Below are 136,854 nucleotides of genomic sequence, written 5' to 3' on the forward strand. Positions count from 1 at the left end.
TGCCTCTTTAGTGAGGAAGTGGGGTATTTTGCTTGCTACCGTTTTAGGTACCATTGGCCCCTAGAATGTGATATACTGAGCAGCTCTTCTTTGGCTTTTCCAAATGTCCTTTCTAGATGAGTTAGATGGCCGACTGTAGATCACTCATCCAGGAGACAAAAACTGGCTCTATACATTTTTTTGTCATTACACAGTTTGATATGTGTAGCTGTGGGGATGTGATTAAAAAAACACCAAAAAAACATTTGTGTGTTAGAGAATGTTCACTTATCTCAAATGTTTTTTTCAGTGAGCAGGATTTTCCAGGCTTTGTCTAAAGGTGTCCACCTTAGCGTTGGCCAAAAAGCGAGTCTTTATCAGGCAGACACAGAAACACCGTCTTTTGGATAACGAGTACTTTCACTGTTTTCCAGGAGCTGATCTGAACTTAGCTACAGAAGGCCTTCCATTGTTCCTCTGTTTCACAAAAGAGGACATGTCTCTTTTCAACAGATGGGATTTTTTAAATGTATTTAAATGGGCAGATTTACCCTCTGCCTCAAACTGTTTCCTGTTCCTGTAAAACCACAGACTTAAAATACCTCTGCAGTATTGTGTCCTTCTGTTTAAAGTCCTCCAAGTAATCTTCAAAAGACTTGCATGTTCCTCTTTATTGTGTCTTTAGAGAAGGACAGGTTGTGAGAGTTATAAACTGTCTGTAGCCCAGGACACACAGGCATCCACTTGTGTGTGTGTATGGGTGTGCATGAATGTTGGGGCGGTATGAATGCAGGACAGAGACTTAAACGAACATAAGAACAAGCTTTAAGAACAAATATGAGATCAGTTCACTCTCCTAATCGTAGCATCCTTAAAAACTCAACAAATGGATCTTCTTACAAGGCGGGTAAACATACATCATTCTTGGTCAAGATAGGAATATGTGATTGATTTATTTTTAGATTTAATCTTTTGTTTTTAAACCATGTCATTTTTAATTTTGCAAGAACCAATGCCTTTAGAGTTCCATTTCATCAACTATTAAATATGTAGAAACATGTCAAATGTATTTAAAAGAGTGCCAATTGTAGATGAATCACATTGCAAAACAATTGTAAATGTAAATGTAATTTCTTTTCTTTTCGTTAATCTTTACAAAATACATTGTCAATGTTTATATTAACTGGAAGTGTTCACAAGTGTTAATATTATAATATTAACTTTATTATTATACGTCAATTACAATACTGTCACTGAATGTTTCTTTTTAGCAACTTCCCACACATTTCCCACACATATTAATATTATTTATTTGGAGTTGTATAAACTTAACTTTGCCACCGTGTAATACAAATTCATCACCCCTTGAGAAATATTTTGAAGAACACACAAACACAGAGGAACTCAAGCATCATCGAGAATAAAATAAAAAACATTTTATCAGGTCAAAGCAAACCGTTTTTCATTGCTATCTACCAGATTACCACTAGATGTCACACACTGCAATCTGATGCATCAAGCTATAACTCCACTGTGCTCTGTGATCGATTGCTTCTCTTCCACCTCAAAATAACCAAATTCTATATAGAGAACCACACTATGTAGCCAGTCCTTAACTTTAATGTTGTTTTCATACCCATCAGTGCTGGAGTGTCTCAAACGGCTTGACATGCACCACCTCAAAGACAAATGGGAATTCAAGGCCTTACTTTTTATTTTTACCGCCACCAGCCGAAGGAAGCTAACACTTGATATTGAGATATAATTACAGTTTTCTATCATGTCTCACAATGATGACATCACATGAGCCTCGAAGCGTTCTTATCACAGCCATCAACAGGTGGACGAAAACACCTTTTTAAATAAGCAGTGGAAGTTAACAAAAAAAAAAAAGCCCTCCGGCTAAATACCTAGGAGCCAGAAACCGCAATCCCCAACACCCCCCACAGAGTCACCCTCATTCATACACTCATACATACACAATCACTTTCACATACCACGGAGTAAAGCGAGCGTAGCGAAGCACACACTCCTAACTCCCCCCCTGTTCTCCCTCTTTGAGCTTAATCTGATTTCACATTCAGAAATACAATCTTGCAACACTCTGCTCTGCACTGCGAGAAAAAAACAGATGTGGAGCACTGTGTAAACACCTGCCATTAATCTAACAGTTGGTATTAATCCAGATCAAACATTATACTATATTTGAAATTCCGAGGCCGGACCGATAGCAACAGTCTTGTGGTTTTTCCTCCTGCATATGAATGTGATGGTATTTGTTCAGCACCATATTTCTCTCACGGCTTGTACTTCTTTGACTGTTACCTGATCCCAAAGGGACCTTTGAGGACGTATGCTGTGCTGGGGAGGGTTTATTTGAGCAGTGGTTCCATCCAAAGACTGGATCCTGATACCATACTACTTCATTCAGAGAGTATGTACATGCAGTATCTAACATGCAGTCGCCAGACATCTCATGCGCGAGATGAAGTAAAGATGAACACAGTCTACAGGTGGATTGGTTTTCAAAAGCTGGGTTTCCATTGAAATGCTCAACATTTTGAAAATATAAAAATGTAAACACTTATATTAAAGAAAATCTCTTTTCATATATATCAGTGCTCAGTGCATTTATAAGTGGTTTGAAATAGGCTTGAATGGATCTAATTCAACCTTCTATCGAAATATAAATTTGATTAATATTAGATTCCAACATGAAAAATTGTATGTTTGGATGGATAAAATGGTCCTTTGTGTTTGTGTTTGTAAATATGACTTTAAAGGGGTTAAACAGAAGAAACATTTATAAATCGAGATAACTATTAATAATTGTTTTCTATTTTTTCTAAACCAAAACAATAAATGACACAATTTAAACACATTTCTTTCAATGGTCCTTCAGCAGCGTTCTTCCTGTTCACATTTTCTTATATAACAAACCACACGTGGAGGGTTGAGTTGTATATCTATAGGCAGGATGTTTTAACTTTCACCAAAAACAAGTTTCACTAAAATCTTCAGCCACGCATCTTTGTAAATAGACGATGAACAGTAACAATCTCCTAATCTGAGTGAATAATTGAATACATTACAGGTGCTCTTGCTGTTGTATGCAGTGTGTTGGGCACCTTGTTTTTAATTAAGTATTACTATAAACTATCGTATAGGTTAAGTGCTAAGAACAGATCATATACGTTTAATACATTTGGAATTAAATTACTTTATTGGTCTAAATAAGTGGTATGGCGGATGTCTGTAATCTTAGGGCTTATGGAGAATCATATATTATTGTTTTTATTTGGCTGTCATGGCCTCATCTTCGCCACCACACAGTTTAACAAACATTCCCTCAAATGTTATGTTATTTTTTGATGAGATAGTAATGGGTTAGTAGTAGCAGACATTACATTCTTATAACTACGACATTTCAAATGCTGTTAATGACTTGATTAAGTCCATTGAACGCCATCTATCGCCACAGAGAAAAAAACCCTCTAACACCATCACAACAGTGAAGAAGCCTCCTTGGCTGCTGATCCTTGTAAAGCCAGTGATTGACAGTGAGGTGGAGTTCAGCCCATCGAGGTCCGGCTCCTGGAATGAGGCGCATTGACATTCATTTGAATATCAATCTTGTTATCTCGGTTCCAGGTTCCTGGCGCTGGAATTACATGTCATGGCTACAGAGGGTGCTCTGACTGAATACTACCGGCCCATAATTTTGCTCATCGACACAGAAAACTGGAATATGTTTCCTGTTCCTCCCTGATATAGAAGTTGATATTTCATTTACTTTCCCCACAACTGTAGGTTATTATATGCAATCAAACCACATCACACACATATTCATTAATTTTTTATATATTTGATAACAAAGTGTCACTTGAATAGACAAAAATATTAAAAATCCTTAAAATGGTATTTGTTTTAATTAATCTGATTCCATAGTGGTAGCTCGCTGCATGTGTCTGATAGATAAAGAAGTTTATATTTCTAAATGTGTTGATTTAAGTGTGCCTTTAATTTAACTTGGACATCTATTGTACTCATCAGTATGTTTCTATCTGTACAAAACTCTATTTTAACTGAAATATTTACATTAGAAAATGGGCTTAAGCCCCGCCCACTGAAAAGACTTGTTTTTTTTCTCAAGCTAAAATGTAGTTTACCATAAGCAACAACACTCTACTGTGATTGGTCAAGCATTGAGGTTTGTCACTGTATTTCATCAATCCTGAAAGTCTCCACTTCCAAGAGACTCGTTGGACAAACAAAGCAGGGCGTGATTACAGCTGACTGGACGGGGAGTGAAGCCCATTGTTACTCTACTACTAATTCCACTACTACTTCCACAACTACTTCCAGTACTACTAATTACTAGTCATATTTGTCTCCACTCTTGTAACCCTTCGTTCGTTGAGATTTCAACGGGTGGAGAGCTTAATAAAGTATTAACTTTAAAACATGGTCATGATGACTTACTGCATCTTGGAGAGTTGTCAGTCAGGAGAGTTGGGTTTTGAGCTAGTTGAGTATTTGCGCTTTAAATTGCCTCGGGTTCTGAATTGTGATTGGTTGATAATTATATATGTAGGAATCAAAAGAAAGAAGTAATGCCTCTGTCCTGCTAATCTAAAATTAAATTTTCCTTTAGTCTGACTAACCTACTTGTTGTTAGAATGGATAACTCAGTGAACCGCAACATATTGTACCTTTATACAGTATATAGTAGAAAAGTCATGTGCTTTTTAGATGCTACATCAGTCTGCTCAATACAAAGCACTTTGATCTGCAGCTGAGTAAACAACCACCTTCCTTAAGTCCAGTTTGAGGTTAGTTCTCAAAAGCAAAGATTATACGACATAATAGCCTTAAGGAAGTGACATTTACGCCACAGAACCGTCATAGGCTAGCATTAGCCCTGTTGCTAACTCTCTAGTTCAGGGGTCTCAAACATTATATTAACCCTTATGTTATCAAAGGGTCAGGGTCAACGACCTCCCTGGCTTCCAGAAATACACATGCATTGTTGGAGGTCCGTTTATCTTGACCCAGAGATAACACAAGGGATAACTAAAACACATTTGTTTCTGGGCCTTCAGGTCACCTTGACCCTGAGATATAAAGGGTTAAACTAAAAGAGAAAGAGACTACATTTTTGTTCACGTCAGATGGTTAAGGAATTCAAATCTAATGTGCTCTTGATCATCTCTGTTGTTTGAATCTTTACAATAGAAATACAACGTTTTCATTTTTCAATCTTGTGTTCTGTTGTCAGGTGTTGATCTCGTACCGGTAGTTAAAAATACAGATGTTCCACGAGGGAAGTTGTTCATGTTGATCATATGTTGGTGCCACAGATATGAATTAATGTTGTTCTTTTATTTTCTGTATGAATCCAAATGGTTTCAGGAACCTGCCACAGCCACCCGGAACATTTAACTCTTGTTTGCCGACACTGTTTTCTTTCAAGTTTTAGCGAGACACACTGATGCCCTTTGTTGAATGAGGCCAGTCGTACTCACCAAAGGGGGAGCAACACAAAAAGCGTGTAATCAAATCAGCCAAGGTAGGGGGACACTGAAGACTGAGATTCTCCACCAGTCAAGTTCATACAAGTCGACAAATGGAGTGTCGCACGTGTGGTTTATTCCCTTTAACATAAAAGATAGTGAAGATTAGACTAATATGTTCATTGTCATTCTTCACTGTGTGAACAAGCGAGGACAGAATGTGCTCATGAAACATGCACCGACTGAAGAAATAGTAAATGTTGTGGTTAATCAATAGCAATGCAGAGAGAAGTCCTCGGAAATAAAGGGCTGACGTTCACTTCAGGCCTCTCTGCTCCCTGACATCTGTAAAGAAGAACAATGAGATTAGCCAGCCTCGTAACCTTCTCCGGGGCCTGCATCTGTGGTCGCCCTTACATGTGAATACAACAAGCCGCTCTTTATGAGGACTGTGAAACGATGGCGTTTTACTGGGGCAGCCGGTTCGATGGGAGAAGCAGATGAAGTCGACCGTATTTCCTACATCTTAAGAAAGGGTGGCAGGTGCTCACACGCACATAAACACAATCTAAAATCAAGCACTCGCACGTAAAACACTGGCAAAGGTTAAACAGTACCATATTTTTCACCTTTGATTTTCAAACCGTCTGCGCTTAAACTCAATAGTTTAACAATGTGAAGAACAGATTTCAGACTCCTGGAGTTTTCCCCCTTTTTCTTTGTGCCATTGTCAGCGCCTCTTGCTCCGAGCACCCTGGGAAGCCACAAAGTCAGGCCTCATGGCGGCTATCTACGAGCGCCCGACCCTTTCCTTCCTTTCCACTCTCCCTCTCCTTGTCATTAGTTATCACAGTCAAAGTCCAGACGTAGTGTTTTCGCTGGAGGCTTCCACACAGATGTGCCATCACAATGTGACGCTTCACACACTCGGTGGCGAAACTGCCGGAACACAAATATATCCAACGCAGAAACTTGTGTTGTGTTCTTGTTATCTTTTTATTGAAGACGCTCATGATTCTTTTGCGTTCTCAAAATAGAAAAGAGTCTTCTGCACTACATCACCTCACGTTTTTCTAATGAGCCTTTATTAAGCTTTCTAATGGCTGTGGTCGCCACCGGCATTCCTGCGTGATAACTCAACGTGCCATTTTCAGCCGAAGCTTTAAAGACAGCAGCAAACTGAGAATTGATAACAACATCTCAGTTTTTCAGGCATTCTGAGTCAATCATTTTATCAATATACAAGTAAACAAGCTCCCGTTTCCATATACACTTTACGTTCAATATGAAAATAACATCTCAATTTTATTTAAAAAAAAAACAATCAAACCTACAAGCAGATTTAAAAACATTGTTACAGGATTAAGAAAAAGCATTGCCTGACATATTCCATCAGAGTTCTCGTTTTAATACATAATATTTTGATTATATTCATACAAGTCTATTTGTTATGCTTTCATTGTGATTTTTGACTTCCCCAAATCTACTAATGGAACCGACTTCAACCACAAGAGTCCAGACATGTGTGCCAGATCAAAGATTTCACTGGACTGGTTTCTAGTTGTTTCTCTTCTTCCCTTCTGTGGATCAGACCTGGTGGATTTCTTGTGTTTTCCCTTTTTGCCTGTGAGTGCTTTAATTTGTTCTTTATTAGCGAGTGTTTTGACCTCCATGTTTTCTTTCTCCTGTTGTCTCCTGTTTGATTCACTGGTTTAGTGGACGCTTGGGTTTTTGGACATTTAGAGATATTGGACTATTGTTTAGCATTTCTTGATTTGGACTCGTTATTGATGACATTTGTTGTTTATTCCTATTGTAAAGGTTGTCTGCTGGTGACTCTCACCTGCACTGGGGCTCTGCCTTGTATACAACGTGACACAATTTGTTAAAAAAAATAAAAAAATGCAAGTATAATCTCTTACAGAGCTTTACAAGCCAGCCTTTAATACTTGCATTTTCTTGCAATTACAGAAGACACTGTCTTTTTAGGTGACACACAAGACAGTAGACAGACAGATTTCAGGAGAAACATCTTTAGTGATTGTAATAATATTGTAAAGATTGCTTTATTTGAACAAAACAAACAAACCCATGAACAACCAAAACATGACTTAGATTTGATGTCACATTCTGCTTTTATTTTGAGTTTCTTCCTCACTGTCTGTCAGTGGCACACAGCTAGAACCAACCGGAATGTCAGAGCTTGGACTATTGAGTGTATGTTGTACCACCATGTATGTTTTGTGTCATAGTCTTTTGTAAGTTATTTTCTTGTTCTTCGTGTGTGCTGACCACTGGGTGTTTGAATTGAATACATTATTCTGTTTGCCACTCAACATGTGGTTCCTGACAGGGTTGATCGTTCTGTTACAGCCAACAGTTTCTTTGAGAATATTTTTGCTCTTATTATCGTTTTCATGTGTGCTGCCACTGCAAGCACTCTATATACCACACACACACACACACACACACACACACACACACACACACACACACACACACACACACACACACGCACGTACGCACGCACGCACACACACACGCACGCACGCACGCACACACACACACACACACACACACACACACACACACACACACACACACACACACACACACACACTTTGTACGTACATCAAAGCTGCTGCAACACTTAAATCTATGTGAAGGTCGGCGACTTGAGTGCTGCTATATATGGTGAAATAGGCTATAAACTTACATATGCTCCAACACAATAGCATCGCCAACAAACCAGTGTTCTGATTTCCCTTTTGAGAGCCATTAGTCAAAGTTGTGTGATTGGAGTTTTTACTGGCAGGTGTCTCACTCAAAACAAAGCATGAAGTCACAACAGGATTACTCATGGACAGCAATCACTTCTATATTTTCTTAGAACACATGAACGCACACACAAACACACAAGTTAAACTGTGTTGTCATCAGAACAAAAGGCCAATAATCCCTGAAGTATGATGTAGCCAAGCTGGTTTTTTGGCAAGTAAGTAAGCGCTTGTCGAACAACACAAACTTGCAGATATGTGGGGGATTTCTAAGAATACATGTCATGTTGATCACTCTGTGATTTGCATTTTCTGGGCTCCGGCAGAACAAACCTACTTGGGGGGTCACCACTTCATTAAAACAATGGTTTGAAAGCTGATTTGAAACTTCAAGACTGGGTATGTAGAATTGTTCCTTCGCACGCCAAATAATGAACTGCTGACACAACATTTGAAAATACTCACCTGGAACAAACATGACTTAAAAACCTTGTTTTAATCCATCGACAATGTTTGTTTGTAACCACAGAACACCACATCTTCCTCTGATTTTCCAACCTTTGATTTGTTTCATGACGATATACTTTATGTCGATGTATGTTAGCTAGTATGTCTGAAGTAACAGTCTTGGTGTATTAGAAAGGGTTGGATTGGATAATGTGGCAGGTACATTCGACACATCAAGGTTTAATTGAAAGAGGCATGTTTGCATATCAGTGTTTGTTTGAAATGATGCTCATTTTAAAAGGATATAAGTGGGCCTCTTTTTAACGACTCTTACAAATGTGCACACAAGGTTTAATAATTTTCCCTTTTTATTACATGAGGATTTTCCCATTTGAACAGACCAAGAATAACACATCCGTTTTAGGCTTTATTAATAACATGTAAATGTTAAAAAATAGAGATTTATTAATCTATATGGAACTAATTATATTTCCACATATTAAACATACTTGTAGTTGCTTGTGTCTTTGGAGGGATCATAGATTCTGGGCCTGAAGTCAACGTTTAACTGATTCAATTAACTCCACTTAGCAACAACAAGCTTCCTGAAGGGCATCAACACACATACAGCGATACTCACAGACCACCAGAAATGTGAGATGGCAACTGAGAATTTTTTTTTTAAGCTTGATGAAAAATACTATGCGCTGTGACAGATGACACAGTCACACATTGTCATCGTTGGCATGAATGTGGGGGGACAGGGGCTGTCATGAGTGTTTTCTTTCACACACAGCCTGCAGAAGTTATCAGTTAGTCATAGGAGAAACTGGTGACTTCACTGGGGAAACACAGCCATGAATGACCATCAATTGTAGCGCAAAAGTAACTGTCATGCCACTTTAAGTTAATGTTTGAATCTTACTATTTCTATGTTGCTACACTTTTACAATTTGGAAAAAAAATGTAATTGAACAGAGGTGTTAGGGTGATGGACGTTCCATGGCCAATGTAGTGCCTACACTCTTAAATAGATGAAACATGGTAATATATCACTGAGTCAATAATGGATTTTTATATCAGGCATTTGAGTCAAAATGTGCTTGTGTTGCTGAGTTAAAACGACTTTTATTAGAATAGATTTTGTTCCCCGTTAATGATGAAGCAAACACTTATAAACATAGATTTAATGGTCATGTCAATGCAACTGTCAACACTTCAAACATTTGTTTACAAATATGATCATTACAAAGATAAAAGTACATGCCTAAACTTGAGTTCATGTTTTTGGTTAGGAGTGATAAAACACAATGATTTCTGCATTTAAATGACTTTTTATTTGATCCACTATGAAGTGAGAAAAAATGGTTACCAAAGACCACTTGGACCAGAGGTGGATTCTGCCAGTGTGCACATTGATGAGGGTCCACAGTGACGTTGATGGTGTGTGTAATGTGGACCATGACGATACCTTTAAGGCTCTTGGTTACAAGTGTATAGACAACAAGACAATAGACAATTTACACATACATGTGGACATGTTGACATGTCTAAAGAGAGTCAACATAATATATACAGTAGTATTCACAGACTTGTTTCTTATTGTATCTTCCTGTGTGGATATGACTGTGTCTGATTCTTGCTGGTAAAATGGCGGGAAAGAGACCATTAGGACCAAACAAATGAGAAAACCAATCATTGGTTCATCTTCTTCATCTTCAAGACTTGTTTATTCTTGTTTAGTATTTAATCCACTGCATATGTATTTCTGGAATCCAGAGAAGTCGTTCACCTTGACCCAGAGAAAACACAAGGGATACCACAAACACATTTGTTTTGAATTAAAATAGCACAGAAAAGTATTGTGTCATGGATACAGAGTACTGTATCGAGATGCACAAAAACTCATAGTCAATAAGATTGACTCATGCTGGCCAAAAGTTGTTGACTGTCGTTTTACCACTAATGACTTTACTTATTATAACATAACATGGTACTGGGAAAAATCAAGCCGCTGTACTTGAAATAAAGTATTTATTCGGTGTGCATTTTTGGCTAGCTGTAAGCACAGCCGCTCTGACAATATGACGGCGTTAAATAACCAACACCATCACACAAATTAGTCAACGTGAACCGAGATTGCAAACTACCTCCATTACACCTTGTTTTACCTGTTGTCACAGGGAATATGCAGGTAATCTGCGTCCTATTGGTAATGGTCTTCACATTTACTTTTTCATACTAAATAGTGAAGTAAAGCATAAGTTCATATGGAGCATGCTCACACACTCTTGACATGTGTTCACAAGGTTGAACAAGCCGGGTGTACAGTGCATGTGTGCGCCTTGTTACATGTGAAACTTGCTGTTCGGGGCGACAGGGCTACAGTGTGGAACCAGAACATTAATGATTTATGACAAGGGTGTACAGCGTTGACCTCCTCTCAAACTCTTATTTTTTCCTTTTTTCCCCCTACACTTTTGTCTTTCTGTCTCTTTGACAGGATTTCCGCCAAAAGTGAAACCTTCCGGCCGTGTTTTCTGTGTCACCAGTGTTGACCTTCAAGAACTCACGCCACTTGTCACCAGCTTTTTTATCCGTGAACATTCTTGTGGGTTTCTAGGATTCCTCTGGCCATCTCTCATGTTGTGCTGCATTACAGATAACTTTTGCATTTAGCTGTGATTACAAATGGGTTTTAATAGCTGCAGCCCTTAAGACAAGATAAGGCGTGTTGGAGGAGCAAGAGAAAATGGGAGTAGAGAACAGAATGAAGAGGGTCAAAGAACGAGTGATACAGAGTATGAGCTGCTTGTGAAGAGAGAGGCCAAATCATTATCCCATTAATCATCTAGTTGGATCACCGCTGTACCTCTTAACACCTTCAGGCTAGACATTTGTGTGTCTCTGTGTCGGTCCACGGCACAGTTGGTGACCCCGTAAAGTGTGGCCGCGGGACACAAGATCTACACAGTCATAACTCACTTCCAAAGAACCATCACAAAGATCTTGACGGACTGCTTATCTACTCTGTAACTGCAGAGGGGAGTTTCATGTTTGAGTCATGTGACTCTGCGGTGTAATGACCCCAAAACTCTGCAAATCATCCACGCCCGAGTAAATCATCCTTTTGGCAGTAAAATAAGAACTTGTTCCCTTGCTGTAGGTATTCCACTGTCCTCTTGTCAATTCAGCCTTGATAGTTTTTACATGAAACTGATAGACTTTATATGACCAAGTCTGTATGACGTGTCACAATGGAAACACATTTAAGGTGCAATGTTACTTCCTCCAAATCCTCCAGATTAAAGTTTTAAAAGACAAAAAATAACAAGAAGCTTCACAAATTTTACATGTCTTTGCGCTTTTTGCATATTTTGGCCCCAGTATTTGAAGTAAAGCTAGCAGTAGGTGATGAACATCACTTCATACATTCACCGCTATGGGAAGTTTTGGTAGAGTTTGTTATCATCTTCAAGGCTGGTAGCCTCTGGTGGTTCCACATACAGTCTCCAGTACAAAATCTCCGGGTCTAAGGGTTTTTTGGCCTTTTATCACAGGCTGATGAGAGCTAGGTGGGTGTTGTACATGTGCCACCCAGATAGTTTCTTCCTGATGAAGCCATCGCCAATGGCTGCTTCCTAATACTGTAGCTAGATGATGGAGGAACTAACTACACTCTAGCTACTGGTGTTCTTGGTGGTTCTGTATCTGAGTATCCTTCCAGCATGTCAGTGTTTTTGCATCAGGCGCAATTGCCCTTCTGCCACTTTTTTCAGTGTCTTAAAACTGCCTTTGCCTTCGTCCATATTCTTCCTGACAGCAAGAAATTTTGACATGGGTATCCAGGTAAGGGTTCAGTCCTCGCTTCAGTACATTTATAATCTCCTTCTCCTCTACATGATACTATTCTATTAACGCTTGAACTTTGCCATTAAAAATCACGTACGCCACATTTTTGTGCGTAAGCTCTCGGTAGCTCCCTGATGTTTACTGGTGTGGAGCCAATCCTTCTACTGTGTCTGCTGTTCCTACAAGTGTATAATTATAAACTTCCTTCCCACTTGCGGCGAGGACACACACTTGCACTACTCCTTCATTCGGCGTCCTTCAAGTGGTTTCCATGTTTGAGTCCAGTCATGAAACTTGAGGAGTCATATTGTGATGCAGAACTGACGCAGCCAAGAAGGGAGTTTATCTGAGGCGGTGCTGAGTAAACAGTTTTGTAGGCTTTGGTTTGTTTAATCTGGAAGAGGTTTTTATTTGCTTAGGTCCAATGGGAACACCTGTGGCTCCAGAAAAATACACATTTTTTTGAAATAAACAGAGGATAGCCATTAATCTCACCGCTATCTCACATTTCCAATTTGTCCGTGCTCCGGTCGGACTCAGATGTAGGTTCAGCAGGAATTAATGTGTTTATGGCTGTTGGATAGTCAAAAGGAATTTCAATCGCTTTCGAATTTGGGTGGTCTTCTTCCCTGTATGAAGTAAAAAATGTGGTCATCAGGGGTATACAAGGAACCAGGTGGATGGACATCCATGTGCATCTAATCTCTGGAACCGATCTCCATAAGAGTGTCGGCCACTTCTTGACAGTTGACCTGGAGAGAACGCCAGGGTCTTTTACTTTTGGATTCTCCGAGGTTAACAAGCCTGCCAAAAGGCTGTGCGAGGGACCGCTATTTTGTCTGTGGAGCAACCCCAATATTTTATCTAAAATCCACATCCCCTTACTGCTGCCCCTTCGTGTTCCACACTGCTAGTTTGAAGAGAAACCGAAAGAGAACTTTCTGAAAAGATGGTGGTAAAAACATTCTTGTGAATTGTGTTACAAAATGTGAAAAATAATCTGTCAAGCTATGGACCAAGTGGCTGAAGTTTGAGAATCTTCATCGTTCAAAATCTAGTCAATCTTATTTTTATTCGTGCAGGAAGCCTGATTTTCTGGAACTCCTGTGTTGTTCTCTGTGTTATCTTGACCTTTAAAGTAGTTGTTTAAGCGCTTTGTGACCCTGGTCTGGAAAAGCGCTATATAAATATAAATTACTTACTTACTTACTTATTACAATGAGTAAATAACATCAGTTACTCAGTTTACAGTCAAACTTGTTGCAAGTGCATATGATTGAATTTCTGGCAAATTTATTGTGTTAGCCTTTGTCCATCTATCGAGGTCAAATATGAAAACAAGATTCCCGAATCTCCTATTTGAGCCGTTCACACTGATCATGTCATGCTTCTCGCAGATCCAGAGATCTGTTTTCTCCATCAACCTATGCTCCTCGAAGGAATTTGACAAGAACTTTATTAATGTGATAAAGACTTTTCCTCCTCTGGACTGTAATAAAGATCTGCTGTGTAAACACAGCCAAGGGGTCCAGATCAGACACGACGCAGATCCCTGTCTTGTACTCTGATTAAATCTCTGGCTCACACTCTTGTCTCAGAATGTAAAGCCCAGCAGGAGTGACTGATTATCGCTTGGCAAGGATTCCTGCAGAAACACTCATACGTGAAAACATTTGCCTTCATTTGTCAAAACACATCACAGCATCTCTTTCTGTTGCTCATGCAAAAGACTCACTTCAGCGTGTCATCTCAACTCTGACACATGCACTGACCTTGATCACCAGGTCTGGGATTACTAATGTTTCATTGACGGTTAACAGCGCATTTCATACATATTTATTCCTTCAAGTGTGTGATTAATGATATTTAGCTGGATTTTGATACCAGGATCACAGAGTCCACACACTCTGTGAAGCATCAGCATTCCTGAGTGACACCATTCCCACAATTTTCTCCTGGGATAAAAATAAAAAACACACAAAATCATATACAAACACAAGGTCAGATGTGTGTCTGTCCTTGTTGGGACTTTTCTAAGACGCAAGAATACTGAATATATATATATTTTTTTCCTTTTTTATAAACATTGATTTTTTATTATGAGTTACATGCCTGAGCTTTAACTGGGCCAGCAGTGAGTCATTGTAAATGTGAGTCACTTGGTGGTAATTTTCTTTAATAATTATAATTAAGTAACAATAACATAAAATAATGCTTTTGATGATTTATTTAGGTTAACATATTGATTACATATTAACTAATAAATCCTCCCTAGCTCTTTCCTACATCCACCCTCCCAATTGGTCGCAGCAGGAGGCCGTCAACTCTGAGTCTGGTTCTGCTTGACGTTTCTGCCTTCTAAAAGGAAGTTTTTCTTCGCCACTGAAGCGCTGTGATTCACTCATTGTTGAGTTTCTTGGATCTGTTTGTGTCTTGTGATAACTTCGTGATGATAAGACACTCTAAATAAAAATGAATTGAACTAAATTAAAAGTAATGCAGTTGCTATTTTTATTCAATGATTCTTTCCACTTACTTGATGAACATGGTAAATTGCATGTAAATGCCCCTAATTGTATATTCATTAAAGTGGACATTGTATTTTGGCACATATGCTATTTCAAAATGCACAAAATCAAACATATTTTACTGAGCAAGCACAAGTAAAAAAGTAAATGGTAAGAGTGAATGGTGAAAATTGCAAAAAATACTTACGATTTATGACTTATCTTCATGTCTATATGTGTCTGATAATCAAAAATGCCTCTCCCTCATGACGATGATACAGCATGAATAAAAAGCTGTCCGTGAAAATCAAACTCCCAGGTAGCAGAATCTTAAATTCAAGTTGCCGTTGAAACTGATGATCTTCAAAAGTGATAGTTCCCCCAAATGTTCTGCCTACCCTCATGTGGACTAAGAGTTAGGATTATTTTCATATTATTCTGCTCCATAGGTCCATTTTAATGTAGCGACTGGAGCTCAGGTGTCTTTAAAGCACCATGAAGGTATTTGGACGATTCAAGTTTGTCATGTTTAGACAAAGAAGAAGACCAACAAAGCTCCAGTCGCTATGTTAAAATGAACATACATTTTGCCTATAAAACTAAAAATAGTATTAGTAGTAGAAGTAGTAGTGGAAGTATTAGTGGAATTAGTGGTTAAAGTAGAAAAATTAGAATTAGAAGTAGTAGAAAAGTAAAAATAGTAGTAGAATTAGTAGTAAAATTAGCAGCACTAGTAGTAGTAGAAGTAGTAGTGTAAGTAGTAGTTAAAGTAGAAACGTAGAATTAGTAGTAAAAGTATAAGTAGTAGTAGAATTAGTAGTACAATTATAACTAGTAGTAGTATTAGCAGTAGAAGTAGAAGTAGAATTAGTAGTAAAAGTATAAGTAGTAGGTCAAAGTGGAAGGAGTAGAAACATGAGTTGAAGATTTTCCCCATTTAAATTAATGGGGTAGAAAAATAGGAATAAAAGAAAGAGTGGAAGAGATAAAGAAAGATAGATTATAGCCCGCATTTCGGAAACAAGCTGAATTGATAAAAGTTTCACGGTTCAAATCGGATAACATTTGAAGCGGCACAAAGTTTAGGTCAGAAGAAAACTGGATCTCAATTGTATCACAATAATCCCAACCCTTAGTTGACATGAAGGTGAGAAGAAAAAAAGTTCATTTTAATCTTTTTACCTTAATTCAGTTCATTACTCAACCTATGAGTGAAAAAAGTCTGAAATGACACATGCCGATATCTTGGTGCGTTCTTAGTATTTTTTTAGGACCCAAAATGCAAACCAGACTGAAAGGTGAACTAATGTGTTGATTTTAGTGTCTCTGAATAGATCTTAAAACCTCTATTGTACTCATCAGTATGTGTCTGTTTGTACCCAACTCCCTTTTAACTGAAATATTTACATTAGAAAATAAACTTAAACCCACTAAAAACCTTTTGGAGATTAAATCTTGTTTATAACCACACCCACTCTGCTGTGATTGGCCAAGCATCAGGGCTTGTCACCGCATGTCTCCACCTCCAAAGCACTGGTACAAATAACTAGGTTTCACTTTGTGATTATGTTTGGTAAGTGTACTCACTCTAGCTCAGCATACAGTGCACTACGGTGTGACTGGGATGGACGAAGAAGAGAGGAAGAGAAGGGGAGGTGAGACGGGGACAGCAGGGCAGTAGAGTCCAGAGAAGGTAAAGGAGAGGATTCTGGATCCAATGACACGGTTGTGGCAGGCTGAAGGTGATCCTGGATCCAGCTCATCCACCGGAGCTGCTGTTAAAGTACGTGGAGCCCTCGGGTTCTGGGAGACTTGTAAAGTCTGTTATAAATGGACTGATTTTGAGACATGAAGTATAGAATAAAGCAGATATCTAAGTTTGTAAAGAACCCTTCCACAAATTATGTGAATTTTTAAATGAATAACCGCTGGACTTTTTAAACATCAGAACAGAAATTGTCACAAGCACACAAAACAAACTTCAACAATGGTTAAATACAGGCAAAAGCACTGTACCCAGTTTGTTAGTATTGAAATATGTACACATAACAATTGTAATACATACATAGAAGGTTGAATCTACTTTAATAATCCCTTTTTTTTCAAAAATAATGACTATATACTAAAATAACTTCTTGATGAATTGAATAGTTCAAACAGAAGTGATGTGATCAAACTTCAGTTATATTGCTTCAATAATGATAAAATCCACGTTTTCCTTTTCTCTCCCATTCATTAGAAACACACTCTTTGACAGTCCAAAAAAAAATCCCACTCGCTCATAGGCCCCCAAAATCTAATTCCGGAACTTAAGTCAGTCAAAAGCTGGCGTTCTCTGAACAGGCACAATGTTAATCCATGCTCCCTTCTACAAAGGCACCCCTGCAGACGGCTGTCTACTTCTGCAGGGATTATCCTTCACTTATTGAACCTGCTCTCCAGCATTTGTAACAGTAGGAGAGATGGAGAGTTGCCGTTGCATACTGTTTAGAGGAGCAAAAGGCAAAACCCACTTGAGTTTATTCTCTTTTCTCCGCGCTGGGTCGTGATTGAAATGTTAATACAGGAAAAGCTGCAGCCTCTCACTTTTCTCTTAAATACATTTCCCTGTCTGGAAAGAACAGGAGTAACAGGATTGTAAAAGAAAGAATGAGAGTTGAAAAGTGAGACATGGCAACTGGAATGTGGGAACAACCAGTAAAAACTCCCCATGTAATCACCAGCGTAATCCTTGTTAAAAAAGAAAACCCCATACTGGCCGAGCTTGGATTGTGTCTGAGTGCGAGCTTTGTGTTTGGATCTAAATATCAATTTCAGTATTAGTTGTAGTGGTTTGTCTTTTAAATCGTTTACTAAGAGAATGCTTTTGCATTAATCTGTCCGATACTGGGTACCATGGCTTTAAGCTTGAGTAAAGGAGTCTGGATGTTGAGTGTTTTCCTGCCACTGACCCCAAGCATCAGGTGGATTCAGCCCGGAAATACAAGCAAAGATACAGCTAGCATCAAACGCAAGATTCTCTTTTTCTGTCGACATCAAGTTTCCTTTTGTTCTCTGAATGTTAGAACTACATAAACTTCACCTTATGGGAAATAAGAACACAATGTACTGAAGATATTCAGCCGTGCAGGGAGACAAACACTAGAGACAGTCCATTTATCATGCATGAATATCCACGTACATCTCACCCCAGTGGACGAATACCACACACCACGCCTCTTGGTTGTTTGGCAAATTAATTAGGCCAATGTTCAATAGGCTCCGAGCTTTAATGAATGGAGCTATAGAAGAGATGGAGGGACAGGGAGAGGTCACCATGGGACGCACCACCTCAGCTAAATGAGCTCCTGGGGAACCAGGCACATTTCGCTGTAACAGGACACGTAGAACTTTATTGGAGTTTCTTTCCACCCAAAGAGGCCAACTTTCCCAGAAAGTCCTCACAAACATCATGGAGACATTTCCCATATCCCTGCCTTTATGCCCTGGCGTCCTCCTGGTTGGGACATACCTTGAGCCCAGGATTCCGTCTCAACTGGCTTCTTCTCAAGAGTGTAGACGGGTTTGACTGGTCACTCTAAAGTTAGTTGTCCTTTCATTCACTTAAAACATTATGTCAAAACACACTAAGATATTTGCAGAACTTTTTAATCCATGGAACATGTCTTCGCCAAACATGCTAGAGTGTCGCTAAGGTTGCGGTTCAAATAACACCAATAATGAACCTCTGGGCGGAACAAAAACTCCCATCATTAGTATATCAACAGTAGATAATAAGTCATACAAGTTTTATAGCAATATGGTCCACAGCATTATGGTGCTGCTAATAACAAGTAAATAAGTAAGTAAGTAATTTATATTTATAGAGCGCATTTCCAGACCAGGATCACAAAGCGCTTAAACAATCAAAACAATACTCAATAAAATATATACTAAAAAGGTCAAGATAACACTGAGAATAACACAGGAGTTCCAGAAAATTAAGGGAAAGCCTGCATGAATAAAAATTTCTTAAGATGTTTCTTGAAGGAGTCAGTAGTAGTGATGGGATCGGCAGTTCTTTTGAGTGTACTGAATCACTAGAATCAGTTCATTAAAATGATTCGTTCAAAAGATTTGTTCAGTTCGTTCATTCACCAAATCACTAACTCTGTGCTTATGGAGCCCTGACTGCAATTTCTTCTACTTCCTGAACGCAGCCAAACAATCCGTTACTAGTTTTAATGATTCAGACCCGAGGTTCACGTTCACTGCACTTGAGGGACAATGCAAAAAAAAAGAAAAAAAAAAAAAAAGACGCCCGGTGCGTTCACGGACAAGGACGAGTGACATTCGCGAGGAATTAGCAAATAGAGAAGATCTTGAGGTGTGTTCACAGCCGAACTTGAATCCTCGTTCACTGACCGAATCCCTGACGCGCGAATCACCGGAAGAAAATTCCTTTTCACTGAACGACTCTTTTGAGAATCCCCGGATGAGACCTCGTTCACTCACTGACCGACTCTTTTCGAGAATCCCCGGATGAGACCTCGTTCACTCACTGAACGAATCTTTGAGAATTCCCGGATAAGACCTCGTTCACTCACTGACCGACTCTTTTCGTGAATCCCCGGATGAGAATCACCGGAATAGAATCACCGGATGAGAATCCTTGTGCAGTCAAAATAAAACAAAAATAATAATAATAATAAAATGTAATATAAACTTAAATGCAATCAACAATACATTAAAAAGGCCTTGTTTAAGTAAAAAAAATTATTAAAATAAGAAATCCTTTAAAACTAAATGTTCTGTAGCGGAGTCCCTCTCTCCCTCCTCAGTCCCTCCCCCCGCACCCACGAGTAGCTGCGTCGTTCGCTGACGTCGAGGATTCATAGAATCATCATCATCATATCATGATAATCATCATCATAGAATCCTCCCACCGGCACGATCGCGGCTGAGTGAGTTCAACTGAACTGAGAACACGTCATGAAGTGATTCGGTTCAGTACGTTCACTCAAAAGATTCGTTCTTTCGAACGAATCGTTCGCGAACGACACAACACTAGTCAGTAGATCCATCAAACACAGAGGGAGAGGAAGATCGTTCCAAAGCTTAGGAGCAACAGCCTGGAAGGATTTCTCTCCTCTGGTCCTGAACCGTGTCCGAGGAACCAGCAGTAGATTCTGATCCACAGACCTCAGAGCCCGAGCTGGGGTGTAAGTCTGGATCAGATCAGTGATGTAAGGAGGAGCCTGACCATGAATAGATCTGAAAGTAAGAACCAGAATTTTAAAACTGATCCTGGAAGAAACTGGAAGCCATTGAAGAGTTTTAAGGATCGAGGAAATGTAAGTTCTTCTACTGGAGCCGGTCAGAATTCTCGCTACAGAGTTCTGTATCAACTGCAGGCGAGACAAGAGTAATGCTGCTATTGTGAATGATTCTCACTTAAAGTTGGACACTATATTTTCTATGGGGTCACATCCAAAACCTTTAACTCTGGTTGGAAGCTCCAGTAAAACAAAAGTTAAACAATGGGAACCATAATGCTGTCTGTCTGTGTGACTTGTCAACCAACTTCTCAGAGACCCAACTGATCTTTTTCCAGCCTATGATCTGTGATGTTACTTCTGAGCGTGTCAAGTTTGTTCCTCCAATCAGCCTGATGGAATCCTGCTGTACCCCATCATCCTCAGATACAGCGTTCTGGACCTTCCTCTCTACGTCACATTTCATGTTCCACTATTGAGAAATAACAAGAGGAATAATGAGCTGTAAATCTCACATTAATTGGAAAAAAACATTAAACCATTGACCAGGGAACATATTGGAAAACACAATGACAATGTAAATATAAAATATGCTGTCTTTGCTGGTGAGTGTACTCTCTATCCGTCCAATTGCATTTAAAAGTGAAAGTACATATTCAATGTGTTGTGTGTGTGTCTGCATGCGCTCAATGTCATACTGTGATGTGGTTCACATTAACGGTGTTTGATGTCTTCATCTGTGGCCTCTCTCCTCCCGCTGCAGCACTACTGTTTGATCTGCTCCAATCTGGTCCTGATCATTCCACTATTGTTTACTTTCAAAGACACTTTTCATTTCTCTGTGTTGCTCTAACCCCGGCGCGACCACTTTTCCTGTCACTCTTTTGTGTGTCTGTGTGATCACGCTGGCAGTCTTTAGATTCTGTGAACAGATGTGCGTCAGAACTAAATGAAGATATCAAGATTTTTATATTTAATATTTTTTTATATGCTGTACGACTCTGTTCCTGTTTTGGGTTCGTTTTCTTCTCAGAAATCATAGATTACAACGATCCTTACTTGATATTAGATCGGGTCAAAACAGACAACGTACAGTACAGGAGTGCCCTACTACTGCATTTATTTTCAACCGCCTGGTCACCTTGACCCAAAGGCAAGGTTTAGTATTAAGGATTAAATCTTCTCATATTTAATCTTTAATTTACATTACAGCAGTAGCATCATTGATAACATCAGTAGAAAACCTATATGAAGAATTAGAAGTAAATAATATAATTCAGCATAGTGTTTCCTTTAGCATTTACTATCTTTAGCAATGTTACAAAAATTCTACAGTACACAAAAGCCTAAATGATCATGCTTGTTAGAGCATTGTTTGATATGTGATAATTGACAAAATGTATTCAATAACGAAGGCCAAGTGACTTCCTCTTTGGAACTTTGTCTTCATGAGAATCCAAGCTTTACATTGAAGTGTATTTCATTGTAGTTTTAAATATGAATCCTATACTTTCATTCTTTTTTTTCCCTCTACAATATTTCAAATTTAGTTTTATTTACCATATGTAAGGGTCTTCGCCACACCACTAAATCAGAAGGAAAGAGGCAGGGCCAAGAGGTTCGCATGAACAAGGAGAAGGGACGAAGGAAGGATGTAGATAAAAGTGTTAAACAAGAAGAACTAAACATTATTAGTGAAGCCAGACATCGTTCATCAAAATAATGGTGATTGATATAATAAATCATAAATAAACAGTCAATACTATTCCAATCATGAAACCATTGGATATAAAGATTATAACTAATAAACGTCAATAGTACACAGAAAATGAGTTTAAAAACAGAAAGTTTGATAAACTGGAGGACTATTTAAAATCAATGAGGAGTCGATTTAAAGTTATAGTTCTGTCAGAAAGATGGACGATGGAGGAAAAGAGGACTCATTTTTATCTGGCTGGCTGGCTGGTAAAATGAATTAAATAATGGTGCAGGTGTGGAAGAGAGCAGGAATAACATCAAAGAAATGATACTATAATGATATTGAACGGCGAGGAAGAGGATGCAAAGGAAAAAGGGAAATTATAGAGGAAGATAATCAATAATTTGTCCACATTGGACCAGCATTAGCAGCAAAACTGAAGTAAAAAAGAAGCGGTCCTGCCAAAGGCTGAAGTGGAAAATAAGTTAAAAAAAAGTTTCTTAAAGAAGTAGTAAATGTAGTTTGCTTTGATCAACTCAGATTTAATAAGTCCACCAAAAGAATATGTTATCTTAAACAAGTTTGCCCAGTAAAATGCGCATTATCGCCATTTTGATACAAGACACCAACAAGGCAAAAATTAAACAATTCATTAAAAATGGGAAAAGAAAAGCAAACGCTTTATTGTCATTATACATGCTGTATATTTAGAAATATTTTGAAATGCACTGCTAAGAAAGTGTTATCCATTCACAGGAAATGACTGGGACTAGTCAAATAAGTGGTTCTTATTCAACCACAGGACACATGTCAGGTTACTTAAGTAATCCTTAATTTGCTGGCTCTACACTTAAAACATGCTTGGATAAGTAAACAAGGAAGTAAGCTTTATTTGTGCAGCACATTTCACAGACCAGGGTCACATGTCAGTGACATCGATAGGCAATCGATACATGGATTTTTCTTTTAGATTTGATTTATATTTTCTTTCTTTACATACTCTAGTATCCTAAAGAAGTAACTTGAGCACACCCTCTTATTAGAAAGTGATCTCTTCCTATATCATTGTGGTTATCACACGGTAACTTATTCATTTCCTTTTAATAATTTCATCTTTGTGAGGAAGGTTTAGCAAATTGAAAAATAAGGTCAATTTGTTGGTAATTAATGACTTTATGTTCATCACCGCCTTCTTAAATGTTTTGCCTTTGATACCTTCAACCTTCTCCTCCAGACCACACAGCTAAATGTGCCCAACTCTCATAAAAGATGGATCATCCACTTCCTGTCAGACAGGAAGCAGCAGGTCAAGCTGAGGATACATCTTGGACCCTCAGTCCTGGCACCCTTCAAGACCCTGTTCTCTCACCCCTGCTCTTCTACCTGTGCATGACACCACTCGGATCAGATTTACACTAGATGAAAACAAGTCCAGCTACAGATCAGAGGTGGATGGACTGGTGACCTGGTGCTCTGAACTATAGCTTAACAGTCTGAAGACAGTTGAGATGATCGTGGACCTGTGGAGAGTTCCAGCCACTTCTAATCCTCTTATCCTCTGCACAGTTGGAGAGGATCCTTCAGCTTGGTACTGTATTTAGTTGAAGCCTAAAGTGTGAGAGTCACATCATTTGATTGTAATTTGGTTTGTTTATTTATTTATTTTAATTGTATTGCCCAGCGTGTGTTCAATTGACTTTTATTTGTAAGGAACTTAGAGTTAAATGTTTCACAGTCCACTGATATTTATTTATTTATTAATAATGAATTCGATATTAGAGGGTTTTGAACAGAAATTATTGGAAAAAAAGTAATTTCATGTATCACTGAATATGAACTGTTCCTCATCACACTGGCCACCATGGAAACTGGACAGCTTGTCTCCAGTTGATGTTGGTGATGGTTTTGTTGCCATGGTTTGCATGTTCATCATTACTTCTTCATTCTTTGTGTCACAATTCAAGTTGAATAAATAGCATTTTTACACACATGCACACACACACTGGGGTAGACGGAGTGATTACATTCAATCTAATTAGGTCATAAGACTTTGAGATAATGGAAGTCAGCGCTGCTGTCATCCCATGTGGTCACGGTCCTGCTGAACTGAAACAGCCCTGTTAAACTTTATTAGGGTGAACAGGCTTCCAAAGTCCACAGAACTCTGGGCACGGACCCACAAACAGAGACCGTAAACACAACAACAAAAGTCTTTTGTGTGTGGATTTTGAGGACTAGATGAGTGATAAGATGGATGTATGATGTGAATAAATGAATTATGTTTTTTTTGGATTCCCGGTGATACTATGAACGATGTTCGCTTTTATTTCACTTCCACCACCGTCGTCTGACAGTTGCTTGGTAACGTGTGATTAAATGCCAGCAGGCTCCTATTATCATGATGTGTTGCATTGTTTAACTCGTTTATATTGAAGAATAGTGAGTCAAACATTGGACTTCACGTCGGAGACCACGTGGACTATGAAACATTGTTCTTGAGCGAAGCTTCAAAGCGCAGATATGTTAAAAAAAAGGAACAAATCTAGTTCTGTAATCCCACCTTAACTTGTTCATTTTCCATCTGCAACACGTCGTTCAGTTCACTCAGAAAAACCAGTTGTGATGGTTTGATATGATCTCCTCTCCATAGGTGTGGTTACGATTGCATCGTTCTACGATCTGATTAAAAGTCTTTAGATCCAAGATAGAATCTTCGGTATTTACATGACACTCGAGGACTCTATCCTATTCAGATGCGTGTGCATCAAACAATTAAGTCAGATCTGAACCACATCTGAAATGCCCAGTCCTCCAGCCGTTTCTAATCAAACTGTTGCCAGAAACATAGCAACATCTATGCAACATGCAATTCTAGTCCACCTCTCTTTTAAAATATTTTCAATAAATGTGAAGAACAGACTCATCTTTGAACATCACAGACTGAAGAAAGACTTGTGACATATTTCCAGCGTCTCTACAGTTATTCTACAGAAAATCATTCTGTCTGTACAATCCGAGAAAGAAGCTTTCTTCATCGAATTGCATATATATGTTGCATTTTTTCCTTTCAAGACGCAATGTGTGGTGAGTGAAGTGTCATTCCTGAGCATTCAGCTCACACTGAACTTCATATTTAATCGACACATTACACAAGTGTGTAGTGTAACTTATTCTTTATGTGACCGTTTAGTTCATACACCATTGTAGTTAACGTCGTCGTTCCTACATCACCACCAAGAAGAAAGAAGATGCAAATACTTGAGGTCCGGTCATGTTTGTATTAGACATATTGTCCTTTGGTGTTCCCCGGGCTATGATAACATTATTCAAACAGGGTTACAGTGATGTCTGAGGTCACGCTGGTTGGGCAGAGCCCTGCAAACCATGTTTATTTTTATAAAGTATGTAATGACACGGACCAGAATTAATCAAGCTCTGAAAAGAAAAACAAATCCCAACCTTTAATCTTTCACAGACCGCAGCACCAAACCACACATGACAAAAGGGAAAAGCTCTTCCTGAATGTTGTCCATGGCAGTAAAAGCATCAGACGGGCTCCGGCTCCTGGTGTCCCCGCTGACGTGGACGCTCCTGATTAGCAATGACATCTATCACCGGCTGTTTATGCTGGAGGAACAGTTCTGCTGAAGGACATGAGGTCACCGCCTCTTCGCAGGTGTTGTGAGGGTGGGAACATGGTTACCACACACATTCAGTTCTGGCTCTGGACTTGCTGGAATCGCTTGTGTTGAACTGAATGATGAATGATTGTCATGCTCTACAAGTCGACACCAATCAGTGAAGTTTACACTCCTGTGGACATCCTATACTTTCCTCTGTGAAGCACTCTGGGGCAAGAATGTCCAGCTGGACCTACAACCAAATATGACTACCAAACACTACAGAAGTTTAATTGTTAACATACACATGGTTGTGTTGCAGCATATTCACACAATAAGAAATCATGTATTAATAAAAATCAAGCTGGATAAAATGTGTTAATCATGTATGTAATAGTTTATGATGTTCAATTAAATGAAGCAATCATGTTAAATCAAGCAATCTATCATGTTGCCACTATCATTCACGATCAATCGTTCATGAGTTTGTGCTCTTTGGTTCAGTGAGCGAGTGGTTTCCTACATCGAAGTCATTTCCAAGCAACTCTCAGAGGAGCGACAGATGCATGTTCTCCCGCTCTGTGATCTGGAAATACTCATCGTCTGTGATTTGGGAATATCATGTCACGCACATTAAACTCTGGCTTGCTTTATTGATTGTCGACAACGTAGTTTACACAGGAATGTCTGCTCCATTCACTTTGAGGAATGGAAATCATTTTTTTCTCTCCTTGCGTGCACTCGTTGAGTGGGATTGTCGGACCTGTGGAGTTTGTTGTGTCTGTTTCTCTTTCTGACTTCTCTATCTTTCTCGAAATGTTTCGACTTCTTAATTATTTCCAGAGTGTTTGTTTGGGACTTGAGTTTGTTGAGTTTTCCCATTACACGCCACCAGGATCGCAGCCAAGACCTTCTTTGTTGTCGACATGTATAAACATTTTCACATCAAGGTCAGCAAAGTTGTATGACCCTAATCATGTTTTTTTTTCTTTTTTCTACAGGTCCATGATGTCTGAAAGTATACTTTCAGATATTGCAGGGAGATTATATGCAGTATATCCTTGCAAACAATATATCTGTTTATATTTCATGGATTTGCTTCACATTGTTTTTTTGGTACAGCATTGCTATGACTACTCAGATGACTAGTAACTAAACAGGGATCATGTATCTGACCAATCCAAACATTTATCTGGTCTAAATGAGGAACGTTTCAGATAATATTTAAATATATTTAAAAAGCACTTCATTCTGAGAAAATGTGAGACTGACAACGAAGATCCCTCGATAATATAAAAATTCTCGTCATATTTTTGTTTTAGTGTTTTTGTGAGAGTTAAAGGTTAAGATACAATCTAAATTCCAAATCAAACATCCGAGTGTTTGAGCACAGCCAAGGACAATCATGACTTCTACAGGATTAAAAACATATTTACAGCTTGGTTAAAAAAAAATTTGCTAGGGTCTGAAACATTAATTCAACACACACTGTACAGGGTTTCCCCCTCATAATTCCCCTTCTTTTTTTTTTTTACATATTATACATTCAAATGTTTTTGTGAGTTTGCATAATTAGCGGCATGTTTGACTTCACTGACAACCTTGTATTAGCCGCAGTAGCCAAAACTAAATGGTTGTGGTTTCATCACCCAATCATAATTCAGCACATTCTAGGTTAGATTAGATTAGATTGACTTTATTATTCCCTCTGGAGATCTGCTTCAGGGAATGGAATGGATGGATGGATGGATGGATGGATGGATGGATGGATGGATGGATGGATGGATGGATGGATGGACGGACGAATGGATGGATGGATGGACGGACGTATGGACAGAAAGACGGACGGATTGAAGGATGGATGGATGGACGGACGGACGGACGGACGGACGGACGGATGGATGGATGGATGGATGGATGGATGGATGGATGGATGGATGGATGGATGGATGGATGGATGGATGGATGGATGGATGGATGGATGGATGGATTCATGCTAAAATGATTAGTTATCCAAATTATTATGTCTGTGATTAAATCGAACTCTGAACGTTCATCATTGTTTATCTGGTTAAGTTTGCAATTTAAATAGTCAAATGTCTCCATATTTCAATAAGGAGGTGTAATGCAATATTTCTTTTGACTACCTTTTTCTGTGTTAATTAATTGGATCAAAATAGATTGACGATTCATTAGTCCAGTGTTTGTGTTACCATGGAGCTTCTCTCTCTTCTCTAAAACGCTGCTGAGTTTCTATTCAAGTGTTCAAGGGTTTCCTGTTTTTTCATAATCTTTTTATCTCCTGACACCATCACCATTTCCTCATCAGATGGTCGAGTTAACAAACAGGTGAACATTCTCTTTTTTTTAGATCGCAGCTGATCATTTCCTTTCTCAAACTTCTCAACAGGTGAAAAGTTCAACATCCACCACTTACAGTAACTCAATTTCCAATCGTCTGCTTCATGCTGAGCGGTCGCTGTCAGCTTTACGCTTTACGCCAAAGCAATAGATGAGATCTGACAGTCATGAGCTTCCCCGGCCAGGACATATGGATCTGCTAAGATGCACGAGGGGATGGGATACACGATAAAATACTCGTAGGAGTGTAGGAGAAGGAGATGGAAGAGATTCATAGGGGGATCTGCCATTTTGAAATTATGGTTTTCAAAAACATGTGGTTTCTTTAAATATGGTTTGGTCATTATTTTGTTGCTGTATCTCCAGACCATGAACAGATTAAAAACTATTAAGTATTTGATCTTTAAATGGAAAGAAAGCAAAGTGAGTCTCTAAAATGAGAAATGGGAATCCTAGCCTCTGTATTTCTTCGTTCAAAGTTTGCTCCCTTTTCATGTAGACCACAACGCTTCCCTCTGACATCACCTCATCTTTGTTTTTTCTTTTGTCTACTTTTTTTTTTTAAAGACGTTGCAAGAACTTTCTTCTGTATACAGAGTGCACCACTTTGTTTTCGATGTTTTCTATATTCCCAGACACAGACAGCAATTCTTTTTGGCTTTCTTTAAACATCTCCATCGACACTCAGAGCAATCATGGGATCTGTTGTTCTTGTTCCTGGCATGGAAACACAGTGCTTTTCACAGATGCCGACTTTCCCTAATGTTTTCCAGCCTTAAAATCTGTCACACAAAGTTTATCGACCGGCCTTATAGCTGTGGACGTTGTTTGTGAAAGCTAATTGGTTAATTATGGCTTTCTACATCTGTCTTTAACTCCCATCATCTGGCTCACATCATGAGTCCGGGCTTGTAGCAATTTTCTTGTTTGCTGTTAGAGTTTTTCGAAGGTAGATTATAAAATTGTGGATCATCATTCAACTAAAAACGTGTCCCACAATCAAAGTCCAACCATAGGATCTACCAAACCCAGGAGATACCAATAAATGGCTTTAAACACAAGCTAACATTGAGAGGAAATGTCTTTATTTAATGCGTATTCCTGATTAAACATAATCAGTTTCAGAGAAGGGTTTTTCCGCTTTTAAATCAAATCTAAACTTGAAGTTGTGAGTATAAGTTTGGAACTTGATGTGAAAAGCATCATCCTTGTTTCTTTGCAATACAGAGAACATTGGGAAGCTCAGGAAAGGATTCCCAAACCCATATGACAGTCCATACTGACACATTCAGGGTGTCGTGATTCATAAAGACTAGAAAAATCACCCAAGTCACCTGGTAAAAACTAGAAAATGGGGAATTAAACCCACAGGGTTTACTTCTCAGAAGTACCCCCTATTGGGTACAACAATGGCTTTGCATTATTCCCAAACTTCTGTAGGCAGCAGGAGTCATACCAACAATAGAATGATGATTCCTTCATTTCTAAAGAACTTTAAGAGGAAAACATGACCTCCTTCGTGAAGCTCATAGCTATTAAATCACCTAGGAACTTTAACAGAGAGTTTATAGGATCAGTTGGGGCTGGTAAAAATATTCAAGCCGGGGCTCTTTACCAGGACACTTCCCTGCATATACCATTGAAAGAATCAGCCGAAAATAGACAATATTGAGATACTTTCTACCCACTTATCACAAACCTCACGTCCTCAGAAATACTGTGCACTACCAAGTGAGCTAACCAAGGTGCTAACACGGTGCAAACTACATCTCTGTGGCATCTTTACGTTGTTTTCATTCCTTTGTTTTCAAGCACTTACATCCTATACTGTGTTCCAGATGCTGTGTAAATCCATTCGGTCATAAAAGTCGAGCTTCAAATTGGAACAGGAGGGAATGTTACACACTCAATAACACACTTACGGATGCTAGTTTGGAAGCCTCTGTTTGATCTAAATAAATACTGTATGTGTAGCTATGATGGTACACTGTTCGGTTGCAGGTTCACTCCCAGTATCGGATCTGAATGTGTCACAAGTCTCCGATGGTGAGCGATGTGTGCGTGAACTTTACCGTAAAGCGCTGTTAGCGCTGACCAAGCAGAGAAAATGCTGTGTAAGTAAAGGAAACGGTCTATTCCCAAGTCTGCTCCAGGTAATAAAAGTTTCTACTGGTGATTATTCAAAGACCGTTTTTTTTTTTAGAAAAGGAAATTGAAAGCAGATTAAAAGTCTTCTGGAATGTCTATTGACGTTTACTTCACCTTCGTGCAATTCATAAAACGTTTTTTTTAGGAACACAATTAGATTTCTTTAATACACTACTGCAAAAATTAAAAGATTATAAATTAAGCCTTTTATAATGGAAAAGTAATTTCCTCATGAGGCTACCGCAATTTAGGTGAAAATTAACAACGGTTTTGAGGCATTTTTACAAAGTACATATAATTAATCAGAAAACTAATTAATCGTTCTTGCTCTGTTGGTACTAATGAATGTGGGTGTTGGTTGTTTACTCCCATTTTCATGCCAATCCCATTAAGAACGTGTGTGACGCTGTAAATATTCATAGGTGTCTTGAAGCTCTTCTAAATGCGTGAAAAGCTATTTTGAATGGCCACATTATGAATCCAGCAGAAGAAAAGAGCTCTTTCAGAAGCATCTGTCGCTCAATGCTGCCGCTGCCAAGTGTCGACGCCAACGTTTTGTCTTCTGCTATAGATTGTGTTCATCTGGTGCTTTATTGTGCGCTCTTTTACATCAAGAGAGTAATGTTAAAGGTAAAGGTCTGACTTTGTTGTCAAGTTTGCTCGATGTCAACTTAAAAGAAGACTTTTAAGAGAGAAATAGATAAAGAGAAAGTGTCTCAAAGGGGTTGAGCTGACACGACATGAAGATAATTTACACAAGGGAAGAAAAATAAAACTTTTTTATAACCGTATACATAATAATTTCAAAATAAAGTACATTTCTTCAAGTTTACAAGGAAACTTTAGCAGAAAGAAAAATGACCTGATGCTCAAACCAAACCAAACCAAAAAAAACGAGACAGCCGTCATCTGTAAACCTGTTTGAAGCCAGTCAAAAAATAGAAATACAAAGTATCAAGGCAAAATTATGACCACATGGTCATACCAGAAATATAGATGAGAGAGAGAACTAACTTTTTCTAATATTTTCATTCCTCACCATGTTTGTGTTTGAGCAGGGCAATATGTTTACGCTGGCTCGCCTGTTTAACATAAGTTTGTAAGTGATCATTTAGATAGTCACATGACAGATTTGGCAGGAAAACACCAGCTACCATCTGCTACAAACAGAACTCACACAAACACACATGCATACAAATCAACCTCGTGTTTTGGTGTGTGGGGATCTCAATGAGCTTCACCAAATGTTCAACTAATTGCAGTAATACTTATTTAAAGTGATGTAATATCATCTACTAGTAACTTCTTCAATACTTCCTGTGGCTGTGACAGTTAATATCTTATATCCTGTGTTTATAATAAAGCCGAGATGTGTACATGTATTAAGTAAGTAAGTAATTTATATTTATATAGTGCTTTTTCCAGACCAGGGTCACAAAGCGCTTAAACAATCAAACAATATTCACTAAAATATAAACTTAAAAGGTCAAGATAACACAGGAGTCTCATTTTTTTGTTATTGAATTAAATATATGCTGCGTTATTTCGTATACAATTTGTTACTTACTCGATGCATGTGCTATTGTAGTTTTTTCCCAGCTAATGCTATACGACCTTCAGGTATAATCCTTGTAAGATTCATTTGTTGTTTTAATCCTTTTTTAAACAAAAAGAAATTAATATAAATTACTTTTTAAAACATCCAGTTTATTATTACAGATAAAATGAAGGAAAGTTAAAATACTGCCCACAGATGGTTTTTGATAATTTTGTTTGTTGGATATTCTTCTCTCCTCTCTGTTTAGAGCTGGCAGGACTTATTTAGAGATTTCTATCACGCTGAAGCTGATGAGGATCCAAAGATGCTCTGGAATGAGTTCCTGGTGATTCTGTGCTCAAAACACTGGAGTCTAACCAACGCTTCTGTGATACGAGTCAAGTTATCGGCAGCTAAATTTAATATGTGCGAATAGACAAGATTTTACGGTATACGGTAAATGACCATGGGTTAAAAAAATATATACCATTTTACTGGTGGGTTACTCTACTACTACTTCTACTTCTGGTGTGCTTCTCAGCAACATTTGATGGATGATCACAAAATGTCAATCAAGGTAATGATTTATGATAATGAGGAAGATCCTTCAACTCCCACATAATCCACAGATAGCATCTTCTGACACTCATTCAAGAACATATTTTACTTCTCTAAATATGTGCTGCCATCTTCAAAAAATGGTGCATGTGTCTCCAATACAACAGATTAAAGAAACAGAATGCCACTATTTCAAGTTTCCTTTATTTGATCTTTAATAATAAACTGGATATTGAAAAACTGACACATTTGTCAATCATTTGTGTTCATGTAAAACAACAACAGCAGAACTAACATACATGGATTTGACATATAAGTCTGAGGAGATGTGTCACGATGCTGAAATGACCTCACTTAACCCCCTTAGAGGGTAGACTGAGCATAGACACAGGTTGAGAAACGTAAATTAGAATTTAACTTTTTTAATTTAGATTTTTAAGAGGAGGTTTTTTCAACCCAAGGTTGAATAATGTTTGTCATCATATTGCTCTTGTTTAATCTCCACATTATTAAAATTGTTATAGCTCTTATAGTTCAAAGTAAATATGTTTCAATCTCATCGTCTCCTTTAAATCAGTTTCACTAAACTGAAAATGGATTATCTGACGATCTTTTTAAGCCACTTTTTTCTCTTTCCCCCTTTCTCCAGTTCATCGATCAACCCGTTCCTAACCTCTGTCAGTCCAGGTGCCGTAGGGGAGGCAGCCAAATTCAGCCGACTGATTTGAACAATGGCTCTTGAAGCTCCACAGATAGAGTGGGGTCGAGGAAAGCTGTCGCCCTCTGGGCTGAAAACCTTATACAGAGTCAGAGAAGTTAGTTCTTCATATACTCAACGATAAGATATTTAAGTGTAAATGATTTTAAATGTTTTATATGTAGCTTTTTATAGATTAAAACAGGTCCATGACGTTAGCACGCACACGCACTGAGGGCAGACAAGGAGCAGACAGGACTGATTGTCTTTTCCAGTCACCTCAAGGAGTGTATTGATTTTTCCCACACTCTCTCCACACAGCTTCTGTGTTTCTCCGCTCACTTTAAAGGACCCTCCGTCTCTTTCTTACTCCTTTTTTCCCCTTTCTTAAATTGTTCATTCCTGATCCTTTGTCATGCTTTGTTCATTTCCGCCGTCACGATCCTCTTTGACATTCTTCCAGTATTTAGTGGAGTCATGTTTCCAATGATGTCCTGTCACTTAGTTTCACTCGGAAGATTTGAAAAGACTTTAAACTTTAAATACGATGACACAAAATGCATTTGCAGAATATGTTTGGCTTAAGTCATACCATTCTTTATCCTGTCAAAGTGTAATGTATCAACTTAGATTGGGAAAAGGGAGTCTCGTCTTAATGACTATACGGTTTTTACCTTCATAAAAACAGCTTCTAAATACAGCAATTACAGCTCATATGACAACCTAACTGAAGCTGGAAAAACAGCTTAGTGTAATTGAAGCAGGACCTGTGCTGGTGCCGATAATTGTCTTTTAAAAGGCTCTGTTGCACTTTTTGTCTTGCACTGTTTGTTTTGGAATTGATGGAGTTGATCACAATTGATTCTGTATAATTGTGTGTCTTGTTTTGTTTCTTAAGGTGGATCTCATGAGGATGTTTTAAACAGTGACAGCAGGATGAATCTTAACATATATTAGATTGTGAAAAAACAATGTTTGTTCTTTTCTAAGTAGTTTAGTTTTAAGGTCTACTGTGGTCTTCCTGATTTAAAAAAATGTTGTTTTCATATATATCTGGATATAAACTTTGTATAGCCAAACAGCTCAACAATCAAAACAATATTCAATAAAATATATACTTTAAAGGTCAAGATAAAACTGATAACACAACAGGAGTTCCAGAAAATCAAGGAAAATCCTGCAGGAATAAAAATGTCTTCAGATGTTTCTTGAAGGTGTCTGTAGATCCATCAAGCGCAAAGAGAGAGGAAGATCATTCCAAAGCTTAGGAGCAACAGCCTGGAAGGATTTCTCTCCTCTGGTCCTGAACCGTGTGCGTGGAACCATCAGTAGATTCTGATCCACAGACCTCAGAGCCTGAGCTGGGGTGTAAGGCTGGATCAGATCAGTGATATAAGGAGGAGCCTGACCATGAATAGATCTGAAAGTAAGAACCAGAATTTTAAAGTTGATCCTGAAAGAAACTGGAAGCCAGTGAAGAGTTTTAAGGATCAGAGAAATGTGAGTTATTCTACTAGAGCGGGTCGCTTCCTCTTTTTAAGATGTCAAAAGGAGATAATCACATTTTTTAAGTTAATGTATCCATACACAGTATTGAGTTAAATGAGTAAAAGAAGAAAAATAATCATATGAATTGAGAATTGTGTTTATCTGGTTTATAATGTTTATTAACCACTTCAGCACCAGATCGATTTCTGTCGAACTTTCAGGTTGTCTTAGCTCTTATTTTAAGTACCAGCTCTAAAATGTGTCGGTGAAAGTGTACTTAAAAAACAAAATTTCCAAACGTAGCTGAAAATGCAGGGATAAATAAAGTTGTACTGCTTGTTTAAAAACTTTGCAATTTGTCGATCAGTCCATAGAGTTGCAGCAAATACAGTTGACTAAGAATAATTGTTCTTTGTTGCTAGTTAAAACTGCAGTTATCCTCTTATTCAGTGTTCTTGGAAAATGAACCAAAAGTATATAATCACAAACAAAAACGTTGATTGTATCTTTTTTTCATTCAGTGAGATGGAAAAAACAAGACTACGAAACAGAAATTTAATTTGTTTGTATTTTCTCTCAATAAATCACTGTCGCATCTCACCTTCTCTATAGTAGGCAAAAGGTAGGATGTGCTGGATTCTTTCTTTTTCTGTATAAATGTCTTTGTTGCAGCAAAGTTTAGTATGCTGTATGTCACAGCATTGTTTGCTTAGCACCTCATACAATTAGTTCACACACGTTTTTCCTGCTCTAAAAGGCTATTTTAGGACATAGATGTTGTTTTTGGGTGCACATTCACGATAGAGCTGAAGTCGGAGTATCACGACCTTAACACACAAACACTGTGGGATAATTGCGTTAGGGATTAAACAGGCTGAGACGAAGGTTTAGCTCCGAAAACCTGGGTGTCTTTTGCAGTTGCATCACATGTGCCATAGAGTTTGACGTGACAGGAGTACGAAAGCCTAATTTACACTCATAGAATGAGTGACAGATCTATGGTGTGTTTATTGGAATGTGTTTCAAATGAAGCTGATTCTAATAACACGTTTCACACACTTGTTCAGGTTATATAATACCAACCAATATTGGCCCAGAATGTGTTGTGACACATTTACAGCATCAAATCTGACTGTGGAAGCGTCTTCTTATACGACATTTCGGTTCCTTGTTTTGGTTTTGGTGTCATTTAAACCTGGTCATTTTGGGCAGTGTTACAAAGCTTCAACATGCATTTAGAAATAGAGTCATGGAGGTGATACACAGCATACAATTTAGACACAGAACTAAGAGTCTTAACAATGCTGACAGAATATAACTCAGAGAAAGTGTCATTTTACATTGTTCAAAGTGTATTTATGTTGTTTACAAACTTTTATCTGACAAAACACAATACCGTCCCTAGTAATTTGTGACTGAAGCAAATTCAAGTGTCCTCTAGAGGTTCAATTTTAACAACACAATCTTTATAAACCTGTTTTTTCAACAGGCGAATATTCAGCATCGTTCGATTTTATCTTAAAATCTGCGATGTAGTTCTCAGGAGGGCTCATTATTTGTTTTGTATTCATGCTGTGCTGTTTATGTGCATATGCAGATTATTAGTCCCTTATGTGTTTTAATATAAATACATTTCCAATAGGTTTAGAACGAAAGCAAATGAGACAAAAAGACACAGACATCCTTTTTGGATACATTTTTTAATCTCCAGAAAACGTTTAAAAGGATTAGGAACAGATCACTTTTAATTGCGTACAATATTACCATCTGGATTCCGAAAAATGCTGAAGGATTTGTCACTGTCTGGAGAGAGAGACATAAAGCTCAAATATGTGTAGGTCAATTATTATTTTTTTAAGCTTGGCTTTTTCAGTGTGTTTACAGTGTGATGTGATTGAATAAATCCATATTTGCACAGGAATATTTTTTTCTGGAGGGTAAAAAACAGAATGAACTGTATTGCAAATAACCAGCATGGGATTATTATTATTAGGATGCCAAAGACATATTGCCCCCAAAAAAACAAAAACAAGGTGTGAGCTTTTGTTTAGTCTTTTTAGGTTTTATTTACTCAAAGTTGACATAAACAATATACATGTGTTTTTTTCTTGCATTATTATCATTTTTAAGATTTGCTGAACAAGATACTGTAGTTATTCTGGTTTGGTATTGAGCTGTTAATTATACCTAATTGTGTTGACTGTAGTCTGTTTAATCTTTTGTGTTGATTTTTCTGGTGTTTGTGTTATCTTTGGTTTATGGCATCGCTGTAAAACTCTCTCTCTGCATGTGTGTGTGTGTGTGTGTGTGTGTGTGTGTGTGTGTGTGTGTGTGTGTGTGTGTGTGTGTGTGTGTGTGTGTGTGTGTAGAGGTCAGTTCAGCCACCTGGCTACTGGACAGCTGCTACTGAACCACATGCTGCTCAGAGCTCATCCGACTGTACACACACGTACACAAGTTCACACAAGCAAACAATCTCGCCAGGAGACGAACTGTATCAGAAAAAACTTAAGCAAAGTCTGTAAAAGGTCTGAGATGGTTCGTCTCCTAGAAGTGCGTCTCCAGCTAATCATCATTAGGAGCCAATGACAACACAGAAGCTGCTTCCATAGGTGCGCTGTGAAAGAGCCACACATAAACAATTGTAGAAAGTCAGACACTGTAAATACAGACACACCAAAACACACATTCCAGGGAACTCTCCTTTTGTCTCTGTTTTCATTCATCGCACGCTTTCTAGTTCTGTGAGTTCTGATCTGGACTTAAACCCAGAGCACTGCTAACACCAGAGGAGTTAAGGTTCTCATGAACATTTCCTCTGGTATGTTAGGATCCTCTTCCTTTGTCACCAGAGTAAGGTGTGTCTGGTTTCACCTGTCAGTTGTGTGTTGTCGTTGTCGGGAGGTATGGAGAAGACAGTTCATCATTGTGTCAGCTGCATGTGGGAGGAAGTGACTAATCACTTGTGGAGCTTTTTTTGTTATGGATAAAAATAACAAAATCTAAAATGGAATTTACAAACAAACAACAGCTAACTTCAAGGTGACCCGGAAATAAACGTGTTTGTGGTATCCATTTTGTTGTCTCTGGGTCAAGTAAACAACCTCCCTTGCTTCCAGAAATACATATATATATATAAAGTATTTCAGTATTTTCAAAGATCATCGACTCAGTCTGCCACGAACCTCATGCTGGAGATCAGATTGTTTGGATGGTTCACCAGCTGCAGAGATGTCCCTGTCCATGTTTCTGCCTTCGGCAGATTTAAACTGCTGGTTTGTTTGTATGTGTGTTTCCCTTAAAGGGCAGGAAGGTTAGGATTTGTTTTAACAAGCTGTGTCCCCTCCAGCTCTGCTGTATTCAGCAGCTTCTCTCCGATCATCTCCCTCTCTTCACTCAATAACTGACAACTGACAACCCACCCGAGCGCCGGTCTCTCTTACATTTCCCCTCGTGTCTGTATCCAAACTGTCGCCCCGGCCAAGTTTTATTTGTTCAAGGTTCTGAATTGCTCAGGGAAACAGTTGATCCAAAAATCCTGTATGAAGTATTGGGCTCTAGATGGTGTGTGTGTTTGTGTAGCGAGGCAGCAGGAGTGTGTCTTTGTTTGTGGGGAGCGATGGAAAGAATTATAACTTCCACACGCAAAGTGCACATTAGTATCTGAACCATACACAGCCGTTAAGAGTTGTGTCTGGGGAGAGATTCACTGTCAAAATGTTTCCAAGAATAAATGTTTCACCAATCATAGGTTTGTACCCTTAAACCAAATGATGGAATAATCTGAGGGGGTCTGCTCATGATGATCGTTTGGATCATGTTTATAAAACATGTTTTATCATATTGTTGAGGTCGTCTTACTTGTTGACTGAAGACAGGAAGGACGATCCAAACTGTATTTACTGAACGCGTTTAAACAATGAGCAAGAGTTTATCCTTGAAGTTGATATAATGTGTGAAGTTTTTTAACTGTACCGTTGCATCTTTCATTATTATTTCACACACAACAAAAAGAGCTTGAGCTTTTGAAGTTACCACACAATTCAAAGGTTTTTTTTATTTATGTTTAATATGGAGTGTTTCTTTAAAAGATCATATTTTTATAAAAATAAAACAAAGAAAGTATTTGAAGATATCAACTGACCTTTCAATTAAATTTACCTCTTAAATTGCTTTGCAATTTTATTTAAAAAAATAAAAAGAAGAATACATTTTACAATGATTTTGTGAATTCAGATGCATATTTAAGCATCCAATAAAAAGGGATTTTGGTGTTAGTGTTTCTTGGGCTTGACACCCACGTATTACTTCCGAGTAGGATTTAAAAAACATACTAGTTATCCTGCTTTTAAACATATAATGGACATTACATAAATACACACAGTAATACTGTATAAAATAAAACAAAAAACAATGGTAATAGTAAAATAAATTTGAATTCAAGTTTAACCACGTCTGCCTTTTAGTCCAGAGGTATTATTAGCATCATTTGTTTTTTATCATCCAGAAAAATCCAAGGTGTGTCTTGTAAGTAAGTAAGTCATTTATATTTATAGACCAGGGTCACAAAGCGCGTAAACACTCAAAACAATACCCCTAAAACATTATTTTTTACATATATATATTTTTGTTAGTAATATTTAATTATTATTATTTAAATATCGAACATATTTGTTTATAGACTTGTGTCTCCATTTTCTAAAAATGGTAAATTTAAAAGTGGTTTTAATCGTTTTTTGATATACATAGAGACAACAAACAAGCTAGTCCTTATAAAATCTTTTCAGTCAATGATCTTATGAATGTATACAATTCTCATTTAATAATATTAAGTTTTTACAATGAACCTTAGTGAAGAATAAGCACTTTTTTTAAAACACCATCGTTGATTCAAACCTAGTGCCTTGAGGAAAGTTTGGAAACCTTAAATCACGTGACGTTTGATTGACAGGTGTCTATTCCAGTGATAAACCCAAGTTAAACCAAACATTAGTGAAAGTCTCGTCTGAGGTCAAGCCGTTCCTGCCTCGCTGACCAACTCGCTGGTGTGTGTGTGTGTGAGGGCGCGCGCGTGCGTGCGTGTGTCTGGCCGCTCCCGTCTAGCTCTCCCTCCCTCTCTCTCTCCCTCCCTCCCTCCCTCCCTCCCTCTGCGCTCAGACGCACTCCTGGATCAGACTGCTGTTGCGCTCTTGTCGCTCTTGTCTTTCACGGGGATTTCTCCTCCTTCCACCGATGTTTTATCCCTTTTTCGGGAAAGGGATCGGAACCGAGCTCCTCTCCTGTGGCACCTCCTCACGCACGGACATGCTTTTTTTTCTTCCTCGAATCTGAGAATTAAAAAAAAAAAAGAAGAAGTCTCACCTGGAGCGTCCGTTTTTACGCGAGAGTTTTTATTCTGAGTGTTTGGAAAAAGAGTGCGTTTATGTGGACCTGGATCGAGGTGCGCAAGGGGTGAGGGATCTCGCGGACGCACGCGCACAGTTTCACACGGGGACTCGGACGCAGGACCTCGGGGGACATGTGGAAGTTTGCGCCGCTTTAGAGCCGCTCTGAGAGCCCGTCGGGGGGACGAGCCCCTGGTCCTTCACCTCTGGTCCTTTAACACATGTAACATTTAGTTGAAAAACTCACCCCAGACCCCCATCACGCATTGTTGAACCTACAACCAGGACCCCCTGAACACCCCCCTACCCCCTCCACCCCCCATCTCAAGTCTCGCTCCTATTTGGTCCCCACTTGCCGCAGCGATGGTGGGAGCTCCGAGTCCTGGTGGTCCCGGCCGCTCCCCGGCTTCTACGACGGTCCTGCTGCTGCTGGTGGTTGTGGTTCTGGTTCTGGTTCTGTCCGGCGGCGCGGCGGCTCAGCCCTGCCCGGCGCAGTGCTCCTGCATCGGGACCACGGTGGACTGTCACGGCCAGGGACTGCGCAGTGTACCCAGGAATATACCCCGCAACGCCGAGAGACTGTGAGTATTGCAAAAAAACATGTGGGATTTGACCAATTACTCAGCAAAATCTAAAGTTATGTTTCTCCAGGAGCTGGGTTTTAAAACATTAATAACACAAACAGCTGGACATGTTATGGCTCTGGCTCTGTGATTGGTGGCTGTGCACTGGTGCCTCTGCCACCACATCAATCCACAGAGCAGCAAGTTCATCAAAAACGGATTTGTACAAGTGGGCTTCAAGTGAAACAAGCCCTTTTTATGACTGAAACTCTGCCTCATTAAAAAGATAAAATATACCCAAGAGTGCAGCAAATTATATCTCTGCCCTCGTGTTGGAAATCCCTTAGATTGTCCTTTTTTCATTCACAACATGAGTACACAATGGTCAAAAATTATTATTATTATTATTTTTAAGTTTGTTTACCTCAGTGTGACTTTTGGTTATTGCCGAGAACCTGTAAAAAAAAAAAAATCAAACTCATTCTAACATCATGCTGACATAATATACAAGTAAATGAAACCAAGATGGTGCTTTAAGAGATTTATTTTTTATATGTGGCATCAACTTTTCTCAGCCATATTCCACCAATTTAGAAATGTCACCGTCTGTTACTTTGTTCCTTCTGATCACAATCCCGAGTTTTTGACCCTGATTTTTAGATGTAAAAAGGGAAAAACAGGATGCTTTTACTAACTAACTTCTACTTATCAAGTAGCTTTTTAGTTGTTTTCTACTATGGTTATATTTCTCTATATGATATATTCAGATTTGACTCAATTTCTGATTTCTACTTTTCTTTTTCAGGGATCTGAACGCCAACAACCTGACAAAAATCACAAAGGCCGATTTTGCCGGACTAAAGAATCTGCGAGTGCTGTGAGTATTTTTGATTCTGTCCCACAAATTCAGCGACAGTCCCTCGACTCTGTCCTAGACGTGTCCAGCATCAAGACTTTAGTGGCTCTGCTGCACTGCGTCTTGTGCCTATACAAAAGAGCAACGGCACCTGTTAATGCCGTCCTGTTAATCTGCCAGTGGAAGTGTCAGGAAGGTCTTATTTTAACCACTGGGCCCAGGGGCCCATATGCTGGAGTGATTAACGTGCTGGCGAGGAAGTGATGGGAAAGAGATAGCAGTCATTACACTACTGTGGAGAGGAATGCCGCTGGAAGGGAGGGAGGGCGGGAGGAAATGAAAGCAGCAGAGTCAAGTAAGAACAGGTTTCTTACCTGGGACACTTCCCGGTTAAAAGTTCTCCGGCAACAACATGGCTGAGACTGAGATTACAGGTCCGTTATTGTGCCGGGATCTTACATTGATCCAGTCGAACTATAGGTGTAATGAATAATAGACTCTTAATGAATATGAGGCTTGAAGTACAAAAAACATGACTCATGTATGTTTAAGCAGATTATTCAATTTATTTGGCCTCAAGATTTGGATAGTTTCATTATAAAACTCACGATTCTTCTACCTTTACCTTTAAAGCTTTAAAAAGGAATGAGTTCATCATAAATAACCCTTTTTTCAGTAATTGTTAGAGAAGTAAAAATGTATTTTTTTATGATTTCTGGAGAAGAGAATGGAGCAGATGGTTTCCTAAAGTGTGATTTATTTATCAATGAGAAAAGTATCATGAGTGACAAAACTAGAATAAATGTATGTCCTCAACTCAACTCAATCACTGAGGTGTGTAAAACAGTCTTTAGGTCAACCTTTTTATTGTTTTTTCTGAAACTGATTGGAAACTGAAAGATTGGATTTTGCGCTTTTTACTCAAATGTTATAATACCTACAACTGTTGCAGTGCTTTATGAGACAACAGCTATTTCTCTGGACTGCAGTTTTGAATTTGAATTCTAAATCAGTGCAGGTTATTTGCTTGATTCCATTGGGCCATGAAAGATGAAAGTGAGTGGATTCACTGTGAATGTTTACATTGAGCAGATAGAGAGCTTCTTTTAGTAGTCATTGGGAGGTCAAAGGTCTTCCATTGATATGATAGTGGCCTTGAAAGGGTTTTTAAGGGTCTTCCTTAACCCTGAAAACCAACTGCACATCATTTTACTGCATCTCCACATGTTGACAGTACTTTACCTCTGTGAGCAATTATTATTATAATATATATAATTTGTTCTTAGAAACTATTGAAACACGTACAGTAACTGTACTCATGGCACAGGACCCCCCAAGTTCCACATAAAAAAACCTTTGCTAATTGAATGCTTGCATCATTTCTTCTTCAGAGAAACAACGACACACCAGGATAGGCATGAGAAGATAATAATTAACTGGATCTGTGTGTGTGTGTGTGTGTGTGTGTGTGTGTGCGTGTCTAAGTGTGTGTCCTTAACTTTCACTCAGCTGCTAAAAAGTGAATGGTAGGGAACACACATTGCTGGAATTCCTCCAGAGATTATGTCCTTAATTGTGTGTGTGTGTGTGTGTCTTCTTACTCAATGTGTATTCCGGTGTGTGCCAGGGTTGGCTGTTTGTATGGATGTTTGACCGAGCTCACATACTTACACCAATCAATGAAGATCTCGCATTTCAATCTCTCAATCTGTTGCTTGAATGGAGCATACACGTTAATCTTGTTTGTCACACAATCGAAGTACAAGACTGTGTGTGTGTGTATGTGTGTGTCTGTGTATTGTCTTGGTCAGCACAGCGTTGGTTTGCTGGTGTAAATGAATGAGTAGTCACAGCTCCATGGCAAGTAAATTGGATGATAGATGAGACGCTGTCTGACTACGAGCCAGTTTTAAAGTCAAATTCTGGGACTCTATCGACCATCTGCTGATTGTCTTCTCTCCCTCATGCCGTTCGACACTCCATCACCTTCCATCTCCCCTAATCTGCCCTTATTTATCCTTCCACCTGCCACATATCCTCTGGATCGCTCCCTCCTCATTTCAGTCCATTTACTGTGGTCAATCTTCACCTTTCCCCCCTCTTGTCTCTTCCAGCCACTAAGATCTGGGCCACAGGGTTTACACTGTTTTCCTCCCTTTATTTAGTTTTTTTCCCTTATGCTCTACTGGTTTTGTTTTTCAGACAGCTCATGGAGAATAAGATCACCACAATTGAGAGAGGAGCCTTTCAGGACTTGAAGGAGCTGGAAAGACTGTGAGTAGCTATAAAGCCGTTCTTCGGGTCTTCAGTAGCCGCTGCTTCTCTAAGGATCAGAAATTTGCTTAAAACTGGAAACTCATATACAATCATATAGTGTGTAGATTTGTGATTAAACTAGTTTTTAAGAGATGAAATTAAATTCAGATGCACCAATGACAATGAAATTATATTGTCTGATCACAGCATCTGTGACCAAATATAACATCAAATACTTGTGTAAAAATCAAACATATACAGTACATACATACTCATGAAATACAAAAGGGTCCAAATTCATGAACGTATAGAAATAAAAATGCAGGTTTTGAATCTTGACTAAACATCTTACTGATAAAGATGGAATAAGACAAACTACACTTATTTGATCAGGATTGGGATTGATTGAAGTCACAGGTGTGTCCATCTAGGCCCCAGTCGTCATGTGACCTCCATGTTGTTGGGGTGCTGGGCTGGAATCACTGGTATTCACTTCTGAGAACCCTGAGGCAGTTATGGCATAATTAAGTTTTCTGAGTCTGAGGACAACACAGAAGGAGGGGAATAAAACAGAAGCCAGAGCTGGGGGGGTGGGGGGGGCTTGGACCCCTGGCTATTGAAATGTCTATTGTGTCCGTCAATTAAACTTGATGTGTGCGTCATTCAGAAAGTGCGTTTGGGAGTTACCCCGGCCAACAGACTGGTGAAAACTGAAATGTTGCTTAATGTATGACCCATCAAAAACTTTAAAAAACAATTGAACAGATTTAACTGGACATGTTCGAAGACCACAGGACTAGAAATTAAATCCTATTGTTGTTTCAATAATTGTGTTTGACTTCAACGGTCTTCCCTTAATTGTTTTAAGTTTCATCTTGTCTTTCTAAAATGAATATTGGCAGCAAGACATTTTGGCGATTGCCTTTATGGAAGACATCTTGTCATAACATCTGTTTCTATACAGATGCAAACCAGCAATTTTCATTGATTTTGCCACATTTAAGATCTTGTTTATGTCATTCCTGGAAAAGTATTGGTTTGTTTTTATTCTATAAAGTTCAGCAACTGCTTCTTTTTAAGTAGAAACATTGTATTTACACTTTTGCTTTTTGATTAAAACTTCACCAGTAAAGTTTGTCAAAGCAAAGCAAAATATTTGGATTTACAAATATTTAAACAATAAACAGAGAAATGAAAATAGAGATTTATTTTATTATTGTCTGGTCAGGAAAAAGGTAGATCGACCAGTAATTATCATAACCATCTAAGTGGTGACAATAGAAACAGTAGAATATCTGAAATACTCACACGTCTCGTATAACATCTCTTGCACCCCTGTCGTAAAACACACTGAGAAGTGTTGAGAATTCCTGGCTGTAGATCGGTTGTCGATGACTTGCAGAAAAGTGCCTTTTCAAACGGTCTACTATGAACTGATAACCCAAACAACAGCAACGTAAGTCTGCATTATCTTGGGTGTCAGGATTGATAACTTTCTGACTTAAACGTGTTGTTTTTTGTTGCTGTGGCGAGGGTCTTTCAACTGTAATTCACCATCTCTGGCGTCGCATATTCACTAACACAAAGATGGAGTCGGTCATCAATGCCCCCCATTGGTGCCAAACAAAGAGAAGTCTCCACAGTCTGGAGCCCGAGGACTCATTTCAAAGGGCTCCCTCCACTTGGGGGCTGAAGGTGGCCTGCTGAGCAGCGCTGCCCAGAGGAAAGGGCCCTAAGCAGGGCTGATGGATCCACACTGACTGCCTCCTACAGGGCCAGAAAACAGCTCCTCGTCTTGTTCATTTTTGGGATAGGCCCTGCAGGGCCGGGTGGGGTCAGGTGTGGGGCAATAGCTCATCGGTGTGCAAGATGGTGTTAGGTGGTCGAAGGAGGTCTGAGGTGGAACGGCATGTCAAAACATGCACTTGCGCAAACACATGGAATGGACTCAATCATACATAAACATTCTACTGGAGCTTATCTTGACATTTCTGCCCCTTTTTTTCTCATAAATACCTTTATAAAACTGATGCCAACTTCCTCAACACCACTCTTATCACGCCACAGTTCTTACTACTGAAGGTGATACCAAGACATTATAAACTAATTACAGATCTTAGCAGTCGTTTTGAAAACCGCAGCAGGTGATAATTAGCGTGTTATTAAGTGATCGTGTTGTGAAAGGATATTTTAATGGCTCTTAACAATTGTTAAATCATCTTGGCAGGGGAGGTGTGTCTGTGAAGAAACATCTCATAGTAAACTGAGAAAAATAAAGATATGGATCATGTAACATCAACAATCCTGCAGATACTTCCTAATGGGTGAGAATAGTGAAACACAAAATTACATTTTATGTGGACTTCTCTCTCAAATTCTGTGGTAGAACTGCAGCCGCCAGTATTCATTTTATTTGTGGGTAAAACAATCAATACTGCTGACAGGTTGTTGTGGTGACCAAAAAGCAATTTCCAAAACCTAAGCCAAGAATCTTTAAAAAGCTTGGACACGACTTGGGTTTAGCCACATAGATTTCTTACCTCAGATGTTGAAGTTAAAAAGTATATGAGCATTTTATTCAAGAAAGCACAGGAGCTATAAAAAGCTTATATATACTGTCGCCTGAATATACAAGAAACTACCATTAAAGTACATAGATATGAGAGTATTACAGAGATATTTAGATTTTTGTTATCCCCCTATAGTATCGCAGAACACAACTTTGTTCATTGCATTTCAAGAAATAAATACATTTAAATGTATTTTTTGATTTATCTTTTCAAACGTAAGCTTCCAAAAGCATTACTCCACAATCATTAATATGCACTGAATGATTTTATTCACATGCCCAATATCCCTCGCTCTTCTTTTTAGCTTTACAATTCATTTATCAGCCAGTAGTTTTATAAAATGATTAACCAACATGGAGCGTCTTGTTTCACATATTTACCCAAGGATATTGCAGAAAGTTTAAATTAATGGATATACTCAATGCAAATACTCCATTCCCTTATTACATTACACTAATCACAAAAGGCAATACCTTTTTAAAAGTGTAAAAGTAACCATAACTAGTCACAGAGAAAGAAAGAAATACAAAAACCTCATATAAGAAGAATGAATAATAATACAAAAAATAAATAAATAAAAAAATCCAATTAAAATCTATAGTAATTACAAATTATTAAAAAAAATAGTTATACTTATAATTGGGTTGAGCTGATCAATGATATACCAAATACCAAATACATAATAATACATATTTCATAAATATTTCTACATGCTAACATTTATAGTTCTACACTGACTTATTGCTGGGCAAAGGAAGACATAAAAGTTGTAATATTAGAACTAACGTCAAAATCAGGTTCTCACTGAAACCTGTTGAAGATATTATGTGTCCACGTTCTCCTGTGAAATGCTCATTTGTTCTTGGAAAAAAAAGAGAAAGCTTGGGGTTCCCTGCTGCTACTGTGGGTATAAAGCTGGTTGTTGAAAAGTTCCCATGGATATTTCAGACAGACATATTTCACCACCGTTCCCAAGCATCAAGAAATAGCTATGGTAACAAAATTGTATTCATGTGTTTGTCTGTGACAGTTTTTTTCTTACTGAAATATGTCCCCTGGCAGCAGTGACACCGGCGGAGTAATAATCTGTTTCCTGGTTGGTTTCTTATTTCCATGCTGCCCGACATAAACTCAGTGCAGACATCATTGTGGTTCTGAGGTGTTGGGATTGATTCCCTTTTTTTAAAATGTCTCAGTGTGTGGTTGCATGTGCACAGTTGTCAAAATAACTGCCCTGCTGTGTGTGTAGGCAGAAATGTGTGGTTGCGCCTGTGTGTGTAGTTTGTGGCACTCGAGCATCTGTTTATGACCGAGGGATTATCACCATGCTGCAGGGTGGCATTAGCTAGCTCCAGTCACTCTCACACCTCAGACACCGGCGACTCGGTCTTCCTTCATTTTCCGCCAGACTTTGACTAATGAGACGCAGCAAAACTACTTGAGGGATTTTTTAAAACATGCAGAAACACACACACAGTCACTAGTCATACTAGGATATGAGAAATAGGGGCTCTGATATTTTCTCATAGATTTGCATTTTTCAGTAATAATGTACATAAAGATTATTAACCTGAATAATTTCTATCACCTCAACAATTGAGTAAGCAAACTAACAAGTGCACTTTCTCTATAAATAACAATTTATTCATGAACATTTTCATTTGTTAATAATATTGGCCCCAAATCCTCTACAAACTGGCAAAAATGTTGATCTACAGTATATGTGTGACCTTCATAACCCCACTTTTTTTATACCAATCCTAATTGATACCAGTAGTACAATCATAAAGCCGGGACATTTGAGGAGCTCTTAAAAAAGACATGGGCTATGCGGCCCTTGTAATGTCAAAGTATGATCATGTATAAATGGTTCTACTGCATTAACATAACAGTATTTATCAATTATCTACATTTTCACACTTATTTACTTTTTCCCTCCTTTCTTGTGTGTAATTTTCGAGTATATATAATAATCCCTCAAAACATTCAAGTTAGTTGAAGAAATGTTTTGAAAAAAACTCATATATAAGAATAAAATTGCTTCTTATTTAGCTTAATAAATGTCACAGCCTAATGACGAATGTCCTTTTTTTTTAGGGATTTTTTCATCTTTCTTTTTGATTGACGGCCCCTAACACCATTCACAGAATTTTATGTGGCTCTTGAAGAATTATAATTGCCCACCCCTGTGTTAAAAAGTAGTTTCTTGGTCTCCACAATGAGATAGGTCTCACTAGAGACAATAGCTATTTGACTGGGGCCTTGATGATAAAAAAAAGGTTGTTAGCGATGTTCACTAAACAGGTTAGGTCTATTTATCCAAAAAAAAGACAAACAATATTTAACGAAAGCTCTTCAAGAGCTATGTTATATATTTAATGGTGGACTCCGCCCTTTTCTTGAACCCATATTTTCAGGAGAAACAAATCCAACAACAGCAGTCTGACTCATCCACACTAACCACAAGCTTACTCACCAAGTGACTTTAAGCGGAAAATGGCAGGTCTTAGGCAGTTTAAAATGATTAAACATTATTTCAACTTAAATGAATTAGCATTCTGGCTTCGGTGTCTCAAACTTTGACAGTGTCGATAATGAAGGCTGACAGTTTTTGGCCACTTTTACCAAAATAATGATCTTCCTTCGTGGTGGACGAGGGCTTACTCATGAAGATAAGCAAAACAATTTGTTGATTTGTCTAAAGTTGCAGCATCATTTTCTGAACTTTCTGTGGAAGGTTTACACAGGAACAAAAACTACAAAACCACAGACCCCGACTTCTAGATCATACTCCATCATTTTGACAACACTCCCCCACAAACTGACTCACCAAATTGTATTAAAAGAAAAACCTGACATTCTTTTGGGCATTTTAAAATCTTTCCACATGCTTGTAAGTGTAAACACGTCGAGCTCCTGGCTCTGGTGTTCCCCAACTGACGGTGTACCTGGTCCTGTTGACAGTCTGGACACTGTTGCCTCTGTGTTGTCGGAGCAGTAACTGAAGCATTTACGCCATTTGATCCATCCTCACCTCATCAAGAAAACCTGTTCTGATTTATGTCTGTAGCGTTTATCTGTTCCTATTTGTCCGACCTGTCTGCTGTGAACTCAACCCCCCTTAAGGAATCACCCAGAAGCCCCCTCTCTGTAGATTTATTCTAAGTAGAAAAGATAGATGTATAAGTTAAAATTATTTTTCCACATTTCAGTTTGATGTCGCTTATTAATTACATTACTTACTTCACTTACTTACATATTTACTGTATGTGCAATTAATTTTCCCTTTAAATGAGAATGATTCACCTTTTTATATACAATTTAACACATTTGGATCTTTATAAAATACGACATATTGTACGAAAGATATGCATCCATTGAAACATTTTGACTTAAATTTCAACACATAGAGGGAAATTTAAAAAGCAAACTCAATCACAGATTTTTTAATTTGTTCGTGAGTTCTTGATAAAGAAAAGTTTATTGAACACTTCACAAGTCATCAGTCGTAGGTTAAACTAGCCGTTGAAGTCAGAAACACTGACAAAGTTGGACAAGAATAGAGGAAGACACTCTTTAAAATGCGACTCAGACAATCCTCTTTCATTCATTGAGATACAGAGACAAGCACAGCCGTCATCCATGACTCCTTTGCTAGGCTGGTCAACGCTTTGCAGGAATGTTTTAAAATCAAAAACTGATCAATTCTTGGATATTTCCTCTTCCAAGGTCACAACATAGCCTCATAGTTTCAGCAGAACATGATCAAGCGATTTTGAAATCTCGTCAAAGGCAGGTTTTATCTCCTCTCATCGCTCTCAGAAGCTATTTCAGGGAGGGTGAGCTCATCCCCTCTCGCTGCCCTGCTCTCCCCTCCACGCCTCCATCAGTGCACAGTTCCGAGGGAGGTCTGGCCCACCAAAGGGCGGTGATGGCTGGGCAGGACCTGTTGGGGTGTGGAGGGCCTCGCTGTGGAACCACGTGGGGCTCTTAGCCTCAAACCGGAGAAAAGTGAATAATTCAGATCCATCTTTTCCGCTGGATATTAAATATTTAAGGTCGCTCTGATGTAACTGACAGTGCATGTGCTTGTGTCACATATTTGCGCACGAGCCAGCGCTCGAGTCACAGAGGAACCCCAAGAGTGAGACACCGAGTGATGAAATAGTTTCTGTTGAAGTATTTTGTAGTTTCGTAGTATGACAACGAGTACATTTGCTTGGTGATTCTGATTAGTTTGAATGGTTATGTTTAAAATACATGTAAAAATCTATTTTATATTTGCAAGATTTAATAATAGAAGTGACGACCTGTGACCCCTGAACGACACGTAGATAAAGAGAGGAAAGAACTGAACATAACGCTTAAGAATGTTCTTTAATTCATTCATTTTCTTTTTTTCCTGCAATTTCTTTTATTTCCTTCTCTCCTGCAGCCGGTGCAGCATCTGTCACTATGCCTGTGTGTGTGTGTGTGTGTGTGTGTGTGTGTGTGTGTGTGTGTGTGTGTGTGTGTGTGTGAGTCAGTGAGAATGTGTGTCGGGGTTAAACTGTTTCAGCAGCCTTCTCTCATTGTGTCACTCTCCTCTGACTCGCATTAAGTCACATCTACACATCTCGGGCGCACCAACCTCTTCACTCCACTCAACCAGGGTTAAATGATCGCGCCCAGATTATTAAACTCGGCCGAGCTCTCTCAACACTTGTGTGTGAGCCTCTTCCTCAGTGTTAGGCGGTGTGTGTGTGAATTAGGGTTATGTGTGTGATGACGGGTTGTTGTGAGTTCTTCCCCTGTGAGGGCCTTGTTTACTCAGTGGGGTCCTTTTCACACATTCGGTAGCAGGGCCAGACTGCCTGTTTGTTTTTCCCACATCGTCTCCCCTTCTCTGCCTTTGTGGTAAAAAAAAGTTGTCCCCTCCCCATCATTTGAACCCCCTTTTTTTTTACCCTTTTCCCCCTGCCTTCGCTTCTCAAGTTCACTGTTTACCTAGCAGCTATGATGTTCCCTTTAAATCAGGAGTGGTCAAGACTGTTTTTCTTGTCATGAACACGTGTTTGTATCAAATATAAAGTTTCTCAACATACTTCCTGTACCAGATGAAGTTACTTTAAACATGTCAAGACTTGACGAAACTGCTCGCTCTATAAAGCTTATTATGTTCGAAATACTATTCTAATTTATATTGTTTTTCCAGGCGCCTAAATCGGAATAATCTGGCCGTGTTCCCCGAACTCCTCTTCCTGGGAACCACTAAACTTTACAGACTGTAAGTACTGATTCTAATTTTTCGAAAGTGTTTCCGCAGCAAATGTGACGATGAAATGTTTTGAAAGCGCTCCGTGGGTTTCAAATCGTGTCTAAGCTTCAAGAAGCCGTCTTGATGTTCTATTTCACTGAGACGGAAAGAAGCGAGGGATCAGATTTAACATGGCCCTTGTGGTAGAAGCCTGTTCAGTAGCTAATGGAGATTAGCACCCCGACAGCTGCCGCCTGTTGGGACCGCGGGTGTGTGTGCGCCGTTGTGTAGTTGTGTGTCCTCTGATGGAGAAGCAAAAGTCCAAAAAGACCCGACAAGAAAGAAAGCGCGGTAGCAGGTTGTCGTATGAAGTTACACTTGTTGCTTTGCCGCTAAAATATAGACTTAGTCACAGGAAATAAAAGTTGCATTCAAAACCACCGTCCCGCTGTTTGTTTTCATCAAGCACCTTCCACCAGCAGCTCCCGTCTCTGTAAACTGAGCCTCGGACTTTAGTACCATGGTGATGGGTCTGCAATGGCGTCTGAAACTGTGGGAACTAACTTCCCCTCACAGTCTTTTGTGGTCTTTGGGAATGATTATGGTCTCATATACTTCTGTGTTTGGCTGGACACATGCATGCATTTATACAGTATACATATAGTATATATACTTATATATATATATATATATATATATATATATATATATATATATATATATATATATATATATATATACATACACACATATATATATATATATATACACACACGCATCAATATTGAGTTGTTCTAGTGAGTAACAGTTGTTTACATATTGTGGCTCCTTCAGTGGTGAAAGAAGGAGTTTGACCTGTCATGTCTAAGGGTGTGTATGCACACTTGTGTGTGCAAGTGTGTGTTTAAAGCTCTAAAGGCCAACACTTGGTATTTTGTTCAGCTATGGACCAAGGTAAAAATACTCTGCTATACTACTTAGTGCTCAGCTGTTTTAGACAAGCAGCCACACGGTTAAAAATGTTTTTTTGTTTTGTAAATATGTGTTTTCACTGATTAGCTACTGTTTCTCCTCCATTTTGTTTATAAATAACAAACATAACGGGCGAGGGATATGGTCGAAAGTAGAATCAGAGGGAAAAATCACCCGTTCAAGTGCCTCCACAACCACAAAGCTACAAACTTGTCCGTCCTACGTGTGGAATTTCTTCGAAGGAAATAACATGCCGCTAGTGTTTTAACTGTCTGGTCAATATTAAACGTTATCCACCAACTATTTTATACACTTGGAAACCACAACACAAGCAGAGTGTTAAATATTTAGGTTTCGGATCTTAGCTGGGTTCTTTTGCAACATCAATTCTATAAATTAACTCTAGCTTAACCTGCTAATAGAGCAGCTATGTTTTCTTTTTTTTGGGGGAGCGGAGGTTGAAAAATCATGTTAATGTTTCACTCTTGACGCTTTGTGGTTTAAGGCTTGAAGAAAAAAAAAGAAATTTAACAGGCAACAGGTGCAATATTTTTTTTCCCATTTATTTTTCTTCTAAATATTATATAAATATATATAAAACATTTTTTTAGAGATGTATTATCTTCAGCAAGACTCTTTAAACTGAGATATAATTGAGATAAAACATCAGCCAGTCCCCAACTCCTCACAAACACCTGTGCCCCCAAAACCCTCGACAACACGTCTCCTGAATGAATCCCTCGATTGCTTCCCCCGACACCGGCGGGTCTATCTCCATTAGGTTGAAGCAGAAACACACATCTGGAGGGTCCATGTGGTGGGCACTGCCCCATGTGTCTCGATGTGACACACAAAAGTGGAAACCCTCCTGCTCTGATTGTTGTTGCCAGTATTGCCACTTCTGGAAGGTCGTGGGCCACAGCTGGGACTGTTTGTGCTCAGAAAGAGAGAGGAGAAGGAGCAGATCAAACACATCCACTTCATTAGAAGGACTGTGTTAAACTAGATCGCCTTGTAAAACTTTACAGCGTGGGCCAACATCCCAGTGACACCGGCTCCAAAGATGAGAGCGGGGTGAACCCCGAGATCAGAAAAGATGAGGCGAAAACAGCATCTGTAAACCTCAGGTCATTTTGGGTTAAAAAAAAATAATCAAGAAAGCTTGTTGATGATCAAGCATTCTTGTTTGAAAAAAAAGGCTCAAATAAGTACAGAATTCAAGTAAATGTCTATCATTTAAGAATTCACTCTCTCATTTAATCAACTTTTCTACTGAATGTATTGCTTTGTTAGCCTCTTAAAGAATATTTTTTCAACTTGATTTATTCTGTCTTTCCCATGTGGTTATCATGAATTCCATTATATCTCTAATTTATCTGTGTGTCATCGATGCAAATACTGTCAAACTGTTACATATCGCTACTTTAAGATGCATATTTAATCAAACTTTAAACATTTTTTCTTGGCTTCCTTGTCGCCGTTTGGAAGTAAAAATGAGACTGTTGTGCGCTCAAATGAGTAAAACTATGGTGACATCAGAATTAATTTGCTATGAGGACTGATTATGGGTGTGTACTGTTTATGTGTGTAATGGTTCCTAATCCTCGGCTAAACGGTGCCCTGGTGAGGCTTTACCCGGCGGAATTGTTGCTTAGCAGCCCAGTGCTTTTGTCTGCCTTGAAACACACACACTTACACCTCCTCGGTCGAGACGACAGGCTCGGCACAATGGTCGCAAGAGTGCCAGCGACTTAGTCAGAAGAGGCGGTTTTCCCAGCGTGTTGACTGTTAAATCACATCCAGGCGTGAGGACAAGGGGAAGAAAAGGCGAAGGAAGCCAAGGGTCAAAGAAATTTTCATTTTCTCTAAGTAAATAATGATTTTTAATTAAGACTGAAAACAATTTGGGGTTTTTTAGTCGCCACAGCAACGTTGACCTTTTGGGTCCCCGAGGGGGTTAAAGGTGAAGAATGCGCCAGTCACGAGATCTAAGCGGGCTATAACCTATGAAGCCCTGGACTTACCATTAACAAATAACGTGTCGAATTAAATGCATGTAACAGCTGTTTAACCTCAAAATGAGTTACCCTTGCCAGAGAACATTAGATGTCAGATGTTGAGTTAACTTAGCTGTAGTGTAAGGATGTTTTGAGGAATAAATAATTCATTTAATTGAAGTCTAAATTCACATATTTGGGAGCTCAGAGACCAGTATGCTTGTGATAAAAGTATTGTACTGTGTTAATTGTAACCAAAAAGTGCTTTTAATTAAATAGTAAAGGTTAAATGCGCATTAAGGAAAAGTTTTATATAATTTATTCAGACTTGTATTCCCTTATCAGGTTGCTGGGGTTGCTTGAGCCAATCCCAGCTGCTTAGGGCGAGATGCGGGGGACACAATGAAGAGCCTCACGCAACACACACACACACACTTTAGTATTATTGCTCTGTGTGTGTCCGGACTGGAGGAGGAAATGAGATTTTTTAATTTAAAAGTCTTCAAAGAGAAAAGGGGAAAAAATAGGGATATGAAGTTCTCACATGAATATGAATTTAAATAGATAAAAACAATTTAAAAACGTGCAATAGCTTGAATGTGATGACAGAATATTAAAGCGGTCCGAACAAAGAACAATAAAACATCTGGGATGTGCTCACTTTTGTAGTTTCAGCCAGATTATTATGGGAAAAAGGGCCTCATTTGACCCCCATGCTGCAGTTTTCTCAGCTCTGTTTGAACGTGAAGCTCTTATTGAACTTTCTACGACGTCAGGAAATGATCCAAGACATTACCAACGTGTCCTGAAAATATCCCATGAACACCGTGTTCTCCCATCATTTCATGTCATTTGTTAACGCAGAGTGAAGAGCAAACCCAAACGTTACGACAGTGTTGAGGTGTTGAATGTCAGTGACTCACCCGCTTGTCTTGGTGTCACATGACCTCCTATCTGAATTGCTCAAGGCCACTCATTCCAAAGAAGTGATGGGACTATTCACATCATTCCGACACAATGCTGCATTCATTACTCTCAAGTGATTCGTGAAGGAGTTGCCAAAGTCAAAATGGCATAACTGGAAGGGCACCAGGACACGAGATTATCTTGTACAGACTGAATGTTTAGATATGAGAAGAACAGCGTTGAGTCAGTGAGACGAGAGCAAACACGCTCTTGTTTTCACAAACCTGTCGATGAGGTTCTTATAGAGGCTTATGAAAGAAAGCAGAAAGTCAAGGACTCCACTCAAATATTTCAATTGTCATTCTTTCACAAATTATAGAGTGAAATTCACTTTACAGATCTGAGTATGAAACATACATACCGGTAAAATAAAAGGGGGAAAAATGCTACAAAAAAATATTTTAAATATAAAAAAATCATTGTATTCATTCACCTCTTAGTATGAATACAGTAGGTTTTTCTGTCCTTAAAGGTGAAGAAATGACCCACAAAAAAGGTAATAAATATAGGTTCTTGCCACAACAATAACACAACAATCACAGATGAAGAAGTTTTATTTCTGTCAGCTTGGTTAACAAGAAACATAAAAGTGTAAATAAAAGGGTTCCAAATGACTAAAGAATGCTATCAGATTAAGTACAAAAAAATATATATATATATATATTAAAATATCGAATAAAATATCCTTGTAAATTAAATCAGGATAGAAACCTTTGCTGCTTTAGACATACGCTATTGTGAACAATTGTAGCAATTTGTTTGGTTCAACTCATATATTTTAGATTAAATTAAGACAAATCACTATTTTATCAAGTTTGTTTGGTATTTAGGCAACACATCGAGTTTATTGATCGCTGCTCCTCTCTTCCATCACCATATCTGGAAGTATATCAATTCGTCACCTGTTTACTCAGGTTTGTGGGTGTCAAAGTTCAGGTCAAAGGTCGTGTAGAATCAGTGACAGCCAACGACTTCTTCAGGATAATGGAGATGCCAGGAGTGATGACGCTCTTGGCCCATCACATGACAGCGGCAGGGAAAGTCACGCCTGGAAACCGACCGAAAAAAAAAAAAAACCGAGGAGACAATGAATAAAGAGCATTTGGATCAGACACGTGTTTATCCTCTTAAATGGTGTGGAAAAAAATGAGATAGGAGGAATTTACCAGGGTGCAGACAGATGTGTTCTTCACACTGTGAGTGAGCTGTGAAGATGAGAAAAGATGAGGGACAGAGAAAGTCAAGATAAAGTGAAGGTTTCAGGGGAGAGAACAGAGGTATGTCAGTGCTTACTGTAGATAGCAATTCGCCTGAAGCCTGGAGCCAGAGTGTCTGTCAGACACAAGTGCCCAGGTGTGTGTGTGTGTGTGTAATATGAGTGTGGATTATTTGAAGGGTTTACATACCGACCCAACACCAGGAAGAGCTTACCTGGGAGCAGGTTGATACAATACCAGTGTGTGTGCTTTCTATTTGTGTGTATGCGCTTCAAAGGGGCTCTGCTTCGTGGCTGGTGTATGATTAGGGGTCACCGTGTGTGGTAGAACCGCCCCGCCAAACAGTTCATCATCCCAAACCCTCCCCATCGCTCGCGCTCAATGTCTGGAAGCCCCTCCTGTTCTTCTTTCCCCGCTCCGCTCGATGATGTAAAGTTTCACGGCCGGATGTGACTTCCTCTCCCACTGCGGCACTTTCCCCTCCACTCTGCCTTCAGGTGTGAGTCCGTGACGGTTCTGATGGATGAGCCGGCCCGGCTGTTGAATCATGGCAGGGATTATAGGGTAATTGCAATAATTAATCATAGCCCATATTCCTGGCCGCACCCCAATTCCAAAAAATAATCAACAATATTGACCCCAGATTTATAGCATGCAGACTTGAGTTTAGCAATGCTGTGTCAGCAACAAAGAGATCCTCTTTAAAATGTATTATTCTGAGACTGATGAGAGTTGGGTTTATTTAAATCAATCAAGAAAATAAAAATCCACATTTCATTAAGGAGAACTTGGTCATCATTGTGAGTTTATGTTGAGAGCTGATGTGTTGTCTCTGGGGCCAAGGTGAAGCCATGGAGGTCGTTCACCTTGAGCCAGAGACAACACAAGGGTAAATTACATTGGACCATTTTAAAAACACAATGTTTCCTTATATCATAGATCATCAAGTGAAAAAGTTCATTTTTTTCTCACTATCCTGCTGAAACCAACTCGTCAAAGTGTGCCCGCTGAGTTGTCCCGAGTCTCTTCAGTCAAATTCAAAGCAAAGAGAGTTCAGCTCGTGTCAATCAGCCAAAAGACCTAACATGGTCTTCTCGATGGCCTCACTCATTCCATCTTTTCTTATCCTCTATCTTGGCTCCTTGACTAGAGGCTTGTCCAGTAGCACAATACTGGCCCTGCGGGGCAGGCAACTGCGTCTCCTCTCCGGCTCCATTAGTGCCACTCCACTGGCATAGCCAGCATTCTCCAGCGGGGCCGTCATCGCTGGCCACTCACTTGTCGTCCTTCAGTAACCACAAAAGAAAAAACCTCGTCTCCCTCCCTCTTCCCACCTCTGCTTTTTGGCAAACCTTGCTTCTCCTCCTTCTCTCATCACTCCTCTATTATCTTCCTTTTCCTCTCTGCAGCACCTTGAGGCCTTTTTTTCTTGCCTCCGCTCACTACTCACACCACAGCTCATCTTGCCCACACTTTGGTTTGGAGAGGCTTACGCAAGACCCTCATCCATGGAAATGCTGCAGAGGAAGTGGCCCTCTGACCACAGCTTCCTCTCCGCTTGTCAAGTTGCTCACCACCTTCCTTGTGTAAAAGCTGATAGAATGGGCTCCGAACACAGCACAGCACAGAGATGGTGTGGATCCTGACACTTTATGACTCTCCTTTAAACCATAAATTTAAATATGAAAATGTACTGAAAACACTTATTTACCCCAACTACGCCCATGCTGCTGTGATTGGTCAAGCATCGAGTTCCACTTTCAGGGGACTTATTGTATAAAAAAAGCGGGGTGTGATTACAGCTGGCTGGAAGAGGAGTGAAGACCATTTTTATGTCTAAATGATATCCGCTTTTGTAACTTCTTGTTCGCCGAGATTTTAGACAGGGGAGAACTTTATAAAGAAATAACTTCAAAACATCGTCATGGTGAGAGATTTACTGCATATTGAAGAGATTTTAACAATTGAAACATATAAATATATTTTATCCGGTCATAAACCAGTACTTCTGAATGTATATCATGCTTAAACACAGCTTAAAAAATGTTTAAAAAAGAATTTATTGATCAAATAACAAAGAAATACTAGTTAAATGCCATATTTTAAAATGCTAAAATAATATTTTCCATAGTAACACACTTTGCCAAAGTTGCCTGAGGTTTAATTTCCATCATTTGATTAAAATGTTGTGACCATTATTTTGTGGTCAATAAATATGGTCAATTGTAAAAATGTAATCTGTCACTTAATCACTTTAATCTATTCATTCTAACTCAAATGTGTGTTAGGGCGGTTTTTCAGGCAGATACCGATACAGAGCAAGGTGAATATATTGCAAAATGTGAAATGTTGTTTTTTATTTGAGACAAATCACCAAGTTGGGTCAAAGTTTGTTGTGCTGCATATGTCTGGGTCGTTCAAGGCAATGTGTGCCAGACTTTCCTAACCTGAGCCTCAGCCTACACTGAAAAACAACTGCACGTTTAACGTGTGTGATGGATGGAAAACGATCTGCTGCTGTTGTTACTTTTATTAAAACTAATTTAACAGACCAAAAAGGTAGAAGACACATTGATGATAATATATATACATTATATATATATATATATATATATATATATATTACCTCCTTATTCCTCGTTCCTTAAGCTCAAAACCGGCGCTCCTGTGATGAGTGAGGGTTGTCCCAACACTCAAAAGTTGACAGTAGCTTCCTCACTTTTGAGTTTCTTTGGGGCCTTCCATTGGCAGTAAGGGTATCCCAGAATGCCTTGGCATCAAGACCGAAATCAATGGCGGCTAAAACCAGGAAACCGATGAGCTTCAAATGTAGATCCACAGCTGGGTCATTTCTAAGCGGAAATAATTTAATCTGATCTTGTTTGTAGCTTTAAATCATGTTGATTGAATCGCATTTGATGCACTTTGGTTACAGTTTCTTAGTTCACAAGTCATTCGTTAATAACAGTCCAACAACAGTCAATGTTGAACAAACGGAGCATCTGGTTTTGTCGTGATCCCAACTGGTCTGGACTGGCCTGATCCAGTAATGCAATGATTCCACATCATTAAATTCAGCTAACCCGACTTCATTTCGATGCTTCCTTTCAACAACACCTGCCAACGTAATTGTGTAAACAGACCTCGTGTTTGCACCGATGGCTGGAATAATAACGGGGAAGACTCCCGGAGAGAAAGTGGTGCATCGTGGCTTTCCCTCCACAGGTGATAAGTGATGGATCAGCAGCTTTGTAATCACAGGTTGGTATGCGACTTTCAGCACATGTACTGTAACGTATGAATGTGTGTGTGTCTGCCTGGCAGTGTCTAATGACGGCTTGTGCTGCTGATGTGTCATTATCCAATTACAGTTTTCTCTCATCTCTATGGTAACACCATGCTTCCCCTCTTTTCCCCCCTGTTGCAACTCCAGCACATGTAATTGCACTTAATACACTGACCTTTGAGCAAGTGTCAGGCAGAACATATGCACACACACACACACACACACACACACACACACACACACACACACACACACACACACACACACACACACACACACACACACACACACACACAAGGATGCCAACAAGATTGAGTAATGTGGGTTAAAACAGATGCGTTCAGATAGCAACCGATAAACTATGCACAAAACAAGTTAGGACGATTCTTCTTTAACTATTGTTTTTTTTGGAAACAAAAATCCAGATGTGCCCGACAATAGTTCAGATTGTAATATCACCGTCTCACTTCAGAGGGCGGAGCCTGAGAAATGTCTGCAACGGTTACACATTTTTACAGGCTTAGATTCAAAGTTCACAGACAGATCTTCCATTGTAGAAATACTTTCATTGACGATCATGAGACGTGTAGAGGCAGAGTGGAGGTGAAATTTTGGAGGAAGTAAAAAGGTGTGCGTCTTTGGTTTGAGCATGTCTTGTCGTGCTTCAGGGGGGTCACACATAAAAGTCAACTATGCTCCGTTCCATAGCCACGCCGAAGTGTGAAAGGTTGAATTTTAGCAATTTAGCAACCCTGGAGAAAAAGACATGTTCTCTGAAATTTCATCTCTTTATGAATCATACATCAAACGTCGAATGAATAATTATGATCAAATAAAAAAACTAACCGTGGTAAAAAAGTTCATCGTCATTAAAAGTGGTATAAACTTAATGCTTGATTTTTGAAAAAACTTATTTCAAACATCAATCATTTGTTCAGATTTTTTTTTTGGCCAACTGAAATGGCACTTATTTAATTGGAATTGAACTGATCCTATTCTGGATTGTATACCTCATATAAATATAAAACATCAATGCTATGCAACAGAGTGATGAATAAATAAAAACTTGTATCATTGACTCTGATTGGATTATTAAAATCACCCATTTTTAGATTTTCAATACAAGGATTTAGTTATTGTCATGACAATAACCTCCACAACTGTTGTTGTGGAGGTTATTGTTTGTATATTTATTTCTTTATCAATATTCTGACACGTGAACCTGAAAAACATTTGCTCGACTGTCTTATTTTTTCTGAAAGAGCTGTCGGACTTTCTACGGTAAACAGAGCTGTAGATTACGCACAACAGGTTTATGGAGTGGGAGGAGTGTGTCCTTTTAAAGTAGTTATGGACAATGACACCTGGTCAACTTACGTTTAAGAACATAACAAACCCAAAGTGCGCGCACACACACACAGTTTATACAGAGCTGCAGTCTGCTGTTCCACCCAAGGCGGTGATGTCAGCTTGTTTTACAGCTCCCATAATTACATGTAACTCTTTGGGTGGGTGGTATTATTTTGATCCCCTTTCAACGCGAACCCATGGCACCGTCTTCTATGCTGCTTGATTTCTTTGTCACATTTTTATTGACACTTTTTAGCAACCGCTGGTTTAGACCTGGCGTGTTCAACTCAGGGCCAGACAAGAATCTTAAAAGAGCCCGAATCGAATGACAGATAAAACTGTAAAATTAAATTCCAGAGTTGAAGAAATGTCTTGACAACCCTTGAACTTTTTTTTTGAGGCGTGTACAGAAAAAAGTTTGAGTGATGGGAGGAAAGGATTCTTAACCGGAGTACACTCTCAGCAGGCAACATGCATGTTCAGACAGAACCCCAGGGGTCACACTGGTGAACCCGCTCATAGAGGTTCCTAAGTTCAGTCTCAATGCAAGGGTTGAGACATGTTGAACCGAGACAGGAAACTTCAACTTCCCACCACTTGATGGACCTGAAATAAGTCCATTTTGTGAAAATATTTTACAATAATCTTCAATAAAAACCTTTTCATTTTCATTAAATATTTTAATGCTTATATGACATTAATTAAAACAGCTGAACATATGAAAGGATTTCTTAATAATATTAATTTATCTTTTTAAATTCTAATATTCACACACATAATAAGTATATTTGTTGTTGTCTGAATTTCAAATGGTTACCATGGCAGCAGCTAATAGCTTGTCATGTATCAGGTGAAGCTCAACACGCGTGTAAAGATGGGGATCAGGTGGCAGACACAGGATGTGGGTTCAGCCTGTCATTAGCGCGACAAGCTTCACTCGGTGAGAAGAACAATGGCCCGAATCACAGGAGTGTGTGTTTGGAGTGGCTGAGGAGAAGGAGCTGAATCCTAAATGGAATTGATTGCTTCTAAATGAGAAGCACCTGACATCGTCGCGGCTCCACATGAATCGACTGTCGAGTCGAATCAACATGCTTGATGGAAAACAGGTCAACATCTTTTTTCCCTCCGCCCCCTTCCCTCCATCCTGCCTCCCCTCATCTCGAACCAGAGATGCTCTGAGGTTTGTGATCCAAAAGTCAGTGCAGCGACCGTGAGTTTATGATGATGGATACGTATACATGAAGGAGGGCAGCTATTAAAGCTGGCGAAGAATGTGAGCCGCCTTAAGCTGCGACGATTAATCAGACATCTTTAACTGTCGGCAAACAGAGGACAATGGCAGATTTGTGCGTGTAATCCGTGTGTGTGTGTGTGTTCTAAACAAAAGCAGTCAGTTGTTTCTAACACTTGAGACTCAAGCTAATGTATGGGTTTGGTATTTTAAAACTCCTTTAGTTTGTCTTTCAAATATACATTTCAAAAACTTTTACTGATTAATTATATTTTGAAATTTGTTTAACTCTTGATTTTCGATTTACGTATATTCTAACATTTTAATTGCAGTTCTCTTATTTGTTCTATTGTTTTGATTCTTTTTATATTTGCAGCAATTATCTAAATTTTGTCTCTATTGATTTTGACCAGTTCTTAGTCTCATTTAAATGATAAACAAATTTAGTTAGTCCTTAGAATGAATCATTTCTAATCATTAAATGTATTTGTCTAAAATCGATTAGTTGTCATCAATGATAGTAAATCCAGATGCAACATTAACAATTCATTTTACAAATGAATCAGGAAGCTAACAATTTCTTCAAATCTAATAATTGATAGTAAATGATGGCGCACACGCAGTAGAATTCCAAAATAACAAGGGATATATTAGTGTGAACCGTGAAGTCTGAGGGAAATCCAACCTTTGGATCTAAACTGATTGACAAAATTAAATTTGTAGCGGGGTTTGTGTTTGAAGGCTAAACTTGGCTTCAACTTTCCACTCCTGCTAGTCCGTCTGTCGCCTGCTCCGTCTGTCAGCTCAGACCTTGGTTCTGTCTGTGGGTCCGTCTGGCTTTGAGTTACCTAAGAACTGCGGACCCAAAATAACAACACAGTGTCAGACCTCTGCCTGCGCCCGTCTCACGTAACCCATAAACTTCACAGCTCCCTCCAGCACCTGCGCCGGCACCGTGCACAGAGTGGAAGCCAGAAGCAAATCTCTCCAGCCCAGGTTTTGTTTCTTTATTGCTGCTTCGTCTTATTACTTTCTGGATTTACTCAGCGTTATTGTGATCCACTCGCGACCCCCCCCCCCCCCCATGTCGACATGTCGTCAATGGAAAGCTCAGTGGACCCTTGCAAGACTACTGTTCTCTCCCCCTCTGTAAAAGCCCAATTTCTGACCCCTCCTTCACCCCTGGGGGACATAACTAGTGACCCATATGTGGTATGAAGCATCAGAAGTACATCTGAACCCCTCTTACTCAAAGTAGCCCCGACCCCCCTCGTCACACACACACACACAAACAGGCGCAGATCTCCCTGCAGCCCCCCCTGAGGAAGAGGCCTCGACAGCAGGCTCCACACGTTTTCATCCTCTAACACGTATAAAGACAGACATGCGTTCATTCACTCAATTGCACACACACACACACACACACACACACACACACACACACACACACACACACACACACACACACACACACACACACACACACACACACACACACACACACACACACTCAAATGTGAGGACATTTACTCAAACACATTTGACCCACATATTGAAATTAACAATAACAAACTCAAAAGAGTTGAAATTTACTGGACCGGCAACGAGACGAAGGGCTTTTTATTCTCCAAGGGGTCACATGAGCTCAGACCTGCAGCCCAATTTTTATATTTCATTGGATCATCTCCGAGGCTTTTGTTTCTACTGATGATGGATCCGTCATCAGTTAACCATATGAATCCATAAGAAGTTGAGCAGGAAGATTGAAGTGCAGGATAAAAAAGCAAGACTGTTTGAAGGGAGTGGGAATAACTATGGAACAGGCTGGAATGAGCTTTGGTTGCATTACCATCTAGTCTACATGTGTTTTGTGTATTTGGAGAAGGCGTACGGTTCCGTTCCCAGGGAGACGTTGCGGGGTGTGTGGAGTGAAACACTTTCTTTTGAGAACTGTCCAATTTTGTTCACCGAAAAGCGGGAGTCGTTTCTTCTGTTTAGGGAGTTTAATCACCACCGTCGCTTCAGATCGCTGGACTTCTGCGGATGGGATCATAGGTCGCAGTGATGGAGACGACCACATGGTCATCGCTTAACAGGTTAAGTCCGTTGTTGCGGCTCTCACTCAGTTAATGGGAAAGAAAACGGTCTGTGGTTGTGGACAGGAAACACAAGTCCATGTTCTGATATCATTCATGAATATGAGCGCGCACACTCACTCAAACACACACACGCAGCACAAGGTTAATGGGCTTAGTTCAGCCAAGCTTCATGCGGTTGATAATCTTGTCATGATACTGTCCTTATCCCCCGTCTAATCCTCTATCCTTCTGAAAAGATGGATTTGGGATTATCGCCCTTCGTGTCTGTGCTCGACACTCTTCTTCGTGCACGTGCGCGTGAGCGTCAGGAGGTGTTGCAGTTCCTCTCAATGTCATCTTCGGTTTTTTTTCCACTGATCACAGACCTCTGGTTTTCCAATCCTGTGTTAGTGTGTGTGTGTGTTTGTGTTTGTGTGTGAAAGAGGGTTAACACAACGTGACATAAAAATCACAGATTACCTACGAAAAAATGAAACAATCCCGATGAACTAAACCGTCGTACTTTTGCTCTTGAAATTTTACTGTGAACAAACAGAATGCACTTATTTGTACTGCACCTTATTAGATTGTACTGTGCTTTTGTATAGTATTGTGTTTTTGCTTTATTTGTATGTTAATGTTTTAAACTGTCTGCATCTTTGTTAAGGACTACAGATGGAAATTAGCATTGTGCTGCACATTGTCCTTTTAAATAAAGAAACTAAAGAAAATTGTGCAATTTTTAAACTTTTGACAGGTCTAACATTCGGTGTGTTATTTCTGATAAAACTAAACATGCAATAACCAACCAAACATATAAACTAAACGAATGTACAGTATGATTTTTGGGGCAACTATGAGTGCATGAATGCATCTTTATTTATACTGCAGCTAAATGTTGATTTAGAAAGGCTGGTAATGCACATAAACCATACATGATATATTTAAAAACACGAAATAACAATAATTGGGTGAAAAAAAAGCGAGTTTCTAAAGATAAAACATGCAGCAGATGGACATGTGTGTTGGTTTGCGCTTCAATGATTATTTGCATGTGCATTCAAATGAACACGCATGTGTGTTTCTGCGAAATGGGTGTTCTACTTATGGCACCTCAAAAAAATAAAACCAAGTGGTACCCGCATAGTCTCTCAACTGACAGCTGTAAGTTGTACGAATTAAAGTACAGTTCGATGCCAATAAGGTTGAGGAAGAGGATAGATGTTGGTTATATATATACGCTTTTGCTAAATTACTATGGGAGGAATCGACACTAAAGATGTGGACTCAATTATTTTAAACGATCACAGATACAAGAAACTTCTACACAGGCTTGAAAAGAGTGGAAAGGAATATCTGGTTGGGCCAACAAGGCAAGATATCTCCTGTTCATTTGAAAAAAAAAAGGGCAGTGATGATGCGACACAGTCAGGTGAGCAAACAAAAAGATGAAAAGGAGGTCAGAAACATCATGCGCTGGAGAAGATGAAAGGATGTTCACTGTACTGGCAACTGCGACTTTTCGCATGCTAGCGGCTGAGCGGGTTTTTGAAAGACTTAAAAATGCTCAGTGTGTTTGTGCACATGTATGTTTGTGGTCTTGCCCTCAGGGTATCAGGCACTAATGGGCAGTGCGTTGCTTCCAATCTCTGTGTAAAAGTGAACAAACTCCTACATTCACAACATCAACACACACACTGAGTGTGTATCATAGTCTAAGTTACCAGTTCTGGATGGGTTTGTCTGTTTCCACTTCTGCTCGTAGGTTTTTTCGACTGTTCTAAGTCACATTCTTGCAGGTCATTGGCTAACTGTTGCCCAGGGAGACGAGGCACCGGGGCCATGATTGGCAGCTGATGCTAACATGGTCTGACAGGCAGTTAGTGCAACCTGATTGGTCAATTAGTAACATCAGTCGGTGCAGAATCCCCGAGAGAAAACACAAGAGCGGGCGAAGGATATCACTTCCCATCTCTGTCAATGATTCCATTACATTTCACCAGAGAGATCCTTAAGAGCAACACTGTCAATAATAACTCGGGGATCTAATCTCGCCATCAATTATAAATCTGTCGCAGTGTCGCTGAGCGAACGCCAACTGGTTACGAGGAGTCCAAGTGTGAGTGAATGTAGACATACTTTAATTACATTATATTGCAAACACTTCCTCATTTGAAGTATCTGAACTTTTAAATATTGTACCCCCAAAAAATCACTGGCTTTTACTTCCAAACAAATGTTTCTGTTAAATGTTAAATTCGATTTACTTTCCAGATGTATATAAAATTAAAACAAAACATACTGTTATTTCATTAAACTACTAAAATAATATCACATATAGCAGCATTTTAAATGTATAGGAAAAGTCCTGGTGGGTCTGGAAGATGTGAGTTTATCTCCATCAGATCATATTTGACTCAAATGATTCACATTTTTGGAAAATGTCCAGATTTAAGTGTGTTTCAAGGTGGAGCTTTAGTTTGAATGTACAGATGAACATACAACGTGAGCTGCAGATGTTTCTTCTTTTAATAATGAAGGATATAGAGCAAACATTTAAGAAATGTATACTTTTTTTTTAATGTCTATTTTGTACACAATAATAATATTGAGTTTTAGACTCTTCTCACAAGACCTATAGGAGCCCATTGTATTATCATCTCTAACTTAAACTGAACAAATGAAAATTAACTCTTTACTTTTAATAAAACATTTTTTTTTTCACTAAAGGAAACACTCGACATTTACGGCTCCGAGCTGTTGTCTTTCTAATCATCTCCCTCCAGTATAAACAGACTTTTCTCTGCCAGCGCAGCACGCTGAGCACTGCTGTGTTTTTGTCTCCGTGAGTAATAAAGTCGTGTTGTTCTGAACAGCAGCCATGATCGACTTAATGAACTAGTCGGGCTAGTGATGCGTCTGTGTGTGACCGAAGCAGTTAATAAAGTCACGGTGCCAGGATGACAGGCAGCACCCCCTGCTTTAAGCGCCGTGCTGTGTGAGAGTGTTGATAAAGTTATGTGCCTGCTCAGAGATATATTTCGGTTGTCATGGGCGCCGCTGTGTGATTTCACAATAAGAGTATTTTCATAGTGAAGCTTGAGAGCGTGTTCTGCGTTGGTTTGACAATGGAGGAAGAAGACACGCACAACAAAGAAGCTAGTTTGGAATGTGGTGTCTGTGTCAGGTGCAGCTGAGAGAGGTCGACACCTCGTCGGAGAGTTCGAAGATCTCACTACGTGACACCGGCCTTTTTATAGACCAGCCCAGCAGGGGCGCCTCGCTACTGTTTGTGTCCGAAAATACAGACAAAAGTTTGGTAGGATGGTTGAATATCATACTTTAATTCAGCAAATGGTCCAATTATCTTGTATTTCATTGAGAAAACATGTTATATCACTTTCGGTATCATATCAATTTAAATATTTATCACTTTAATTCAACAATTAAAAGATTCTATTAGAAATCTTGGAAGTAATACCTCACCATCTTGTACTCACTTTTTTAGATCTGTGGTTGCTGATGAATAAAAGTAGCATTTACGAGCTGTTTATATTAGAATCAGTCTGCATCCATGTGGAATCTGGAAATGATCAACATTATTGCGTTCTTCTCCATTTAATGCCATTTCTTTTACACAAAGCCCTAGAGAATTTTCCTAACTATCGGCTTCACATGTTTAGGGAAAGAAGATGGTTTATAAGAATCTAGAGAGACATTTAAAAAGATTTAAATGTATCAAATAATAAAATTAATATTTTTATTGCAGATAAATGAGGAAGGCAGACATTTTTAAAGGAAATAAACAACTACTTCTGTATGATAATACATGAATAATGTTTTTAGGAATAGTGTAGCGTACATTCAATTTAACTTAAACATTCTCTACACTCTATTGAACTCACAATTACTATTTAAATAATTGTTAAAACAAAATAAATAAATAAAATCGTTCCCAACAATTAAAGTTTATCAATTTTCTGACTTTTCTGATACGTATAATTAAATGCTTCTCAGCTGTTCAAGATAAGAATGGATTAAAGGGCTTTTTATAAATATAAATTCAGCTCAGTGTGATTCCAAACTGCACAGTTTTTGTTATTACGTATAGTTAATCTTATTTATTAAGTAAATATGAATCAATCTCAGTCTTTACAATGTGCCTGTGGAAACACTAGTCAACGTTTCTTCCTCCTGAAACACATTGAACAGGTAATGAAAGTGTGAATCTGAGGTAAATGTAGCAGAAAGAGCATCTGTTAAAACTCATAACTGAGAGAGTAGATGTGTGTTGATAATAGTATATAGAAACCTTGAGTACCTCAACAGCAGTGTTGGTAAATGTGTCTCTTTTCCTTCATTCCTTTGTGTATGATGATAAATGGACGAGTGGAGTGTTTACACACACAAGCAACATGGATCTGGAGGCTGAGCGATGGCGAGAGTGTCTCTTCAGGAACCCGTTCACAGAAGATGAATGTGCGGATATGACAGTGATACATGGAGATGTTTACAGTACACTGAGGAAAGAAGAGAGGCGATCTGAGAGGATCAAGGGAAACAAAGAGAGGGGAAGTGAGGGAGGGAACCCCGCCTTTAGGATGTTTTTACTCAACTTTGTTCGGCACAAGAACGTTGGCAATGTTCACTTTAATGAATGGGGACAGTTCATCCATCTCTCTGTGGCTTTTACAGCGGCAGCCCCCGTCTCCGCTCCATGATATCACTGGAGGAATGCCGTTATTATGCCAACTGACAATGCTAACTGACATGCTTGGCCCCCAATCGGAGCTTGTGCAAACAGCGCGAGGCACAAAAAAACAAAGGAACATGAGCACACGGATCCTGCTGGTCCCATCCCATTACTGCTGACAGCCCTCCAAGTGTTTCTGCTTCATGCACAACAACCCATTTTCACATTCAATGTTCTGGTGCTTGGGTGAAAAAAAAATCAGTCCAAAACCAAGACTGCTGGGTAATTAATGCCTTTCTAACTTTCGAGTTTAAAATAACATCCCAGCACGTCGGCCGACGCTGAAACTCTATCTCTCCCGGTGAATTGGTTTCACAGCAGCGCGGCTCTGTTTACTTAAGCGCAAATGCTGTATAATGTGATATTGGCCGGCTTTAGGAGACTTACCGCTGCTGCTCTTGATTTGTTGCAACTTTGTGGGAAAGTTGACTGTGACCAGGATAAGCTGCTTTTTTTGCCTGAGTCGATGCATGTGTGTGCGCGCATGTGCGCCCGTGATGGATGAACTCGCAGTCTGGTAAGCAGGGACATTCCGCGCTGTGTTCCCCCATCCTGCCATGGAAACCAGACAGGAGGGCTATGGTGGCACACAGGAGCCAAATGAGGCGGCAATAATGCAGCGCTTAACCTCGCATTGAAAAATGACTTCATTCTCTCATCAATAGTGCAGTTCCTAACGCCCCGCCACGCTTATGTGCGCACACACTTTTCACATAAACACACAAAAGCGCAGGGGATGAAACTTGAAGTGGGTATTTCCCATAATTAAGGTGTAAGACTCTGATCCAATTTGTGGTGAGCACACGCTTTCAAGACACACGTGATTTGACCTGTCATGTACAACACATGCATTTCAACGGCCACAACACAACACCCTTAAAACTGCACGACACTGACGGTTATATCAGGCTCCCCTCATAAACCTCGTAAATATACAAAGACCACCACAGATATAATTTCCCGAGTGCGTCTAAACAAGTCACCTCGAATAGCTTTGGTCGATCCAAAAGGAGCAGAAGTTCTTCTTTCGTCCTATCATTAGGTAGATGTCTTTACAATTACAGTTTTGTGCGAATAAAGGACATATTTCTAAAATGTCTATTTTTTTTTGTGTCCATCTAAGGTAAGGTAAGGTAAGGTAGAACTTTATTGATCCCTCAGGAGGTCTCCTTCGGGAAATTGTTTTTTTCCAATAGCCAATGCATACAGCAATTTTTTTTATAAAAAATAAAAAATAAATCAAAATAAAATAAGAACAAGAACATAAAGGGAACATAAAGGGAAAGAACAAGATAAGGGCAGGGGTCTCATAACTCTGTGAGACCGTACTGCAAGATAACTCTTGATGTTTCAATACAGTGATATTAAGTAAACTAACAATGTTAATAATAAATCATCAATCCTCAGATTAAATCTTTATAAAAGGATACAAATATTTCTCACTTAAACAAATTACAATGTAGGATGTACAGCTCTGATTCGATAAAAAAAAACACAGGTCCAATATTTTATGTACCACAACAACATAACTATGCGTTAATTTGCTATTTACGAAAATTGTTCTTGGACAATGGCAGGACCCAAGACTATTACACTATAGTATGTATTTTACAATGTTTTCTTGCTCTTCATCACTGGTCAAGGAATGTAAATGCATTTGTTTTAATAATAAATACAAGCCTGGTAAGTCTATGTGATCGCTTATAACTAAAACACATTTTTCTTGTGCGACAGTATTTACTTAAGGGTAACAAAGTGACCCAAAAATTACTGTTGCTCCCTGTTGCTTGGGGAGTAAATATATTTTCAAAAATAAATACAGTATTTTTGAATATTAACGTTTGTATTTGCTTTTGGTTAGCGGGTCAGAGAAGATCTGTTTTATTAGAAAGGCTGGAAGAAGCTCAAGATCAGGATGAAGCCGAGGAGAAAGCTGTTCTGTTGTTCAGTCTGGATTAGAAATGTTTTTTCAGTTAATATTCAAACGCATGTTCTGTTCTTTCTTCAGAGAAGCTTCCAAGCCTCATGAATTTGTTGGTTATTGTTCTGAATAGATCGTAAAGTAAAATATATCTGTATGTTATCCAGGCACATTAATGGATTTACTTCAGATTGTTTTACCCAGATGCTGCTTGTGATTCATAGAAATACTATTAAAAGTATAAAGTGGTATTTCATTACTAAGAACAATATCAGATTCTTATATTATTGTCAAGTACATGACCGATGACAACAAATGAAAAGTGACAAATGCTGTTTCTAGAGCATCTAGACATCAAGTCATTTTCAGAATATCAAAGGTATCCCATCACCCACATGAATCCGCTTCATTGTTAAGGAAGGATTCAGCTCGATCAGAAGGCTGCGCATGTGTTTTCCTTCGTCCATTAAGAAACCATCTAAGTTGCTTTTTTACCTCAACGTTCCTCAACGTGAATCTGTGCCCACTGGCTGGATTGCTGAGTAAGAGCAGCTTTTGTAGGTCTCCCCTCCATTAGTGGGTCATAAGTGTGTGTGTGTGTGTGTGTGTGTGTGTGAGAGAGACTGAGAAAGGCAGAGGGGATGGCTGGAGGTGTACTGTAATATTATAAGTTGAGCCCCGGGGGCAGCTAAGAGCTTTTAGAGAAAGAGCAACAGGGACTGATGAGAGAATGTCAACCAGGCGTGACGGACAGGCGAATAGAGACAGACGGACGAGGGGGGAAATGAAGGCAAAGAGAGAGTGAGGAGGGAGAAGATGACCGGGAAGATATGGGGTTGTAGTAAAAAATAAATGTTTTACATAGTCAACAGTGAGTATAAACTCTTAGGATTATTTTTCCTCGTGTGTGTGTGTGTGTGTGTGTGATTGTGAAACTGCCTTCGTGCCCTGGAGCAGCGCCGTCTTTATTCAGCCTCTTCTACATGCGCTTGAATTGAAGCTTTTTGAAATGATAACCTGGAGTGATGAATGGCTGTGTACTGCGGAGAAAAGAGAGGGATTCAGAGAAGAGGAGGAAGAGACACATAAAAGGGCGATGGGCAGAATAAAGAGGAACAACCTAATTCAATAAAAGAAAGCCTGTTGGGGGAGTAAAGTCATTATCGGATGAGGAGATGCTCCTTTTTACTCTCTCCCTGCAGAACTGTTTTTATTCTCTTATCAGCAGAAATGGAAATTGAACGGAGAATAAAGGAGAAAAAAACAATTTGGAGAGATAAAGGATTGAGGGGAGGTGAAGCTCCAGGCTGGTGTCTTGTTAACCTGCGCTGCCGTGTCACAGAAGCTCAGGAGAATCTTCTCTCCTGGGCCCGTCTCAAGTGCTGCCCGTCACAATCCAGAGAGCTCTCTTTCTACGCCGGCACTGCCTCACTATGGCCTCAACTCGGGGCCTCTGAAGACCCCTGCGGTCAGAAGAAAAAACCATGTCACAACGCCAGCCTCTGCGCTGCAACTGTGAGCCGTGCGGTCGCGATTCCACAGACTTTTTTGGCTCTTTGTGTGTGAGTTGACAAATATACTTTTCACAGATAGACTGTCCATTAAAATGCTTTTTTAAGACGTCGCTCCCTGTGTTATGGCAGTAACGGTTACTACTGGGCGAAACCTGAGTCAGTGCGGGTTCTTTTTGGAGAGTCACTAGGTTTGTTCGCAAAATTCACATTCTTGTGTATCTCATGGCTGTTGTGGTTCCGTGCAGCTGGAAAAAGTGAACATGATAACCTCCCATGACTGAAGCAGTTTTCCCCGCGATCATCGGAGCTGCTCAACGGTTCATTACGATTAGAATCATTTTACCTTAAACGACATTATAAGATTGCTTGGGAAATTCTATAAACTATTGTGTCTGAGCCTTTTTCGTTTTGCTTTTTCATTTCATCTTTATATGAGGCGCACGTATGAAACCATTTGTCAGGCAATTTTGGTGCCTCATTATGGCTTTTCATTTCAGTTATTACGAGTCTTTATCTAAAGAGACAGACATCGAGCAGGCATTCAAAATAGAGTGATATCAGTATCGTTGACTCGCAGGACTCTCTCTTAAGCATCTGATCTAGTCATGCATGTCAACACAACATAGCTCATGAAATACCAACTGAATGGTGGTGCATTTAATTAAAATAGCTTTTAATTTTTGGGATAATGTGAAGGTTTTGAATTCTTTAATCTTAAACAATAGAAGTAAAAATATTAGACTATACCACAACAGCTTATCATAATGTTTTCGCTCTTATGTCTGGTTACAAAAATTTGAGACTCCCAAAGCAAGTTCATTTTAAAAAAATTAAATAAGTTAAAGTACACACTGCTTGACCGTGTGTGTGAGCCTCTGTGTTTGCATATTTAGATTCCTTGACTTAAGAGAGGCATGCATGCAATGTTTGGCATTCATAGAGAGAATTTAGGGGGGGAAATAAGGGAGAACATAAACGAGAAGAAACAGTGGAAGCAAAGAGGAAGTGAGATGTGATGACGGATGGAAGTAAAGTACGATTTAAGTAGAATAAAGAAAAATGAAGTATGATATTTAAAATATTGAAATATTGGCGGTGAAGACGGATTGAAGGAAAGATTTACAGAGAAGGGCTGAAAGGAAGGAAGGAGGGAGTCGAAGGAGCAGAGCAAGTGGAAAGTGTGAGTGCGGGTGTGTAGTCAAGGGTGAGAGGTCTATGTCTGTCTTCACCAGGATTAAACTTCAGCCCTATTACAGCCTCATTACATCAGTCTACACACACACACACACACACACACCGGCACGCACACCCACGCACACACACTCAGAGATGTTTGCCATGTTTAGTATGGACCCCACAAACACATGCACAGACCCACAGACACTGCATTTAGGTTAGCTATTCTAGTAACGCTAATCAGTGAAAATGCATGCGCAACACAATCTGTGTGTGTTTCTCCACAGACGTGTGAGCATATGTGTCCGACACAGCTGTTGAATGCATTACTTACTAATATGACACATCTGGTGCCACCACAAACACACACACACAGCGTCCATTGGATTTCACCAGAAGAGTTGCCAAACACAACCCCGGGGCTACACATCACGGCGCACGTCAACGTCCTTGTTGTCAACCTTTGACCTGCACATTTGTCTATATTTGGGACTCAGACCTAATCTTGGAAGGCGGACGGTCATATATCAAACAGCTTGAGTGGGTTTGTGGTCGCTCCATGGAACGGTGACATCACTGGGCTGTCATGTCGAAATGTCTGAGCTTGTCCCGTGGAACCGAGAAGTGCTGCTCTCAATGAGGCCTGACTGTCAGGGATAAACGAGCGCAAACACCGTGAAAATGTAGGTTGTCACCAAAGACAGCTGATAGTTTATTCAGACTTCAGCTCGACAGTGGATAGTTTACTCAAGCTTCAACCCACTTGTTGAGGGAATTTATGCGACCTCTTGTCAACACCGAGAATTTGTTACATGTTGGAAAAAGTTCTATTGATTTTTTTGGTTTCTTCAGTTAATTCTGAAAAGGTCTGATTGAGTGGGAAAAAAAACCTGCACCCATTGAAAATGTACACAATTACAAAAGTCACACACGCAAATATACATTTCACACAACAGACAATAATACATTGGTTGTGTTTTAAAGCAGTTCTGGGTAGTTTTGGGTACCTTAATATTTTTGTACTTTATATTTTTGTATTTTGTTAATCTTTGTATCTTTTGTCTTTGTTATTTTTCTTTGATCTATGTTCTTTATCTTTATCTTTAGACTTAGATTGTCTTGTTCTTTCTCTTTATTTCTCTTTGTTCTTGTTCTTATTTTATTTTGATTATTTTTATGAAAAAGTGCTGTATTTGCTGTGGATAATTTGGAAAAAAAACTATTTCCCGGAGGAGACCTCCTGAGGGATCAATAAAGTTCTACCTAACCTAACCTAACCTAAAATAACTTGTGATGACACATCAACTTAAAACTAGTATGACTCGTATACCGTGACTTGAGGTGTTTTGTGTTATTTTTATTTTCACGGTAAAAGTTCTTGGGGATGGTGTAAACCTGGGGGGGAATATTTGTACAAAAACAAATGTAAAGTTATGTTATTTACAAATCCGTCATATCATATTTCATTACCCACAGTCTGATTCATTACCTCATCGGTATCCATCCTTCATTCGGACAATGGAAGTCTGGAAATGGCAACTTTTGCTAAGGTTTAGCGAGTGCTCATGGGGAATGTAGTCTCCCGTCGGGCTAAACACTACTACTGTAGTCCACTGGCGTCGCTCGACTTCAAATCACATAGAACCGATTCAAGTATTTATAGTATTTATAAATATTTAATATTTAGGTCCAAATCCTGAACACCAGGGATATTTTAACAGAAACAAGCCTTTTTTTTTTTCAATTTCTTTTCCATCTTACATTGAAAAGTGTGTGTAACCGATGGGTGTGTGTGTGTGTGTGTCCTGGCTGACATCCAGAGGAAATAGTTGCCAGCACTGTTTGACTCAAGACCCGCCTTTTCCTACCTGCTGCTCATAGGAATGCAGCACACACACAAATCTCACAGATAAAAAGGTTGCAGGTTCACTCCCACAGTCCAAAAACAATACAGAGGTCAGGAACTCCATAGATCTGAGAGTGTTGGACCTGGACTGGCTACCTGTCCAGGGTGTCCCCCGCCTCTCTCCCGAAGATGCTGGGATGGACTCCAGCCTCACGGAGCGGCAGAGAATAAATGAATGCAAAGCGAAAGTGAGCGTGTTGACCGGATCATGCAAACTTAATTACTTTTGGTCTTAAGAATATGGATTTTTGTTTTTTTTCAAAGAATGTTTGCACTCGTCTTTGTCTTTCTTCTCCTTTCTCCTATTAGACCAAGAAATTGAATTTATTTTGACACTGTCCGGTAAACAGACATTACTTCAGGATTTTTCTCGTCTCTGCCAGTAACTGCCACATTTGAGTGCCAACGGTGTGTGTGTGTGTGTGTGTGTGTGTGTAGTGGACAGATGGTGCAGGACAGCTGGCCCAGAGTGACAAGTGTGTGTGACCCGAGCCTCTATGGTGGTGAAAGAAAGAAAGACAACATTGACGGAGAGAAACTATTTGAAGAGGAATATTTCAGCTAGCCAGCCATTGCCAGGAGCTGGCAAACAGGCGCTGGGGGGGGGGGGGCGTGGGTGAAAAGAGGCTCTGGAGACATCTTGAAAAGATCTGGACGAACAAAGTGAGAGAGAAAGGTGGTAGTGTAGCGGTAAAAGAATAGCAGAAACTGTGTCATTCTGCCAGTTCGTTCCTTTTATTCGACTTCGATTTCTCTCTAATGATCCCAAATGTTGTGGCTCCATGTTGTTGTTGGTCACGTCTGACGCTCTGTCTTCGGCTGGTTCCGACGACACAGTGCAGTTACTGGATCAGATGCTGTTAACCGGGCGGGCTTATCGCCCGGCGCTCGGCTGCAGGATCGCTCATTTCCCCACAGAGCCCTGAGACGATTGACAAGAACTTCATTCTCACACCGAGTTCAAGTGAGAGGCCTTCTGGGAGGAAACGCTTTTTCAGCACACACACACACACACACACACACAAGCACACACATGGCGACTTGATAGATTGATGTCCACTTTGCCCAGTTTCCTGTCTCCGGTTACTATTTGCTTGGTGAATAGAAACAAACACCATGTACAAATCAAAGCATCTTGTATTTCAATATTACGTAGATGTACGCACTGTATTTGTTGGTATACATTAGACTTATTAACGCTTGTGTAAATATAATTACTTTCAATCCTTTGAGCTCTCGTCTGGTGTGTATTTTTATTTCTCTGTGCTACCTTGGATAAAAAGAACGAATGGTAATAATACAGTTTGTAACAACTAAATAAAACATGTTGAATATGCCATATTGAAACTTCATTGTCATGAACAATGACATTTTTTTAATTATAATATTATGTTTAAACTTTTACTTTAGTAACTGCTGTAGAAATGTTTTTTAAAAGTTCATTGTGTTTTACAGAGATTAATAACATTTTGTAAAAGTACTTGTAAAAGTTGGAATGCAAAATAATAATAATACAATAAAATAATAATATTTTTGTTTTAAAAAGAAGGGCAATCTCGAAACTGACGTTCTTAAATGAATGAATTCACTGTTATTGAATACATTTCATGTTTAATTAAAACGTGGTCATGATGATAATCTTGTCTTGTTAAGCTCTTTATATCTCATTCGATAATTAGATATTGAGGAACTCTGTTCTTAATGCATCATGATGTCACCGGTGCGTGACTTCAGACTGCAGTGTAAACACAAGGAGGGGTGAAAAGAAACCACACACTATGTGTGTATGTTATGTCATGTATGTGCTTGAGAGGAGGGATGGAGAACGTGTGCATGCGTGTGGTTGTCTCTGCCAGCCTTGTCATGGTTTGTAAACTGTGAATAACGACAAAGGAGTAAGTAAGTCGCCTCTTTCTGGATCATATACTGATCCACGTAACCCCTGATTCTTTCGGCCACAAACCTCTTTTCCCAAAGCTCAACCAAATCACATCGAAATGATGTTCAAGGAAAAGAATGAAATCCATATTGTGTTGTGGTTAAAATGTTTATTAACGTCTTACTTGTTTCTTGGTCGTTTGTTTGCTGCTGATTATGCGATGAGTCCAACAAATACAGGATCAAACTCTTCTGGGCTCCTCTGACACTTTTGCATTTGAACTTGAAAAAGAGAGGGATGGATGGAAAGATGCAATGATTGAGTGATAAGGGGATTGGATTTGCCACTGACTGATGGAGCAAATTATGTGGAAGAGAAAACTGTGGAAAAATCGAGGCCGAAAATGACAACAGATTGTTTCGTAGCAGATTGATACTTTATCCTCTTGTGAGAATCCTTCTTAGGCTTTTTTATGATGTTGAGGTTATGAAATGGAAAAGAGGAGGAGAAGGGCCTCTTCAGCCCGTCGGGTCACGGAGTTCGTGTCGTACCAGGTCAGTAACGTGGGTGTGAAGCAGCTCAACGGGCAGCCTGACACGCAGACTCAGAGATGGGTATCTGTCATATTTATTATTGTACAGCCATGTCCGACGCAAACAGGAAAAGGAAATGACGTCACCAACCAAGCCCTGTGGCCACCAAGTGGTCTGGCAGTGCATCTTGCAGTGGTCATTTTTCGCTGCAGTGTGTGATTCTGCGTCTGCATCTCTTGTGTGTTTTGGACACTCATCCAGCCATAGACGGCAATAAATTTGGCCTTAGTGCTGAGCTGGTTTTAAAATCCACTGAGAAAAAACGGAGTCGACTCACACAATAACACACGCACAGTAGACACCAACGGTCTGTCATAGATGGGGTGGCACTGTAAGAGTTGGGGGTATTGACTCGTAGAGACAGAGACAGCGCTGAGCAGCCAGAGAAAACACCAAAATTGGAATACGATTAATTCTGTCTGGCTGATGGATTACACTCATTATATGCGGGCGGAGAAGAAGGAGAGGAGGAGAGAGAGACAGCAGATTTGTTATCTATTTATTCCCTGGAGTGGTACACATTAGTTCTATCTCTGCCTCTTGTTCTCAGGTGAAGGGTGGAACATGTCATTTAGCGGAAACCAAAGCAACTTGTGACCATGATGGTGTTTCAATCCATTATGCCTAGATTTAAATATGTTATTGGACAGATTTAAAATGCACTCTTGAGGGGTCGACGGGGCGACCTAGGACACGCTTGAGAGTCCCTCAGCTGACCTGGGACCGCCTCACGTTCCAGTGGGAGGAGCTGGATGAAGATACAACTGACAACAAAAGTGTTTGTTCCATCCTACCTTGGTCAATGTCTTATTATTTCCTTGAAAAAGAGGACTTTTTACACTCTACATGTTAAGATGAAGTCCAGAGGTCGACCCGTGTCCATTGACACGTTATACATGATTGATCTCTGAAACCTAGATAATACTACTTCTTCCTCTTAATCACTTATGTTAAATTAAAAATAATTTATATAAGTTACTATTGAAACTACTACAACGGACAATTCACTTGATAATTATAGGAATTTAAATGTAAGAAATTTCTATTTTCTGAAATGTTAAGTCTAAACCCTAATCAGACAATTAAAGTAAGGGAATTTATCTCGTCTTGTTTGGGTCAAAATGAGTAAAATACACATAAAAACAACATTATACATGAATTGTAATTAGAGAAAGATTCTATGGTTTGCTGTTACTGTCGTCAGTGTTTTAACCCTACTGTTCTTATTGTTCTCTAGAGTCATCTTTGGTCCTTGTAGAAATAATGACACCACTTTAGCATGTACCACAATGCACTGCAACAGTTGAGCTCTTAAACTCTATATCGCTAAAGGTCACTTGAGTCGACTTCGTTAATCTCTCACAGGGCTATGTCTGGACTAGAGCCTGATATTTCGTTTTGTTTCCGAAAAGACTGAAAATGGTCACGCGCCGAGAACTCCCTCATTTTCTTCGTATCATTCCGAGATAGGTTTTTATGCTAAATTGAGATGCACAATGGATTCTGTATTTTGTGTGCATAAAATATATGATAGTACAACAATATATGAATATATTTTAATGAAATAGAATCAGCAGAAAGATCCGGTAACAGAACAAAAACGGAATTAAAGTGACACTCGCACCAGACATTCCTCTCTTACTGTGACTCTCATCATTGTCTTCAGGAAGTCTTCTCTCCTTCGTCGCTGCCTCTTCAGTCGTTCTCCCTTCATTGTGCACACAGGTGTGATCTTCAGGGGTCCACTTCAGGTCGGAGCAGGACAAGGGTCACACACACACACACACTTCTTAAATCATATTCCCAATGCAGCTCCAATCTGCTCCAGACTCTCTTTTTGGCTCCTCCTGGCTCCACCTCAGCTCATTCACACATTCTATTACTTAATAGGATTACAGTCTCCGAGAAGGATTTGAACAAGATGATTAGTTTACTGCGATGCCAACCCTGGCAGCGTCCCCGCCACACACAGCAACAACACATGGAAGCACATTCCAGGATCTGGGAAAACTCCTGCCACAGTCGCACACATACATTAAACAATGTGAAAACTGTACAACGGTGTGTGACAGGTTGTGTGTTGTGTGTCGAAACAATATGTCGGGGGGGAGTAGAGGAAGGGCTGAGGGGTACGCTGAGTGCTTCTCTTTCATGCTCAGGTCTTTTTAGACACGCAGAGCGTCAAAAGCCCCTCGGTTTATGAAAAGACCTTTAGAAAAGCAGCCTCTTAACGTTGAAGACCTGACTTTATCGCGAACACATGTACTAAGATTTTAGGAGCAGCTCCTGTGAAATAAAAACAGATTAAGGAGGTCAAACATTCAATTATTTGAGTTATTAAATTATATTTCAATTAACCGTGAAACCCACAAAATAACTTTTTAATGTCAATTTAATGTAAAAAAAATTCCATAATAATTCATTGAACTGATGATTTTTATAATTGACACCAACATAGTAACTGAATTAAAGCATAAATCAAACACATTTGTTTTTAAATGTCCATCTTCTCTTTTTGTCTTCCACTCATTACCTGTGATGCACTAACATTTGCTTTACGTCTTCAAAACCTAATGTTGTGTCAAAAAAAACCCACTTGTATGCAAAAGAAAAAAGTAAGTAGTGGTCAGCTTTATGTTTTTTTTCCAAACTATCTTCCTCCCTTTGTAGGTCACTTAACCTCACCACAACAAAACAAACTATGTCCGCTGGTCACAACTTGAGCTCCAGCAGATTCCAGCAGTAAGTTGGAGCAGATGAGTCTTCAGCAAATAAAACTTACATTTTCATTATTTTTCATTGTAAATATATTAGATATCCTTCATCAAATATATATATTTTCAAACTTGATGGCAGGTGTGACTAGACCTTTTTTAAACTTCTCTTCAACTCTTGTGTTTCATGTCAACTTCTTGATCTGTAAACAACCCAACACATTGAAATATCAGCAGCTTCTCGCTTGTTGGATTCTGTTGCTGCCCGAAGGATCCGCTTGTTTAATCCTCTTCCCTGCTAACGGGGCGCTCCAGACCAGCTAACCACGCGAGTTCAAAGACGGCATGAGTGAAATCGCAGAGGAACCCAAATGTGATTCACAGCGAAGCAAGATTTTCTATAAAACTTTACACAGGATGAACGAGAAACACAAGTGAAGCGCACAGACTTTTGTGGTCTTTAAATTAAATCCCCCTTTTCCGAAAACACGGCCCACAACTCTGTCAGCTGTCACTCTCAGCAGTGTGTGTGTGTGTGTGTGTGTGTGTGTGTGTGTGTGTGTGTGTGTGTGTGTGTGTGGTAGGCTTTTCACTTTCATAGTCTTCCCAACTCCGCGGAGTAGTAGAGTTCCTGTGTGGCTTCCACATCTCTGGCTTGATCAAACAACACTCACACACACTTGGGGAGCCCAGTGGGAGCCTCTTTTAATGAAGGCGACCCCCAGGTTTAGGCGCCGGGGCAAAGGTGAGGGGTTAAAGCTTAAGGAAATGCAAAAACCAGACCAATTTAGGCAAAAGAGGAAGAGAAAGCGACTGAAAAAAAAGGATGGAGAAGGGAAGGTCTGAGGGAAAGAAAGCCACAAAAGGTCGTAGGGACTGAAATCATCAGGTGCTTTTACAACGAACAGATGGAGAATCATCTCATAAACCCTGAACACATTTCCTCAGCTCCTCTCTCTCGAGAGAGTGTTGACAAAGGACAATGTTTTATATGTCGTCTGGAATTGTACTTTCCTTTTACTTTGTAATTTGTTGATGATTTAGCCTGTTAAAATAACTTGTTTAAAGACTATTCCCAACCACTTTGATTTTGTAAATTATTGTGTTTTATCTGACACGTTTTTTCATTTAGTTTCCTTTTACTTACTTTCTCCGTGTTCTGCTGTTGTTGCTTACTTTCAAGATATTTGGATTTACATATTTAAAGCTGAATTTTGGCAATGAATTTTCACTCCATGTTTGACTTAAATCTATTGTTCCTTCTGTATATTGTTTTAACACGTAACATTTGCCCTATTTTAAGCAGTCAAAGATAATGTAACTGTTTGTATTTTATTGATATATTTCCTTATTTTGTTCATTTAAAGCAGATACCCTTCGATCATTGCGTTTTGATTTTTCTTGTTTATTTAAACAATGGCCCTTTAAAAAAAAAAAAAATCATTACTGTACTTGTATTTTACTCATTTTGTTATTTCCCCGTGATGATTTCTGTGTAACACTTTTAGATTTTATTTATTACCCCTATTCTTCTAATTCTGGCCTCATTGTTTACGGTTTATGGCAATTACTTCCGGGTGTGGTCATTTGTATTAAAAATGGAGGCGACTATGTTTCTGATAGGAGGGACTTAAAAAAAAAAAAATTCCTTTATTACATGAATGAGACAACAAACAAATCAAACAGCTCAAAACAAACTCTGTTAATGTTGCCTCCTCAGGCTCACTCTAATGGAGACTGACGGGTCGGTATACTGAGAAAACATGTTAAGTGTGTGTGTAAACACACTCTTGCTAAGTATTTGCTGAGAGACGAGTGTGTGTCTAAACCTGTCAACCTATCTAATCCAATGGCATGACACGGGTCCATATTTTACAGATTTGTGACATTTGTAGTGTAAACGTAGATGTTTGTGTTACGACTAATGGAGCACTTGCTGAGTATTTATTTAGTTCCTGAGTTTCTGTGGATGATGAGGCCAGGCTGTTTTCCAGATTCCCTCTGGTTTTATGAAAACAGTATCAGGATACACTCCCTATGAGTCGGGCCAGCCGCTGCGAGAGCGCGCACACACACACACACACACACACACACACGGCTGTGTTGTTTAACCTGCTTCAACCTTTTTTTTGTAGAGAACCTTGTTTCTCTGATTGTTGAGCCGTGAACTGAAGAATGTGAGGAACGTCAGCAGGTATTAGCAGTTAGCAGCTTAGCATGGTAAAGGTCAGGGGGTCGGGAGAGGGAGAGTCAATGGTGAAGGGTCAAATAGTCCGTCTGGACACACAAACACACTCACGTCTGTGTTTCACATCCAAAGATGTTATCTGATTTAACCAACGACCTGGAGCATTAAATTCAAACGTATTTTCTAACAAAAACTATCCTAATTTGTTTTCAATGACAAGATTAAAACTAGCACCACAAATGGTGTGCCACAGGGCCCTGTCCTTGATCTTTGAGGTTTATTTTTAATACCTTCTTTTTTTCCCCCGCATCCTTTGATTTGAATTAGATTGCTTGACTTCATGACAGAAATACTTAACATATGTTAACAAATTTCAGTCACAAGGTGTGTTTGTCTATATAGTTTAATGTCGTACACACTGAGTTAGCCCCAGTGTTTGAACGGACAGACATTTACCCAGAGAGAACTGAATTAATGATATGTTCATATCTTTCCTTTGGGAAAAATGTGGGATTTTCAGGCATTACAACAGCAAACAAAATTAACAAACATTTCCTATGACCCACATAAACAAATTTATTCGGTTTAATTGACAGTAGCTTAAACATAAACACTACTTTTTCACTGAATTTTCTGTAACATAAGAGCACAACTGTGTTGGCAGGAGAGTAAGACTTTTACCTACTTACTTACTTACTTACTTACTTACTTTAAAGGAGTTCGCTAGCACCCCCTAACGGTCATCTTATATACACTTTCTGTGAGCAGACAGCCAGTGAAGCTCTGTTGAACATATTTACATTTGAAACCCTTTCTGTGTAAGAGGCTCATTTCTGTGTTTTTTTCCTGCCACGGTTGTGTGATTGTGTTGCTGGAGACTCTGAACGTGGCCTGCTCTGTAAATGAGTCTGACTTCTGCTTCTCTCACCGCAGTGATCTCAGCGAGAATCAGATCCAGGGGGTTCCACGGAAAGCCTTCAGGGGAGCGGTGGAGATTAAGAACCTGTAAGTGGATTTGGTTTCCATGTACTGTATATGCATGCACGACTGTCATCCACTCTCACAATGTTTGCAAACGTGCACAATCCCCATGTGTCTGCACATTAATAATTCATTGTCTTAAATGCCAAGTGGCTACTGCTTGCACTATCGACCACTGTGTTACGCCAATGGTGTGTGTGTGTGTGTGTGTATTTGCATGTCCTTGTGTGTGTGTGTTTGTGCAGGTACATGTCAGGATGCTGGTATTTCTCTCTCCCTTGTTTGTCTGGAATTATGTTGATGGGAGATGATTGTAGTTCATCTGATAGATAAAGTACTTGTACTCCTGTGTGTCATTTTATAAAAATTGATTTCCATTATTTATTTCCTTGTATTTGTGTTCGGCTTGTAAATGCTGGTCAATTATTGCAAATGACACATTTTAATCTGTTCCTGTTTGTCGTCTTGGTTTGTATTCAGAAGAAATAACATTTTTATATATTCTGAGTAGGCTTATTATTTTAGTTTATATGTTTATTATGTGTAATGTGCATATATAGATGACATGGTGTGTCGAGTGAATCATCATTTTTCTTTTGTAAAGAAAGCCTTTTAAGTTCTTTATAGAAGAGAACCACAAGATTATTATCCGAGTCTGTTATCTTTTTCCTCTGGATGGTTGTTTTGGGCGACGGTTGGAGCCGATCCCAGCTACCTAGGACGAGACGCAGGGAACACCTCAGCCAGTTCATTGACACCACTGCCTTAATGGCTGAATCTCTATGTTTGAATCAAATCAAGTGGTGACATTTCTTTGTGTTCCTTTGAGATCAATATAACCTTGACCTCTGTGTCCTTCAATGGTCGATTATTTGTCATCTTATCTTCCACATCTACACGCTTATATTCAGCAAAAGATTCTCTCTGCAACATGGAGGATAATATTGCATCTGTTCATTATAATAAACTGGACGTAATTAAAACGACTGTTAGGTGTTAGTCTAGAGGATTATACTGTCATATTATGTTTCTCGATTCATGGACATTTTTCATTTTCATGTCCTGCAGTTTTATTTAGCATTTAATAAACACGTTTTTTATATTAAAAAAAAAAAGTTAAAATACTTTGCACAACAAGCTGAAGGCCAAAGTTCAAATCCTGAGAAGCCGTGTTTTTCAATTATTTTATTTATAATTGGATATTGACCGTTGGGAGTGAAAGCACTGAATAGAAATAGAAGAATCTTATAAAAGCAGCTGGTGACGCCTTCAAACGATCCAGGAAAATAAACAAGATACTTGTTTAAAATATATCTCCCAAACATTTGACAACTTATTTAATATAATTTATTGGAGAAGAAGTAAATCAATTAAAAACACCAAACGACGTTGTGTACACTGCTCTGGTGAGTAGGAAGTTGTGAACTAACCATGTGAACTAAGATGCAGTGAGTAGATAAAAAGACACATTGATTAAATCATATAAGGTGTGTATCAAGGTCGGAAGTGACCCCTAATCTTTACATGAGAAAACTATAGAATAATAAAATTAGTTTTTGTACATATCTTGGATAAGAAACATGGATTGGATAAACTGCTGAGAACTGAACTAGATGGATTTAAGAGTGACATAAATGACTTTTTTTTTTCCAATGAATCCATTTTGTTTGGCAGGTAACCATGTTATGAAAAGCTTTTCAACTGAGTTGCATCTTAATTCAATTGTGCTTTTGTTTTTTTTTAACTAGCGCATTAGCTAATGAAGTTTGTTCTTTATTAGTGAACTTGCCTCTGGAGAGCATTTCAACTCATGTAACACACACACACACACACACTCTGAGGGTGACAGCACATGATTTACTGTCCTTATGTCTTAATTGAATTGTTTCTGCAAAGCGAATGTGCGAAAGAGAGAGAGAGAGAGAGAGGGAGCATTGAAGAGCCACGAGCATACAAATTAGCCATCAGATTGTGGAGAGGGAGAATCTGACTCGTATCTTTACAGAGATAACGACATTTTGTGGGAAACAAAGAGGTGAAGGGGAGCCTTTTTTTTTCGGTTAAAGGACGACCTAAGTGGTGCGTTCGAGAGTTTCAATTCAATTGTTTTGTGTGTAGGCAGTTGGACTACAACCACATCAGCTGTATTGAAGATGGAGCCTTCCGAGCGCTGCGTGACCTTGAAGTTCTGTGAGTAGTTTTTTAAATAGTAAAAAATTCTGCTGTGACATAAGACTGTGTGGGGTTATGGAAATATTGGAGTCTCAGATATGATTCATGTGCATCATAAATGTAATTATACAACTAAAATATATCCACTAATTAAAATGTAATAATTCTTAGGGTATTTTTTTTTATTTGTTGTTCGTTACTATTATCCGTATGTCCTGCTTTATCTGCAGAATAATCGTCTTTTTTTATTCAAGTGAATATTCAATAGAAGACATTGTTACATGCCAAGATATAGGTATATGATTTACCTTTCAAGTTGGGAGTGGAATAGCTCTGGGGAGATGTCATTTGTGAAAATTTGTGTTGTATTTCTGCAGCACGCTCAACAACAACAACATCACCCGACTGTCAGTGGCCAGTTTCAATCACATGCCGAAGCTCAGAACCTTGTAAGTCGCCCGTCAGAGAGTCGTCAGACTCCTAAGATTCAAATATGAAGGCCAATGACTGAGTGACTCAGAGAATGGTTGTCGTGATAATATTGATTCTATTTTGTTTTTCCATCCTTCTGCTCTCCTCCAGTCGCTTGCACTCCAACAACTTACAGTGCGATTGCCATGTGGCTTGGTTGTCAGAGTGGCTGCGACAGCGCCCCCGCCTGGGCCTCTACACGCAGTGCATGTCTCCGCCGCACCTGAGGGGCCACAATGTAGCCGAAGTGCAAAAGAAAGAGTTTGTCTGCTCCGGTATGTCATTGAAGAAGACGGTGTGACGTGATGCTTGTCGAACTTTTGCCGTTTCATACAGTCGCTTGTTGTGCTTTTCTTCTTGCTTTCTCTCACTCCACCGCTCCAAGAATGGGACGAAGGCAAGTCTTATTCACGCTGAAATATTTGGCAATGAATGCACTGATTTTCATTTCCATTTCCATGAATAAAAGTACCAAAGATGAGATAAAAAAAAAAAAACCTTTCTCTCACCTTCACGCTCTCGTACCTTTCTGCTATTTTGCGCACGGCACGTTGAGATGTGACACCTTGGATATTCTCCACAGCAGGGATTCTCTTTAGCACATCACACATTATCCCTGGATAATGTTCCTCTGTCTGTGTGTAGGTCACCAGTCGTCATCATATTCCTCCTGCAGTGTGCTCCAGTGCCCCGAGTCCTGCACTTGCAGTAATAACATCGTCGACTGCAGAGGAAAAGGTCTGACAGAAATACCGAGCAATCTGCCCGAAACCATCACAGAGATGTGAGTAACACACGTGCACCCAGACTGCTGTTCTAGTCGGCATTTCTCGAAAGCCTTTCTTGCCTTATGTTACTTCAGCACAACACTTATTAAACAGTAATTATCGGTATTAAATGTGTCACATACTGCTATTGGTTGTTAGACTGGGGGTCGGGAAACACTGCTTTAGAACATAGAATTTAGACAAATCAGTAATAAATATTATAGCACAGCGGTATTGAGAACATCAACAGACGTCACTGTCTTAATAGAACACAAAAAGAACGTAATAGAACACAAAAAGATCTTAATAGAACACAAAAAGAACGTAATAGAACACAAAAAGATCTTAATAGAACACAAAAAGATTGTTATAGAACACAAAAAGATTGTAATAGAACACAAAAAGAACGTAATAGAACACAAAAAGATCGTTATAGAACACAAAAAGATCGTAATAGCACACAAAAAGATCTTAATAGAACACAAAAAGATCGTAATAGAACACAAAAAGATCGTAATAGCACACAAAAAGATCTTAATAGAACACAAAAAGATCGTAATAGAACACAAAAAGGTCGTAATAGAACACAAAAAGAACGGAGCAGAAAATAAAAAGTTTGGAACTGAACATAAAGAGATCGGAACAGAACACAAAAAGATTTGAACAGAACTTAAAAGGTCAGAAAAAAATGACCATCAACAAAAACTATATATATACCTTAAATGCACAACTTGTCATTTGTTTTGGAAGAAGTCAAACATGTTTTAGTTTGCAGATGTAAGACTTCTTTTCAAAGCTTAAAATAAAAAAAGGAAACTTTGTGGCACAGCAGGCTTGTGGCTCCATTACTTATTTAGTCATTTTAATCTTGGATTGAATTAAACAAAGACTTTCAAATAAGTGTTCCAGCATTGGTTTAAAACGCTAAAACACAATAAACAGTGCAACTGAAGACAGCTGTGAATGAAAATCAAACCCGTTTGTTGGAAAAAGTTTCTAATCAAATCATGAGCTATTGCAAAATCTTTGATTTTCTGGTCAGGATGATTGTCAACATAATGAAGTTTTTTCTTCTCCATGTCTGTGTATCATGTTCCTATCTTCACCTCTTCTGGCCAGACTTCATCGTTCCCAGATGATGCAGCCAAACAAAGGCTTGCAGAAATTGCTTCCAAAGATTTGGCTCGAACATATTCTTACGTCACGGATGTTAAATGTAGAAAATGTCAAAAAAAATGCAGATTCGTTATGACAAGTTCATTATTCAACTAATAATTAACCATCGCTTCACTTTAAAATTGAGTTTACTCACTGGACATGCACGTGAATGATCAATGACGCTCTAAACGTAGGCACAACTGTGACAAAGAATCCTTTTTCAAATCATTTAGTTAATGTATGATGTGTTTAGTCTTGAAGGATTTAGCAAGGAAACATGACTTTGACTCTTGTGTGTGATCAGAAGAAGGACAACAGATCAAATGAATTAGGTTTGTTTGGTCATGGTCGTCATGATCTTGTAAGAAAGGACTCTGCGACAAGGCATTGAAGAAAAGGGCTCAGACACTGTAGGCGGTTTGAAGACCTGTGTGTGTCTGTTTGTTTCCAGACGACTGGAGCAGAACGCCATCAAGGTGATCCCAGCTGGAGCCTTCTCTCCTTATAAGAAGCTCCGCAGAATGTAAGTAAACGAGAAAATAAGTGAATCATTGAGTGTGCGGGGTGTGTGTTGACCTTCAGACGTGTTTCTCTTTTCCGCCTGCTTCACTTTCTGACAGAGACTTGAGCAACAACCAGATATCAGAGTTGGCCGCGGATGCGTTCCAAGGCCTGCGCTCCCTCAACTCACTGTAAGTGCTTCAGACAACAACTCCGAAGATGAAATGTTAACCATGGATTAGAAAAACAACCGTTCCGATCTCAGCTGTCTGATGAACGTCTCTATACTGGAGTTAGAAACAGCAGTGAAGCTGCCAGACTGACTATCTGCGATCGTATCTTGTTTTCTCAAAGAAGAAACGCTGTTGGAACTCAAGTATGGATCCAGATCTGGCAGGAAAACAAGCGATTCAATCAAGTTTCTATAGTTGACGAAAGATCTGCACATGGAGTCAGTGGAGGTGGTTCAGTGGTTCAGTTCCGTATCTAAGATATCTGCACTTGCTCAGTCGTTTCTCCTGAGATAAGACCATCACCGAAGTGGATGATGAGATTTATCTTTGTGTGTGAGATGGATGTTTGGATGGAGAGCCAGGCCTTCAAGAACTGGATGTACTAGTTAGAGGAACAGTAGTTCCCGCCTGGCCCGTTCCTGCGGTCAGATTGTTGGTGTTGCGTGTGAAGCTCACTGAGGGATGAAGTAGGAGGGGAGCCATGTAGAGTTGTTTCAGTTATATTAAGGTCTCGCCTCTCTTAAGTCAATAATTCATAAACACAGAATTGCTGAATGGGGGCTTCTGTCACCCCATTACACATCCACCACAGAGAGAATAGGACGTACATTCATGCTGACGCACCACTTCACCATCCGTCTTTGTGTTCAGCAGATTCGTGTGTTCTTCATGAGTTGGAATTTGGATGCCTCCGACATAAATGAGCCATTGATTGAGCCTATGCATTTATGACAGTGTGTGTGTGTGTTTGTGTCCATGCAAATGTGTGTGAGACTTGGAGCGATTTCTCTTGTATACTGAGTGTCTCAGGTCTCTTTGGGACAGACACTCAGTACAGTACAATGAAATAACAGGCAATTCGAAACACATGTTTGTGACCATGTGTGTGTGTGTGTGTGTGTTACACAGTGGTGGTTGGTGGTGTCGGTGCTGGCATATTTGTGTCGGACAAATCAGAAAAAAAGAGTCAGCAACAGCTCATATGTTTCACACCAGAGCCCTCTTGTGATTTATAGTGGTTTGTTTTTCATTCTGACTTTTATATGAAAAGAAGTCATAACCAATTTTACTTTATGTTGTTGACGAAGAGCCAAGCGTAGAGTCCTTGGTTTTTTATTATTGTGTTTTGTTCGTCTGGAGCCAAAAACATTATGTCATGTATATATTCAGGGCTTTACGTATTAAAGAGAATAAAAGCCCAATTTAGTTATGCTGCGTTAACTTCCCCAGAGCCAGATCAATTAAAAATATATGACTCTTTTATTTATCACGTTGTGCATTACAGGTTGCCATGGCAGCTGTTTTTGTCTGTGTTGGGACGTGTGCATTATATAAAGAAAAAAAAGCCGCAAAACGCGACCATGTTTGGAGATATATGTGGCAATAAAAACTTTTGAGCATTTTATGAGACGTGTCCTGAAATACGTTTTATGGCCATTTCCATTCATTTACAGCTTCAGTGGGAAATATAAATCAGTGGAATAAATTAAATTTCATGGAAAGTCATCATCATTGTCTTCAGGCTCTTTCCCACTTTCAAGGGTTTTATTTGGTACGTTTAAGAGAGGATGCCCTTCCTGAAGGAACCCATTACCCTTCAGCCAACCAGGGCAGAGTTCAACGTCTTCAGTGTAGCTCATGGCACTGACTGTACCGAACACTTTTGTAAAACATGAACAACAAATGTAATGATTTGCTGTTAGTGTGTTTTTCTTTGATTTGAACTCGTCGTATGTTTTCACTTGTCCTGCAATTACAGAAATGGTCAGACATACATTTTTATTCATTCATTCTATACATTTTTTTGTTATTGTGATTTCTTTTTTTTGTGTTTATTTTTTACATTAACAAACATTAATGATCACATCAAGCTTTTGATTTGAGATTTATTTTTAGAAAACCATCCTGAAGATATGAGAGCTCAAAATACCACCATAACCTTATTTTAAAGTAAATTCTTAGAGAGAAACATTCAAAGAATAGAAAGCCAATAAAGGGAAGATACAACTTCAGTCTTTTTTCTGTTTAATTTGATTCAAGAAAAGCTTATGCTGCTCCTGCAAACTTGGATAGAGTTGAATTCTTGAAAAAGCTATGTTTTGTTTGAATGTATTGGGGTTGAGACTGGTTGAAATCAAAACTTGCAAGTTAACAAAAATGCATTTAGTGTTGATGAAAGATACTGAACTCAAACGACAAAGTAATCGAGAATCAGAAAACCGACAAGAAGATGCAGTATTTGTGGTTGGTGCTGTAGTCTTGAAGCAAGGAAGTTGCCATGTCAAGTATGGAATAATGAAGAAAATTAATGCAGAACCATCAAAAATCTGTTGCGCAAATATATACTTGTTTTTTTTTTGTTTTTTTTTATATCAAGTTACGGGAAAGCAGCAGTAGGAAAGGAAAACAGTCTTTATATTCATGATTTAGTTGAACTATTAATGCAACGATACACTGAAATACTGTATAATGCCCAGCTTCAAATATCGTATCGAAGAAAAGAGAGCTATGGAATGTCAATCATACAATCATTTGTTGGGTCAAAACAGTGCGTGACTTTGGTTCCCTCCATCTTAACTGAACTCTGAATAGAACAACAGGTACTTCTGACTCACTGGTGGTTTAAACCTTCAGTTAGGAAGCACTTGAACAAATGATGGTTTGAGATTGATTTTTTTTTTGTCATCTTTGGTTCATGCTGCCATTCAGCCACCTGGATACTTGATCTCAATATTTCAATTTCATGTCCCTTTTTCAGCGTTCTTTATGGAAATAAAATCACGGAGATTTCAAAAGGACTTTTAGAGGGGCTCTTCTCTCTGCAGCTACTGTGAGTACAATAGACACACAGACACTTCATTGATATTCCGCTGTCATCAGACATGATTGAAAATCATCACCGCTGACCTGAAACATTGGAACACTCGTGGAGGAATTATAACAAGATAAGCTTTTCATTTTCTCTCGTCCACTCTGCTGCTCATTTCTTTCAGGTTGCTGAATGCCAATAAGATAGCGTGTCTGCGTGTGGACGCTTTTCAGGACCTGCACAACCTCAATCTGCTCTCACTGTACGACAACAAGCTCCAGACCATAGCCAAGGGAACGTTCTCATCGCTCAGAGCCATCCAAACGCTGTGCGTACCCACATGTACACACACACACACACACGCAATGACATAACCTTATCATGCATGGGGAATCATTTGAGAGCAGATTTCTTTTTTTTTCTTGTTTGTTTGTTTTTTTGCTGGAAGTAGTGAACAGTTCAAGAGATCTTTGTTTTTTGTCTGATCCGCACAGGATAAGTATTACCAGGGGACCTCTGGTAATATTTTCAGAGAATGTCTGAGTTTTAATCCCGTGTGAATGCGCCATGTCTGTGATTTGTAATGTAATAATTCAAAGTTACCTACTGTAATTCGCCAAACACAGATTTCGGGGGATAATACTAATCCTGTGTGAATCCGAATGTTTATGTTTGTAATTCTGAATGCCGCATATAAGCCACTGTAACGGACTTCTAGGCACTCGCCAATGTGTTAATATTTACTTCCGCTGTTTTATTTTGAAGGGGTTGAAAAGGAAGTAGATCAAGTTCGTTTTTGTTGGGGGTGTCTTACACATAACGAAAGGAAAGAAGACATGCGCGCTGCACAGCAACAAAAAGTTCCAGCCTTGTTGTTTCCGACACAAATATACTCGGTTATACCACTGAAACAGACTGTGTCTCTTCTGTAAGAATAGTGTTGGGGCAAATTGATGTGCAGGGCAGCGGTTGTCCACTTATCTTCTCTAACGAAGAACGCTTGGTTACACTTTCTCTTTCAGTATTGCGCTCCTTTTTACATCTGTATCTCTAGGTAATTTCAGTAAAAATGACTATTTTACCGACGTTGCTTATCCCGTGTGAATGCACTTAAAATAACGCAGAGGAGGGGGGGTAATTTACAAAACACCCAGGTCCCCAAGTAATACTTATCCCGTGCGAATAGGGCTTAAGATTCCACAATTATAGTAACATGCTCACGTTGTTGAGGATGAGCTTGTTGGTCTGGTGTGTCGACATCACTCTTGTGTGTCTCTTGTTTCCGTGCCTCTGCAGTCATTTGGCCCAGAACCCGTTCATCTGTGACTGCCATCTGAAGTGGTTGGCTGACTACCTGCAAGACAATCCCATTGAAACCAGCGGCGCACGCTGCACCAGCCCGCGGCGGCTCGCCAATAAAAGAATCGGACAAATCAAGAGCAAGAAGTTCCGCTGCTCAGGTACATAAACACACACTTGCTACACTCTCCTGCTGGCACAGTTTCCTGTGAAACTTCTGTCCTCTCGTTCTCTGCTCGGTTTTCCTCTTAATGAACCTCAGATCTTATTATGAAGTCGACTGAGACAAGAGAAGATGAGAGAAATAGAGTTCAGGTCAACAGATAATTGGGTGGAAAACAATTAGAGATGATGGCAAATTGGAAGACAACGGTTCCATCTGCTCCCATTGCAGGTCAACCCTTTTAATGATAAGCCAGAGATCAGTCCAGCACTTTTGCATCACTTTTTTTCTCACATATGAATGTACCTTGTGTTTTGCACTTCAAGGATGATGCAATGAAACTGGTGCCTTTCTGATTCTGAGTCTTAGAACAAATGTTTCAGTTTGGATTTAATGCGACTGAAACTGATCATCACATTGTTGTCAATTGCATTTTTATGTTTCAGTGTCATTGTAAATGAAAATATACACTTGATCATTTCTCCACAAACCTGGACAATTTACTTTTTTTTTAAATTTACTTAACCTTGCGTTATATTCGGGTCACTTTGACCCAAATATAACGAAAGGGTAAAACATCATTATCAAATTCATTAAATAATACTGTTATAAATATTTATAGTTTTATTTTCATATATTTATTTCTATTCGTATCTGTATATTATATTATGACTGTTAAAAAGACACTCTTTAAGTGAAATCCCAGCAGATAGCACCTCTCTGTCACCACAAAGGTGATTTATTTACTTTCTAGATCTGTACGGATAATAGAACTACTATAAGTGTAGAATGCAGATCTCCGGAGAAATGTACCAAGCAGTAAGACCACGATTTAAAAAATATATATTTATATATGTAACAAAAATACTTGTGAGGTATGTTTTAAAGTATGTCTCAGATTATATATTTTAAATAGAATGTAAAAGTGACGCAGTTTTGTTCTTTCTCAAATCAATTATCATTTGACACACGATTGGTGCATTGATGTTTTTGTGGACTGGGCCAATACCCGAGAATACTGATGCATCGTTTCTCTCATCCTGGCCCGGCTGTAGCTAGAGAACAGTATTTCATCCCAGGTACTGTAAATGAAAGCATGCGTGTGTGTGGAGTGAGACACTGCTTGGCTTTTACTCACCTGGAGTGATTTACGCTTTTGGACACTTTTCACACCCCACGACTGTGAATCCACTCATCACACCCTTCCCTCCTGTGTTTGCTGCACTGCTTCAACACTGGCAGACGTTGCTGGGAGATAACAAACAACCTAAAGGATTCTGAGACAGAGGGCAAACATTTCCGCTTGTAAAAAGCAAGAACACTCGAGTCAAACAGAATAAGGAAGGTCGTTTCCTTCGAGAGGGTTCAGGATTCATGAGGCAGACATTTGAAGCGAGAATCTGAAAGAGGTTGAGAGCCCGTCAGAACACTTTGAACGACAGCTGACAGATTAAAGACTCGGTACAGAGAGAGAATAACAAGCATGTAGTTAAGTTGTAGACGGACCTGCATCATCTATCACAGCTAATCCATGAGATACTGTGGAGCATCTAAAGGTCACTCAGTTGCAATGCTCAGTGGTTTCCGCATATCTATAAGTCAGACGTGATACGAGATCGGCGGCTAAAAGTGATCATTAACACTCAGACGTGGTGTGTGTGGAGTCGGAACGTGCCGGTGTGTGTTTTCGCTCCTGCAGTCATTAACTCTGGAGCTCACCGGGGGTACGGAGGTTTCAAAGCCCACGTAGCCACATGCAGGGCAAAGCTGAATAATTTAGACGCATCGGAAGGCTAAATGTTGAATAATCATGCTATATTCCAGACCTCACCCTCGTGGCCGTGGTTTGGTCTGCATCGTCTCACTCTGGCGGAGTGACAGGAGTGCACGCCGAGCACTCTGAAGTCACTTAGTGTTTTTTTTGTTTTTTATTTTTGGGGCCATGAATGTGCATTTTTGTGATCTTTCCGGCTTCAAGGGTTGCAGATGAAAAAAGCCTGACATGACGGCATGATTCTCACTGTTCACGTGTCATTAAACCGTTAAATATTTCACCGCCTGGGTCTGAATTAAACAGCATATTTCCATCAGCCTTCGCCGCCCCGGCTCCGGCAGACTAGTGAACTCTTCTTCTTTTTCCTACTGCCTCTCTCACACATTCAGGAGTACACCATGTCGGCTGTAAGTAACCCACAAAATTACATGCGCTCTTCTTGTGTCAACTCCGACCCCGTGAACCCCCTCTCCCCCCGAGCCAACCTCCGACCTTTGACCCCCACCACAACGACCCCTCAAATCTACTGTGCCTTCTCTTGTTTGATTTAAAGAGATTTTGAATCAACCGATGTGTCTTTTTGTCTGTTTTGGAACACAAGTGTGTGCGTCAGTGCTGTTGTAACCCTCCTTCTGTTCATGATGATGTGCGTAGATGAACCATTAGCTTCTTCTCTGTGATATTACCGTCTTTATCTGCCTTCAGCGATCCTCCTCTTCTTTCTTCTATTACCCTTTCACCCTCTACCAATGAAAGGTGATTAATTTTATTATGGGAACACACAATTATCTATTCATTTCATTTTGCAAAATGCATTGAAAGACACACGACAGACATGAGCCTGTCTCGCCGGAAACCTAAACTTGTTTCCAGTTATTTGCCAGACACATTAAGAGGCGCACATACAAACAATTGAAACGATTTAAAAGTCTCCACCATCTATCTTTGATCTTACATTTAATGACAAGCAAGTACAAAACTATCAAGAATACTCTCTCACTTTCCTTTTTTTGTTATTTTCTTATCTATTATTTATTTATTTTAGAGCATTTATACTGTATTTACAAATGTATTAGGAAGAAGAAATTGATTTCTAAACTCTATACAGTCCATTTGAGTTGCTCTGAAACCTTTTCGATAAAGAACAAACTTTACATTGAGCAGAGAGCTCTAGATCCGTGGCTAATGATTTCCATCTAGAGCAGACGCTGAAACACAGTCTCAGGAATGTGATTAATATTCAAACCCTTGACTGCTGGGACATGATCTTTTGTAAAAGCTCCAACTATTTCTATAAAGGTTGGAGGTTTTTTTCCTGCCAGAAAACAATTATGAAATCAAGTGATTCAACTTTTTATCGCACATTTGTAAATACAGATGTATTGAATCACTCCTCCACACTCGTCCCTCATCTTCGGTTTCCTCTCAATCTTCCCTGGACTGGTCATGCTTCCTCTTCCTCCTCCTCCTTCTCTCCCTCTGTCCTTCCATCCCTGTGTCCCGGCAGAGGAGCATCCGTTCAGCAGGTTGTTCCTCTGTGCTTGATCTAACCATGTGGCTGCCAGGTTCCTCAATTGGAACATGGTTCCGTCAAGCACCATGGAACGGCCCTGCAAACCCCTACAGCATGCCCCCCCCCCCGTTGTAGGAGGACCTGCAAGTCCTTTGCTTCCCTCTGTGTGTATGTGTTTATTAGTGTGTGTGAGTGAGCTGCCAACTCTGTGCCTTACATGTCTGTTTGGTGCAAACTAATGGTTGCTCTGAACTTTGACAGGGGAGAAAGCAACATGCGTGTGATTGTCACAGATCATGTGTAACATTGTTGTGTGTCCTTGTGTTAAAAAAACATCAGAATATTAAGCGATGCTTCCAAACAATTATTTGACACGTGCATCCAAATCCAAAATCTTTATCACAATGTCACCCACAGTGCTTGTGTAGGAGGAGCTGCAAGAGAATACCAGTGTGAGACTCATCCCTGCTGGGGGGAGAAAAAACAAAAACCTTCTGACATTTTGATTCCATGGGGGGTCAGGTACGGAGGACTACCGCAGTAAGCTGGGAGGAGACTGCTTCGCCGACCTCGCCTGCCCCGAGAAGTGTCGTTGCGAGGGCACCACCGTGGACTGCTCCAACCAGAAACTGACCAAAATACCGGATCACCTCCCTCAATACACCGCCGAACTGTGAGTCACACCCGTGTGTCTGTGTGTGGTTCAGTGCTCTTCTCAACTTTCACCACCTACTCGCCTTTTGTTACCGCGTTGTGTGTTCAAACGCCTCCCCTCTCCTCTGTTCTTAGACGTCTCAACAACAATGACTTCACTGTACTGGAGGCGACTGGGATCTTCAAAAAGCTGCCACAGCTGAGGAAGATGTGAGTGAGACGCTCTTTAAAACCAGATCAGAGTATCCCAGGGTCACATGCAGGTCACGACAACAACAGACGCCGGGAAGTTTCTCGAGAAAAAACAACGCTAACTTTGTTGTATGTCATCATTATCTTTTTCTGTTTGTCCTTATTGCCGCTCTTCATCTTCCCCCAGCAACTTGAGCAATAACCGCATCACCGACATAGAGGAGGGGACGTTTGAAGGAGCGTCGGGGGTCAACGAGTTGATTCTGACATCCAACAGATTGGAAAATGTTCACCACCGCATGCTGAAGGGCCTCGGTGGATTACGAACACTGTGAGAACACACACCTTCGTATGCATACACATCGTCCCATCGATCATGTTGAATATATTCCAACATGTTCCACCGCTGTCACACCCAGCAGCTTGGTGATGAATATTCATGATGGAACTCTTCTACAAAACTAATGCCGCGATCTTTTAGCTGAATGAGTGACTTGGGTCCACATTTATTTATTTATTATTCATTTTGGCTGGTTCATCCAGTTTCTTTTTTTTTTCAAGTTACAGTATGTTGCCATATGAAATTGATGGATGGATGGATGGATGGATGGATGGATGGATGGATGGATGGATGGATGGATGGATGGATGGATGGATGGATGGATGGATGGATGGATGGATGGATGGATGGATGGATGGATGGATGGACGGACGGACGGACGGACGGACGGACGGACGGACGGACGGATGGATGGATGGATGGATGGATGGATGGATGGATTTTAAACTTTAATTGAACATTCAAGACTGAGAGAGTTTGTTTCAAACATTGTTCAGGAGCTGATGGTGTCGATTTGAAATTGTAAAAATCCAATCGTTTGTTTCTTTTGACTCTGTCTCCACAGTATGTTGAGAAGCAACCGCATCAGCTGCGTGAGCAACAGCAGCTTCGTGGGTCTGAGCTCGGTGCGTCTCCTGTCGCTGTACGACAACCAGGTCACCTCCATGAACCCGGGAGCCTTCGACACGCTTCACTCTCTCTCCACACTGTGAGTGGAAACACAGCAGCCGACGGACGTTCAAATACTTCTTTAACTCATGGTCATGTGAACCCACAGGAACCTTCTGGCCAATCCTTTCAACTGTAACTGTCACCTGGCCTGGCTCGGCGATTGGCTGAGACGGAAACGCATCGTCACCGGCAACCCTCGCTGTCAAAGCCCCTACTTTCTGAAGGAGATCCCCATCCAGGACGTGGCGGTGCAGGACTTTGCGTGTGAAGAAGGTGAGGTGGTGGAGATAATGACGCGTAGATCACCGGACTTTAACAACGTCCTCACCAGGGAACGACGAGAACAGCTGCTCTCCCGTGCTGAGGTGTCCAGCAGAGTGCTCCTGTCTGGACACTGTGGTGCGCTGCAGCAACAAGGGTCTCAGCACGCTGCCCAAAGGCCTGCCCAAAGAAACCACCGAACTGTGAGTCCACCGCTCAACCATAGTCTCGACAACAGTGTGAGAGTCCAGTTAATAGCTTTAAAATAAGTTTACAAAAACACGTTATTATAAGAGACCTTCCCTAAAGCATTAATCTCTACTCTTTTCTACTTTTTTAATTTTTATTGTGGCGCAGTTTCCTTTTCTCACTGAGCAGATTATTTATTTTTACTACCATGTTTCAGTCACGGTGCAACCAAACATAAATCATACAAATGTACTTCTATGTAATTCTATGGTTGATGTCATAATATAAAATATTTCTTACGTGTCTCGTTAATAACGTCCTTAACTTTATTACAGTTTATCACAGTTGTTACGAGGTTAACAGACCCTAATTTTTTGTGTGGCAACTTGTCTGATTGAGACCTTGGCTCCTCCTCCAGGGTTTATCATCTTCTGCCTATGATGTCACTTAAGGAAGTCGTGTCTTTGGAATTTCCAAAATGTCCTTATTTCGATATGTTTTAATAATTAATCATACTTTTACTTAAAATAAACATAGTCCAGTGCCATGTTTGATATGAACTGTAATGGAATTGTTAAGTGAAATACTCTATTTTATAATTAATTACACACTTTTGGCCATTTTAAAAAATAAAATCGTATTCATTTATCGTATCAACAAAAATAACTTCCAGTTTTGTTGACTTTTAGTTTAGCTTAAGAACTGCATGAGAAAGAAGCTGCATATTCTATTGTAAGTAAGTAAGTAAGTAGTTTTTATTTGTATAGCGCTTTTCTAGACCAGGGTCACAAAGCGCTTAAACAATCAAAACAATCCTGTAAGTATGATCTGAAGAAAAACTGTGGTCGACCTGCTATAGAATTCCAAGCTCGAGACATTCATGTTTCAACCCCAAGTGAGTTCACGAACGATTATATCCACACGACTGTTTACCTTTTACCACAAACGCTTCATGATTAAAAAAAAGTGCTTCCACAGCACATTTACTCAAAATTGACGTGAGCCCAGTGATGGTGAGAAACATCTCTAATAACACTTTATTGTGTATTGTGTTTCCATGATAAGGAGGAAATGTATTTATTTGTCTTTCTGCACATGAGACGAGAGAGTAAAAGTGGCAGCGGCTGTAATTTATTCTGATACTCGAGTCAATATTGCACTTGTTTATAATGGTTCACGGTGTAATGACTCTTCATATGCTGAACTCCAGTATCTGCCATACGACTAAATCACATAATTTTCTATTCTTTCTCCATGCTTCTTCCTCAATCCTCCTTTCCTCCCTCGCTCAGGTATCTTGACGGCAACCACTTCACCCAGGTCCCCGTGGAGCTCTCCAATTACAAACACTTGACGCTCATGTGAGTCTCAGACACTCGGCGGCTCCGCACACACTAATTCACTAATGACCGGTCGGTCTGAGAAAAGCGGTGCTGACTCGGATGTACCTGCATTTGAAACTGACTGGAATGAAATGTTTGAGATGGTGTTTGACTCATGAGAGAACTGGATTCCTGGTGTCTGCGAATACAAAGGAATTCTCTTCTGTGCATGTGTTGTTGCCCGTGAGTGTCTTTTATGTTTGTTACTGTTTCCTTTTCAGTGATTTGAGTAACAACCAGATCAGCACGTTGTCCAACCACAGCCTCAGTAACATGTCCGAGCTGCTTACCCTGTGAGTCCTGCTTTACATCACTCTCCTTATCTTGTCTGTGTATGAGTGCGTGTGTGTGTTTACATGTGTGTCTGTGTGTGCATTTCAAAGTGTGTGTGTGTGTTTGTTTATCATATGTGTGTGTGTGGGTGTGCATTCATGTGTGTGTGCATGCATCTGTGTGTGTATGTGCGTGTTGATGTGTGTGTGTGTGTCTATGCGTCTGTGTGCGTTTCAGTGTGTGTTTATATGTTTGTCTATGTGTATGTTTCAAAGTGTGTGCGTGTTTGTTTTGTTTGTGATATGTGTGTGTGTGATTTTGTGTGTGTGTGGGTGTGCATTTATGTGTGTGCATGCATCTGTGTGTGTGTGTTTGTGTGAGTGTGTGTGTGTGTGCAGAGCACTCGCTTGTGTGTAGTCAAAATATGCATGTGTACGTGTATGTTTGTATGTGTAGGTGAATCTGTGTGTGTGTGAGTGTGTGCATATGTGCGTCTTACATCAGTGTTTGAGGGCGGTCTGCAAGCACCGGTCGTTCGCTCAACCCACCATACAGACGAGGAATAATATACATTTGTTTTAATAGCCATCAGCAGCTAAAAGATCTTGTCAAACTTTTTTCAAATCTTCTCGTCACATCATGAACATCGCAGTATCGGGAAGAACACATTTTGTGTCACAGTTTCCCACTCACATCAAGTGGACCCTCTTGTTGCCAGGAAACCAGCTCAAGTAGTATAATTATCATCAGCGTGAACATCCTTGTGCTGATTGACGGTTGATGACTATAGGTCGATTCAAACAACAGGTCACAGGAACAAGATACCTTGGGTGAGATTTGGTAAAAGGGTGTAAAAACAACATCACACAATTTAAAAAGCACTCCCCCGTCTGAAATCTCAGCAAACGAGGGGTTAGCAGAGTACATTATGTCGTAATAATGGCTTTACTCCATCTGTAATCACGCCCCAATTTGTTTATACAAGAAGTCCCTTGGAGGTGGAGACTTCAGGGATAGATGACGTCCTGTGACAAACCTCAATACTTCAGCAATCACAACAGAGTGGGTGTGGTTATGATACAAAAAAAAAATTTATCTGAGACCAGAAAGTTAGGTGTTTTCGGTGGGCGGGGTTGAAGTTCATTTTCTAATGTAAATATTTAAATGAAAAGAGAGTTTTGTGCAAATAGACACCTACTGTTAAGTACAATAGAGACCAAGATCAATTTAAGACACACTTAAATGAACACATTAGTTTAACTTTAAGATTAAGAGCTTTTGTATCTCATCATAAACACTTTTATATATATATTTATAGGTCATCGACGTGAACATTAATCGACTTTCATTTGAAACCAGCCATCCACGGGCAGCATAAAATTGCTTGGTAGGCCAGATTTGGTCCCTGAGTAAACTTTCAAAAACTATTTTGAAAAGAAAATTGGTCATTATTAGTTGACAGTGGAAAAGCGTGGTAACAGAAAATGAGTTTGTGTCAATAAAATAACCGACTAGACTAAACTAGACCTTGTTACATTCTTTAACATCAGGAAAAACGTATGTGTTTCTGGCTATAGAAGTGAATAATGAATTAAAACTGAATAATTCCTCTAAATTGATAACTTGTCTCTGTTCATGTAGTTTATGATTATGAAGGTTTTTGACAAATGTTACATTGCACTTGAGAAAATGATGATTTAGAATAGTTTGAACTTGTTTGATCTTCACTTGAAAGGGTTAAAAATAAAACTTTTTTTCTGTCTGAAATAAAGAATCCTGAGCTACAACCGCCTGCGGTGCATTCCGGTGCGAGCGTTCGATGGGCTCAAGTCCCTTCGATTATTGTGAGTATCTGTTAAAGACTTTTCCATCATTGGTCCACATATGTGCTGCATATTTCCTTTCATCCCTCGCTCTCCCGTAGGTCTCTCCATGGTAACGACATCTCGCTGATACCAGAAGGAGCCTTCAAAGACCTGGCATCACTTTCACACCTGTGAGCAGCACACACACACACACACACACACACACACACACACACACACACACACACACACACACACACACACACACACACACACACACACTGATGAATGCCTCCTGAGGTAGTTCCTCGTGACACCACTGTTCTTTGCAACATCTCTGCTCAGTATTGGTCCCTTCTTTAAAGACCCTGCAGATAAAACTTTGCTGACTAATCGCTCTCTTGTCTGCAGGGCTCTCGGTGCCAACCCGCTGTACTGCGACTGCCACATGCAGTGGCTGTCAGACTGGGTGAAGAGTGGCTACAAAGAACCAGGCATCGCCCGCTGCACTGGTCCTGGAGATATGACGGATAAATTGCTGCTCACCACACCCTCAAAGAAATTTACCTGCACAGGTAAACATACGTTCTTTGATCTGGTGGTCAGATGTTACAAAAACAACTATAAACATAGAGATTGTTCACTGTGGTGCAGAGAAGGAACAGAATATATATTTTTTAAACTTACTGTAGTTTAGCTTATTCTCTCGCACAACGTCTCTGCTTTGTTGGCAATTGGAAATAGATTATAACAATTCCAAAGCAAAACATTAAAAAAAAAAAAGCTTAAACTAAAAAAGTCTTAAACTATTCATGATATATTAAAAGTGCATTTATAATAATAATTATTATTATTAAAGCTAATGTTAAAACTCAAGGCAAGCTATTTGTATCAGAGGAATTTGTTTAGGGAAAATCCTACTCCATGAGGTTTTTAAAGAGATAATCTTACTTCAAAATCGGAAAGATTTTTTTTACCAGTCCTTTAACTTTAACCAGCACTTTAATTACCTGACCTGCTGCACTCAAACTTACGTCAGATGATCTGTTATTATCAATCATCTAGCCTTTTTGTTGCCAATTGACATGTTTATGTGACTGTACTGTTTTGTTGCTGAGTTTCTCCCAGGAAATAGCTATTTATGAGGGTTGATCTACAAGTAATGACCTATGAGTCTCACTGTTCTTCAGTTCTACGAATGCTTGACTTCTGCTGACTGTTGATTGACGCTCACTGTGAACACATGACTGAAACCTATTTTTGACCTAATCTAACTGACGCACGGTAGAAGTTCCTGGACCTTGTGGTTTTCTGATAGCAGGTACAGTATCGAACATAAGTTCCTTCTCCTCAGTGTCGCGCTCCTAAACTCCCTCTGACTGTCCCAGCTCACTTTCCTTCGACCCCAGAGTAAACCAAGCCAACCTTTGTTTTCCCCATCGAGCTCCTCGTGTTTCTACCAGCATTGGTGTTGAATTGGGGACTTGTATGTTGCAGGTAGATACATGTAAAGAGTGATTTCATGAGCCTGTAGTTCTATGATGAGGGTCTTATGTCATTATTCCAGTGTCTGCATAGTTTTACCTTTAGTTCAGTGAAGACAGAAACATTTTTACAGTTAACGAATACAGACAACAGTGTGTTGGTAACTTAAGCACATTGTAGGTCATAATACACCGCAAAGGTCTATTCCTAAATATCTAGAACATATCAAAATGTATTTTGGAATGTTGTGTCACTAAAACACTGAGCTGATCAGAGTGAAGATCCAAACCGTAGTGCATGGAAAAGACTAAAACACACCAAGGGCCAGTTGTTCAAGTGTAATCTGATTGGTTAGTAGTTGATCTTGAAAATGGGTTGTTTACAAGGGTTCTGAAATAAAATAAAATCCGGATCAAACCTTTAGTCTATTTTTTTGAAAGCTACACGGTATGATCTTGATAACTTTGATAAAAAAAACAGGGGGTAGGGTTACAAAGTGGATTTTAGGATGAGAATAAAGCAAAGGTAAAGGTAAAATTCAGTCACATAATCATTTTGTATCATTTTGTGTTTCTACTTTTATTTACATTTTGCACCTTATTTGATGAACTTTTACCATGATGAAGTAGATACAGTAGACATTACCAGTTAATTATAATTTAGAATAGTAGTTAAATATATAGTAGTCAAAAAATGGAAAAATAAATTGATATCCTCATGAAATAAACCCCAGGAATAAACAAACAAATATAAATAATGTATCCAAAATTGTTTTCATTCATCGCTTTAAAACAATTATCAGAAATGAATCTTTTACATATAATTATTAACCTTGAACATTCATTAATTTGTTAACTATTTTACATTCAGACATTTTTATTTTTTTTATACTTAAATATCCAAAATCTCTTCAGCTTTGTTTTTTGTCGTGGCTGAAATGAGTGGTCAAAAAAGAAATCATTGATAGTAGTGGATGTTTATTTTATTACATTTTTTTGTGTTGTCTCAAAATAAAAATCACTTCCCTTTGTTCTATGGATCAATGGTCCCCAACCCTCTTGTCCAGACCAGTACAAGTCTGTGAGACATTTGTTACTGGGCCGCACAGAAAGACAAAAATGTCTAAAAGGTGTTTTGTTTAGAACATTAAACCATATAAAATTAGTGTGTGACTCTTGAATAGTGAAAATGTCCTTATTCCAAATAAATAATATACACATAGAGAACACCATCATTGGCATACAAAAATATAAATAGATGCAAATACACATCAGAGTTATGTGGAGGGACACTTTTTTGCAGGTCTTGCTTTTTTAAAAAACATGTTTCTGTCTAAACGTTGGCCCTGTGAGTATAATCTTGACATTTAACAGGTCCGTGGTACATCGAGGGTTGAAGACCCCTTGCTTCTAAAGGCTAGTTGACCACATTGTGTTATGTTTTACCATTAATAGCAATGATAATCAAAATGTACAGGTTTATTCAATACAATATTGCTTGAAAAACTAGTAAAAAGTAAGATGGATTATCTGATCCTGAATAGAAAAAAGTGGGATTTCCAAATCAACATTCTTTTGATCCAGATTACATTTTATTTATCAACTGGCCCCAACAGATGAAACCCTAAGAGGTGACCTGGAATTGTCTGTGGCCTGTTTTCTTGTGAAGGGAGGCCTGGGCCTAGACCTTGCTAGACAATGGTTAGTTTGGAGGGATCAAGGCTCTCATTTGACATACAAGTCCCTAAAATTGCTTCAATGTCTTGAACATGTTGCACATCTCAAACACTCTGAAGCTAAAGTCGGTATGTGTGCTGTGTCCTGAATGTTTGCTGTCTCAGGTCCAGTGGAGTTGAGTGTCCAGGCCAAGTGTGAGCCCTGTCTCTCCAACCCCTGCCAAAATGATGGCACTTGCTCCAACGATCCGGTCAACTACTACCGCTGCAACTGCCCCTTCGGCTTCAAGGTAATGAGTCCTAGAAGAGAGTAAAGGTGCTTGAGAACATGTGTGAATACAATGTATTCTCTTGTACTCAGGGTCAAAACTGCGAAGAGCCGATTCACGCATGTATCAGCAATCCTTGCCAAAATGGGGGGACCTGCCATCTGAAGGAAGGGGATGGAAGCAACTTCTGGTGAGACTTCTGAAGCCTGAAATGATTTCAGGCTTTTTTTTCTAGTAGGTTATGAAGGCGCGTGTTACATGCAGCTGACAATTCAGATAATGTTTCTGAACAACAGAAGGATAACTGAGTTTAAGATGAATTAGATCCAAGTCAAGCTGATGTTGGCTTCATTTCCCTATGACTATGGCATGCTGGGATCACAGGACTTCGCTTGCTTGAGGTACATAGTCCAGGAATGACCAGGACAAGATCAGACGTGAGAAAATCAATGACAGGGCAGACTCAGGTGAAGGAAAGACCAGAAAAGAGGAAGAATCTTTTGCATTTAGAAGGACATCATTGAAGCTCAATATAAAAAAAACTCTCTTTAAACATCTCACTTAGAACTGGTCTTGCTAAGGGTATTGGCACACATAAATAAATATTGGTATTGTTGATGTCTTTCGACCACTTCAGTCAGATATGATGGATCACACAAGGTTTATAATGAACGATGAAAGACTGTCCTCCATCCTTCAGCCTCCTCTGTGGACTAGAAGTGTAACTAATGCTTTTCCCACCAGACCTGATGTGACATCTGTAATCTCAGAACAGATGTTGCAGAGAAAAAATCCCATCTGTCGTGTTACTGTCCAATCCACTCTAGTGTTGTGTTCCCTAGCTCGTGCACTGTTGCTCAATACCCATGATGCTGCTCGGTCTGGTCCTCCTCCCAGGTGCTCCCTCGTGAGTGAGATCCACTTAAAGGAGGAGGATTCATTAGGCACATCTGCAGAAGTCATTTCTGAAACGAGCTGTGAGATAGACCTGGAATTCCTGGTCTGCTAATACCTACTTCTTTACATCTTCGCTAAGATTTTTTGTAAATGTGTCATTCCAGGTGTGTGTGTCCGGAAGGCTTCGAGGGCGACTCGTGCGAGATCAACATCGACGACTGCGAGGACAACGACTGTGAGAACAACTCCACCTGCGTGGACGGGATCAACAACTACACCTGCATGTGCTCGCCTGAGTATACAGGTAACTAGCGAGCGGCAGGTGCCCGGGCTAGCTCTCTGCGCCGTCTTGTTCTTGCAGTGGGAAACCATCTCTGATCGCTAACGCTTGTGGTCGTCTTCTCTCTGCTGCCGTCTCGCTGTGCTCTCTATCCATCTTTTTCCGTGTCGCAGCTGCTACCAATGAGGTGGAGAGAGGTCAGTCTGTTCTTCTCTGTCCCTCCTGACTTTCTCTGTCCTCCTCCCCTCCTCATTTCTTCCTTCATTTCCTGTGGGTTTATCCAAGCAGAATTAAAACCCATTCCCACGTACTGTACTCTCCGGGCTCCATGTTAGTGGTGCATGTCCTTGATGTTTAAACACAGCGATTCTGTGTTCTTAACCCTGCCCAAGTGTCAACCCTGAATTGACCATTCTATTCTTAATGTTGCTTAATTCAGCTCCTATCCTTACGTGTCAATACTGTACATATGGACGCTTACACACTATTATTTATTTTAGCTCCTTCAAGTGTTAGTAAAGTGCGAAGAGCGTCTCAAGAAGCCACAGAAAGTGTGAGAAAATGTGAGAATTGGTTGACAAAACAATAGAGAGGCTCATGCTGTGTCACATTTTCTACGCTTTTATTACATTGACTGGAAACGTACCCTCAGTTCTTCAGCCGTGATGAAATGACCCACTCCAAATGCAACCGATGCCTAACCCACTGCCTTAACCCTTGTGTTATCTCAGGGTCAATATGACCCAGAGGACCTCCATCACTGGATATGTGTTTTTTGAAGCCAAGGAGGTCGTTCACCTTGACCCAGAGATAACACAAGGGATTCCAAAAACACATTCAGAACTTCGGGTCACCTTGACCCAGAGATAACACAAGGTTGAAACCTTTTTAGTGCATAGTTGTGTTGTGGAGTTTTAACGTTAAAATAATAGTTCTATGGCACAATAGTTGAAAAGAAAACCAATCATCACTGAATATTTGAAAAGAAAGTCAAACTGTTTGAAGTTCTGTTTGAAGACACTTTATTCTCTAATGATTTTTCAAATTAAATGGAACATTTTCAGATTCAGACGACGTAACTGGGATCATAAAATGAATTTATTTTCTTAAGGCCCTTTGAGAAATGGAAAGTGCAGGATCGAGGTCCATCGATCGCATCGCTTCCTCTCCGTTTACATATGAGCCTGCATTAGCGCAACAAAAGTCGATTATCGGACTTTCATTTCGCTGGTTACCTTTCGTCAGTTTAAAAACTCGGGGGATTTATTTGAAATCAATTTTTCAGGTCCAACGAGACGGAGCATCGCTCTACACCTGGGAATACCATATTTGACATTCCCAGAAATGAGGTCATTTATCAGAAGGCTGTGTTAGTGTTGTCCATAGGAGAGTCATCCATCACACAAATGCACACACAGACACGCACAAACACATACACAGGGGGTCGCCAACCCTTTTTTGAACCGCGGACCGGTTTCATGTAGGAAATGTTCACAGACCGACCTTCATATAAAAAAAATTTTCTCTAGTTTACAGGTTTATTTTTTGGGTACACTTGACTGAAACGAGCGTCAGAGGTATTGACACACTTCTGACAGAAATGATCACACCTCGAGGACACTAAAGCTAAAATATAAAATGCATTCTTAATAATGTCGGCGTGTTTGTTTTTATGATTTCTTCAGGTGAGCTTTGCGAGGAAAAGCTGGACTTCTGCACGCCGGAGCTGAACCCGTGCCAACATGACTCCAAGTGCATTTTAACCAACAAAGGATACAAGTGAGTGACTCAGGATTCAGGAACCGTTTGGCTTTAGCCAGAATATGATGATGGTGCTATAGTTGATACCCTGTCCTCTCACAGGTGTGAGTGCACCCCCGGTTATGTGGGCGAGCACTGTGAGTCGGACTTCGACGACTGCGAGGACAACAAGTGTCAAAATGGGGGTCACTGCATCGACGCGGTCAACGGCTACACATGTGTCTGTCCACAGGGTTACAAGTGAGTAACACACTTTGAAATCAACGCCAGGTTCGTCATTACTATGTCGCGTGTGTGTGTGTTTCAGCGGGTTGTTCTGCGAGCTGGCGCCCCCTATGGTCCTTCCGCGCACCAGTCCCTGTGACAACCACGACTGCCTCAACGGGGCGCAGTGCGTCGTCATGGGAACGGACCCTCGCTGCCAGTGTATCCATGGATATGAGGGGGAGCGCTGCGAGACGCTGGTCAGCGTCAACTTCGTCAACCGGGAGTCGTACCTGCAACTTCCGTCCAATCTGATCTCACCGCAGACCAACATCAGCCTGCAGGTGAGTGAACGCATCGGCTGGTAATATAATGATTGCAAATGAGAATCTTGACGTGTCAAGGGTCACAGTGTTACCATCTTTTTTCAAAACAAGTAAGTAAGTAAGTAAGACATTTTTATTTATACAGCGCTTTTCCAGATCAGGGTAAGTAAGTAAGTAAGTAAGTAAGTAATATTTATTTATATAGCGCTTTTCGAGACCAGGGTCACAAAGCGCTTAAACATTCAAAACAATACTCAAAAAAAGTACATACTTTAAAGATCAAGATAATACTGAGAACAACACAGGAGTTCGAGAAATCTAAGGAAAAGCCTGAACAAATAGAAACGTCTTAAGATGCAGGGTCACAAAGCGCTTAAGCAATCAAAACAATATTCAATAAAGTATATACTTTAAAGGTCAAGATAAAACTGATAATACAACAGGAGAACCAGAATATCAAGGAAAAGCCTGAACAAATAAAAACATCCTAAGATGTTTCTTAAAGGAGTCAGTAGATCCATCAAATACAGAGAGAGAGGAAGATCGTTCCGAAGCTTAGGAGTAACAGCCTGGAAGGATTTCTCTCCTCTGGTCCTGAACCGTGTGCGAGGAACCATCAGTAGATTCTGATCCACAGACCTCAGAGCCCGAGCTGGGGTGTAAGGCTGGATTAGATCAGTGATGTAAGGAGGAGCCTGACCATGAATAGATCTTAAAGTAAGAACCAGAATTTTAAAGTTGATCCTGAAAGAAACTGGAAGCCAGTGAAGAGTTTTAAGGATCGGAGAAATGTGAGTTCTTCTACTTGAGCGGGTCAGAATTCTCGCTGCAGAGTTCTGAATCAACTGCAGACGAGACAGATCCTTCTTGTTAAGACATGAAAACAAACTGTTGCAATAGTCCAGACGAGAATACACAAACGCATGGATTACAAGCTCCAGATCATGTTCTGACAACATTTTCCTAAGTTTAGAGATTTTTCTCAGTTGAAGGAAACAGTTTCTGGTCAGTTTTCTACAGTGTTGAACAAGAGACATGTCTTTATCAAATACAACAAAACACCTTTAAGACAGTCATAATCTATAGAATGATGTGTGTTTCTTCAGATTGCTACAGATGAGGATAGTGGCGTGCTACTGTACAAGGGAGATAACGATCACATCGCAGTGGAGCTGTACAGAGGACGCCTGCGGGTCAGTTATGATACCGGGTCTTACCCTCCGTCGGCCATCTACAGGTAGACTTCCTTCCCTGGTGCGGCCCGATCTCTGGACGTACAGTGCAATGCTAACCTAATGTGCGCCTCAGTGTGGAGACGGTGAACGACGGGACGTTCCACGCCGTGGAGCTGGTGGCGTCGGACGACACTCTGTCTCTGTCCATCGACCGGGGGGTCCCCAAGTCCATCCACTCCATCAGCAAACAGTCCACGCTCAACATTGACTCCCCGCTTTACCTGGGAGGTGAGGAGAGGCTTTCTGTGTGTTTTCACAAGCTAGTGACCGCAGGATACCTTCGTTATAAGATGATGCAGAGGACAAATGTACTGTTTGCAATAAAGAGGTGTTTCTCCTTCAGGGATGCCAGAACGGACCTCTGCCTCGGATGGTCTTTCAGCTCTCCAGCACACTTCAGGCGGGCGTAATGGGACCAGCTTCCACGGATGCCTGCGGAACCTGTACATCAACGGGAAGCTGCAGGACCTCGGCGCAGGATCCGGACCTCCAGGCTCGGAGAAGTCCCTAAGCAGCAGCCGGCAGTGGCTGGGTCACGGGGTAGAACCCGGCTGCCAGCCTTGCCAAAGAGGAGCCTGTGTGCAGGGCGAGTGCCACACCACCGGCCACCGCGGCTTCACCTGCACCTGCCACCCCGGCTGGACTGGAGCTTTGTGCGACCAACAAGTCAACAATCCGTGTGACGGGAACAAGTATGTACCCGACTTTCCTGTCCAGACCACATTAGATTCCTGGACTCACCTAGTCCAGTTCACGAAGTCCAGAAGTTCCTCCATTAAGTCCAATTAAGTGCTACCAGTCGCGTTTGATCCACAGAACTTTATGAAGAAATCAGTGTCAGATTCATGTTAGATTCTTCTTTTCATCGCCATGTATAGATATTGTTGTTGTTCAATTCGCAACTGTAATTTACAATATTGCGCAAATCTCACTATGTTTAGACACGCCTGACCAGACAGAATATGTTTGAGTTTGGCTCCCCCTACAGTCTAATTGCAACATGACGCGTAGGAAGTGTAAAACTATAAACAAGATAATTTAGCTCAGTGATCCCCAAACTTTTTTAGACCGGTTTAACGTCATTATTATTTTCTCGGACAAACTTAAAACGGTATAAATAAATCCTAAATGTATTATTTTTCACTCATTTCCACTTTTTTACTGTTTTACTTAGAGTTGACTTGCCTGAGCCAAACATATTGACATGTCTAGAGTTGCAGCCTAATGTTGCTGAAGAAAAAATACCGTCTTTAAAAAAAAACAACCTTTCAGACAGTATTAATCAATAGAACAGAAATTATATTCCATTCCCTCACGGACCGTTGATGGTCTTGCTAACCAGAAGCCCTGCAGGTGATCATTTACACTTTTTATTTTCTACTCTTTTATTATATTTCAACAACAAATATAACAACTTTCGTGAAAATGTATTGCACCTCAAATGAATGATTAATTTCAAGAAAAATCTAGACTCAATTTTCTTTTATCCAGATACATACTCAATAATCAAATTACAATATTTAGAATTCATGTCATCTTAATCAGAATCAGAAACAGCTTTATTGCCAATAATATAAAGAACAAAACTTGATCTTCTTTTTTGTGGTGAAGTAGAAACAGCGAGGCAGCCATTGGTTGCTCCAAACTTGTTGATAATAATAATAATAATAATCACATGAGGAAAGGTAGGGTAGAGCAGTGTTTTTCAACCACTGTGCCGTGGCATATTAGTGTGCCTTGAGAGATCGTCAGGTGTGCCATGGGAAAATATCAAAAAACATCTCATATTTATCTGCAAATAAAAGAGAAGAAAGCTGGGATTGGCTGCTCTGTATGTCAATCAAATGGTTACTGGACCAATTGGTTGATGTTCAGTTGTAAATAGAGATCTACATATTACCATTTTTTAACATTTTGAGTGCTGGTGTACCTCATTTTTTCAATGAAAAAAGTGTACCTTGTCTCGAAAAAGATTCAAAAACACTGGGGTAGAGGTAGCAGTGCAAGGATACAAAAAACACCTCTGAACATACCAGCACATATTCAGACAGTCACATGATGAGACAAAAAGGCGGGATGGGAGGCAATGAACGATTACAATGTTAAATACACTTATCTACTCTATTTCATTTCTTTATTTTTACCTAGCCACTTGCTTATTTTTACCATATTAAGCCTTTTTCGTTCACTTCTGTCTTTTGTTTTGATGGCGGAATTTTATGGTGTTTTCTCTCTGCAGGTGTGCTCACGGTACCTGTCTCGCCATCAACTCCTACTCCTACTCCTGCCGCTGCCAGCCGGGATTCGTGGGCGTCCTGTGCGACGAGCAGGACCAGGACTCGCCCGCGGCCTGCAGTCTGTTCTACTGCAAACAGGGCAAATGTCGGGTGTCGGGGTTGGGGAAGGCGTACTGCGAGTGCAACAGCGGCTACACAGGAGAGGCGTGTGACCGAGGTGAGCGTCACTTCCTCCTTCGACGTCCCTCAAAATGTTATGAACTGTCCTAACAGATCTACTCCTCGTTTCTGCTCTGGGTGTTTTCAAACTCTGTGTTCTAACTCTTCTAACCTGCTGCTTCTTCAAACCAGCTGTCTCTGAGCTTCCTCTCAGCCCACCTCGGGGGGTCACTCAGGTGAGGCTGTCAGGTCTAATGACAAGTGTAGCTCATCCATCTGCATGGCCGCATGTGCTTCACTCTCCTCATTTATTTGCCATCATTGTCTCAGCGTAAATTTACATTTTCTATGTTCATTGTGTTATTTTTCATTCCAGAAGAAAAAAATGTTTTCTTCTTTCCATCATTGTTGACTTTCATGGTTGAATTTCATATCTTGTATCTGATATATTTTTTCATTTATATTTGGGATTCTTTTTTAAGCATTGAATTCAATCGTTTGTCTATTGGAAATTTCGTATTTATTCAAAAACAAATGTTTCCCAATGCCAATAATGTATTAATTATCAAAATTGAATGATCTTATCTTATCTTTTAAATCCATATTTTATTATATTCCAAAAATTGAAACACTAAACTTTATAGAATAGAATAGAATAGAATAGAAAAGCTTTATTCATCCCCAGAGGGGAAACACACTTTCACAACAGCGCAGTTGAGAAAAATAAAGTGCAAGGAAAAAAGAAATAATAAAAGAGATAATACAAAATAAAACAATCTTAAGAATATACAAATTATTTACAAAATTAGAAATTTGACACTATTAACAAAATAAAATAGAATAAAAATAAAATAAAATAGAAATAAAAAACTGAAAAAAAAATAAAATAAAAAGCACACAAGAAGAAAAACACGCTACGGATTAGCATCAGGATATTTAAAGTAGAGAGTTAAATATCCTGACACCAGTTGGGATGAAGGACCTTCTATAACGCTCCGTCCTACACTGGGGGTGCCTGAGCCTGCCACTGAAGGAGCTGGCCAGCTCCTCCACGGTCAGGTGCAGTGGGTGGAGAGTGTTGTCCCTGATGGAGGATAGTCTGGAGAGTGTCCTCCTCTCTCCCACCTCCTCCACCGAGTCCAGCGAGCGGCCCAGGACAGAGCCGGCCCTCGTGACCAGCCTGTTCAATCTCTTCCTGTCCCGGTCCGTGCTGCCTGCTCCCCAGCAGACCACAGCGTAGTGGATAGCAGAGGCTACCACAGAGTCATAAAAGGTCCTTAAAAGTGGTCTGCACACTCCGAAGGACCTCAGTCTCCCCAGGAGGTGGAGGCGACTTCGGCCCTTCTTATACACGGCGTTGATGTGTGTGGACCAGTTCAGTTTATTGTTGAGGTGAACACCCAGGTATTTGAAGCTGTCCACCAGCTCAATGTCCGAGCCCTGGATGCTCACCGGTTGATGTGGTGGAGACTTTTTCCTGAAGTCAATCACCATCTCCCTTGTCTTACCGGTGTTTAAGCAAAGGTAGTTGCTCTCACACCAGTCAACAAAGTCCTTGATGACTGACCTGTACTCCAGCTCGCCCCCCCCAGACATGCAGCCCACAATGGCCGAGTCGTCGGAAAACTTCTGGAGGTGACAGCTGCTGGAGTCATAGGTAAAGTCCGCCGTGTAGAGGGAAAAAAGGAAAGGTGACAGCACTGTCCCTTGAGGCACCCCGGTGCTGCAGATGGTCACCTCAGACCTGCAGTCCTGCAGCCTCACATACTGCGGCCTGTTGGTGAGGTAGTCCATCGTCCATGCTGCCAGCTGTGTCCCAACTCCTGCGTCCTCCATCTTCTTCCTTAGCAGCGCCGGCTGGATGGTGTTGAAAGCACTTGAGAAGTCAAAAAACATGACTCTCACAATGCTACCGGCGGCTTCCAGATGATTTATAATTCAATATTTTAAAATTTGAAGCCTTTTAATTTAGTATATTTATTTTGCATAATAATGTCATGATTTTTTAATTGAATATAAAAGGCTACATAATTGAATAATATTAGATTTAGAAAGAGATAATAATGAGAATGTGAACTAGAATATATTAAATATATTAAAAAAACAAAAACTAATTCCACCCTTCAACATTCTCATTTTGTTTTTAATTAAATTACCTAAAAAAGAAAACTTCATTATACAAAGTATTAAATTAAATTGTTCAAACATATCAAATGTAAAATTCAACTATAACAGGCTGAACCTCATAAATAAATAATAATAAAATAAAAAATAATAATCTGTATAGTTCAGGTTGTGTTTCTCCTGGATCCATGTCAGATTAACCAAATAAGTCTTTTGTTTCATGTGTAGTTAATGTTGCTTAAGGAGCCTCCATTTGCATCTATGACGTTGTCAAGTACCTCAAAATGTTTCTGTTCTTTCCTCTCCATGCATTTAGTGAAATTTAATGTATGTTGTGGATTGTTTCGTGTCCTCTACCTTAACCTTTCTTGATCATTTCCGGTCACCTTTTTTCTTATTGACCCTCTCAATCATGTCTTTTTAATTGTTTTCCTCTCCTTTTACCTCCATCTCCAACATTCTTCCTCGAACACTGTCTAACAGCCAATAATTGTGTTGACATCAACCTTTAAATATAATTTAAAAAAGGGATGTATTGTGACGAGCTTCACGAGTCGTGGGCGTGTAACTAATATGGAGCCGGTTCTCCCTGCAGAGGTGGCCTGTCGAGGTGAACGGGTCCGAGATTACTACCAGAGACAGCAAGGCTACGCGGCGTGCCAAACCCAGGAGAAGGTCTCCCGTCTAGAGTGTCGGGGCAGCTGCGCCGGGGGGGCGGACGGACAGACGACCTGCTGCACCCCCCTACGCAGCAAACGCAGGAAATACACCTTCCAGTGCACCGACGGTTCCTCCTTTGTCCAGGAAGTGGAGAAAGTGGTCAAGTGTGGCTGTACAAAGTGTTCGTCATAAAAGATAAAGAGAGACGGCACCGTTTTTCACTTCAACCGTTTCGTGTTCCCGCCTGACCTGACAAACCCACTCATCCGCCATCTTTGTTTTGTATTTCTGTGTTTTGTCAGCACTGGACTGATGATTGATGGGGATGTTGCATTGTAAAAAAAAACAGACTTATTTTTATTACGAAGTGGAGAAAAAAAAAGACATTTCCTTGCTTCTTTTTATCAGTCATGATGACTCCTATGGTGTACCACTGTCCCTTCCCTGGAGGACTGACCCGATCAGTGACAGCTTCCTGTAGAACTTCCTGCTCCCCCCGTCTGAGTGTTTTAGTGATAACCTTAACTGGTAGTACCACAGACTCGCCGCTAGGAGGAGCTGCATTTTGCCAAAAGATGCCAAAAGATGGCAAAATGGTGACCCACGACTGCCGCCTCCTTGACAAACTTCCTCGAGACTGTGTCCACGCTCTACACAGACGTGATCAAACGTGTATTTTATACAGCTACTGAACAACACATACAAACACTAAGTTCTATATCACCTGCCTCCGATCACCCTGCAGTCATAATGACAAGTATTTATTGTATCATAAATACCTGTACTTATTCAGTAGATCTCCCATGTATCAATCTGATTCTCTTTTAATATATATTAATTTATATTGTCCTTATTTTTGTATTAAAAGACATAATCTGTTACCATAGATGAACTAACAACAATGGTGTCCTCTTATTTTGACTGCAAATGTGTTTTTGGATCACTGAAACTGTTGTGCTTGCCAGAGACCTGAGTTACATTTTCATCTGCAAATGTGACGTGAAGTCAGTGTATATTTTTGTTTCCTAAAGGTTTGTACTGTGCCAATACCAGACGGTCTTTATATTAGAGTTTTCAAAACACTCTTGTGCGTAGCATTGACCCTAGCAGATGCTTAGAACTGTTTTTACCTTTTTAACAAATTAATCTTAAAGAAAACTGTGACTTTTTTCTAAATGAAACTACTTTGTTAGCCCCTCGCTCTCAGATATTAACATGTTGCTGCTAAGTTTTTTTGTACCGTAGACTTGGATCCTGATCTGTGTGTTCAATAGAACTCCCTGCGCCTTGTGTAACAGATAAATATGTCCCCCTCCTCTACACATGTGCATTGTGCTCTATAACCTCCCATCCCCGTCAACCCCAGACTAATGTCAGTTCCCTGACTGATGTTTGTTAATTAAACACAATATTTACCTCACACCTTTCACTTTGCATTTCTTCCTCTTCAAGGATACACACTCCATACTTTGAGTTTACAATAACAAGCATGATTGCTTTTGAGATTCAAACATAGAGATGAAACACAAAAAAAGGAAAAAGGACAGCATGAAAAGAAAAAACAGGATCATTTTACAAAATTAGAATCATTTCCTCGGGGCATTTGAAAATGCAATAATCAATGACATGAAGATTTAAAGACGTTTACATTCTGTAGGAAAATATTTGTCTTATTTCTACTATTAATATTGTATCGGTTCATGGTTTATGTTTAACTTGTCTCAACCCTGTAACAGACAATACATTTTTTTGAGACATTAAATTGTTTCATATCGTTTTAAAAACTTAAAGTCTAGTATAATGATATTTGAATTATATTTTGGTAGGCAGGCCACCTACTGCCAGTTTGGGCATAAGAAATAGGGCTGTTATACAGAGAAATACCCCAAGGGAACCTTAGAAGGGGTTGATGAGACCCCCAACAGAAGGGCACACAATGTTTGTTAGCGGAATCCAGAAGTAGCTGCGTAGATCGAACGTCAGGAACTGGAGAGCTCAGGAAGGTCTGGAGGTGGCTGATCTCAGCAGAACAAATGGCTCCGACGGGAATGTTAGCAACAGCCCTAGCAGGGCTAGGAGCCTTTCTTCAACCTCTCTAAGAAAAGGCCCTTGGCAAAGACAAACAGTTTATGTTAGGTCTACACACTACTTGGAACCCTGGGATTCAGAACTTCAAGATTGCTTTGGATCAGGAAGACCTGTCGAACAATGCTTCTGGGAAACAATCCTGGGTATAAAAAAACAAACAATCAAAACTACCTAACCTCATATAACCCTATTATAATCGCATCACTTTCCTTTCCTTTCCTCACTGCTTGTGTTTGAAAGAAATGTTAGATTTAAGACAAGATGTCTCCGTGCTAGGAACTGGACTGAAAAATCTTGAGGGTAATACATTTGTCCGAAGTTTCTATAATAGTGGTGGAACCCTTGGAGTAAAATAATGAACGATTTATGAAACTGGGATGGAGATATAACACAAACCTAACAGCTTAGTGCCTCAGAAAGGGTTCAGACAGAGCGGAGCTAGTACAGGAAAACAGTGGGTTGAGGAAAACTTTTCTCTTCAGTAAAGTTCTGGTTGTTTGCTCACTCCACTGGTGGATAATCACTACCTGAAGGGGCAGTTTAAAAGTGGGGGATATTCTCTCAGCTATTTGGCTACAAGGTTCGCCTACCTCCAGTGGCTGTCAATATTGTCGCTGTAGCTGAAGCCTCCAGGCCATTCTTAACAAGCATTTTCAGTAACAGGGAGGGCTACATTCGTGGGTGATGTACAACTTTTAAACGACTTTTAATGGACATTTAAAAATATCCAGGAAACTGCTACCTGTCTGAAGCGTGAAAAAAAAACTTGAAAAAAGGCCTCAGCTATCCTGAAATGGAGGAAATAATATAATAAAATAATAAAAATCCAAGCTCAGCTCTGACGACACTGAAGCATGTTTTGGCATTTGAGCACAAGAAACGCAAAGAAAGGTATGTTCACTCACATCCCCTCCCTAAGGCAGTTCAAAGAAGCAAACAACATATGGAGCTTGTAATCCATGCGCTGGTGTCTTCTCGTCTGGACTATTGCAACAGTCCGTTTTCATGTCTTAACAAGAAGGAGCTGTCTCGCCTGCAGTTGATTCAGAACTCTGCAGTGAGAATTCTGACCTGCTCTAGTAGAAGAACTCACATTTCTCCGATCCTTAAAACTCTTCACTGGCTGCTAATTCTGGTTATTACTTTCAAATCTATTCATGGTCAAGCTCCTGGCTCCTTAGACCCCAGCTTGGGCTCTGAGGTCTGTGGATCAGAATCTACTGATGGTTCCTTGCACACGGTTCAGGACCAGAGGAGAGAAATCCTTCCAGGCTGTTGCTCCTAAGCTTTGGAACGATCTTCCTCTCCCTTTGCGCTTGATGGAGTCTCCTGAAGAAACCTCTTCAGACATTTTTATTCGTGAAGGCTTTTCCCTGATTTTCTGGGACACCTGTGTTTTTTGCAGCTCAAGATTTGTCTTTTAGTGTAAGGGCTCTGCTTTGACAATGTACAGATGGCATTTTGAACATGATGGTTAAAGATTTCAAAACATTATGGATGGTTGAAGACGAGGGCTTCCAGTGATTAAACAGTTCAATTCAAAACCTACTTCAAGGTAATAAATGATGCCTCTGGAACTATGTGGCGTCCCTCAATCACTTGCCCACAGAACTTTTCTTCAGGGGAATCTCTCGCAACATCATAGTCCATTGAGATTCCTGTCTGACCTCATCTGTCAGTCTGTTTATCAACACCGCAAACAAGAAGGAACTCATGGCCCAACCCTGATTTAGTCCCAAACCCACCTTGAACGTTCTCTGTCACACCAACCCCTCCTTATACATTGGCTTGTGGCCTCTTAATAATGCAAAAATTATCAGAAAACTATAAAACTAAAGTTGATGTCGAAAGTAAATGTAAAAGTAGATTAAATAAGTTTAAATAACATCAATAAAATTACATTTGCTTCCAACTTAGAAAGTTTGAATTTGATTAAATTTATCACAATAAGCACACAATTATTTTGTGTTCCTCACGTTTTTATTCAGAATATGAAAAGTGACACCTTGTCTACATATACAATGTTTCCAACACTCGTTTTTTTAACTACACATTTCAACATCACTTTTCTAGTAAGACCTCCTCTTGACATTCCTGTATCTGCTTCTCTTCCTCCTCAGTGGAGTCCAGCAGGCATGTTTGTATGAGAGCCATGGTGACAAGGTAGGGGTCACAGTTGGAGGCAGGACGTCGGTCTTCCAAGTATCCGCAGCCTTTCTGACTGACCACGCCTGGAATACGAACACTGACATTCCGGTCAGCGACTCCACTGGAAAAGTGACCATAACTGGAGGTGGATGCGCGACTGGTCAGACGAGACATGTTGTCTCTGCCTTGGTGGGGATCGTACACTAGAAGGTGTTGGTGGTGACGCTTACTCAACTTGTTGATTGCTGCTTGGATATATCTGTGTTTCAAAGACACAAACATGACTTGACTGGCAAATAAATACACAACTGAGGCACTTACTTGAGTCCGTCTTCACTCCTCATGTCTTCAGTGCTGAAGTTTGCGTGACACCCTGATGTAAGATGGATGTCCTTGACTGGTACCACATCTAAACTGGCAATGACACCAAAGTCTTCACACACACGATGCAGAATGAAGCGAGACATCCACAGATGATCTCCAATCTCAATCCCCTCACACGTGCCGACCTGGAACTCCCACTGACAAGAGGAACATTTTAAAAGTTTAAATTCCTTCTCTCTGTAATGAGTCGGATATTTGTGCTCGTAAAGTGACCCCACTGGCCCTTCAATGTTGTCTGTGCACTCAATGACCACTCTTTTACTTACAATCTCTTTCGAGTTGACCTGCTACTGTACATATTCTGGATCTATCTTGTCTCTTATTATTTGGTCTCCTCTGCTTCACATGGACACCTCCGTCAGTGAACACTGAAGAAGGTCCAAGATTTTACTTGGACTAAAACACGTTTCATTGATTGGTTAGCAATTCATTTTGTTAAAATTGGTTCATGAAGATCATCAGACATTAAATATTTAAAAAATATCCTGTCTCTTCTGAAGAAAGAAGGTTTTTGTAATTTTAGCTACATGTGCTGTTCTTGTGACAATTATTCTATTTTCATTTAACTAGTTTAAGTTGATGTGTCATCACAGGTTATTTTAGTACTAAAATATTAAGGTACCCAAAACTACCCAGTGCTGCTTTAAGTAATTTTTGGTTATTTTAGTATAACTGTGTGTAAACCGCTGTCTTACCTGTGAGGTCAGGAATTCTGCGTTGGTACCAAACACCTTGATTCCGGCGTACAAACAGGCTTTGTAGTGACACATGCTGATGTCTCTGCCGCACACTTTGTCCAGACCCACACCACAGGACACTGAAAAAAGCAAATAATGTGAACAGAACTTCAGGTCCAGCTGGCAAAGCTTGTCCATCTCACCTCTTGTAGGTTTAAAGCTGCTGGGCCATCCATAAGGCCTTGAGTCTATACCCAAGAGCATGAACTCCTGCTCCATCCCGAACCAGGGCTTACATTTTGAAGCTTGGTTCATGACTTCAGCACACTTGGTACGATGATTAGAAACTAATGCAGGAAAAATAAGATGGATGCTCAACAAGAAGGTTAAAATCTGAACTTAAATGACCCAAACAGCACTACATGATCTTATATCATAGTTTTCTGCTACAGTAAATAAGCTCAAACACAGAGGGTTGTGGACAAAGTTATGGAGACCAAACCCAGACAGAGAGGAGATACAGGTAAAAGAGTGTTAAAGGTGGAGGTTCCAGGTTAAAGCAGAATTGGAAGAGAAACAATGAGGTTCATGGATGCTGTAAATAAGGACAAAGAGAAGACTGGTGTGGATAGAGAGGATGATCAAGATAGGATACAATTGAAGCTTCTTTTAAAAATCCCTGTGTGAATGCAGGAAGACAGGGACAAGGTTCGGGGTACAGTACATCCGGAAAGTATTCACAGCACTTCACCTTTTCCTGCTTGTTTGTGCTCAACAAGCTGACAAGCACTGTCAACTGTGGGACCTTCTATAGACAGCTGTGGACCTTCCAAATCATGTCCAATCAACTGAATTTATGTCACAGATAAACTCAAATTAAGCTGCAGAAATAATTTCAAGATATATATGAACAGAATGCACCTGAGCTCAATTTTGACCTTCATTGCAAAGGCTATGCACATGTGATTTCTCAGTTTTTCAATTTTTAATAAATTGGCCAAAATTAAAACTTTTTCACATTGTCATTATGGGATTATGGTGTATAATTTTGAGGAATTAGAGTTAATTTATTATAAAATAAGGCTGTAACATAAATGTGGAAAAGGTGAACCACTGTGAATTCTTTCTGGATGCACTGTAAATGTTTGCTATCTTGTATGCTAAGTCAACGATAATGGCAACTCTGCACTTTAAGCCTTTTACCTGCAGGCTTCTTGTTTTGGTCCACCACTTCACAGAGAACCAGTTTGTTGGGGTCACAGAGAAAAGGATCTCTGAAAATCCTGACTGGGACCAGATAGACTTCAATTAGCTCATCCTGAACCAACCAAACAGCGCTCCATTCTGGGATGTCTGTACAAACAGAGAACAGGTGAAGACTTTATTTTCAGTGTTTAAGCAGCTGATTCTTTCTTTCTTTCTTTCTTTCTTTCTTTCTTTCTTCATTCTTACATACTGATGTTTATTAATCATACTTCTTTTTGAGTCCTATAATATACTTTTTTATGTGTTATACATATTAGCCCTTGTTTATCGTGAATTAAGTTGATGTGTTTAGCTGAGATTAACAAATTAAGTTAATAAGAGAAAATAAAACATTTGTGTAGTCAAGAGCAGTTAATGTTACCTGTGAGTGCAGCAGGTTCCTTGTCAAAGGTCCTAGTTTTATTTTCCAGATTCACTCCAGTTTGATCGATCCAGACGTATGTGACGAGACAATGTGTGTCCAGCGACAGGTAGTGTTCCCTCGCTGTCTTGTAAACTGGACAATCAGACTGGAACGACATGGCGGCTGTAGGCTCCGTCTGTCAAAAAGCTGGAATGATGAAATGGGCAAGAAAAAAATCTACCAAGACCACACCTTCAGTGATGAACCTTCTGGTTATCTTGTGTATGTTTGTACATAGCCTGGAATATTGGAAAAGGATAAAGTGACTACATCCACTGTAAGAGGAGATAGTATGGAGCCCATATAGTGCATACTTGTTTTTAACTGGCTTGACTTACCTGCAAGCCTTTTATCTCAACAAGATGGAGCATAGCCTCATTAGGACCGGGGTTTCTCCTCCTGCATTTTTCCTCCTATGCTCCATTGCTACACACTCACCCCTTTGAAATTAAACATTTAGTCAATTTTGTAGTCTTCCTGTCTATTATGCAGTACATAATTCACATTTGTACATTAGTTACATTAGTTGCCCTCTAACTTGAAGAAAAGGAACCTTACATTTAAAAAGGGATGTTAAAGTGAGCGGAAGTTACAGAAGTGCTCATGTTAACAACCAACAAAGAGCCCTGCTGCACACCAGAGGTGATGGAGAAGGGGATAGATTTCAGGGTCTTTATTTGAAAGACTGCGTCCAAAGAGGTATGATGTGGACCAGCCTAGTTGAGTAGAAGATGGAGGAGAGTATGTTCATAATGGAGTATGTTTATAATGGTTAATGCTCCTGCTGCATGACTGTAAAGAATCTGGGTGTTGCTTTGGTCATGACTTATCATTTACCTCACAAAACAAATCAAAGATTGACAATAACTAGAAGACGAAAGCAGCTACTCACATGGTAGATCACATTACAATGACAACAAGAACACACTCCACAACAAGAACACACTCCACAAGTGAATGGGAATCTCTACCAATGCTGGAGACAAAGGAATGAATCGCACCAGAAGTAAGTAAGTCTTTTATATTTGTAGAGGGATTTTCCAGACCATGGTCACAAAGCGTTAAACAATCCAAACAATCACCGAAAACAACACAGGAGTCTCAGAAAATCAAGGAAAAGCCTGCACGAAATAAAATGTCTTAAGAAGGAGTCAGTAGATTCATAAAACGCAGAGGGAGAGGAAGATCGTTCCAAATCGCCACAGAGTTATGTATCACCTACAGGCAAAACAGCTCATTCTTGTTAGGACATGAAAACAAACTGTTACAATAGTCCAGACAAGAAGACACAAACGGATGTTTACAAGCTCCAGATCATGTTGGGACAACATTTACTGCAACAGGGCTCCAGAAGAAGAATTTGCAAAACAGGTCTAGCTTCAGACAACAGTTCCACAATGAGATATTGCAATATGTCATGGCAGAGAGGCTCCTCTGATTCTTCTCATAACTGGTTCAGCTTCCAGCTGGAAGAGCACATCCTGACTTAGTGTCCAAAAGCACCCTCAATGGCTAAGAATACTAGTCCTCATATCAATAATCTGTAGAGGCTACAGAGACGTGTTGAAGGTCCTGGGCGTCAGAATGTTCTCCAGATATTACTGGGAATATACAATGTCTCCTAAATCAGGACATGGAATATGTGCTGGTCAGGACTAATGAAGACATGTAGTTTACCTGCCAGAGACACTCCAACAATAGTCTTACAGTAAACTTTTGAAAAGAATGAGATGATCGATTCACAAGCCTGACGTCCAGATCTGACTTAAGTCTCCTGCCTAAATCTTAAACCATGAAGATTCTCAGTGTTATTAAACATATTCTCATCAATCACAACGTACAAATTATTCAAATGAAAATCCCATTAACTAATTCGAAATGTTCTTCTTAACTGTCTCTTTAACAGAACAAACCTCTATAAGAATAAAATATACCTCTGTAGAATTCTCCCTCAGACTGATCTTGCACATCAGTGAAAAAACTAAATACACACACAATGGTTAAATCTCTACTGAACATAATGAAAACACACACACGTAACTTAAACAACATCCGTTTTCTCACCTGTAGTAGAGGAAGGTGAAATGAACAAAGTCTTGATCTTCAGTGGTCTCAGGTTCGCAGTGTTATGAGCGCACTGAGGCAAAACTCCCCCTCCCACAGGCGAGTCGACGCCGAAACAAACAACTTCAGAGACATTAAGGGGAAAAGTGGCAAAAAATGAAAGAATGAATGAATAATCTAGTAATCGTTTTAAATCAAAACATGTCTCTTACTATTTCCCTTATGACTTTTAATTTACTTTTGACAAAATCTATTTTCACATTTGAAAGTCAATCCTAAAGCTGCTTTCTTTCACCTTCGTCTGTATCCTTATTTCTACCACACAAGTGTTTAAGGGTTAGTTCACCCAACATTCAGACTTCACTCATTTTCTACTCACCTTCACTAAGGTTTAAAAAAAGGAGCTCAGTTCTTGTTGTTTTCATCTTTGTCCAAACAGACACCTAAAAACATCTAAATACCTTTGTGGTTGTTGCCTGTAAAGTGCCTCTTATAATGAGGGCTTGACATGAAGAATTGTTCCGTGAAAACTTAAGCAAGTCTATATTTTTCTTTTTTTAGCAGAGGTCGCTAGGCCATCAACGTAGATCTTGCGAGACTGGGATCTCTAGATAGATGTGTACAAAAACACAGGATGTGGAGTCAAGGGCAACAGGAGATGACTGTCTGATGTCATACGTGCACTAACACTGTTTGAGTAAACTTTTTTAAAACCTAACTGTTTATTCAATTTTCTGTTTATTTAGTATCCAAGATATGCAACCAAGAGACAAAAGAGTAAATTATAGTGGTGTGTTCATTATTAAGCAGTTACGATGTAAACCCTTTGTTTACATTTATTCAATAGCATTCAAGATATGCCACAAGAATACTTGCATTTTATCTGAAAAAGTCACTCGTTAGAAGACAAAACTAAGAGGATAGTGTATATATAATATGTGAATTATGCAAAATATAACATTTTGATCAGTGTTTCTTTAATTGCGTTCAAGAAAATTTGCCAAAATGAAATGTCTAAAAATCTATTCAAATAGTCACTTATCATGAGACAAAGTTAAGGACAGTGATGTATGGTCATGGGAGGCCTGCCATAAAAATGACAAAGAAGAGAAGAGAAGAGAATGTACACATACACAAATACAAATATGTTCTTCTGTATATGTTTGTGCTGGTGTAAGTGCCATTTGAAGATGAATGTTCACAATAACAATTGTAAATGGTTATTTTTGGAATCGTTTAAAATAAATAAAACTCAATTTATAAATGGCCCTAATTTGGAGACCATCGGAGTCGGTCAGTGCTTTACCAGCTACGTACCTCAGTGCACATCACTGGTTGAGTCAATAAAATATATTTTGAAAGTTAATTCATTATATGTCGGCTAATAAAAATTCATAACTTCTTATTCAAATGTATTGATAGCAACACAGGATTTCCCGTGACACACCAAAAGCCACAAAGACGGCCACCTGACCACGTCCTGTTCCTTCCACTGTGGAGTGCGTAGAACCTGCTGTCGTACTGTAGGTTTACATACGTGACTGTGCAGACTCAGTTTGAGTAAAAAAAACATGAGTGACGCTCTAAGGCGGACACTATAACAGTAAACATCTTGTCAAAGGTGCGTCAAGTCCACAGACACTTCACTGTCCACAGAACCAGCTACACTGAGAGCCACCGGCTCTACTGGTCGACGCATCCCAAAAGAAAAAGGGGCAACGTCATGACATATCCTGTCCAGATGAGAGGGAGGACCTCTGGTTAAAGATGTGCTTCACCTGCTACCAAAATATAATATATCCTCACTCAATATGATGATTTGCTGCTGGACAATAAGACTGACAGTTGGTTGCAGAGGCGCACTGTGTCATCCAAGTGAGACCCGTGGCTTCTTTCTCACGATCCCAGAGTTGCTCGACGTTGATCTAAGATATTTGAAACCTAGACTTTGACAGTAGATGCCGGAGTTGCCCAACACCGAGAGCGGTTGTGACTGCTGCGGCGCACCCAAACAACACTGACGATCGCGGCAGGAAGCTGCAGTCAGTTATGCAGAACTATCACATCTTGCTTAGCTGTCTTTCTTTAACTGTGAAAAATGACTCGAGAGGATGGAGTCGTAGCACTGGTTTGCTTTGGATTTACATATCATTTGTGTTGAGAGTGTGTACTCTGTTATTTTCTATGAGAAAAGATGTCCTCCCAGAAAAAAATATTGACTTCAATTCAAAGGGCACTTTAGCGCCCTAAGCTAAATTTAATTTTCCCACCCTTCCATACCATCATGTAATGTGGTCAAAATGTTATTCACACTGGCCTTGGCTCTTTGCTCACCAAATATATGATCACTTTTTGACAAAATACCACTCATCTGGGTATGTAAGTAAGTAATTAAATAATAGTTTGTATTTGTAAAGTGCGTTTCTAGACCAGGGTAAAAAGCACTTCATAAAACAAAAAAAAAAACACTTGACACCATTTTACCATGTTTAGAGATTTTTCTTAGTTGTAGGAAACAGTTTCTTGTCAGTTTTCTGCAATGTTGAACTAGAGACATGTCTGTGTCCAATACAACACCCAGGTTTCTCAGGCCCAGTTTGACAGACTGGCCTCCGTCACCCAAGTACTGACTCAAGCCTGGAACCTTATCATCAGGAGCAATAACCAGAGTTTCAGTTTTGTCCACATTTAGCAAACAATTGACGGTTCAGTCTCTGGGGCTCAGTTGGATCAAATGAGTAGTAGAGCTGGATGTCATCAGCAAAAATGTGGTAAGAAACATCAGGAAATCGCAGAATGATTGTACCCAGGGGAAATAGATTACAGCAAAAATAATGAAGGACCCAAAACAGAACCATGAAGGACCCCACACAACAGATCAGGATTCAGGGTGCTCCGGGAATATGGTATCCTTTAACCTGTTAAGGGCTGTCTGATTCTGTACGAACGGTGTCAGAGCTTGGTCCACACAGCCAGTCAGATTAATTTCTAGTGATGATTGGACTCCGTCAGGGCTTGCTATGTCACCGATCCTGTTCATAACGGTTATGGAGAGAATTTCTAGGCATAACCAGGGCGTTTAGGGGGTTGGTTTAGTGGGCTCTGGAATGGGTCACTGATTTTTGCAGACGACGCTGTGCGCTCCTCCTGGCCTTATCAGGCCAGCCAAGCAATAAGCTTTGTAAGGTGAACATCCAAGGTTTGAACTATGTGTAACCGGATGGTTATTTTTGGTTTGTTATTGAAATGATTGTTTACATTCTCTTGGTCTCCACTCCATACGCAGGTGAGGCCAATTAGTTAATGAGGACGGGCTTTAACTATAAAGGGATGAGTCACTCAGTCTTCCCCTCTCCTGTGTCGTGACGGTCAGCGTTCTGGGACGTGCGTGGTCCTGTTCTCCGCTATTGGGTATGGTATTCCATTGACTCATAGTCCAGCACAGTGATCTAAATTAGTTATTGTTTTCTCTTCACAATTTGGTTCTTTCTTTTGTTTTAGGGATGTGCAGATACTATGCCCTGCCTTGCCTCTTTGTGTTTAGTTTGGGTTAGTTATTCTGTTCGCAATACAGTTATTTAGGTTTGGTTTGGTTCAACTTTGAGACTTGTATATTGTGTTAATGTGTTTATTTCCTGTGGTTCTTTTGTTTGGGTTTAGCACTTTGTTTCAGTTTTTCGGAGTAGCGATGTGTTCAACTGAAGTAGTGTTCATAATTGTCATTTCTGTCCAGTCAATGTGTGGTTTTTGTTGAATACTAATGTGTTTTTGGTTTTCCCTTTATTTCTGTTATAATTACTAACTGTGTTTTGTTGATTGCAATTATGATTATTTGGGGACTACGTCAGTTGTAAGGCATTCGCTGCCCTGTCTGGCTAAACAAACTATCTTTTCTGGTACTTGTGTTTGTGCCTGTATTCATTTGTCGGAGGTTTCTACGCGTAGGGTCGTGGATCTATATCTTTAGGTGCAAGGCCTAAAGTGGCGTTGTTGGGTACTGATTAACACCAGTCCACCGTTACTCCCCGGGCTAGTGTAAAGAATCGGTTATATACTTTCTGGCGTTGTCGGCAGGATCTGCCAATCAGGCAAATGTACCTTTTATAGTTTCATTAAGTATCTGTTGTGTGTCAGAACCACAGGAATAGTTGGTTGTGTTGTTTACAAGTCAGCTTGGTTGTTTCTGTGTTGGCTTATGGTGAATAGAGTTTTTATTTTGAGGCAAGGCAGGGTCCGGTAGCTGACAGCCCCTTCTGGCTGCCCTTGGTAACCACGTCGGCAATACTCCAAAATGGCGGAAGAGCTCCAGGATCTGCGGGAGCAGGTGGAGAACCTGCAAGCTGAGAACAATCGGTTCCGTCGAGAGCGTGATGCCAGCGAGGCGGGCCCAAGTTTCTGAGGACGCACCGAGAGCGCTGCTGTTTCGGAGAGAGTGGTGTACCTCCCACGAGAGCGACGATGCCCTGTTTTCAGGGGCAGTCATGGCATCGGGATTGAAGAGTGGATTGAGGAAGTGGAACTCAGTATGAAGACCAGACACTTGGGACCAAGTGATCAGGCTTGGTTTATTTATGACCATTTGGAGGGCGAGGCTCGGGACAAGATCAAGTACAGACCACGTGCTGAAGGGGAGAATCCGGAACGGGTCTTAGATCCTGAAAGACTTGTATGGTTGTGCAAAGTCCTATATTGTGCTACAGCAGGAATTTTTCAATAAGACACAGCTGGAGGGTGAGTCTCTTCTAGAGTTTTCCCATTCATTGAACTGCCTAATGAAAAAGATAGTTGCCTGCTCTCCAATGAGTGTCCCTAATGCTGCACTCTTACTTCGCGATCATTTTGTAAAGCATGTAACCAGTTCTGATTTGTGCAGAGAATTGAAGAGACTTGTTCGTAACCACCCTGAACTGACTCTGCTGGACATCAGAGCTGAGGCTATACGATGGGAAAGCGAGGGAGGAACAGAGGGTAGTCAGCCCACCATGTCTGCTTTTTGTGCCCCTCAAACTGTGACTAGACATACTGATGTTAACCCTGTAATCGTTGACTCTACTTCTGAACAGCTTTCAGCCCTTACTGCTTTGGTTAAAAAGCAACAGGAACAGCTTGACCAGATTACCCAGACATTGGCTGAGATGGAAAGGCCTCCTGTCCCTCATTCTAGGCACACTCGTGTGATTTGTAGACGGTGTCAACGGCCTGGTCACTATGCTAGCCACTGTGAAAATGAGCGTGTCCTTCCCAATACTGTCTCTACGTTTACTGCCTCCAGGGTACGCTATCGGCCAGGGCGCACCAACACGAATGCAGACGCCTTATCTAGGAAGCCCTCCGGTATGGTCCAGAACCTAGGGAAGATGATGCCAGGAATCAAAGTACCCACCGTTGTCCATGGGGCGGCTAGAGAACATCTCTATGTGGGGTTGCAAGCAGCTGTGGCAGCCCTTCCGTCCCGGTCGCCGGACGACATCCAGTCACTTCAGGCAGCCGATTCAATAATTGGAGCCTTCCGCCACTTCTGGCTGGATAGAAGGTTGCCCAGCCGAGCAGAAAAGGAGCAACTGAGCCCCCAGGTACGTGGGCTGTTACAGCAGTGGGACTGTATAGTGATGAAAGATGACCTGCTGTATCGCCAACTTAAGCGTCCAGATGGTGGGAAAAACATTCTCCAGCTCCTTCTGCCAGAGTGTCTTAAAGAAGAGGTTCTCCAGCAGCTACACCAAAATCATGGACATCAGGGTATTGAGCGGACATCAGAGCTGGTGAGGCAGCGTTGCTACTGGCCCCGTATGGGCAAAGAAATCCGAGATTGGTGCCAACAGTGTGAGCGTTGTTCTTTAGCCAAGTCTACCCAGCCCAGGATCCGAGCCCCCATGGGTCACCTCTTAGCGGATCGGCCAAATCAGATTCTTGCCATTGACTTCACTCTTTTAGAGCGCGCAGAGGATGGTAGAGAGCTGGTGATGGTAATGACTGATGTGTTTTCAAAGTTCACCCAGGCTATACCCACCCGGGACCAGAAGGCCTCCACAGTAGCAGAAGTGCTTGTTAAGGAATGGTTTTTCCGCAGGGAAATGGACAATGTGAGAGGTTCAATCGAACAATGCACAACCTGCTGCGCATGCTTCCCCCTGACCAGAAGTTGTCTTGGCCCAGCCACCTTCCCCAGTTGACTTTCAGCTACAATACAACCCCACACCAGTCGACGGGTGAATCGCCACACCTGCTCATGTTTGGACAAGAACCCCATTTGCCTGTAGATTCTCTCCTTGGTCATCTCCCGACACCAACGGCAGGCCGTGTGGATGAATGGGTAGCAGAGCACCGACGTCGCCTTGGTGTAGCCCATGAATCTGCCAGGGAATGGCAGGAAAGGTCAACAAAGAGGAGGAAGGAAAGACATGACCAGAGGAAGTTGTGCAGATCCTTGGAAGTCGGTCAGCAGGTTTATCTAAGGGACCATGGAGGCCCTGGGCGTCGTAAGATCCATGATATGTAGAAATCTACTATTTATAAAGTTGTTAAAGCTCCAGAGCAGGGTGGAGTGGTATACTCCATAGCTCCAGTGCAGGATATCAACCAGACCAGAGCTGTTCACAGAACATCATTAAAACCTGCATTGAATCTGCCATCAGTTTCCCGAGGATAATCAGTCACCATCCGAGGAGAACCTGTCAGAGGATGATGAAGGTCCATGGGTGGTTGTAAGTGGGCCTGATCAAGGCCCCTTCAATTCTTTGAGGTTTCGTTCCATGCCCAGAAGACAATCCATGACATCCCCCAGGGAAAGAGTTCCTCCTTGCCTTCCTCCCAGGCTAGAAAACCAACCTGCCAGCAGGAGTCCAGCCCCTCTCAGGAAGTCTTCACGGGTCCATGAAGGGCAGCACTCTAACATCCATAACCTCCCAAGGACCATCAGGGTAGAGGCATCAGGGACGACTACTCCTCAGGTGTTGGGTTCAAGTAGTATTGCTGCAGCCAATTTTTAGACCCTGGTCATAGTTACTTAGCTCATCGGTGGGGCACCGATGAAACGAGGGGGGGGAGGATTGTAACCGGATGGTTATTTTTGGTTTGTTATTGAAATGATTGTTTACATTCTCTTTGTCTCCACTCCATACGCAGGTGAGGCCAATTAGTTAATGAGGACGGGCTTTAACTATAAAGGGATGAGTCACTCAGTCTTCCCCTCTCCTGTGTCGTGACGGTCAGCGTTCTGGGACGTGCGTGGTCCTGTTCTCCGCTATTGGGTATGGTATTCCATTGACTCATAGTCCAGCACAGTGATCTAAATTAGTTATTGTTTTCTCTTCACAATTTGGTTCTTTCTTTTGTTTTAGGGATGTGCAGATACTATGCCCTGCCTTGCCTCTTTGTGTTTAGTTTGGGTTAGTTATTCTGTTCGCAATACAGTTATTTTGGTTTGGTTCAACTTTGAGACTTGTATATTGTGTTAATGTGTTTATTTCCTGTGGTTCTTTTGTTTGGGTTTAGCACTTTGTTTCAGTTTTTCGGAGTAGCGATGTGTTCAACTGAAGTAGTGTTCATAATTGTCATTTCTGTCCAGTCAATGTGTGGTTTTTGTTGAATACTAATGTGTTTTTGGTTTTCCCTTTATTTCTGTTATAATTACTAACTGTGTTTTGTTGATTGCAATTATGATTATTTGGGGACTACGTCAGTTGTAAGGCATTCGCTGCCCTGTCTGGCTAAACAATAAACTATATTTTCTGGTACTTGTGTTTGTGCCTGTATTCATTTGTCGGAGGTTTCTACGCGTAGGGTCGTGGGTCTATATCTTTAGGTGCAAGGCCTAAAGTGGCGTTGTTGGGTACTGATTAACACCAGTCCACCGTTACTCCCCGGGCTAGTGTAAAGAATCGGTTACATACGGGTTATGATTATTAAAGCGGAGGGTATAGCAGATATTATAGCGGAGCGAACTGGTAACGTCTCCAACAACCACATGAAACATCTGATGAGAAATGGAGCATTTCCTGTTTGTATAGTTTCCTAAAAACCTATGCCATCTTTGACATTTGATTGGCTGATATTAAAAAGCAGCTTCCATCATTGGTTGCTGTTATTGAAGAAGCTTATCTGCTTAAAGTTAGCAAACCATTTCTACAAATGCGTTTTGTAACACTGGCTTACTTTTTTTTTTTATAAACTGCATAAAGCAGTGGTTTAGAGACGGTGTTTTAATTTAAAGTACTGAGATACTTTTCAAACTTACCAGAAGATAAAACAGGAAACTTGACAAGAGTGTTCCCCTTATTTTTGTATACATGGAACAGGTGCAATGGAGGTTCTCTATGTTTATATCAAAATAAATTTAGGAGCCATTAACAAATGAATCGTCTAAAATCTTTGAGAAATGATGTCAATACCAAGTGAATTTTACAAAATGTAAATACATATTTAGATGAGATGATTAGGTCCTTAGTGATGAAATTATTTATATACATCCAGGATTACGGATTATTTTACTGATCGACCACAGTATGTCGGGCTGAAGGACATCACGTCTGACACTGTGGTGTGCAGTACAGGAGCACCTCAGGGGACAGTACTGGCCCCTCTCCTCTTCACCATCTACACTTCCGACTTCTGCTACAACTCAGAGCTGAGTCTCGTCCAGAAGTATGCTGACGACACTGCCATTGTTGGCTGCATCAGGGACAGCAGCGAAGACAAGTATAGGAGTCTGATACGTGACTTTGTGGACTGGAGTGAGAGGAACCACTTGCAGCTGAACACCTCAAAGACCAAGGAGCTGGTCTTGGACTTCGGGAGGTCCAGGACAAAGCCACGTCCAGTGTCCATCAGAGGCGATGAGGTGGAGATAGTTGACAACTATAAGTACCTCGGCGTGTGGCTGGACAGTAAACTGGACTGGTCCTGCAACACAGACCATGTATATAAGAAAGTTCAGAGTAGACTGTACTTTCTGAGGAGGCTTCGATCATTTAACATCTGCAAGAAGCTCCTCTGCATGTTCTACCAGTCTGTAGTGGCCAGTGTCCTGTTCTATGCTGTGGTGTGTTGGGGTGGAAATGTGTCAAGAGGAGTGTCAACAGGTTGGACAGGTTGATCAGGAGGGCTGGCTCTGTGGTTGGAATGAAGCTGGACTTACTGGTGACAGTTGCTGAGAGGAGATCATTGAACAAACTACTGTCCATCATGGACGATGACAGTCATCCTCTGAACACTGTCATCAGTGAACAGAGAAGCAGAATGAGTGCACGAATGCTCCTACCCAGGTGCAAAACAAATAGACTCAAGGACTCATTCATACCGCTATTAAATTGTACAATTCTGAGTTCGGGGGCAGGAGTGGAGTGAGAGTATCTGGATGTTCTGTTCTATGTTAGTCTTTGTATCCACACTGCAAGGACCTGTAGCTAGCTTTCATTGATCTGTCCAAGGCCTTCGACACAGTAAACCGGTAACTGCTGTGGGATGTGCTGGGGAAGCTGGGGGTTCCACCAAAGTTCAGGAACATCTTACGGCAGTTCCATGATGGAATGCAAGCCTGTGTGAGTGTTGGTGGCCAGCAGTCTCCCTTCTTCAGTGTGGATGTGGGGGTCAAGCAAGGGTGTGTCCTAGCCCCTACCATCTTCAACATTTTCCTCTCCACCGTCACCATCCTCTCTCACAAACTCCTGGACCCATCAGATGGGATACAGATACAGTACAGACTGGATGGCAACCTCTTCAATATTCGGCGCCTTCAAGCCTTCACCAAAACCACCAACCAACACATCTTAGAGTTACAGTATGCAGATGACTGTACTCTCCTTGCCCACTCACCAGAATCCCTACAGCGTGCGTTAAACGTGGTCGCATCCATCTACAGCGCCATTGTTCTCCAAATCAACATCAGGAAAACACAGATAGTTGTCCAGGAGTTCACCCACCAAACACATGTGCGTACCTTCACCCTCGATGGTCATCCCCTTGCCATCGTCCCACACTTCACCTACCTAGGCAGCACTCTGTCCCCCTCCTGCAACATTGATGATGACATCCAGGTCCGAGTCGGTCTGGCCTCCGCTGCCTTTGGCAGGCTTAGCTCCAGGGTATTCCACAACAGGAACCTCACCACTTCCACCAAAGCAGCTGTGTACAAGGCGGTCTGCCTCTCTACACTGCTGTACGGGTCAGAAACCTGGACACCCTACCAGAGGCACATAAAAACACACGAGGCCTTCCACATCCGCTGCCTTCAAAGGATCCTGGGTGTGTCCTGGGAAGACAGGGTGCCATATGCTGATATCCTTGAACGGACCCACACACCTACCATCGCCGTGCTCCTTGCGAAGAAACACCTGCGCTGGGTTGGGCATGTGATCCGTATGCCTGCCCACCGCCTGCCCAGGCAAATCCTCTACGGCCAACTTCTGGATGGCCAGAGATCTGCTGGTGGTCCAAAAAAGCGCTTCAAGGATCATCTCAAAACCCTCCTGAAGCAGTGCAACATTTCACCTACAGCACTAGAGTCCCTGGCTGCTGATCGCCATACTTGGAGTTCCTCCTGCCACCAGGGCACTGCTCACCTTCAGGAGCAAGCCACAGAGAGGAGGATACAGCGACGTGCACTGAGGCATCAGCATGCTACAGGGCCCACACCCTCCAGTGCCACGTACCTCTGTCCCTCCTGTGGCAAAACCTGTGGATCCCGCATCGGCCTGCACAGCCACATGGCTATGCACCGCCGCAACACACCCCAATAAATGTCCATTCATTCAATTTGGAGCAACGTCATCATCGTTATCGATGGACTGCCATAACGTGTCTGTGTTGTTTTTCTTTGATCTATGTTCTTTGTCTTTATCTTTAGACTTAGATTGTGTAATTGTGTCCTTTTTTCTTTATTTCTCTTGTTCTTATTTTATTTTGATTGATTGATTTTTTATTTTTTATAAAAAAAATTACTGTATGTATTAGCTATTGGAAAAAAACAATTTCCCGAAAGAGAACTCCTGAGGGATCAATAAAGTTTTACCTTACCTTACCTTATTTTCAAGAACCAAGTGTTATTAAATAAAGGCAAAAAAAAATTCTGAAACTGTTGTTGAGCATGTTTGTGTTTGAACAAGAGTCACCACCAACCGCCTTTAGTTTACGATCCCCACCAAGGCAGAGACAAAATGTCTCGTAGCTATTCATATCTCCAGCTATGGTCACTTTTCCACTGGAGTCGCTAACCGGAACATCAGTGTCCATATTCAAGGTAAGGTCAGTCAGAGAGGCTGTGGATACTTTGAAGACGGACGTCCTGCCTCCAACTATGACCCCTACCTTGTAATTATGTCTTTCATTCAAACATGTCTGCTGGACAAGATGGGGATGAAGATAATCAAAGAATCATGAATAAATACAAGGTGCAGTACTGTTGATATAGATGAGTAAAGTTGTAGTATAAAATAGAATTGATGTGGTGGTCATAAATATTAAGAAATCACACCCGTTTCAAGACCTTTATTATTGGGATCAGTGGTTACCCAACCCCTGATTGAAGAATTCAAAATTAAGTTGTAGAAAGCTAAAAAAGATACATTTTCAGAGCATCTGCTTGGCTTAGGCATTCTTGGAAGGTTTCTAAGTCAACCAAGACATCATTATGAAATAAAAATTGTGTTGAAAATAAACAAACGGCAAAATGTGTTTCCATAATTAACATGAATTATATTGTGATGTTAACAATTCCACTTTTTAGTAGTCCTCACAGGGTCAACCACCAGCTACTTTCTGTGCCGTCATCAGAGATATCAATGAGTGTTTAGATGCATGGACAGTTTTTATGGAAGACAAAAGATATTTACGAATGTGCTCAAACTTATCTGCACCACA

The 136,854-nt window shown here is 40.2% G+C and overlaps 2 protein-coding genes across 6 annotated transcripts; one reads left to right on the forward strand and one right to left on the reverse strand.

Annotated features, from left to right (window-relative positions):
• Positions 1 to 39,626: 39,626 nt before the first annotated feature.
• Positions 39,627 to 117,388, forward strand: slit2 (slit homolog 2 (Drosophila)). 5 transcript variants are annotated; one of them, XM_087799582.1, is made up of 39 exons: positions 39,627 to 40,403; positions 41,191 to 41,262; positions 43,444 to 43,515; positions 51,262 to 51,333; positions 83,981 to 84,052; positions 86,147 to 86,218; positions 86,578 to 86,649; positions 86,783 to 86,946; positions 87,317 to 87,455; positions 89,048 to 89,119; positions 89,217 to 89,288; positions 92,089 to 92,160; positions 92,324 to 92,467; positions 93,436 to 93,599; positions 94,657 to 94,680; positions 95,765 to 95,782; positions 97,411 to 97,561; positions 97,678 to 97,752; positions 97,922 to 98,065; positions 98,640 to 98,783; positions 98,853 to 99,019; positions 99,078 to 99,210; positions 100,489 to 100,557; positions 100,800 to 100,871; positions 102,624 to 102,695; positions 102,776 to 102,847; positions 103,068 to 103,231; positions 105,982 to 106,106; positions 106,178 to 106,275; positions 107,147 to 107,286; positions 107,436 to 107,459; positions 108,948 to 109,041; positions 109,126 to 109,263; positions 109,331 to 109,571; positions 110,660 to 110,790; positions 110,862 to 111,016; positions 111,132 to 111,480; positions 113,028 to 113,242; positions 115,904 to 117,388. In XM_087799582.1, the coding sequence occupies exons 1-39, from the start codon at positions 40,186 to 40,188 to the stop codon at positions 116,158 to 116,160; spliced, it is 4,749 nt and encodes a 1,582-aa protein (XP_087655708.1). In that variant the 5' UTR covers positions 39,627 to 40,185; the 3' UTR covers positions 116,161 to 117,388. The 5 variants fall into 5 exon arrangements, with proteins under 5 accessions (XP_087655708.1, XP_087655716.1, XP_087655725.1 ...); XM_087799590.1 differs by lacking the exon at positions 94,657 to 94,680; XM_087799599.1 differs by lacking the exons at positions 95,765 to 95,782; positions 107,436 to 107,459.
• Positions 117,389 to 120,117: 2,729 nt separating this feature from the next.
• Positions 120,118 to 121,559, reverse strand: LOC148088757 (glutamine synthetase-like). Its single transcript, XM_087805683.1, has 4 exons — positions 121,469 to 121,559; positions 121,284 to 121,405; positions 120,526 to 120,725; positions 120,118 to 120,463 (listed from the first exon to the last, which is right to left on the reverse strand). The coding sequence occupies exons 1-4, from the start codon at positions 121,542 to 121,544 to the stop codon at positions 120,118 to 120,120; spliced, it is 744 nt and encodes a 247-aa protein (XP_087661809.1). The 5' UTR covers positions 121,545 to 121,559.
• Between the last annotated feature and the right edge of the window lie 15,295 nt (positions 121,560 to 136,854).

The sequence above is a fragment of the Callionymus lyra genome, chromosome 1, assembly GCF_982586985.1.
Source record: "Callionymus lyra chromosome 1, fCalLyr1.hap1.1, whole genome shotgun sequence".
NCBI classification, from domain to species: Eukaryota; Metazoa; Chordata; class Actinopteri; order Syngnathiformes; family Callionymidae; genus Callionymus; species Callionymus lyra.

Coding starts and splice junctions, on each gene's coding strand:
- slit2 (XM_087799582.1), top strand. CDS start 40,186: ATGGTGGGAGCTCCGAGTCCTGGTGGTCCCGGCCGCTCCCCGGCTTCT. Junction 92,161..92,323: donor CTCTTCTCTCTGCAGCTACT/GTGAGTACAATA, acceptor CATTTCTTTCAG/GTTGCTGAATGCCAATAAGA. Junction 102,696..102,775: donor CTCAAGTCCCTTCGATTATT/GTGAGTATCTGT, acceptor GCTCTCCCGTAG/GTCTCTCCATGGTAACGACA.
- LOC148088757 (XM_087805683.1), bottom strand. CDS start 121,544: ATGGAGCAGGAGTTCATGCTCTTGGGTATAGACTCAAGGCCTTATGGA. Junction 121,406..121,468: donor CAGCTTTAAACCTACAAGAG/GTGAGATGGACA, acceptor TGCTTTTTTCAG/TGTCCTGTGGTGTGGGTCTG. Junction 120,726..121,283: donor CAGAATTCCTGACCTCACAG/GTAAGACAGCGG, acceptor TCCTCTTGTCAG/TGGGAGTTCCAGGTCGGCAC.